This window comes from Colossoma macropomum, unplaced genomic scaffold (genome assembly GCF_904425465.1).
Source record: "Colossoma macropomum unplaced genomic scaffold, Colossoma_macropomum, whole genome shotgun sequence".
In the NCBI taxonomy this organism is placed as follows: Eukaryota; Metazoa; Chordata; class Actinopteri; order Characiformes; family Serrasalmidae; genus Colossoma; species Colossoma macropomum.
In genome coordinates this window covers 9942546-10081519 of record NW_023494794.1, presented here as the reverse complement: position 1 = coordinate 10081519, position 138974 = coordinate 9942546, and the positions used below count along the sequence as shown (strand labels likewise).

The following is a 138974-nucleotide window of genomic DNA, read 5'->3' as shown; positions in this document are numbered from 1 at the left end:
GGGTTTCGTGAAGAACAAACTCTGTAAAATCTGAGCACAACAGAGAGGGTAAGGTTACAAATATCACCAACAGGTAAAAGCTGATACATGTGTGTACGTTTCCTAGACTAAGACATGTTTGAGTTTTTTGTAAGGAACAAATATGTGCAAAGATGCATTAAACAAGTTGCAAGAAGGAAACTACAACCCCATTTCCAAATAAATTTGGGACACTGTACAACATGTAAATAAAAACAAAATGCAATGATGTGCAGATCATTTAAACCCTATAGTTAATTGGAAATGGTACAAAGACAGCATATCAAATGTTGAAACTGAGAAAGTTTATTGTTTTTTGAAAATGATGTGCCTATTTAGAATTTGATGCCAACAACACATTACAAAATAGTTGGGATGGGGGCAACAAAAGGCTGGTAAAGTTGTGTAATGCAAAATATCTGGTGGTTGATTGGCAACAGGTCAGTAACATGACATAGGTATTTAAAAGCATTCCAGACAGTCTGAGTCTTTCAGAAGTAAAGATGAGGAGGGGTTCACCAAATAGTGCAATAATTCAAGAATAACGTTTCTCAGCATAACATAGCAAAGAACTCTAAAACGTATAGAAGAAACTCTACGTAAACAGGATCCAGAAATGCTGCCACCTTCTCTGGGCTTGAGCTCATTTAAAATGGATTGAGCTCAATTTGAAATTCTTTTTGGAAATCATGGACACTGTGTCCTCCAGGCTAAAGACCTCTCAGCTTGTTATCAGTGCACAGTTCAAAAGCCAGAATTCATGATGGTATAGGGGTGCATTGGTGCACATGGCATGAGTGACCTGCACATCTGTGAAGGCACCATTAATGCTGAACGATATATACATGTTTGGCAACATATGCTGCCATCCAGACGACGTCTTTTTCAGGGAAGGCCTTGATTATTTCAGCAAGACAATGTCAAACCCCATTCTGCATGTATTACAACAGCATTGCACTGTCTGTGTGCTAAACTGACCTGCCTGCAGTCCAGACCTGTCACACTGAAAACATTTGGCCCATTATGAAATGAAAAATAGAATATGATATGAAATTCTATATCAAGTAAGAATGAGAAAACATCTCACTTTAAAACCACAGCAGTGTCTCCTCAGTTCCCAAATACCTACAGAGTGTTGTTAAAAGAAGAGGTGATGAAACACAGTGGTAAACATGTCTCTGTCCCAACTTTTTTGGAACGTGTTTTTGCCATCAAATTCAAAATGGGCATATATTTTTCAAAAAAATAAAACAATACAATTTCTCAGTTTCAACATTTGATATGTTGTCTTTGTAGCATTTTCATTGAAAAATATGGTTTACATGATTTGCATTTCATTGCATTCTATTCTTAGTTACATTCTGCACAGCATCCCAACTTTTTTTGGAAATGGGGTTGTATTTCTTCTGCTTCTGAACATTATATTGGTTAAAAAAAAGGCTGGAACAGTTTCTCAAGCCTTTACTGTGTTGAAATAGGTGAGCTATCGCAGGGAGGACCAGGGTTAGGAAACATTTGAAAATGTGCATAATATTTAATTCAACAGAGCAATAAAGTGAGACTGCTGTCTGTGTGCTAAGAGGTGTGTACATGGATATGAAAACAGAAAATTAAATTCAGTTAAACTCTCACCTCCAAATACTACGGATGCAAAGATAAAGCATAGGTAGGCTTTCATTCTTTCTTCACTGTGGAAGCTGGATGTATTTGTGTCAACCTGTTTTGAAACATAAAAACTGTTGTCAGTAAAAAAGGAAAAACAGTATTATAAGTCCCTTCAATCCTGAATTCCGTATTTATGTCCACTGTTTAATCTGATAACTGGTAATCAAGTCAGTTACAGATTATTGCCCACCTTTATTTAGACATGCAGTTAGCATCATGCTAAGCTGTCATAACTTGTCAGCTACACTACCTCATAGCTCTGGTACAAAACAAAGAGAAGCAAACTTCAGACACCAAACATGTCTTGGCTGATCAGTTACATTCCACAAAGCATAATTTTTAAAGAGAAGAAAAACTCTGTTTCTAAGTACCTTAAAGGTTTCATTTATGTCCGTCAGACATTTTGCAGGTACACTCACTTACCGGCTTAGCAGCTTTAGACACACATTTGTACTTCTGTTGATTAAATCTTTTTCTGTTCTTCAGTTTTTATCATTGTCATCATTTATTGTCTTGTTCTTTTTCAGAATTACATTCATTTCAAATACTCAACTGATTCATCTGTTCTTGTCAATGTTTTTTTTTACTATGCTTATTAAATGGTTTGACTATAAGTACAGATACCATTTGAGATGCATTTCAACAGTTCTAACAGTTTAGCTTTAACAATGAAATACGTGGTAATATTCTGGGTAAACATGGAAATATTCTGGGTAATTCGCTGTTTTTAACAAAAACAATAGAATGACACACAAAAACAAGCAATCAAACAGAGGGAAAAAACATGGCCTTACCTTTTGCCACACACAGTTGTTTCTCTCTGTAAATCCTAAATGCTGCAATGCTAACTTGAAATATTGCAATAAACTCAGAGTCTGTTGCCGATCAGTGATGTCAACTTTTGCTCTGGACCATTCCTTTTCAGAAGTTCTATGCTGGAGACGAATGCATTTTTATAGCCCAAACTCCTCCCTTGACAGGAGCAGACTTGCTCACTACAGTAACCACCGCTAAAGGAACCAGGAAATATGTGCACAATGAAGCAGACTGGACTTTATTTATTTGCCCATGTAAAACTTGACACCTTCTCTGGGCTTGAGTTCATTTAAAATGGACTGAGGTGAAGTGAAAGTGTCCTGTGGCTCGACAAATTAACATTTGAAATTCTTTTTGGAAATAATGAACACTGTGTCCTCCGGGCTAAAGACCTCTCAGCTTGTTATCAGTGCACAGTTCAAAAGCCAGTATTCATGATGGTATAGGGGTGCATTAGTGCACATGGCATGGGTGACCTGCACATCTGTGAAGGCACCATTAATGCTGAACGATATATACAATATACATGTTTTGGCAACATCTGCTGCCATCCAGACGACGTCTTTTTCAGGGAAGGTCTTGCTCATTTGAGTAAGACAATGTCAAACCCCATTCTGCATGTATTACAACAGCATTGCACTGTATTAAAAGAGTCCGTGTGCTAAACTGACCTGCCTGCAGTCCAAACCTGTCACTACTGAAAACATTTGGCGCATTATGAAATGAAATGTATGATAAAGGAGATCCTGAACTGTTGAGCAGCTGAAATTCTATATCAAACAAGAACAGGAAAACATTTCACTTTCAAAACTACAGCAGTGTCTCCTCAGTTCCCACAGGTGGTAAAATATTTTTACATTTTAAACATAGTAAATGATTTAGCTCCGCTACTGCTGCTTAATAATGGTTAATCTAGCTACTGTTGTTTTGCAATGTTGCTGTGGCCAAGGACAGAATACGTTTCAGGAAGGTGTCGTGAATGATGTAAGTGAACCTTCCTTAAGTTCCTTAAGCACTTGCGACATTTGCATGTCATGATCATGTGATTAGGCTGCTAAAATAATGAATTGGTGATGAAGTAGCATTAGTTAGGCCTTACTAAATACTGACAGTACACTGGTCATTTTAGCAGCCTTATCACATGATCATGACATGCAAATGTTGCAAGTGCTGGTTAAGGAACTCAAGGTTCACTTACGTCATTCACGACACCTTCCTGAAACCTAATCTGTCCTTGGCCACAGCAACATTACAAAACAACAGTAGCAAGGATACAGTCTCATGGACCTAATTATCCACTGATTTGCCTTTAAACTTTAAACTGTTCTGCTATTAACATGTTTAGGAAGTGTAGATTAACCAGATGAAAACAATGTTATGTATTTAATTAATTGTTAACACATTAACAATTAATTGTTTAAAAGTTTAAACACCCCCAGTCAAATGACATGTTTTGTGGGCACATGTTCTACAGAGAACACACCTAAATATGCCATTTTCTGCAGGCTTTTAGTCTTTTCTGACTTTCAGTGCACAGTTTCTGCTTATTTGTTGAGTTTAGAAAAAAATAAACATAAAATATGAAATGTCGTAGCTTTTGCACAGACCACATTTTATGTTTTTACCACATTTTAAATTCAGCAAATAAACAGTAATTGTGCATTAACACGTGCAAAAGTGTTGTTCTCTGTAGAGGATCTGTTCACTTATTTTCACATAGAAAATGGAATCTGACCAGGGATCAGGCCAAATAAAAGTATATAGGCCAGATGCAATCGAGTTTTATGACATCTTATCTGCACAGGCTGGACAGATCTGCAGATGGTGGCATTTGAGTGTTTTTCTTTTTTTCTTTTTTTGTCAATGTATGACAAAATCTGCTAGAACTGCTGGAAAACGTTGCTGTCCAGCTCTGCCTGACAAGCAAAGAGTGTTGTCTGCATTCTCCCAAACACAGCCTCATCCACAGTTTGCATTGTGGTCTCTTCTCTACACTCTCTTCACTTGTCTACACAAGAGTGCAGTTGCACTATGGTTGTAAGAAAAGGTGAGCCAAAGTTACACGATGTGAGTGCAAGTTTCGATTGTTAAGGCGTGTCCAGAAAACAATAGCATGCAGAAGCATTTAACACACAGAGTATAAATCCATAATAAAGAACCAGAGACACAGGCTTAAACAATTAGATGACAACATAGTCCTTTTAGCATCCCCTCTGTACGTTTATTTTATGATTTGTGCATTAAATGTAAGCATGTGTGATTGTTATTGGCAGCACAAAAAAATCTTGAATAAAATGCAGCTGATATTTATATCATCTTTTTAAGGCACATATGGGTCTTCAGGAAATGGTCATCCATCTCTGCCTCTTTTGAAGTGGTATAAATATGAGGCCAAACACCCTCAGTCATGGGTAACACACAAGTAAAATGAGAGAAATGATTGCTTTGTCTTTGGATTGCCAGGATGTTTGGAACTACAAAAGCCCCATACCATCCCGGATCCACCACCATACTTCACACTGAGGACAGGCGTCTACATTTTCTACACACCCTTGATTTGATCTTTTTCTGCAAATTAATTATGGAGGATTCTGGTAAATTAACTCTCATTTTACTTTATTATTATTATTATTATTATTTTTTTCCCAGGGTCATATTTGTGAAATCAAAGGAACATGAACGTCAATACTACATTATATGACAATGTTTGTTGACTTGATATTAAAATGACCTTAATAAATCCAGTGTAGTAAAACATGAATAAATGAATGAATTAATAAAACAATTACAATTATTTGTAGATGTTGTAGTATTTATTGAAAAATATTAATAAATAAATAATTCATATTCAAGGAGTATACATTGTGTACGTCTTGTCCAAGACTGAAACAACTAATCACTTACTTTGTAAGTCTGTAGCACACTATAATCTGTTATTGATATCTATTCACAATTATAAATGTAATAGAAACAACATTACATTAAACATTTACATGAAAAATAACTTATTTAAAAAAAGGATCCCAAAGAATTAAAAAAAAATTTTTGCACAGACTGACAGGGGCCCTGACATGTGACAAAGACAAAGCAGTGTCCCACTCTAAGTCAAACTTTCCAGGGTTATTACAGATTCAGTACAAATGAAATTAACATCACAGTCTAGCAAGCACTAAAACTTTTACATGCGCCCTAAAACAACAAAACCTATATCCACCCTACACCCAAGCAGAGGCGCAGCTAGGGGCCCATGAAAAGATATCACATTGGGCCCCACCTCCCCTTCAGCACAGGCCACGCCAACCCTGAAAATATAACACTGCTTCATTGGTTGAGCCTTTGGGGATGTGGAGACAGCACCTGTTGGGCAGACGTTCTCTAGATCTTAATTTTTTGTCAAAAACGAAAAAAAGGGAAAAAAAGTAACATTGAAAAAAAACTCTAATATTTGACCATCTTGTTATGTTGCAAGTCAAATTGACTCGTTTTAAAGTTAAAAAATACAAAATATGTTTGACCCAAAACAGAAGAGATGTTTCGTTTGTATTAATCAACATGCCCCCATGATAGAAAATGTAAAAAAGTTGAAAAAGTCTAAATAAGAATAAACAAACAAATATGTTGAATGTCTAGTTTTTGCCAGTGTACAGAAAAAAATGTCTAAAAGATATTTTCTTGAAAAACAAGTGAATTATTATAAGTAAACCATGATCTGTAATGGGTGAAAAACATGATTACACTAAAATTATATGAGCTAAAATAATGTTTATGGAAAACTACTTAACTACTTTTGGTGCTTAAACATGCATCATGTCAATTTGACCAAGGAATTTTATTACTGCTTCTTACAGTTGAGCACAACAGAAGGGTTAACAATTATTTAGGACCCCCGTCAGTCACAGGCCCCTAGAATCATCCTAACTTACCCCCCTCCATACGGCATCCCTGCACCCAAGCTACACTCTTGAACAGAAGGGACTGAGCTGTTCAGGGAATGACCTCTTCTTTATTCCCCTTAACCACAGCTTCCTTCGGTGTCAGTCATCTGGGTTTGTCTTAATATACATTTTGTCTCCTAATGAGAGAGAAAAAAATCAGTACCTGTCTTTGGATCAGCAGCTGTTTAAAATATGCTCACATGTTCATAGTTAGTATGAGGACTTGGTGAATCTTACCTTTTCTGCACTTTACTATGAAGATCCAAATGAAAACATTGCATATAATCGCCAAAGTGACAACAGCAGTCAATTCTATGTAAAAGGTGTTTGCAGCAACTAGTTGTAGGGAGGACACAGACACACACACACACACACACACACACACACACACACACACATGAAAAACACAGATTTTTTCTAGTATTTAATTGTCTGAATGCTTGTAGGAGTTTGCACATCTCTCATCACATATCTCGTAGTAAAACTTTGTGTTGAAGTGGTATGAAGTTTGATTATATGACCAGTTTTAAATTTCAGATTTCAGATTTTAGATTATTTGACAACTAATAGCCAACTTATACTTCCTTACATTACATTTATATACTGTGGTGATCTTACGTACCATAATTAGTCTTGATTTCGCTCGCAGTCAGTATAATTCCCTGGTTCATATGCTGCACCACACAGCTGTACTCGTTCATATTCTGCTCTTCAGGCCCCACATGAAGGAAACTCTTCTTCTGGAAGGTTCCATCGCCATTGGATAAAGTCTCTGTAAGCTCCACATCCTCAAAGAGGTCCTCACCGTTCTTCTGCCAGCTCAGCATCACTGCTTTGGGGTAGAAACCTGTGGCAAAACACACCACTGGAGAGGAGGAGTCCTTCTGTAACAGGTAGACTTCAGGTGTGACTGAAGAAAAAGAAAAAAAAGAGAAAGATGAGCACACAGCCTGAAAAAGCATCACATTCTGAAACTGTTTGTGGTGATTTGTAAAAGCGACACACTGATGTAGTTTGGACATCTCTGGACAAGTCAACAGACAAATCAACAACTGACAACTGACACAAACACAAAAGAGTGGATGGATTACTGTTTTGAAGCGCTTTCAAAGTTAGTGAAATGTAATTATGCTGTTAGACTCTTTTGTGGTTGCTGGACATTTAGAAAAATTTTAGTATTTAGTAAAGCTAAAGTAAAACATAAGTCATCTATTTGCATGTTTTTAATAAAAACGATTAAAATGAATCAGGAAATTGATTTTCTTAAATATTTAAATAATACCAAGTAAACTTTCTATAAATATTTCAACACTTTGAGACAGTTTATAAGAAAAAATCTATAAGATGTTAAGGATTTTTATTGTTATTGTGAAGCTCTTGAAGATGCTTTATAAATGCCCTGTGTTTATTTATGTTACAGAAACTGACAGTTTTACATACAAGAATAATTAGCCTGAGCTCACTGTTGAGTTTTACCTCTTCTCTTTAAAAAAAAGTTGTTATGATTCACAAAATTCTTCAACCGGTCAACACATTCACTGTAGTAATGCCTCTGAAGTGCCATGTGAGTTATGTCACTTTCCCAACGCTGTTTGAAGATAACCGCCTGTGGTGTGGCAGCGATGTACGTCATTGTGTTCAAATCCAGTGAGATGAAATCCTGGCCGTTGTATCCATAGTTATCAAATCCTTCACTGCTCCCATCATCGCTCAGTTCACATCCAAACATCCTCTGAAATGTTGTTATACCTGAGAGAGAGAGAGAGAGAGAGAGAGATGAAAAATATGAGTCGAAGCTTAAGACTGATAAAAGTACAAAGCCCACTCAGCTACAAAGTTTGTTTATTTTTGAATGAGGATTTGGGATTTAAAACCTACCAGAATGGTTAAACTGTTTATTCACAGCATCAAAATCTTTCATAAACTCCTCCTGTGCTTGTTGGTGCCGTGATGTGTGTTCATTCCAGTAATCAGGTGTTTCTTTCACCCACTCTTGTCTGGGGACCACTTTCATAATGTTACTGTCATAGTAATCAATCTCATGTCCATCTACAAACGACAGCGCTGTAAACCAGGGTATGTTTGGCTGTTTCGATGCCGTATAAAGAGTGATGTAAGAATGTGTTTCTGGAAAACAGGCAGTGATCAGTCACACTGTAAGACACTGAATATTATATTCTAGCAGATGAAAACAGTCGTGGCTTTAGTGTATTTACCTCGCCTTATTTATTAAAATAATACTGTATGTTATAATAACAAATATACATCAAGAATAAATATTTAATGATCATTAGAGCAGTAACAATATCATCATATCACTGTATGTAAAACACCACTGAGAAATTTAGATACTTTATTGTTTACTTTACTGGCAGTGTTGTTAGAAATATTCATTTTTTTACGAAGTCATTTCAAATTTTAAAAAAAATGTAGTTTTTAAATCAGAAATGACTTCTTTAAAAAAGTTGGTATTTTGTAAGATATGTTGAAATAGTTGCTGGTAATTGTCTTACCTGCTGCTGTTGTGGCTACAAAGAAGAGGCTTAGGTACAACTCCATAGTCACACGGACTCTACTCCTGAACAGAGACCATGTCTTCATTTGCCAGCCTTTTCTAATAGGCTCCACTACTACAACTGAAATATGTTTACAATAATCTAAGCAAAGCTGGACAAAGTCACCCGTACTTGCTCTCGGAACTACATAACAATGCTGAGTGAACAGGAATAAAGTCCTTAGATGATCAGGTTAGGGTGTGACTCATCTCGCATTTCACAATAGCACACATTAGAGCAGAACACTCTCTGTAAAACACGTTCAGGCTTGACATGGTTCTTAGCTAAAATCAGCAGAATCATACTTCACACACCCTGTCAGATTCACAGCTTGTTGCGTAGCTCTCTGAAGTTGTGTGTTTGTGAATTTCTTATCTGTTTGACCTATATATATATATATAAACAACTGTTACGCCTCCCTTCGGCCCTGTAGCCCCAAAATACGTCCCTTGCCTGTCACCTCCTGAACTCCAACTCCCAGAATCCCTTGGGAGATCACGTGTCACCTTCTTCGCCACCATCAGCCAATCACAGACCTCTTTTCAGATTCACTTCACCTGAATACTAATCTGTTTTATCTGTTTAGAGATTTATGAGTGCATTTACGTGCTCTTAATAATCCAATAACTGCCAAAAAACAGTTTTAGTCAGTAACAGTTTCAGTGTGTTTACATGCATTTGAGTAATCAGACAATGGGAAACTCCGGATCTACATGAGTCAATAATCAGATTTCTGCTTTGCAACCAGCCAATAAACTCACAGAAGAAGACGTGACGTAAACATAATGTAATACTCAAACTTCGTGCTGCGGCTAATCATTGCGCCACTTATCTGAAAATATGAACATACATCATCTAGAAGATGAAGAATATTTAAATCTTTCATTTCATCAAGAATGTATTTGGTTTCAGTGCAGCTTCAAAGTGTTTTGCAGTGTCTCGCGGCAACACTGCTTACTTATTTTCAGTGCCGCCATCTGTTTTTGCACATGCGCAGACTGAGAACACCGAAAGAAATCAGAGTAATGCTAACCGTACACTAGAAGACTTTAAAAAGACTTCGAAAAGTCTGACACCCTCTCACACTTCACAATCACAGACTGTGATTTTGCAAAGACTAGGGATCTTGCAGGGTCACTATTTGCAAGACTGCAACTAGATTTTTGAGATTTTTTCACATCATGCACCTGGTGGAAATTCACCAGCAGATAAATCCTTTCCCTTCTTCACTCTAAGTACAAATGGAAATATGTCTTAGCTTTAAGATCTGGGGCTCAGCTCAGTTCACTGTAGAACTGTATGTTCTGGCAGATCCATCCATCCATCCATCCATCCATCATCTAAACCGCTTATCCTTCTGGGTCGCGGTGGGGTGCTGGAGCCTATCCCAGCTGTCATTGGGCGGAAGGCAGGATACACCCTGGACAGGTCGCCAGTCCATCGCAGGGCAGACAGACAGACATACACATTCACACACTCACTCACACCTAGGGGCAATTCAGCATGTCCAATCAGCCTAACTGCATGTCTTTGGACTGTGGGAGGAAACCGGAGTACCCGGAGGAAACCCACGCAGACACGGGGAGAACAGGCAAACTCCACACAGAAATGACCCTGGTCACCCAGCCGGGAATCGAACCCAGGCCATTCTTGCTGTGAGGCGACAGCACCCACCGTGCCGCCCTTCTGGCAGATCATCACCCAGAATTTTATTAATTAACCTGTAAAATATGCAGTTACTTTTTAATTAACATAAAGATTTACACATCAACACAACATGCAGGGATTCAGCATTGCTCATTGTCTTTGTGAAGCATTGCCACAGCGTTATTCAGCATACCGAGCAGTTTTTTCTTCTGAACGTTGACCTGTTTTGATTTGTGTACTCTGTTATTGGATTTGTCTGCTGTTTTTTGTGTTTACTGGTTCTTTGATTTCCTTTTGTCCCTGACCACTCTTTTGATGCCCCCTTTTGTTGGTGATTGTTTCTGGCTTTGACCTTGGCCTGTTGTTTACTTTCAGTGTGGAAAGCCATTTTGCCTTTAAAGCCTCAAGGCTGGATTTTTCACAGGGAGCATCTGACCAGTTCTGCTGCATTACAACAATAAGAATGTGAAGAAATGCCCAGTGGTGTCCACTGTCACTGTATTGTTTGTGCACTCTGTGTTTGTTCAGAAGTGAGTAGTAATTCACTCATCAATCTCTTGGGAAACTGGGCAAATGTTTTAGATTTAAAAATATGCTATGGATGCTACAGTGTAACGCACAGTTGTTCAGAGGTTACAGGGATATGAAGGACCAACTGGGTGAACCAATTTGCTACAGAGCCACCCTGAGACAGACCAGTGCTACATCTGTATTTAGTTAAAAATATCAAAGACAGAAGCTTATTGTAGGTAAGACCCCCTCAGAACCCCCTGTATCTTGCACCTTGCCTGAGACTCTGATGTAGTCAAATATCAGAAAATGTTAAAAAGTCATTATATTTTTATGGAAGATTGCAGAAAACCATAATTTTGTCATTTAAGTAATATATGCTATGATGAATGGTGCTTAATATGATGAGAAAGATAAACTAAAAAGGTAAGAAGGTCAACATTAAGGGTACTTCCTGCTGGAGTAAATTATATATGCTTATGCTCAAAACAACCCATAGGTGGCAGCATTCTAAAAGAAATCATAGCAAGCTCAAACTTTTTGGAGGGGAGTGACACACTTTACAGGGCCCATATCTTATTTATTTATTTATTTTTATGTATTTATTTATTGAAGTGCACTCATGAAATTTGGGTGCTTTTATGTACCAAAAACTGTTATAATTTTTTTTTCATATGATCATTTTCCAACCACTCTTTATTCCTAGAATTTAACAAGCAGTTTTTTTACTATGCCTTTAAGACTGATATGTAAATGAGCTCTGATCTGACTGGTGGTCCTTTATTGTGCACTTGTTAATGAAACTAATGGTTTAACATGCACACATAAGACACATAACAGCATCTTTCAATATTAGACTTTATGTTTCAGTTTCCATTGATTTTAAGTATTATGGCTCTGATGAAAACATTCCAATGTCTGCCTTGCTGGATATCACAGTTTTAGCACTCAGTATAAATCCAAGAGGAGAGAAAACCAATAAAAATATAGCCCTCTTTTGCTAAGCATTTTTTTTTTCATAGCAGTAGAATGTATTAACATGAAGTATCAAAACGTATTTTCAGCCCACAGGCACTCTGATAATTTCTGAAAAGATATCTGAACAACTAAGTTTACTAGTCTGCAGATGAAAAATAAAAAATAAATAACAATAAAATTATAAAAATAAAATAGTAGAAGTGTAATAGTGTGTGTGTATATACATATATATATATATATATATATATATATATATATATATATACATACATAATATAATATAATATATATATATACTATACATATATATATACATATATATATATATATATATATATATATATATATATATATATGCCTAACATCACAAGGATATCTAATTTCTGATAGTGTGGCACATCTGAGAGGATCTCCTGAAAATGATAGCATATGATGTGTGACTGTCTCATGTAAACACTTTGTAACTGTAATTGAACAAAACACAAATAGCTGCAAATATACAGCAAAATCCAAATTCACTGTTTCAGTGATGTTACCATAACTGACATATTGAAACAAACACCAATACAGCCTACAGCAGTTTAGCTCCGCCCATTCACAATACAGTTAGGAGTTAATTTACATACATCATTTTAAAGGCACAGTAAGTCAAACCCAATCAAAATGTATTTATGTGGTGCTTTTTATAACAGTTGTTGTTACAAAGCAGTTTTACTGAAAATCGAGGTCTGAACCCCAAATGAGAAAGCCAAATACAACAGGTACAAGAAAAGCTCCTTCAGAGTAAGAGGTAGAAACCTTGAGAAGAACCGAGACTCACAAAGGAAGCCCATCCTCCTCCGGTCGACACCAGATAGCAAACAATAACACAATGAGAAGATCATGAATAAAGAATAAAGAATTGACAACTAATATGCAAAAGCGAATAGAGAGAAAAAGAAAATAAACCAGTCTGTCACTGGACAGAAGTTTTTTTATTTTTTTTAAAGGGTTCTATATAGCACCAAAAGGGTTCTTCTTTTGTTACGATGTCAAGCTTGTACCAATTGAAGAACCCTTTTTGGTGCTATATAGAACCCTTTAAAAAAAATGTCTATAGAGAATCATCTACAGCACATTCTCCTTCAATTTGAAGAACGCTTTCACAATGCAAAGAACCCTTTAATCATGCAAAGGGTTCTTTGGGTGTTCACGGTTCTATATAGAACCATTTTCTTTAGTCAAGTCAAATTTATTTGTATAGTGCTTTTTACAACTGATGTTGTCACAAAGCAGCTTCACAGAAATCCATTAAGGACAAAGTTTTAACATGAACTGTAAATCCTCCAGGTGAGCAAGCCAGTGGCGACAGTGGCAAGGAAAAACTCCCTCAGAGCTGAGGAAGAAACCTTGGGAGGAACCAAGGCTCACATGGGGGGACCCATCCTCCTCTGGTCAAACTACGTACAAAATTATTATTCTACTAATATTAATAGTAGTAGTAATAGTAATATTTAGGAGTCCACTTCAGTGTCGGGTGGGCAGCTAGTCCAAGGCAGGTGGCGGAGACTGGGGCGTGGGCAACTGGTCTGAAGCGGGTGGCAGGAGAGCTCTACAGACAATCATCCATCAGTGTCCGGCCGGATAGGTGGGCAGTCGTTTACTCAGAAAAAAGGTAGGGAGATGGAGTTAGTTTAGTTCTGTATGGGTGAATGTATAATAATATGTAGAACATTTCCAGAGTGTGGCTAACGACTCCGGCAGATCTGACTATAACAGCTTAACTAAAAGGAGAGAACCAAAAGGGCACACAGACACGGGAGCACCCTGAGACAATTTGGCATCCCTCCGCTCCACCGTCCACAAACCTGAGTGATCGCGTGTGAGCGGCGGGACAACAGTTTACTATACTATAATATATATACTCAGTTTACTATAATTCCCTGCGTCCATGGACCCCTGGATCTGCTGCCTTTATCTAAGGGGAAACATTAACTACCAAAAGCTAAACTAAACAAGTGAGTTTTCAGCCTAGATTTGAATATTGCGACTGAGTCTGAGTCCCGAACATTTTCTGGAAGATCATTCCAGAGTTTGGGGGCTTTATAAGAAAAGGCTCTTCCCCCAGATGAAACCTCCTGAATTCTGGGAACTATTAAAAAGCCAGCACTCTGTGATCTGAGTAATCGTGGTGGCTCGTAATGGGAAATAAAGTCTTGCAGGTACTCAGGAGCGAGCCCATGTAGGGCTTTATACGTCAATAAAAGAATTTTGTAATCAATACGGAATTTAACAGGCAGCCAATGAAGTGATGATAGAACTGGACTGATATGATCAAATGTTCTAGTTTTCGTGAGAACCCTGGCTGCAGCATTTTGAACTAGTTGAAGTTTACTTAAATTCCTGCTGGTGCATCCTGATAGTAGTGCGTTACAATAGTCTAGCCTTGAAGTAATAAAGGCATGTACTAATGTTTCTGCATCATGCAGCGATGATGCATTTCTTATTCTGGCGAAATTGCGAAGACGTAAAAAAGCTGTCCTAGTGATACTGCCTATGTGTTGATCGAATGATAAATCTGGATCAAGTAAGACACCAAGATTTTTTGCTGCTGAACCAGGTATAACTGGAAAGTCAGCGAGATTTAAAATTAAATCTGATAATTTATTTCTTGCCACTTTTGGACCCAGAAGGAGAACCTCTGTTTTGTTACTGTTTAGAAGGAGGAAGTTACGCAACATCCAACCTTTCACATCTTTTACACAGTCCTCTATTTTCTTTAACCTGTATTTGTCATCAGGTTTGGCTGATATGTACAGTTGCGTATCGTCTGCGTAACAGTGAAAGTTAATGCCATGGTTACTTATAACTGTGCCTAACGGTAACATCCATCCATCCATCCATCATCTAAACCGCTTATCCTTCTGGGTCGCGGTGGGGTGCTGGAGCCTATCCCAGCTGTCACTGGACGGAAGGCAGGATACACCCTGGACAGGTCGCCAGTCCATCACAGGGCAGACAGACAAACATACACATTCACACACTCATTCACACCTAGGGGCAATTTTAGCACATCCAATTGGCCTAACTGCATGTTTTTGGACTGTGGGAGGAAACCGGAGTACCCGGAGGAAACCCACGCAGACACGGGGAGAACAGGCAAACTCCACACAGAAACGACCCTGGTCACCCGGCCGGGAATCGAACCCAGGCCATTCTTGCTGTGAGGCAACAGCGCTACCCACTGCGCCACCGTGCCGCCCCTAACGGTAACATGTATAATGTAAATAATAATGGTCCTAAAATAGAGCCTTGTGGAATTCCAGATCTTACTTGTGAATAATTGGAAGATGAATCATTTACCTTTACGAACTGATAACGTTCCGTTAAGTAAGATTTGAACCACGATAGGGCGGTCCCTGTGATTCCAACCATGTTTTCTAACCTTTCTAGGAGAATATTGTGGTCTATCGTATCGAAAGCTGCGCTGAGGTCAAGTAGCACCAACAGGGATATGTAGCCTTGATCAGAGGCAAGGAGAAGATCATTTGTTATCTTAACTAGAGCCGTCTCAGTGCTGTGATGAGGCCTGAATCCAGATTGGAATTTTTCATATATGTGGTTCTTATGTAGATATGAACTAAGTTGTTGGGCTACAGCTTTTTCTAAGATCTTAGATATAAATGGTAGGCTAGAAATAGGCCTGTAATTAGACGATACACTAGCATCAAGGTTTGGTTTCTTGATCAGAGGTTTAATAACTGCTAGTTTAAAAGGATTGGGTACATGGCCCAGGCTAAGGGACGAGTTTACTATAGTTAAAAGAGGATTAATGATAACTGGTAGCACTTCTTTGAGTAATTTTGAGGGAAATGCATCAAGTGTGCAGGTTGTGCAATTTGCAGAGGAGATAATCTTCTCTAGTTCTGGCTGTGTGAGTGGGTAGAAAGTTTCAAGCCTTTCTTCTGCAACTACGTTATGTTTTATATCAGCCATGTCAGATTACAGCCAAGTTGGATTTAATACTGTGGGTTGAATTTGTTGTCTAATATTTTCGATTTTATTATTAAAAAAGTCCATAAAAATTTCACTGGTGAGAGTCGCCGGGATTTGTGGTTCAATACCTGCCTGATTTTTGTAATTCTGGAAATCACACTAAACAGTCCTCTAGGATTATATTCATTATTCTCGATCAGCGAGGCCAGATACGCTGAGCGAGCTTTAGTGAGAGCATTTCTATACTCTATAAGGCTTTCCTTCCAGGCCAAGTGGAACACTTCCAGCTTGGTTGATCGCCATTTCCGCTCTAGTTTCCGTACTGTTTGTTTTAAGGTACGGGTTTTATCATCGTACCATGGGGCGAGCTTTTTCTGTCTTATCCTTTTGAATTTAAGTGGCGCCACATTTTCTAAAGTAGATCGGAAGGTATTTTCTAAATAGTCGGTTTGTACATCTAGCTCCATTGGGTCTGATGGAGTGGAGACTAGGCTTGTTAGTTCTGGGAGGTTTTCTACGAATTGTAGGGCGGTAAATGGTTTTATTGCGCGCTTTGTAGAATAGCGAGGGGACGTACATGTATTATGGCTAAGACGTAGCTCATAAGAAATTAGGTAATGGTCGGAGATTACTGAGGTTTGCGGTAGGATATTAAGCCTGTCTATGTTAAGTCCGAGTGTCAGAACTAAGTCTAAAGTGTGACTACAGTAGTGTGTAGGCCCTGTTACATTTTGGGTAATACCAACAGAGTCTAGGATTGAAGTAAATGCCTTTTTTAGTGGGTCATCTACCTTCTCAAAATGGATATTAAAATCTCCTACAATCATTACTTTATCATTGCACACAGCTAGGTTTGCAGCAAAATCACTAAATTCTTTTAGAAATTCTGAGTAGGGTCCTGGTGGTCTGTAAATGTTAAATAATGAAAATGTGTTCTTTTTTGTGGTCAAATTTGTAATGTTGATGGAAAGAAGTGAAAGTGTCACATTGTTTCTGTCTGATATCTAGGGTATTCTGGTAGATTACACATAATCCACCTCCTTTGCCTGATAATCTTGGGCTGTGTAAATGATTATAGCCCATAGGGGTGGCTTCATTTAGTGCTGAATATTCATCCTGTCTAACCCATGTTTCGGTGAGATAGAAAACGTCAAATTTATAATCACTTATAATTTCATTTACGATGACTGCTTTTCTAAAGAACCCTTGAAGAGCCATCTTTTTTTTTTTAAGTGTGTAAATTAATTTTGTCAGAGGACTTTAAACAAAGCAGCCCCATGAGATCCTGAGTTCTGCTTCAGTGACTGACTGAATGCTGGCGAAGTTACGGTCCTCCAAGTTTGGGAGTTTAAAAAGTGGAATTGCTTAAACTGTCCCGACCTGGCACGGAGAACTAAACAAAGTGAGTTTGGAGAACCTTTGACCACATTAAATTGAGGTAACTCTAAAGGGCTGTGCAGCTGGTCACCTTACAAAGCTAATCTGACCATTTGTTATTACTGTATTACAGTGTGCTAACTGGCTGCACAGTAACATAAACTGATACAGGCTGAAAGCAGCTGTTCTGTTGTTGTGTGACAGCAGGACCGAAGGCTCTGAAGTTCTGATTACCTCTCAGTGACTAAAACACAAGACACAAGACAGAAAACAAACAAGGAGTAAACATCTGCTTAGTTTATCATTTTTGAAGACACGCTTTTGTTCATGTGTTTTACATTAGAAACACTGTATTCTACACTTGAGTTAAAGATGCTGCAATAATAGCAACATTTCCACTTACTTATCAGTCTGCACTGCTGACAGCTGCATCACTTCTGTGCTGTACTGTATCTACAACCAAAGAAAAGACTCATTAAATATATCATTCCAATGTATTTAGACAGTATTAAATATTTCCCAGAGCAAAAAATGTAAAGTTAGACGCTGCTCTGACACTTTTCACTTCTTATTTTAAATATTTAAAGTTTAGATTTACATAATAAACCCGGAATACTCACGTGACGGTGCGTTATAATCTGCAAAAGGTAGGAACAAAAAGATACTAAGTAATTACTCATGAATTCAGGCAATGAAATTAAATGTAGAACATATTTCACTTGTATTTCGCTGCTGTTGAAACAAAACTTTACAGGAGAAGAAAAATACTCTTAACTTTGAATGGAAGTTGATACAGCTACAATTTTTCAAGTAATTTTGGAGCTTTTCTATTGGTGTATTCACCAAATTTCAGCACATTGTAACGGGCAGTTGGCATCTTCAAATACTGTAAAAACAATACACAAAACAAAAACGGAGATACAAGGTTTTGTTCCAACAGCAGTGATATACACTGATCAGGCATAACATTCTGACCACCTCCTTGTTTCTACACTCATTGTCCTTTTTATCAGCTCCACTTACTATATAGGTGCACTTTGTAGTTCTACAGTTACAGACTGTAGTCCATCTGTTTCTCTGCATACTTTGTTAGCCCCCTTTGACCCTGTTCTTCAGGGGTCAGGACACCCACAGAGCAGGTATTATTTGGGTGGTGGATCATTCTCAGCAGTGTCTGTTGTGCTGGTACGAGTGGATCAGACACAGCAGTGCTGCTGGAGTTTTTAAACACTGTGTCCACTCACTGTCCACTCTATTAGACACTCCTACCTTGTCAGTCCACCTTGTAGATGTAAAGTCAGAGACGATAGCTCATCTGCTGCTGCGCAGTTTGTGTTGGTCATCCTCTAGTCCTTCATCAGTGGTCACAGGACGCTGCCCACAGGACGCTGTTGGCTGGATATTTTTGGTTGGTGGACTATTCTCAGTCCAGCAGTGACACTGAGGTGTTTAAAAACTCCAGCAGCACTGCTGTGTCTGATCCACTCAGACCAGTGCAACACACACTAACACACCACCACCACATCAGTGTTAGTGCAGTGCTGAGAATGATCCACCTCCCAAATAGGACCTGCTCTGTGAGGGTCCATGGGGGTCCTGACCACTGAAGAACAGGGTAAAAGGGGGCTAACAAAGTATGCAGAGAAACAGATGGACTACAGTCTGTAACTGTAGAACTACAAAGTGCTCCTATATAGTAAGTGGAGCTGATAAAATGGACAATGAGCGTAGAAACAAGGAGGTGTTCAGAATGTTATGCCTGATATATGGAGAAAGAGAGACAGAAATAGATCAGAATTAACTGTTTACTCTCACCAGACTGCTGCTGCTGCTGCTTCTTACAATACCAGGAAACGCCAAATGCAATTAAACCAGTGAAAATGCAAAACAGGAACAGCAATCCAAGCCAGATGGAAATCTGTATTGACAAAATGGCAACACCAGTAATCATCAACATTACAGTCCCTGAAGACAAATAAAGAATACAAATATTTACGTAACTTTCATACTATGACAAGAAGTATAAGATCAAATCTATACAAATTGGCATCTGATCTCACACCAAACTGTTTTCTCCTTTTATATTTCTCTAATTCATGATGTGCTGTCAGTGCTCATATTTGAGACATATAAAAAAAAAACTCCCCCCAAATACTTATTGATTGGAAGTGACATCCTACACAAAATATAAAATATGAAATGTGCCATAACTTTTGGACAGGCCACATTTTATAAATTTTTTTCTTCAATATGTTGAACTAAACTGTGGAATAAGTATGTTTACTGTGTTAAAATGTCCAGAAGTGTGTTCACTGTAGAGAATGTGTGTGTGTGTTCACTAATTTTCACTTACAAGACATCATTTAAACAGGGGCGCACAAACTTTTGTATACAACTGTATTTGCATATGTAACGTAAACCCAGTTCATTCTACGCACTGTTCTCAGACTTTAGCTGATCCTTGGTGAAATCTCTGGAGGTGTTTCCCACCACACAGCTGAACGTGTTTAAGTCCAGCTCAGTGATGTTGATGGAAACGTCTCTCAGGTATGTTCCCTCTCCGTCGGGTAAAGCAGCTCCAATTCTGACGTTTTCCTTCATATTTTTTCCATTTTTGCGCCATGAGATCTTCATTGCGCTGGGACAGAAACCAGCGACGTGACAGACCACAGGGGAGAAGGCCGTCCTCTGGAAGAATGAGATGTTTCCTGGAGGAGGAGACACAAGGAGAAACTTCACTGAGCTGTTAAACGACTCTCTAATCTTATTAATGACTACAGTAGCAGTCAAAGTATTGGACCCATCTTAAAGACATCTTGATCTAAAAACTTGTGCTTAAATGTTGAGATTTGTTTCTAAGCCAAACATATCAATGTAATGCTGAAAATATATTTGAAGTGCCCCCCAACAAGTAGCTTTCATATATACATGAGCTGAATGAACAGTACTGACCTCTGCATTGTGCTTTGCATTAACCATGTGTGTATGTGTTTAAATAGCGCTCTCACACAATGTATTAAAAAAAACAAGATGTCAGATCATAACTGCATTTTCACAGAGTATCAATACCTACAGCACTTGCTTTTGTCATGTATAATGTTCATTTGCCAATATTAAAAATTTTAAAAATTCATATATTTTCTAATGCATTTGATAAATACATTTACATACATTTATTTGTGTATGGTACATTTCCACATACATTTTAAAATAAATGTATTTTAAAATAAATTTGGCTAATATGGCAATATATCTAAAAACAGTTTTAGCATTTGGAATGTATTTCAGCATGGACTGCAATGCATTTGAAATTCATTTCAAATATATAAAAACATATATCCATGTACATTTATTCTGACAAAAACTCTTAATGTGAAGGCGGGGCTAGTTCCCCTTTGGGGGGATGTCGGAGCTGGAAGCAAGAGAGTGCAGACATGAGCGAGTGTAGAGTCAGCTGTTAGCCTATCGCCTTGCTTGGCGTACAGCATGGCTGTGGCCGAATACAGCTGTTTAATAAAGCACAACAACTTGTGTATCAGCGTTTCTTCTTTAACAGCAGTAAATGCTACAATGTGTTTGGTATAAGGCCAATATTTCTGATAGCAGTAACTCAATATGGGCTGTGTGGCTTTGATGTTTTTTTTATGTTTTTTGCTAAAATGCAGAAAAGACAGAATAAAATACATACAAAATAAAAAAGAAAGAATCTTTTCACTGGTACTGTGTATCAGAGTGTTGAACCACATGTATGTCTCACTTCTACAGCACCTGTTTGCTCCAGGTTGGTCTTCCTGAACCTCTTCAGCCAGTTCACGCACTCGCGGGTGTGGTAGCTGCTCTGAGACTGAACCAGAGCTCCGTCTCTGTTCCACCTCTCAGCCGTGATGTTCGCCTGTGCTGTGTGAGGGACGTATCTCACCTGGTTCAGATCCAGTGATATGAAATTCTCTCCATCATATCCATATTCGTCAAAGCCTTTAGAGCGACCCGTCACATCGTCCCACTCACAGCCGGACCTCCTCTGAAACGTGTGAACATCTGAGAAACGGAGAAAACGAGAAAGAGATCCATTAGTCTGAACATCCCTCTGGGGAGATAGTCTTCGACTGCTCTTAATTACAGACCATCTGATTCTGTCGTTAAAGGGCTAAAAGATCCAATAATTATTAATATTAAATAATAGCATTTTATTCAGAGACCAACAGTTTTAATTAAATGCCGTTTTACTGACTGTCATTTTTACTGTCATTTTTTTTAAACAGCAGGAAAGTATTAAATATAAAAAAGCTTGAACTTTGAAACAAGAATTCTCAAAATGATAAGCACTGAAACAAGAGTCAATATTAAAGTACATTGTTTATTCTCCTTAACAAAAGCACCTCACAAAACAACGTTAAGTTCTTGTATGACATTTAACCCTCTATTGACAATGTTGCCTCAGGGCAACAAACCCATTTTCCTCACTTTACAATAACATTATACATATTTACACCGATCAGGCATAACATTCTGACCACCTCCTTGTTTCTACACTCATTGTCCATTTTATCAGCTCCACTTACTATATAGGTGCACTTTGTAGTTCTACAGTTACAGACTGTAGTCCATCTGTTTCTCTGCATACTTTGTTAGCCCCCTTTGACCCTGTTCTTCAGTGGTCAGGACCCCCATGGACCCTCACAGAGCAGGTACTGGGTGGTGGATCATTCTCAGCACTGCAGTAACACTGACGTTGTGGTGGTGTGTTAGTGTGTGTTGCGCTGGTCTGAGTGGATCAGACACAGCAGTGCTACTGGAGTTTTAAACACTGTGTCCACTCACTGTCCACTCTATTAGACACTCCTAGCTTGTCAGTCCACCTTGTAGATGTAAAGTCAGAGACGATAGCTCATCTGCTGCTGCACAGTTTGTGCTGGTCATTCTATAGTCCTTCATCAGTGGTCACAGGACGCTGTTGGCTGAATATTTTTGGTTGGTGGACTATTCTCAGTCCAGCAGTGACACTGAGGTGTTTAAAAACTCCAATGGCCAATGAGCGTAGAAACAAGGAGGTGGTCAAAATGTTATGTCTGATTGGTGTATATGTATTTAGGGCATTAACTCTGACTTAGAAAGAATACTGAAGAGATGAAGGAGTCACATCCACAAGCATTACTGGAATGGATTCAACATCTATAACACAATTTTGGATGTAAACTCACAGTAAAAGCTAGCCAGGCTGAAGTGCAGCCTCCACATGGCGGAGTTAGTTTTAATACACTATTAAAACTAAGACCCCCACAGTAAACAAGAACAGAGTCATTAAACACGTACTACAGACTTAATGTAAATGACACATTTGAATATTTTATTGTGCTGATATTTACTGTTATTCTTTCTGGTCAAAAAGAACATTTGTTTGACAAAATGTTTGACACAGTCAACATGTACCATAATTGCTTTGAATTACTTTATTAGTGATGATGCGCTACTTAATTTTGTTTAAAAATTGAAATAATTATTAAGATTTAAGGCCTTCGTCGTGTGTGTCTTTAAAACCCAAACAGGAAAATGACAAACTGACCTTTGACGTGTCCTAAGCTCCTCATTGTAGCGTTTAATTCTTCTCGCAGTCTTAAATATTCTGATAAGTGCGTCTCCTTGTACTTCTCCCAGTGTTGGTCACTCAAAGCTTCCCTTACCCAGGAGTGCATGGCGGTCAGTGTCTTATTCTCGCTGTCATAGCGAGTAATCTGCCGCTCGTTAACAAACGACACGGCCATGAACTCAGGGTGGCACGAGGCTCTCGTCACCGTGTACAAGGTGGTGTGCAAATATTTTGCTGAAAAACAGAATCAAATATTGTTGTTACACTAAAATCTCCATTGGCCTAAATACGACTGTAAATTATGACAAATGAATCCAATCAGAATAATCAGACTTAACCTCCTATAATAATACAAGGTGATTTCAGGTTAATTGAGGCCTCAAGTACAGTGAAAGTTTAGTGACACTGGGCTTTGTTTCATTTGTCAGCTAATGACAGCAAGTGTTGCCACCCCTAGTTTTTTGTAGGACACCTTTAGATCTCATTAGAAAACCATCAAATGCACTTAGAATCAGCCACTGATCACCTGTTAAATCATCGGAATCTTTTACATTGTGATATCAACTCATTAAAAAAGCCAAAACACATTACAAAACCATCAGGAACCAACAGAAACACTTAAGGGTTCTAAGGTTTTTTTCAGCAGGGCTGAACCTTTAAAGGTGGTAGATCTCCAGGACATGGATTAAACACCCCTGATCCAGAGCTTCAGTTTCAAGTTTAGAAAACATCACTACTTTTAACAGCAGAGAGCTGAAGATCATCAGCTTACACCCTTGAATGTGCTGAGGCTGGAAAACTGAAAGCCAAACAGAGCAAAGAACAGCGGCCTGAGGGAGAACGCGCTCCTCAGAGCTTAAATGTCGAGGAGAATCGTGGATATGTGCAGCTCAGAGGCTGATGAAAACCTGATATATACAGATTAAACGCTAAGTAGTAAAGTCTAGCTTAAATGCTGAGAGGAAAATCATGGTTAGCATACTTAGCTTAGCCTACCATCCTTTTTAGCCTAGCCACCATATTGAAATGCTGAGGGGGAAAAAGCTGTAGAGACAAAAGCAGCACATTATCTACTCAAATATAACACAGTAAAGGTAAGATAAAGCACAGTGGAAGAAGTCCAGCAGGCGTCACACGGCTGAAATTTACCCTGAAAATCAATGCACTTTACATTCAGCTGACTTTATACACCACCAACACCCCATCACCCCAACCCCTCCCCCCAACATAACTCCTATAACTGCCCGTCCCAGAACTTCTGCTCAGGTTTTTGATAGTGTAACTGATAAGAGCCCTGTTTATCCATCAGACACACAGATGTAGCTTTGTCTACACACAAACCAGAGCGCACATGTAACGTAAACCCAGTTCATTCTACGCACTGTTCTCAGACTTTAGCTGATCCTTGGTCAAATCTCTGGAGGTGTTTCCCACCACACAGCTGAACGTGTTTAAGTCCAGCTCAGTGATGTTGATGGAAACGTCTCTCAGGTATGTTCCCTCTCCGTCGGGTAAAGCAGCTCCAATTCTGACGTTTTCCTTCATATCTTTTCCATCTTTGCGCCACGAGATCTTCATTGCGCTGGGACAGAAACCAGCGACGTGACAGACCACAGGGGAGAAGGCCGTCCTCTGGAAGAATGAGATGTTTCCTGGAGGAGGAGACACAAGGAGAAACTTCACTGAGCTGTTAAACGACTCTCTAATCTTATTAATGACTACAGTAGCAGTCAAAGTATTGGACCCACGTTAAAGACATCTTGATCTAAAAACTTAAATGTTGAGATTTGTTTCTAAGCCAAACATGTCAAAGTTAATGCTGAAAATATATTTGAAGTGCCCCCCAACAAGTAGCTTTCATATATACATGAGCTGAATGAACAGTACTGACCTCTGCATTGTGCTTTGCATTAACCATGTGTGTATGTGTTTAAATAGCGCTCTCACACAATGTATTAAAAAAAACAAGATGTCAGATCATAACTGCATTTTCACAGAGTATCAATACCTACAGCACTTGCTTTTGTCATGTATAATGTTCATTTGCCAATATTAAAAATTTAAAAAATTCATATATTTTCTAATGCATTTGATAAATACATTTACATACATTTATTTGTGTATGGTACATTTCCACATACATTTTAAAATAAATGTATTTTAAAATAAATTTGGCTAATATGGCAATATATTCTAAAAACATTTTAGCATTTGGAATGTATTTCAGCATGGACTGCAATGCATTTGAAATTCATTTCAAATATATAAAAACATATATCCATGTACATTTATTCTGACAAAAACTCTTAATGTGAAGGCGGGGCTAGTTCCCCTTTGGGGGGATGTCGGAGCTGGAAGCAAGAGAGTGCAGACATGAGCTGAGTGTAGAGTGAGCTGTTAGCCTATAGCCTTGCTTAGTGTACGGCATGGCTGTGGCTGAATACAGCCGCTTAATAAAGCACAACAACTTGTGTATCAGCAGTAAACGCTACAATGTGTTTGGTATAAGGCCAATATTTCTGATAGCATCAACTCAATATGGGTTCTTCTGTGGCTTTGTGGTTTTTTTTTTAATGTTTTTTGCTAAAATGCAGAAAAGACAGAATAAAATACATACAAAATAAAAAAGAAAGAATCTTTTCACTGGTACTGTGTATCAGAGTGTTGAACCACATGTATGTCTCACTTCTACAGCACCTGTTTGCTCCAGGTTGGTCCTCCCGAACCTCTTCAGCCAGTTCACACACTCGCGGGTGTGGTAGCTGCTCTGAGACTGAATCAGAGCTCCGTCTCTGTTCCACCTCTCAGCCGTGATGTTCGCCTGTGCTGTGTGAGGGACGTATCTCATCTGGTTCAGATCCAGTGATATGAAATTCTCTCCATCATATCCATATTCGTCAAAGCCTTTAGAGCGACCCGTCACATCGTCCCACTCACAGCCGGACCTCCTCTGAAACGTGTGAACATCTGAGAAACGGAGAAAACGAGAAAGAGATCCATTTGTCTGAACATCCCTCTGGGGAGATAGTCTTCGACTGCTCTTAATTACAGACCATCTGATTCTGTCGTTAAAGGGCTAAAAGATCCAATAATTATTAATATTAAATAATAGCATTTTATTTAGAGACCAACAGTTTTAATTAAATGCTGTTTTACTGACTGTCATTTTTACTGTCAATTTTTTTAAACAGCAGGAAAGTATTAAATTTGCAGAAATTTGTTTGTTGCCTAGAAGCAACATTGTGCCACAGTGGAATGGATTTAGCCAGTCACAAGCCAGATCTCACCACTTCAGGGAACACAGATCTATTTCATTTCTTCCTATTGTCACACAATGTTGCCTTCAAGGTAACATACTCCAAATCATGTCCAATTTATCAATTTATGCAAGAAAAGTGAATCGAATATATATATATATATATATATATATATATATATATATATATATATATATATATATATAAAATAATACTGAAGAGATTAAGACGTCTCATCTGCCAGCATTACTGGAATGGATTCAACATCTATAACACAATTGTGCATGTAAACTCACAGTAAAAGCTAGCCAGGCTGAAGTGCAGCCTCCACATGGCGGAGTTAGTTTTAATACACTATTACTGACAAAATGTTTGACACAGTCAACATGTACCATAATTGCTTTGAATTACTTTATTAGTGATGATGCGCTACTTAATTTTGTTTAAAAATTGAAATAATTATTAAGATTTAAGGCCTTCGTCGTGTGTGTCTTTAAACCCCAAACAGGAAAATGACAAACTGACCTTTGACGTGTCCTAAGCTCTTCATTGTAGCGTTTAGTTCTTCTCGCAGTCTTGAATATTCTGATAAGTGCGTCTCCTTGTACTTCTCCCAGTGTTGGTCACTCAAAGCTTCCCTTACCCAGGAGTGCATGGCGGTCAGTGTCTTATTCTCGCTGTCATAGCGAGTAATCTGCCGCTCGTTAACAAACGACACGGCCGTGAACTCAGGGTGGCACGAGGCTCTCGTCACCGTGTACAAGGTGGTGTGCAAATATTTTGCTGAAAAACAGAATCAAATATTGTTGTTACACTAAAATCTCCATTGGCCTAAATACGACTGTAAATTATGACAAACGAATTCAGAATCAGAATAATCAGACTTAACCTCCTATAATAATACAAGGTGACTTCAGGTTAATTGAGGCCTCAAGTACAGTGAAAGTTTAGTGACACTGGGCTTTGTTTCATTTGTCAGCTAATGACAGCAAGTGTTGCCACCCCTAGTTTCTTGTAGGACACCTTTAGATCTCATTAGAAAACCATCAAAGGCACTTAGAATCAGTCACTGATCACCTGTTAAATCATCGGAATCTTTTACATTGTGATATCAACTCATTAAAAAAGCCAAAACACATTACAAAACCATCAGGAACCAACAGAAACACTTAAGGGTTCTAAGGTTTTTTTCAGCAGGGCTGAACCTTTAAAGGTGGTAGATCTCCAGGACATGGATTAAACACCCCTGATCCAGAGCTTCAGTTTCAGAAATGTACCCTGAAAATCAGTGCACTTTACATTCAACTGGCTTTATACACCACCAATCCCCCATCAACTGTCCAACTCCTACAACTGTCCATAGCTCTCTTACCTGCTGATGTACAGGCAGTGCAGCAGTACAGTAAGTACAGTGTAATGTAGAGCTCCATTGTTCACCAGTCTGCTGCCAGTTGTTCTCTCTCTTAAGAATAAATCGCTTCACCAGCACTAAAATGAAATTTGATGAGTAATGGAGGAAGTCGCAGGATTTCTTCACTTGCTTTTTTTATGATCACACTCTGCCAGAAAGCCCGCAGGCCACAGGCAGGTCTGACTGGTTTTCAGGACCTGCTTGTACACAGCTGTTGTAGTGAAGCAGCAAAATGGCACTTCTTTAATCTTTTGTGTATCTGGGCAACAAGCAGTTGTTTACTCAGATAGAACACTAATATTACAGAACAACAGACCCAATCACATTTATACAGTGTACAAAGCAGTGGTTCTGTGAATGTCAATGAGTTCATTTAAGAATTTCCAAACCTCCTCATGGCAGCCCACTATTAATCACAGTCATCAGCCAAAACCTGCTACTACATTATGTTAAATCCAGTGAGCTGCTGGTGGAACTTAATAAATCCATGTGATGACTGGAGGTGTCCACGAGAACTCTGGATCCAAACTAAATTGTTAAAATAGATGATTCTTCAAGGATTTTTAGTAAAGAAAATGGTTCCAAGTAGAACCATGAACACTGAAAGAACCATTTGTATGATTCAAGGATTCTTTACATCTTAAAAGCGTTCTTCAAACTGATGCAGAATGTGTTGTGGATGGTTCTATATTGAACCCTTTTGAAAAGGGTTCTACATAGCACCAAAAAGGGTTCTTCTGTTGTAACAAGCTTGACATTGTAACAATATAAGAACTCTTTTAGCACGGTGAATACTCAAAGAGCCCTCTGCATGCTTAAATGGTTCTTTCTTAAGTGGCACAGTGTCAAAGGTAAACGTAAACATACATAAATGACTATGCAGCATGTATAGATGTTTTCTCCTTTGGGGTAAGAGCTTTTCTGGAGGGCTCTGTTAGCCAGGGGGCAGTTTATTTAGCAGTGGCTGGCTGTGACATTACAGCAGTGTGTGGTAATAACAAGTACTGCCCAGCAGAGGGAGCCAAAGAAGGAGGTTGGCAGTGGTGGACTCTGAATTCCATGCTTTGGAAAAAGCTTAAAACACTTTACACACACACTTCACCTCAGTCTGTCTTAAATGAGCTTGGGACCAGAGAAGGAGGAGGTGTTTCTGGATCCTGTTTACATATGGTTTCTTCTTTTCGTGGTACAGTTTGAACTTGCCTTTGTGGATGTAGCGACAAACTGTGTTCACATACAGTGATTTTCATAAGTGTTGCTGAGCTCAAGCTGTGATTCTGTGTCCACTACAGAATCATGTCTGTTTTTAATGCAGTGCTGTCTGAGGGTGAACCCTTCCCCATCTTTACTCCTGAAAGACTCTCCCTCTCAGGGATGCTCTTTTTATACCAATCATGTTATTGACCTGTTGCCAATTAGCCTAATTATTTGTGAGATGTTACACCGGGTGCTCTTTTTGGCACTATGCAATTTTAACAGTCTTTTGTTGCCCCTGTGCCAACTTTTTTGAAATGTGTTACTGGCATCAAATTTAAAATGAGCATATATTTTTCAAAAAACAATAAACTTTCTCAGTTTCAACATTTGATATGTTGTTTTTGTACTATTTTCAATTAAATATAGGGTTTAAATTATCTACACATTATTGCATTCTGTTTTTATTTACATTTTACACAGCATCTGAACTTTTCTGGAAGCAAGGTTGTAGCATTCGGTGTATAAACTATTAAAGCAAATATAAATATTATCCGACTGAAAAAGTTTCTTGTTTCCTTTTTCTCTCAGAAATGGATGCATCATAGCCATCAATCTGCTCTTCTCAGGTATGTAAGTGTGAGTGTTAATGCTTGTTCTGATGTGGTTTAATAGAACACAATCAAAGTGTGTGCCAAGTATTACTAGTAATTACATAAGTTCTGAGTAATGATTGTATTGCAGCACTAAATGCTGCTGTATGTTCCTGGTAGTTTTCTAATACAATACACTCAAAATTGATGGTTCTTCAAGAGTTCTTTAGTAAAGAAAATGGTTCTATATAGAACCATGAACGCTGAAAAAAACCCTTTGTATGATTCAAGAGTTATTCAGATTGATGGAGAATATGCTGTAGGTGATTCTATATAGCACCAAAAGGGTTCTGCTGTAGTTACAATGTCAAGATTTTTAGCTTTTTGTCAAGATTTGACACGTTGTCAACATTATAGCTACATGTTACTTGGAAAGGACTTTCGTTTCTTGGGAACAGGAATGTGGTTTTCCCCTCATTTGTTTTTTGGATGTGAAAACAGGTTGAACTGCATTGAAGTCATGTGAGTGGTGTGGCACAGTGGACACATCACACACAGCCTTCTTTAAAGATGTGGAGTGGAATGTGAGAGAAACTGAAAGTGAGGTGAATTTGAACATCTGAACACAGCGCTCACTGGGACACCGGTCAGACTCTGGTGAAGGTAATGTATTATTAAATCATTAATGATTTAGAGTTGAAATTTAATTTTGTAGCTTGAAGCGTTTTTGTGTCAAAAGCTAAACAAGGTAACTTCTTACAAACCTCAGTCCCAAAAAAGTAAAGACAGTGCATGGAAGGCAAATAAAACGGAAAGTAGTGTTTTGCTTTTGGCCTGTATTTAAACAAAAACAGACAATTAATATTTTACATTTCAACCAGTTATAAAAGAAGCATTCAGGAAAGGGTCACTGTTAAATTTGGAGTGAGCATATCATAGCTGTGCAAAGAAAAACAAGTATCTACAAAATAGTAACTTTACAGGAAAAGGCAAAAACACTCAGTGTAAGTTAATGTAAAGAGGTTTTATTCCAGGTGATTTTAGAGCATTTCTATTGGTCCATGCATCATGAAATTTTCACACCGCTTAAAGGACAGCTGGTGTGTTGAAAAGATGTATAAAAATAAAAATTGACAAAAATGGAGATACATGTTTTTTTTGTGAACAGTGACAACATATTTACCAAAAATAAGTAAATAAATGGTTCTGTTTTGTATTTAATACAGGTGATCTGCTGTTTTCTCATTCACTGCTTTTTTTTATTTTTTTTTATTTTTTATTATGGTGTTTTTAAATACAGTCCTATGCAATCTTTCAGACGGCATCGGGATACAGAAACTCAACCAAACTGACGCACAGACGACCACAGTTAGTGCAGACTGGGAGAGAATGAAAATGAAGTTCTTACTTTTTCTCCTCTGTGCATCTAACGCAGCAGCAGGTAAAGAAAAATAAAATCGATTTAAATGCAGACTTAAGACTGTTGTTGAATTTGACCCCCTTGGTGAACCATAGAATTGAACCAGTGAGTTCAGCCTTGCATCTGGAGAATAGACTTCATTCACAGACAGACAACTAGCTGACCAACTGAACTTTGGGAGGGCTGTGTTCATATAATAATAATAAGAAGAAGAAGAAGAAGAAGAAGAAGAATTTATAGATCACTTTTCTCAAACCCCATGTTGGTTTACAGAGGTTGGGGCGGGGGGGCAGAAAAAAAAAAAACATCAGTGAGAAGAAGAATGAAAGAGCTGAGAAAAGAGGTAAGTTTTAAGCTGAGCTTTAAAGGAGGAGACAGTCACAGAGACATTGCATTAATGTGTTCCATAGTTTGGCCATGACGCTGAAAGATCTGCCCCAACAGTGACCAGTCTAAACTTTGGGACAGATAGACGACCTGTGTCGGAGGGCCTAAGTGTTCAGGCAGGGCAGTAAAGGTGCAGAAGCTCAGCTAAATAGGCTCGGCTACACCATGTGGAGTTTTGTATGTTAACAGCAGTTTAAACTGTATACGAAGCGGGACAGTTAACCATTGTAACTGACACAGAATTGGGGTGATGTGAGCTGATTTTTCAGAGTGAGAGAGGATTCGAACAGCTGGGTTTCGCAAATACTAAAGAGGGCGGATAGTTTTGTATGACATACTAATGAAAAGGGAGATACAGGAGTCTAAGTGGGATGATATGAAAGCATGACCCAGAGATTCAGTGGCTTTCATGGAGGAACACCTAAGTTCTTAAGTACTGTTGAAGATGCAGAGGTGTAAAATCCAGGTCCAGAAAGTAAAAATCCTTCCCAGGATTTTGTTCCAACAGCCTGGCTTCTCTAGTTAGATCAAACCACCAGAAAAGGATTTTTACTTTCTGGACCTGAATTTTACACCTCTGTGAAGATCTTACAGTCGCACCATCCAAGTTAATTGTGCAGTCAGTGGAATTTGCGATCTCAGACTCAGGGCCAAGGAGTAGAATTTCAGCTTTATCAGGGTTTAGTTTTAGAGCGTTACTCTTCATCTACCATCTGAGGTCGGGGTGGCAGGTTAGTGGTGGTGTTGGTGCAGACAAAGAACTGAATATCATCAGCATAACAGTGGGAATAAAGTCCATGACAGCGGATGGTCGGACCGAGGGGTAAATTATAGATAATGAAGAGTAGGGGTCCAAAAAATCCTTCACTATTAATTTAGTAATTTAACGTACTGGAATGTGCCTAAAATGTATAGCTTTAATTTGGTGTCCAGTTATTATATAAAGACCTTTGCACACAATCTTTGTTGTTATGGCAACAACATGGAGCAATAAGCTGTTTCGCTTTCAGTTTGACGACTTGCTCAGCTGAGTTTTCCCACAAACAAGTCTTGTGCCTTTCTGTCATCTGATCTACAGCCTCATTTATAGGAGCACTTTCAGTTTCCAGTCTGTTAATGCCGGTCTTGGAGTAGGAGCTTGTTTCTTGAGCAACAGCCTTTCAGGCCATGGTCCTCAATGGTACCGGAGCTTCTAATAGTCATCACATCAGGTTTTGGAATCTTCCATACTTTTGAAATTTAAGATGAAATGAATCTGTCTGTAATTGACTGTTTTAAAATGACCTCTAATGTGAACAAAGTAGATGCCCTAATTGACTTGCCAAAAGAAATGTATGGTAACATGAACTTAACCTAGACTTATGTGAACCTTTGGCCTCAACTGGACCTCAATGCTTTAGAAATTTAGTGTGCCAAATTTCTTTTTAAAAACCTACTTAAGCAGTTTTCACAACGATTCTGATATTTACCAATGTTTTCTTATTTGGGACTTGTTCTTAGGTAAGAACAGAATCTACACACACCCAAGAGAACAAAGGTTCTGCGGTTTAAGAACACGTCATGAATCTGACATGAACCTTTTCTTAAGAGCTTCTGCAAGAACAAATTGAAGAAGAAACTTAGGAAGATATTGGTGAATGAAGCCCATTAGGTGTAGGGCAACAAGATGAGAATGTAATCTGTGATGGACTGTATTTGCATGGACATTCTTTAACGTGTGATGGGGATGATCTGATTTGTTAGATTCTGGTAAAGTCTTTTTTTAAGCGGTTCAGTGTTTTCTGATGGGTTTATTTTTTTCTCAGAAATCTACCTGTACACCGCCAAGTACACTGCAGTTACAGGAATAGCAGGCCTGCCTAAGTTTACAGCTGTGTCCTTTGTCCACGGAAAGCAGATTGATTATTATGACAGCAAATGCCACACCCTCCTCCCCAGACAGGTGTGGGCGAAGAGTGTATTTGGCGACTCCTACTGGCAGAAAACTGCACAGTTGCGCTTTGCAGAGTCTCTTGAGTTACGAAAGGGGCTCAGCAGTGCGATGGAGAGCTCTGGACATAAAGAAGGTTAGTAGATAAGCACAAGGACTACATTTATACAGTGACATTCATAAGTGACTATTCATATAAACTCTGTGTAGTAAACCAACTGTATAAGAAACACCAGCAATGAGGGGAAAATGAATCAGTGATGTCGAGAACTCTACGCAACACAGATATGACCATGAAATCTTTCTCACCTCAAAGAGGCATGATTTTGCACACTCTTCAAGGGTTCTCCAAGGGTGCTTATTAAAAGCAGTGGTCAGATATAGAATGAAGAGAACTTAAGGAAGCATTTGATTGCTTAAATGGGTTTTCTCCATGATGGAGGCTCTGTTGTATATGGTTCTTTAAGGGAAACCTTTAACAGGTTTATGCTGTAGGTGCTTCTAGTTCTGCTATTGTTATGTTATAGAACAACGTTTTGCTATTATATAAAACACTTTTTGCCAGGATCACAGAATTTGCAAACAGGAGTCAGTGGCAAACAAACAACAAAGAATTACTACATACCACAAACATATACTAAAGCAATAAGCCACTTTTATCACGGGTGAAGGGTGTTCTTAGGCACGACGCAAAGCTTTTACAAAACGGCAGCCAACATAAAATCTGATAAAACCTGAAAAAAGAACTACATTTCTTGATGGAATACTTGTTTATGTTGATTATTATTAATAAATAACAAGTTTTTTCAGAAAATAATTTGTTATTATTAATAATAATCAACCTAAAACAAGTATTCCGCCAAGAAATGTAGTTCCTCGCTGCCAAGCAACCATAGACCATAAGTAGAATGTTCAGTCGCCCATCGCTGTATATTGTGGTCATTTCATGAATTTTTAAAATTGTTGTCGCATTAGAACGAACATACGATAACTTCAAGTTCTATAACTAGACTATTTAACCAGACTTCTCCTCTAGTTTTTCATGGCATTTTGTAAAAAAGAGGCATTATTACAGATTATTATCAGTTGATGAAAAAAATCAAGAACCCTGTTTAACGCAAAAATGCAGCTATTTCCCAGGAAGCAAAATTCATCTGGCTCACTTGTGGGCCACATCCTTGGTTTGTTCTGGCCCAGTATACAGCTGGGTCCTCTGGCCCACACTCTGTAAAGCGAGTAGAACTAAAGGATATGGCCCAAATCCGGTCCCAATCTGGCCCAACTACATTGTTGGTCCACAGTATTCACTCCAGAATTGGCAATATGGTATGAAGCTGTTCAGGATCTGGCCCTGTTCTGGCCTGCATGCCTAACATCTACCCAGTAGTCAACCAACACTCACATGGAAAAGCCAGAATCGGCCCAAAACTGCTATCTGGGTTCTGCCATTAAAACTGCTCATCTCCATTAATAATTTGGATTCTCAGTGCTGTTGCTGATATGTAAAAAAACTGATTTAACAAAGATGAAAATTCACTGATTTTAGTTTTGTCACAAGCTACTTTTTAGAACAAGAAAAATCCAAAGGTCACACATCAGACATGTTCATGTGTGGTTCTAAAGGGGTGCAGCATTTAAAGTAGATTGTTCGTTGTATCTTTCTCTTTCTCTCACTTTCAGGTGTGCACACCTTTCAGAGGATGTACGGCTGCTTGTGGGATGAGGACAATGGTCACTCTGATGGCTTTGACGTGTACGGTTATGATGGAGTGGACTTCCTGTCTCTGGATCTGGAGAGTAGGAGCTTCACAGCTTTGGTTCCTGAGGCCAAATCCATGGCACAGGAATGGAACCAGAACACAACCCAGCTTGAGAACCTTCACCTCTACTACACACATGAGTGTGTAGCCTGGCTGAAGACGTTTTTTGAGAACTCCGGGGAGCATGCATTTTGGAAAATTTCAGCGTACGGTCAACTCCGTGCAATTGGTACAGTATCAGAAAAAAAAAAAATTATAGTATAAAACAAAAGCGATTCACTTGACAGTGACACGAAATGACTTAATTCTCTTGAAATGCAAAATGTAAATAAGTTGGAGCCGCTAAGGTGACAAGTTGATTATTTTTTAAATATGACGCAGCCATGAATTAATACACTGAGTTCACCATGTGGCTGAAGCCACATAGCCAGAAGAAGCTTAACTCATGGCCTCAACATATTAATTTGTGGCCAAGCTTTATTAAACAACAATTAACATGTCACCTTAGGGGCTCGGTGACCAAGACTGAAGAACTGAAGGACTTTTACTTTCTTTCTCTGTCCAGTTCTTCCTATAATAACATTTCACCTGAAGAGGAGCTTCCCTCCAGCGGTGTTGTGTCACGTTACATATCTGTCCTCCAAAACTGTGCAGATGTTCTGGGAGAAAAATGAAAAACATGTTGATGACTACGTGGAGATCGGAGAGACTCTGCCCAGCAGTGACAGATACTTCCAGAAGACCATCTACCTCTTTGCGGGGGCTCAGGAGCTAATGACGAACCAGTACAAATGTGTGCTGAAATACAAGACTTTGACAGGAGAGACCCTCACAACGGTCAGCAAGGAACTGGAACTCCACTACAGTACGAAGTGTGATTTGAAATATTTTGTAGTTTAGGATATGTAAAAAAGTAATACGTAAGCAAAGATGAGTTTGCTACTATGTCAGAAATAGCCTCACTTTACTGTGATGCTAATACTCATAAATATAGAAAATCTGCAGTTCAGGTTTTAGATATGCTGTACGGAAAGTTTGATAGTTACTAAAACACAATAGACGATTTATTAAGCAGCATAATTAGTGAAAGTATAAACAAGCTAGCTAGCATTAATAACATTATTTTTTTCCAACGAAATTTGTCTTATTTGCTCAAATTTGATTCTAAAGAGAGATTGTTTCATGTAAAAGCAGTGTATTGTATTATAGCTATATAAGTGGACATAAGCTTCATCAGAATGTATTATTTCTAATTTATTAACATTATCTTCATTGTGTGAGCGCAGAACCTAAACTGCACTGTTTTCGAAGGGTCAAACTAGGAAAAAGCATTAACGGCATAAAATATTCACTACTAATGAAATATAATGGATGATGAATTAGGGAAACTATAGGTACACTCTTAAAAATGATGGTTAAAGGGTTCTTTCGCAAAAAAGAAAATGGTTCTATATAGAACCATGAACACTCAAGAAACTCAAAGAACCCTTTGCATGACTAAAGACTTCTTTGCATCGTGAAAGAGTTTTTCAAACTGATGGAGAATGTGGTAGATGGTTCTAGATAGAGGCCTTTTGAAAAGGGTTCTAAATAGCACCATGCTTGTTATGATACCATGCTTGTAATAACAGAAGAACCTTGTTTTGGTGCTATATAGAACCCTTTTCTTTACTAAAGAACCCTTGAAGAACCGCCATTTTTAACCCTCTACTGCACGGATTATGACAGCAATTAAAAAGATAAATAAATAAAATATATATTTGATTCACTTTTCATGCATAAATTGGACCTGATTTTTAAATTCATTTTTTTTAAATAATAAGGGATCCTTTTGGTGTATGTTGCCTTGAGGTAACATTGTGCGACAATAGGAAGAAATGATGTACATCCTGAAGTGGTGAGACCTGGCTACTGACTAGCTAAATCCATTCCACGGTCACACAATGTTGCTTATAGGCAACAAACAAATTTCTGCCAATCCTAATAACAAAATAATGATACTGATTGTTTAAAAAGAGATTTATAAGTGTCCATTAAGAGACAGTATGACCACGAACATGCTTTTCTCTTGACTTATTTAAACTGCTCCCTTTATTGTTAACCCTGTCATTGTCGTTATTTATGTATGATGTTATTGTAAAGTAAGGAAAATGGGTTTGTTGCCCTGAGGCAACAGCATGCAATAGAGGGTTAAGTGTGTAGTGGTATGAAATATACATTTTTGTTGTCTTAGAGGAAGAGTAAAAATATGCAAATTATAAACTGGCTGCTACCCTGTGTGTGTGTGTGTGTGTGTGTGTGTCTGTGTGTCAGGAGCCCAGTCTCACTCTCATGCTCGTCATTCTAAATGGGGCTCCAATGATGAAGATGATTACGATGAGGATGATTACGATGAGGAAGACTACGATGATGATGATGATGATGATGATGATGATGAGGAGGAGGATGACTGGCAGCATCAATTCTCTCACAGGTATGCTAGCAGGTTTAAAGTCTGTCAGAGTAGAAGCTGAAGTGAGTCTGTGGTTAAACTCGAGTCTGCACTTCTCCTAACTGTGCTTTGTGTTTTTAATTCAGAAAGAGGTTCTCGTAGTGGACGGAGAGCAGCGTTCCTCATCTCATCTCTGACTGATGGTGAGTTTGGTGATGGTGGCTGATCTTTTAAATCAGAGATAACATTTACATCACAAGCCTTTTAATGGAAAGGAACAGACACTTTGTGAGCTACAGAAGTGCTCCTCCTCCTTTAACTTTATTTATTTCTAGAGCTGGGACCACTATTGATTTATGAATAATTATCTCTAATGGTCGTAGAATGTACCTTTTTTTTTCTATTTGTCTATACGAAAGTCATCATTTTTCTTTTAGCCAGTGATTCCCGTGAGACCTGGGAGAATATCTTGCAGGTGGGAGTGGGAGGGAAACCAGCCCACTGCAGGTGGGAGCGGGCAGAAGCAGACATGAAGAGAAATCCCGCAAATTAATGATTAGCCTAAGTAAAGTAGAACGACCACTAAATGATAACAGTAAAACAATTAAAATTAATGAAGTCGTTCTCGAGCAACCTATCACGTGAACAGCACGCAAATTCTCATAGGCCCGATTCACACACACTGCGTCTGCGTGGTGTGAGCAACCTGGAAAGTCTTGCTTTTTATCTCAGCGCTCATGTTAAGTGGTCAGCACTTTCATACAGGTTGCGCATGCGAAGCGCCAGAGTTTAAAAAATAGACCAGGAGCTGATTTTTTCCAATTTCCATGATGTTTTCATTTACATGAAAATCAAAGAAGATTAAACAGAAAACCATATAAAAACTTAAAAATGTGTTTTTTTTATGTAATGCATGACAAAATACTGGTTAAACATTCCATGCTGCAGACAGATTTCCTGGTTGGTCTAACAGGCTTGAAACTTTTGTCTGATCACAAGTCAGAACGCTGTCCAGGATAATCAGATACACCGCGTACATTTAGAAATTTTATTTTTAATAGCAGAGTGACTGATGTGACCATCTATCCATCTGGAAACAGGAATGTCTACTCTGTGCGTATGAAAGGCCAGTGCGTTCGAGCTGTAATGCTGCCGTGTTGCTCACGCCATGCAGAGACAGCATGTGTGACTCAGGCGGTAGAGAGATGGCAGAGCCTTCAGTCCGACGGCCACAGCTGCCCAGCAAAACACCAAAAATAACCGCTCTGTGGTTTAATTCCTCCTTTGTGTTTAAATGATGAATAAATGCCGTTTGGTGAAGTTACTTCACAGTGAGCCTGATGACCATGAGTGCCATGTTAATCCAGCAAATCATAACGTATTTGTGGATAGACTGTGTGAGATATTGAATGTCAGTTTGCCTTGAGGTGCTGAGTGGGTGGGGGTGGGACAATCGTTTCGGTTGCGGGCGGGGGCGGGAGAAATGATTCCGATTTTCTGCCGGAGTGAGACTGAAAAAACAGTCCCATGCAGACCTCTAATTCAAGGACACAGACACTGAGTAACGGCCCATTCTGCTAAAAATGACCTGCTTCACATCAGAGCTGCTGTCGGAGATATGCTAAAAGTTACTTTAAAATACCTGTTGTTTAATGAAAATACAGATATTTGTTTTTAATTCTGTCTGAATGTATCGAGTTGCTTATGGTCGCATTTCTAGTTATTTCACGCTTCATTTAGTGTAAACGTCCCATTTTCCCGAAAGGACCATGCACACAGTTCATCAAATGAAAGCTGCTTCTGTCTCTGTCCACACTGGACAATGACCACAATGATATGCTAATATGCCTAGTCATTTTTAAAAAATGCATGGATTCTGGTCTTACTGTTGTCTTTACAGTCACATGATCACGGAGGAATTCTTGAACTGTAATGTAAGGCAGGCGGAGATTAAGAATATGAACGATGCGTTTAGCTGCAGCATCAGACACTTTATGAAGGACTGTAAACTGCTGTCTACTTTCTGGATAAGTTTGAAGAATAAAATTAATTTTTTTAATCTTCTTCTTCCTTCCACAGATGAGTGAACGAGGAAAAGGATGGAATTGTGTTTGGGATACCTGTAACATTATGTCTGTACAATCTCAATGTCTGACTTCAGAATAACTTCAGTTTATTTATAAATAACTAAATTTATACATTTTGGTACTGACAGGTCAAAAAGGCCATTGACTGTAAAATTCAAAACCATAATGCTGTGAAGCATTTCGTTTGAAATGAAGGGTATTAATAGGGAGTTTGTCTCACTTTGCATTGTCTCACATTCTTTTCTCTTGCGATACTATTTGCTATATCATTATACTGTGTATGGGTGCAACTCAGTGTCAGTAATGGGTGCAGCTAACTGAATTTAATAATTTAAAGGGCAGTCTGGATACTTTTGGACATTTTGAAATACAACCTAAAAATGTTTATAAATAACTAGTTTTTTGTATCTAAGGTTTTAAAAGTGGACATTGTCTTATTCTGTGTAATATCTTGTCTAATTATGAATGTTTGTGTCTGTTTGTTCATCACCTCATGTTTTATACTGCACTACATACATAACATCAGGCATAACATTCTGACCACCTCCTTGTTTCTACGCTCATTGTCCATTTTATCAGCTCCACTTACTTAATAGGTGCACTTTGTAGTTCTACAGTTACAGACTGTAGTCCATCTGTTTCTCTGTGTACTTTGTTAGCCCCCTTTTACCCTGTTCTTCAGTGGTCAGGACCCCCATGGAACCTCATCGAGCAGGTACTATTTGGGTGGTGGATCATTCTCAGCACTGCAGTAACACCAAACCATTATTAAAATGTATAGTTTTAATAACGAATTTTTGCCCATATCTGATTATCAGTTGGCTCTTAAATGCTGACGTCAAAATGACTAAGCTGAAATGTCACTGTGTTTAAATACAACACTAACAATTTAATATCAACTAGATTCATTTTAATACATTCACAATACAGGACGTTATTTGGAGGATGCATTGTGGTTAGATTTAGAATGGAGAGAACTCTCCATGATGGAGACCCTGTTGTATAAGTCAAAAACATAGTACAAAGAATTGTTCTGCTATTGTTACATCATAGAACCTCCCCCCCCGGATGACAAAGGTTATTACTTCATCCCTCCTAATTACACAAACCAATTTCGGAACTGTGGGGAGATTGGTTTTGGAACATTTATGGAACTTTCTGTGAGGGAGCTTTTACAGGTGGACATCTGGGTTCTATCATCACCACTGTAAACAATTCTGACTAAGTTTCTCCCGAACAGAGCATTTCACACCAAACCACTCTGAGCGACCTTACATCTTAACTATTTAATTATGCAGGAAAAATTGGTGGAATTCTCTGAATTGCAGACAAGTTTTTTCCAAACAGTAATTATGTTTAAAAACTGATTTCAGCACTCAGCAGTGCTGACAATGACCCACCACCCCTATAATACCTGCTCTGTGGGGGTCCTGACCAATGAAAAACAGGGTAACAAAGTATGCAGAGAAACAGATGGACTACAGTCTGTAACTGTAGAACTACAGAGTGAAACTGTTTGGTAAGTGGAGCTGATAAAATCAACAATGTCAAAATCAACAGTGTACAAACAAGGAGGTGATTTTAATGTTATGGCTGATCAGTCTGATCAGTACACATAGTTTGCAGAGATACTTTACAAACACGCCAGGCTAGGGAAAACAAACTTGGACAGCGCTAAACGAAAGAAATAAACAAAGCAGAAGTCTAAGCCTGTTCTACTGTGTGTTCACTACCCACAACCAGCAACACAAAGTACCAATCAGGCTATTCTGGGTGATTTTTAGGAAGCCTATTGTGATCATGCCCAAGTTATTCAAAGGGCTTATAAGACAGTGCTGTCATTTTGCAGGGAAAAAAAAAAAAACACTTGGCTATTCCTCACGCCTCATTTAAGGACAGAAGACTTAATTCATACACAATCATCTCTCACATTCTGGAAATTTGGTAATTGTCAGGTAAATCCTTCCGCATTAAACGTCTGATTTTTATTCCAAATCTTTGTTTTGAGGCATGCATTTTAGAAAAAAAGCAAACAAAAATCAAAAACAGCAAACAAGATACTCTGAAACGCTGGACTGCTCTTTTTGTAGAGTCTCTGTAGTGGAGCAGAGGCAGAGTCAGCTGGAGGGGACAGACTACTTCACTTGGGGGATGCCTCGGCCACGCCATAGTATAGTATAGTATATCCAGATTCAAGGTCCAAAACTAGCTGAGTTTCAATTACCACCGCCCCACCCCCCACCAAAACGGTGATCTGAGCTTCAAAAATACAGTGAACAAAAGTGAAGGAAAGTGACCATCAAAACAGTCAGAGCACGAGTACAATGAGACAATGACCGAAAAACTGAAAGGCTATTCAGACGATGAGAAAGGACCCTGGGGGAAGAAAATAGCTCTCACATTTGTAACGTATAAATTATCCAAAGATATTCAAAAATCTGAACTTTACATTTCATATCATTTATCAAATTCATTTCTAGAGAATTTGAAGTGAGATAAATAAACCTGCCGTTTATAAAACTGATGAAAACTGAATCATTCCTCAGTAGACCCCCAAATCAAATCAAATCAAAGTTTATTTATATGGCACTTTCTACAACAGGTGTTGTCGCAAAGCAGCTTTACAGAAAAATCCGGGTCCGAGCCCCCATGAGCAAGCCAATGGCAACAGTGGCAAGGAAAAACTCCCTAAAAGCATAAGGAAGAAACCTTGAGAGGAACCAAGACTCAGTAGGGGAACCCATCCTCCTCTGGTCGACACCGGATAGCAAACAATAACAGAGCAATATGTACAGAGAATAAGGTTTTAACATTAATTTGAATGTGAAAGAAATATTTTTCTTTCTGCATTTTCAATAATGTAATAATTTTTTACCTACTTTGTTCAAATTAAAAACTAGCCTTGATGTTAACTTTAGTTAAAAAGTGCTTAGTTCATCCTAAATCATGCTGGTAATGAAAATTATGCAGGTAAAGCCTTTAAAAATGATTAATGTTTTTGTTTTCATGTGAAAGTTGTATCAAAATGAGAAATATAGACTATTCTATGTAGTATGAATAAATAAATAAATAAATAAATAAATAAATAAATAAATAAATGAATACATACATAAATCATTTTAAAAAATCAAACGTTGAAGGTGAGTGAAAAACCTAGGGGTTGTAGTGCTTACATATACAAAAAATACATAAGAAAAGAAACACATTAATGTACACCAGTGTTGCACCATTCAGTTTTGTACAGTAATAAGTTATGAAATAAAAGCTATGATATGTACAGTTGTACACGTTCCACATGTGCAATGTGTGAGTCCGAGGTAGATCAATGAGATGCAGGGTACACAGGGGACAGAATACTGATGTGTACATATTCCAGATTATACAAGATTTGAATGGTGGATGTGCAAGATGACTATCTATATGTGTAAGCATAGATAGCTAGACTGAAGTTACAGTAAGAAAGAGTGGGTCTGTTTGAGGTGTGGATACAGTGTAGATTGTCCATGGAGATCTTCATGATGATGATGATGATGATGATGATTCAGAGGGGTAGTGACAGGCCTATAGACCGATACACCAGCACTACTGGCTGTTCAGCAGCCTGATGGCCCAGGGGAAGAAACTGGTTCTGGACTTTATGCTTCTGTAAATGAATAGTTCAATTTTATTTCAATGCTACCTGGACACCGTTCACAAGAATCACCATTCTGTCAAGAAAAGAAACAAAACTAAAGTTCAAGTGTTGCTGCCTGTCTGCTAACCTAATATGCTAGACAGTATCTCTCTACGTGACCTGTACAGGTGCAGATCTCTACTATGCTACCCTAGGAAACGCTGACACACAAACAAGTGGCAAAATCTCAAACTAATCACGAGGAAGGAGCAGAGGGCAGATATCAGTGGCCCTAAAAATCCTGAGCACCGGCAGTAGATGTTGACTGCACCTGGGGAGACGGGAAACAAACCAAATGAAACCCGCCCAATCAAACTGCGCAGCTTGGCTCTTTGAAATCTTGCCACTTGCCAGCAGTTTAAGTATAGGGTGAGCCACTTCTGTTGACTATTGCATTTAATACTTTTTCAGTTACCTCTCATGTACCCTATTAAAAATAATAATAATAATAATGTTCATTACATATATTAGATGCACATACAAAAGATGTCAGTAATTCTCTCAGTGTTTGCATGCACTCGAGTAAATAGATAACAGACACACTCCAACAATCTGATCTCTGCTTTACAGCCCACCTATAAAATCACAGAAGGAGATGTGATGTAAACGTGACAAAACTCAATCATGGCGGCTTTATTTATTTATTTATTTATTTATTTATTTTAAAACAGTCACTTCACTGGAACCACCCTTATTAAAGGTTTTAAAAAAATAGCAAAAAAGCAGCATATTATTATTTTAGTAATGTCTCATTAATTTTGATTATCAATTACATATAGCATCACTTGTAATACATTTTTTGAACTACATTATTTTAGTTTATTCCTTTTGGTTGCATCTTAAATAAATACTAATTGGTTTATCTCTCTAAATTACAGTACATCATGATGTTCGGTGAATGGCATACTAAAAACAGACAAACACTCTGTATTCTACTCTATTCTATTTATGCAGTTTCTTCCACACTCTTTAAATCAAGGACGTAGCCATTGATCACAGACCTACCCAATCAAATGAGGAAACAATGTTTATTACAGCAAATATTTTAAGACATGAATTTTGATTTGTTTTCAGTGAGTGCTGTCACTGTATTTGAGCCAATCAAATTACTACACTCGCTGATAAGCTCTGCCTTATTTCCTCATCCCTCCAATCACTGCACAGCAATCACTGCTATCTGCCACTGCCTCAGGCCTTCAGTTTTTTAATCAGTGCGCCAGTGTTTGAATTTGAAAGATCAAAGGTATTAAAGGTAAGACATGAATGGACCATAAACACTTATATGCCTGTTGTTTTAACATGTTTTTGGCCTCGTTGATCTTGTTCAGGTTTTTAAGTCTGCTGTGTTTCCTCATCTTTGTACGTCTTCTTCTGGGTCTGCCCAATGTGGCAGGAAAATATGGCTGTGCTGAGAGAATACTTCATAGTCTTTGTACCAAAGGGAGCTGCAGTGTTTGGTAAGTAGTAAAAGTAGTATTCTAGCTGACTTCCAGAATATGGTGATAATACTACAAGGGGAGAAAGTGTTGGAATAGGTAGGGTGATGACAGCAGGGGTGTCAGAAATAGGCTACAGCCTGATGACACTGCAGTACTTTACTGCTTCTGGAAGTTGTATCTACCTAACTGGCCTTACCCACTTTTTCACAGAACAATAATTTCACAGATGTTAGCACAACATGTTAATCCAATTGCTAATCAGCAACATTGAACAGGTTGCTGGCACTCTTTTAAAGAGTGTCAGTGAGGAGTGTTGGACGTTATTTGAATGGCTGTATCATTTCCAAACATTTTATTTATCAAATTTCATACGATTTTCAGTGCACCACTAATTAAAATTCGAGCCATTTTTTAGCTACCTTGCAAGTTAGCCAATAAGCAACTAATGCAATTATTATAATTGTTTCATATTTGCAATGCGACTATTTACAAGAACAGCAGCTTCATTCACTGGATGCTGTTTTGTCAAATATTTTGTTTTAGTAAGTTCAGCATTATACCATTCAGTTTCTAATGAAATGAGTCTCATACATCCTTAATAACTGCATGGAGGGCTAGCTTACTGCATAGGTGGCTTTATTAGAACTTCTTCTGCAAAAGTTGCTGCTCATTACACACCACATGGGTGGGTACAATGTTTTGAGTCAGTGCATGATTACTCACTGCTGACCAGGATGCTTCAGCCAAACAATCTTGCTCTTTCTACTGTAATGCCAAACTGGAAAAATTAAATTCAAATAAACATGTTGAAGCAATTTTAAAACTACTATATAAGGCAGTATTAAGCTTGCTCTGAGTAAGGATCGTAAACACTCACAGCTTGGTATTCCCACTTGCACAAATTTCCTTCACCAGCATTCACCAGGACACTGCTTGGATATCCTGCAGGGCAGCAGAACACACACCACTGAAATCAGCAACATCTGAACCTGAGGAAAAAAACAAACAGGCCATCATCCTCATATAATATGTATGAAAAAAAAGGTCAGCAGAGATGAACCTACATCCTCATCCGTGCAATAAAAGGAGAAATGAGAATGTCACAAACACCCTAAACAAAGTCTTAGTTACAGTAAGGTCCTGCTGGTGAGAGCATGCACATCATTATAAAAACAAGTTGACATAGGTTTTCAGGACCAATACAGATAGCGAACAAAAATAAATAACTTAAATAGCTCTTTTTTGTCTCTGTGTGCAAAAAAAACAGCTCAAAAACTTTAAATAAAAAAAAAATACAGATATTATATAAAAACTGTAAATACAAAACAGATATGCAGATACTTGTGAGTAACTGACGGTGTTGAAAGGGCACACATCAGGAGTGGACCATGCCTTTGCCAGCATCTGGGTGCAAAAGAGAAAGCAGAGATACAGACTAAAAATTAGTGTGTATCTCTGCATAGCACTGTAAATTACAGTAAAAATATTACAATATGCAGATCTGCGAGATGCTGTGGTCACTGTTTATCTTAACATCACATTACAGTGATGTTAGTGATGAAATAAAATGGTTATGACTTAAAATAGATTTAAAATTTAAGTCAAGTACTTAAAGGGGTTGTGATATAAACAAAGTCATTCAGAGTGGTTTGGTGTAAAACAGTTTGTTGCAGTAAAACATACAGACTAATTTCTTTACAGTGGTGGAGATAGGAACCACGGGTCAACAACACAAATACAGACTTTTTTCTCTATCCAAAACCACCAGTGAACCTATATGTGTCATTCTGAATTTTAAATATGTAATGTTGTTCATGGTAAAATGGTGAAAAAAGAGGACTATTTGCCTCACAATGCCCTGCATATACCCCTCCACTACAAATGTATTTTAAAAATGTGTTTTAGGCCAAATCCTTAACTTTAAACTTCAGTAAAGAAATGTCTCAGACATCAGGCAGCCGATTTGTAACCATTTCATGTACTAACTTTCTGAACCTCCACTACAGGCACACATGTTCAAGCTCCTAAAGAAGCAGTGTGGCTTCGCGCACCATGTCCACTCCCTTTAACAGTGTAACGGTTATAACAGAAACCTCACTCTCACAAAACAAATGCGATGCATCAGGCAGGGTTCAAGTCACGTTTGTTCGGCTAGAGTGGCCGCTATTATAAGACAGAGTGCACTGTGCTATAGGTCAACTGCGCTCGATGTGATCTTTCCCTTTCCCCTCACGGAAGTAAAGGCAAGCACCACTGTGTCTCTCACAAACACCTGACTGGATTTACTCGACATGTGGGCCACATCTCTACCAATCCAATCCCACTGTGGGCAAGGCACAGCGACAGACCACAGAAGTGTTTACTGGTTGTACCCCATGCACCATCCACATTTCAATTATCGCTCAATGTCAGTTGGGCCAACGATCGGTCGACTCCTAATTAGAAGAGATGATTCTTTCCTTCACTGTCATCTTGCATGAATTAGTCATACCATAGTGTTGATGTCCTCCTCATTTGATTCTTGATGACGCTCTCAGTTCTCCACTGCTGGACCGCACAGCCATACTGGTTCTTCATCCACTTTTCAGGCTTCTCTATCTCTCCTACAGCCACATCCTCAGAATGGACAGGTCTGTTTTTCTGCCCAGTAAAATTAGTACTTGGGGTAGAAACCTGTAGTGAGACACCCTAAAAAGCATAGACTCTTCTGCAAGAGACACACCTTGGGATAAGAGATTAAAGAAAAGAAAATACATGTTAAAAACAAACAAAAAAAAAGGTAAAAAGCATACCAGGAAACCCATGAACCACTGTTATTTCAGAGAATAGTACGGTATCTCTAAACTTCTACATTGAAGATATTTATTTTAAAACTAATTTCTCAGCTGGGTGAACGACGAGGCGTTATGCCTATGTGCTACTGAGACAGCTTACAGCAGCGCAAACACGCATTTAGTCATTAAAAAAATAAAAAGAAACGAACAAAAGAAAATTAATACGTGTTCCAAGGACAACTAAAATCAGGCTGTAAAACGTTTTAATATAAGACAATTTGGAAATCAGGCACATATTAAAAGACAAGAACACCTAACGCAAACAAGTAGAATGCTGCATCTTTTGAAGAGGCGATCTTTGACTGGATTTATTTTATTTTTTTTTGTCACTTTGTGGTATTTTGATGGACATTAAAACATTGTTTCTTTCTTCTTTTTTATTTTTATCAAATAAATATTTACATTCTTTACTACACGCTATTTGCAGGTTTCCTGTGTTTTATTCCCCTTTTATGAAAGCAAAGTGAATGCTCGCGCTTTGCCTCATTTGCGCAGCTTTGCGTGACTAAGGCTGCTCATTCAGATGAGCTTAATGCTAGACTGAGGCGAGTTCACTTCAAATGAAATTCAGTTGTGCTAAATGTGGTTAATAAATTTCACTTTTGTTTCATTGTTTTGCCGCTGTTAATTAGGCGTGACGTAGGCCTGTTTCTTTTTTGGAATGCGAATAACGGCGAACTTTTTTTGCCCCACATGTTGCATGCTATATGCTACCTCGGGAGGAAGAAAGACGCTGGAGGCAGGAGTGACTGTGGCAACAAGCATTTTCTCTTTTATTCGTAAATACACACACAAAGGCTACTTTTTAGCGGCTTCAATAGCAAAAGGGATCCAACAACGTTGTGGCACGAACGTCAAAGCTGTCGAGGCACGAGCCGGCACAGCTCATGAGCTTGTTGCAGCATCAAACCGTCCTGACGTCAAGCCGTCGAGGCACGAGCCGAGGTAACATCGCAGCACGAGCCGTCGCACCGTCGCAGCCGTCACAGTACGAGCCGCCACGCCGTAAATGTACGAGCCGCCGCGGACGAGCCGTCGCGCCACAAGCTTTCACGGTGTCAAGCCGAAGTAACATCACAGCACGAGCCGTCGCACCGACAAGCTGTCGTGGTACGAACCGCCGCGGACGAGCCGTCGCACCCTCAAGCTGTCGTGGTACGAACCTTGGCGCCGTCAAACTGTCGTGGTACGAGCTGTCGTGGCGTCAAGGCGAGGTTACATCGCAGCACGAGCCGTCAAGGCACGAGCCAGGGAGCCATCGAGCCATCGAGGCACGAGCTGAGGAGCCGCCACACCGAGGGCACGTCGCACCACGAGCTGGAACCGTCGTTGCATGAGCCGCGGAGCCGTCGCGCTGCCCCGAGGTGTATTTACAAGGTAGGTGTGTCTATTTTGGTGGCCAGGGAGGAAGTGAGTGAGTGGGTACCTGTTTCTTCCACCATACCAACACGGTTTTACCTTTATCACACGGTGTACTGCCCATCAAACCAGCAAAGACAGTACAAGGACATCCTGTAAGACAGCATAACACGTGCACACACACTTAAAAGATGCACTTTCAAATGCTTGAATGATACAAGGTGAGTTCCCCATGGGGCTCATCTTATGTACAGTGCAAGCAATATTTAATATTCATTACTCAAAATGTGTGGTGTCCTAAAACGCAGAGAAATTGTTTCCTCATGTAGAGATGAAGAAAACGACAGTTACAGTAGAGAGGGAGATTTTCCCTACCCGCTAGTTGCGGGTGATTCCAGTCACTTCATGAACTTAGTTTTGGTTGTGCTGCAAACCAAGTACAGCTTAAAAATCACATGGTATGCCAAGTTGTATGCCAACAAATAGCAATGTTTAATGCACAAATCTTGTAATTTGTTTTACAAGCCAATGCGTGGCCAGAATAAAAGCTAATTTCCTCTAGCTTGGGAATTTGTGAGTGGCAAGCTAGCAATGTTTGATTACAGTTCTAGCTTATACACGAGCATGTGACAGACAACATCCAAGTAACACATTCTTTAATCTATATGCCGATTTACCACGACTCTTCTAAAAAGGACTGAATTTGAAGCCTGGTTCTCACCATTACTGAAGCAGCCTTGTTAGCCTATTAGCTACCTGCCTTGTCTACAGAGAGTGTAAAGTGGTTAAAGAGAGTTTGCAACAGTAACCGATGATGTTCAGCTGGAGCCAACGGCGGTGACCCTGAATAGTGAGATATAGTTAACCCTGTGGTTGCAGGTCTGCTACCGTCAACATTCACTTGTCCTGAAATTTGTAGCTTACAACCACCAACTACAGAGCTACCATCACCTTCAAACAGAAACTCAAACTAATATTTCTCTGTAGAAACCAGCAGGAGTGACTTACCATGCTGGGACATCCACAAAACAGCCAAGATGAATAAGACCAAGATGAATAAGAAACAAGGTATAAGGATGAGAGCTCGGTTGCGCTGTTGAGGTCCTGCAGGTAAGAATTCAAACACACACAAATGTCACATGACATTTTACACACACTCGGAGTTAATCAAAAGTATATTCTGTTCACTAAGTACTGGACAAACAGATAAAAAAAAATATTAAAAAGGAGCTTGTACTCTTTTTTAGGTGATACCAGTCGGTTCATCTGTAACACAAAAATTTTAAAATGTTTAATTACACAAAAAAGGCTAAGGGTAATATTTTGGTGAATACCAGTTAAACTGGTAGGTTTTTGTGACTGGCCTCTGGACCTAGCTAGAGTAATTAGCCCGTTTACAGGTATTATTTGTGTGGTGGATCGTTCTCATACTACAGTGAGGCTGATGTGGTGGTGGTCTGTTGTTGTGTGTTGTGCTGGTACGAGTGGATCAGACACAGCAGTGCTGCTGGAGGTTTTAAACACCTCAGTGTCACTGCTGGACTGAGAATAGTCCACCAACCAAAAATATCAAATATCCAGCCAACAGCGTCCTGTGGGCAGCGTCCTGTGACCACTGATGAAGGACTAGAGGATGTCTCTGTAGATCGTTTCTGACCTTACATCTACAAGGTGGACTGACAAGGTAGGAGTGTCTAATAGAGTGGACAGTGAATGGACACAGTGTTTAAAAACTCCAGCAGCACTGCTGTGTCTGATCCACTTAGACCAGCGCAACACACACTAACACACCGCCACCACCACGTCAGTGTTACTGCAGTGCTGAGAATGATCCACCACCCAAATAATACCTGCTCTGTGAGGGTCCATGGGGGTCCTGACCACTGAAGAACAGGGTAAAAGGGGGCTAACAAAGTATGCAGAGAAACAGATGGACTACAGTCTGTAACTGTAGAACTACAAAGTGCACCTATATAGTAAGTGGAGCTGATAAAATGGACAATGAGTGTAGAAACAAGTGGCTGGTCAGTGTACATGCCCTGAGATTCTTTTTTTCGCTTCCAGATCTGATTGGAGTGCTTTAATATCAGCTTATACCAAAAACTATATGCCATTTGCCAATAAACGTAAGACTGACGTCAGACTAATATTAAAGAAACTATAATGGTCCGTATGAGTTTTAACCTGAAACTTTACTGCACTTGATCACACAGCGGCCTCTCCAGCATTTCACTGTAGCAGCTGTGGGACACCCATAATTTACTGAGGTGAATTCTGACAGAATTTTTCAACTATATTTCAGATAGATACCTGTTTTCCCCTAAAAATATTTCAATATTTTACTTGTCCTATAATCATGCATGTGCACCTGCCATGTAGTATTCAACCATGTTAAACTGTTCTCTCTGATTTCTGTGATTGACAATTTGTTACAAATCCAAATAAGAAGAGTTTACAGTCTTCCAAGACTGTTCAAGATACAATGACAAGTCTGACAGAATTTCTGAGAGACAGTTCTCAGCCTATACGAATCAGCTAGCCTTCTATGTGTGTATTCAGGTTCGTCTGCATGCCTCAGTTACACTGAGTTAAATGTTTCTTCACTTCGGTGTCACTCAGCAGATAAAACTCAACTTTGACAAATTAATTTTGACTGTGCTATTCCTCTCATCACTTTAACATCTTGGTAATTTATCCTATGTGAGTACATAAAAAAAGTGTGGGGGTGGTGGGACTTCTCTGAGCACACAAATGCAGTTTTTATTAGAAATACACTGAAACTATTTAAAAATGAAAAAAAAAATGTGAATAAAAGCAAAGCTTAAAGTTACACTTCAGAAATAATCTCAGTGAAAGTGAAAAACAATTACTAAAACAGTTTACTATACGGTGTTTAGCCTAGATTTTTTTAAAGCATCAACTGATTTAATTAAATTATTTAATGGAAATAAAACATTATATAATGGAATACTGAGCAGTTCAACATCCAAAACACTTTACCAAAACACTTGCAAGCTAAAAGCTACATCAGTATAGCTTACATATTTTAAAAAGACAAGGCATTTTTCATTGATAATACGAAGGGGCCCTGAAATTCAGCTTTACGTGCCTATTTGGAACCTATAAATATTTAATTTTAATAATTTTATAACTCATTTCAACCACTGGGGCGCTGAAGCTGTGTGGAAAATGTTGATAATTTTGTCACAGTCTGGGAAACAGCAGTAGAGACAGTGGGCAATTTACTGTACTGTAGCCTGTTGGATTCTTAATGCTCACAATAGTCCATTATTTTAATAATAACAAGGAATAAAACATCTAACTTACATATTGTTTAATATTATTTAGCAAAAATGTTTACCATGGTTAGTCTCGATGTCCTCAGTTAAATTCTTGATCCTGTCATTATGCTGGACCACACAACTGTACCGGTTCTTGTTCCACTCTTCAGGAGTCACACTGAGGGAAACGTTCTTCTGGAAGGTTCCATCATCATTGGGTAATGTTTCTCCTACAGACACATTCTGAGAGACGTCCTCTCCGTTTCTCTGCAAGGACATGATCACTGCTCTGGGGTAAAACCCAGTAGCAAAGCACACCACTGGAGAGGAAGTCTTCTGCAAGAACAACACCTCAGGAGGAGATACTAGAGAACGAGACACAGGGAGAGAGAGAGAGAGACAGAGAGAGAGACAGACAGAAAGAGAGAGTGTAATCCAGGTGCATGATAGAATGTACAGAAAATCATAATGTACTATACATCTTCCTGCCCAAAACTCTACTGCACTTATATGTTAGCTCGAGTGTGAAGACATGCCTTCCAACTTTCTGTAGCTTCGGTATAACTTTAGAAACATAGTGTTTAACATAAAATGTAATAAACTGTAACTTGAAAATTATGTCAGTAGAGGACTGTAGTACCTGGTCTCTGCAGATGATGCTTTCCATTGTTTCCGATTCTCTTTAACCATTTAACACATTCATCCATGATTCCTTTTCCTCTTTTTTCATGTATGTTCCATCTCCTCACAATAGTCTTGGCAGCTGGCACGTCAGCAACGTATTCGTACTTGTGATCCAGTGATATGAAATTCTCTCCGTCATATCCGTACTCGTCAGACACTTTTCGAGAACCACTTTTATGTAGCCTGCATGACAATCTTCTTTGTAATGTATGCACACCTAAGAAATAAACAAAAAAAGCAGACGTTACCCATGACGCTACATTATATAACATAAAAATATTTATAATATTATTGGCAGACAAAGCAACCTGACATATTTATTACTATTTACACCATACTGAATGATCTTTTTGAAAGCATTATGTATGCCATTGGCTTGACTCATACTTTCAACAATCTCTATACTGTCATCTGGTTTCAGCCTAATATCAAGGGTTATTTTGGACTTTCCAAATGTGTGCAAGTTAAAATGAGGCCAAGCTGTATATTTTGTAAATATTACACATTACACCTATTTTATCATCCTCCACCTGCGTGCATCACATGACTATTTGACCAATCGTGTTCAAGTGATCACACCTGCAGTAAAAAAAAAGTTTGCCTAATTTAATTAGCTCAAGAGTTTTCTTTTCAGTTTTCCAAGTTGTTGGTGATTTAATAAAACTCAGATTTTTCCCAGTTTTTACTTCATTTATATTTTTCCTCTGAATGTAAATTGCAATCCTGTGAATTGAGGTCATTAAAGAGTTCAAATATTCACGCTAATAGCAAGCTAACACTCCTCCTTACTGAAATGCTGCATTAAAGTAAGTCTAATATTAAATGTCAGCACTGTAATTTAATAACATAAGCTACTCAAACTGTACTACTGCCAAAACAACTGAACTACCACACAGGACAAAGCTTTCCGGTTTGTGAAGGATGCCAGTTTTAGCTTGCTTGTAGTAAAATTCTTATTTTGACTCCATGAAGACTCTGTAATCCAGAGGATTGCAGCTCTCTAAGAGGTTATATCTGTGAACAGACACTATACTGACAACACAGACACTAACGTGCCTGACATCGTCTCAGACCGAAAGCAGCCTGCTGTTGAAGACGTGCTCAGTGCTGCAGGAGAGTCATTGGAAAACTTTAATTAGTGTCACTGGCGGAAGATAACTTGCAAGCTATTTCCACTGTCATTTGGAAAACATTATGAATAAATCATAAGTATAAAGTTCAGTCATTTTCTTTTATTTGGCAAATTAAATGAAAATGATTCTAGATAATAAACTGTAGATTATGAATGTCTATTTCTTCGTTTTCAAAAGTACTTGGAATATTGAGTAAAATATCTGAAACACTTTTTGAAGTTGAGTGTATTATACTGTGATCTACATGTTATATGTTATTACTGAAAATAAAATAATAGACTTGACCCCACGCTCCCCATGTGAGAAAGCGTCAGCTGCCACTGGTTTGCACCATCTGTTATGATTCCTGGTTTACACAAAGTTTTAAGCACATTATCTATCCATAAGAAACAGAGAAGCTAAGGCTAATTACAGTTTGGTCTACAACATCTGATATGCAGAAGTTCCTTCACAAAACACCTTACGTGTAATGCTCACCTTTATCCCCTACCAGCCGCTGTGTTTCATTTATTACATGGAGCAGATGCTCAATTTGTGACGAAAGGAAGTGAGTGTAGTTGTTCCAGTATACATCCAGTCCCTTCTTTCACCCAGTTCTGGATGGGGACGAGCGTCTTGTTGTCACTGTTATAGTGAGCAATGTACTCTTCGTCAAAAAACGTTGAAGACATGCCCTCAGGAAGGCTGGAAATTCCCGTTTGTACTGTGAATGTGATGTGAAGAGAGTGGGTTCCTGCAAAACATCAAACAACAATAAATGCCCCACTGTCTCTGACTTACTGATGACATTCAGTTAGTACATTTATCTATTAACTCTTCAAAAGACACTTCAGCTTTAAAACAACTCGGAAGTGTACAGAGTTTCGTTAGGAGCTACAGGGAATTCACATATTGTTTCAATATTTTCTCTCCATGCAAAGATTCATATGATTTCAATGTATGTTTATTTTGTTGCTGTTGGACAAAACTTTATCTACATTCTTATCATTTTTATTTTATTCTAAAGATGCAACAGCTTACTACAAAGCATACAGCTAGTTTAGTCATACATCCCTGTCCTGATCTTACGTTCCTTGATTTTTACAATGTTAATGGATATATATATATATATATATATAAAAAAAAGTCATCAATCAGCAACACTGGGAGGAACAAACCTACGACACAACTGAATTAAATCACACACACACACACACACGCACGCACACACACACACACACACACACACACCATCTAAACTGCTTATCCTTCTGGGTTGAATTAAATCAGTGACGAGTTAAAGTTAACTGTAATGGCTTGCATGATAAAACATGCTGACCTGCTAACTCTACCCGAGGGTGCTTGGAAAGTGAAATCAGGACAGGAACGTGAGATGGGGCTTCACATCAGACTGATAAAGTCAGTGAACATAAGCATGGAAAGCCAGAGGCAGTTCAAATACTCTGTGAGAGATGAGATTCTGAGAGCTGATTTAAAAGTGCAGTCTACCTCACTGCACTGCACTCAGTGTACTTCTGTGGGCCCAGTAAAACGTACTAAAACATTTTTTCATCTTGATAATGACTATTTGACTACTACTTGAAATATTGAGTAAAATATCTCAAACACTATTTGACGCTGAGTGTATTATTCTGTGATCTACATGTTTTAAGTTATTACTGAAAATAAAATAATAGACTTGACCCCATGCTCCGCAGGTGAGAAAGCGTCAGCTGCCACTGGTTTGCACCAGTAATCACTTTACTGTTTTTCACTTTTTTTTTAAATGACTAGTTAACTAGTGAAAACAGTAGTGCAAACCCTAATACACACGTGCACACAGTGCAATGTGTGTGTACTTAAGGGGGATGTTGAATCGCCACTGGCGATTGGCCACGGTGCATGAGGAGAGAAACAAAAGAGGAAAGCTAGCACACAGCACTGTTTGATAAAGTATTTGAAAGTATACTTCACTGTTTGATATACAAACATTCCCTTTTAAGCAGCTTTTTGAACCCATCCAGTGGGTCACCTAAACCCAGACTTCTGAAGCTGGTCATACAATCAAACAGTATATTCTCTATGATGGGCTGCATTGTGGCAAAATCTGCCTCAAAGTTCAGCAGATTTCACTTTTCTGGAAATGACTAGAGCCACTGCTTTGCATGTAACCAGTCAGGCAAGGATGACCTGGTTTTTGCAGATAACATACAACTTTCTCCAAAAGCACGGCCCTTTTTTTTCTTCTTCAAATCCATGACTGTTCTATGTAATGCTGCTTTTATACTGCTGAAAGCGAAAATTTGGAGAGTAGTTGGATGTAGTTTATACGGTTTGAGCAGAAAAGCAAAACTTAATCATATGGAGCTTATAGGTTACTTGTTATGGTCATTATATCAAAAATATGACTGCATAACGGCAGAAGGCGTCTGTGAGCGAGTCCTCAATGAATGGGGGTGAACAGAGCTAAATGGCCAAAAAAAAAACAAAAGTTATAATAGTTTCTAATCACTTGCCCAGTGATTAATTTTAGAAAGTTAGAGGATGTATTTCACTAAAAAAAAAAGTAAAGAAAAGTCACCTGTATGTTTCCTTTTTCTACAGCAGGACACTAGCTTTACTGCTTTACGGCAAACAGAGCAGCTCAATGGCTGTTTGCGCTCATAAACATACGTGAGGCACGGTTTTAAACTTCTATAGACCAGTGTAGTCGTGACGTCATTTTGTAGTCGGCACCATGCTGTTTATGCCCATATTAGGAAGCTTGATTTCTCCACAGTTAGAATGACCCAGAGTTCCTAACATGGGCATAACACGGACTACAGAATGACGCAGGACTACAGTGATCTACAACTGAAGAGCAAAAGCTCTTAAAATATAACAGCAGTGGTAAAATGTTTTATGCTGGTCTGTGTTCAAGAAAAAAAATCTTTTTAAGCATTTATAAACTTTTGTTTAAGTCATTCATTTTAAAGTCGCTCTGCAGCGCCCTCTAGCGTTTGAGAAACCCAGAAGACGTTACAGAGTCATAATCCTCTTCACTACAAATTCTCTGGGCTCACCTCCCTTCACTTGAGCTAATAAAGGAATGGAACAGCACTTAAGATGGTGCCGGGGCTCGTGCTGCTCTTCCCGCCAACTTCTGCTGGTTTTGTGAGATGCATTTTCGTTAAAATGCGAGTACAGACAGCAGAAATGAACATTCATAGCTTTATGAATGTTCATAATCACGAAGAGCTCAGCAATGTCAGACGTGGAGCAACTGATTTCACATCGCTGGTAGTTTACGCCGTCATTAACTACCGCCATTCATTAATAAATAACGTTAATTAAAAACGTCTAATATTAAAGCAAGATGGCAAAGGAGCAGCAAACACGCCCGACTGTCAACGGTCATTTAAACCGTCAAGACGTCGAATGGCTGCCGAAAAGAGCCTTTTTTAAAAGAGACGAAAAGTGCAGAATCTCCCAGCATCGATTAAACGCACTAAAACACGCATTCATTAAGTCAAATGTGTGACATGGTCGAACTTTCCCGGAACGAAGATGGCGCAGCCGCTGTGTGGGGAGAACTTTCCAGAACTTCTGATCAGGTTTTTGATCGTGTAACTGATAAGAGCCCCGTTGTTCCATCAGACACGGATGTGACTCTGTCTCATCTCTGTCCACACATAAACCAGAGCGCATTCCAGGCCTTATGGTTTGTCTTTCTGCCGAGACTTTGGCGAAACCACAAACTGTACGGTGTGAAAATGATATTCCACACTTCAACACTACCGGCTCGTTACAGGTCACAGGTGACTGCAGCGCTGCTGTCATTCATAGGTAAAACAAACATGAATTTACCTGCAGTTACAGTCAATTTGAAGGCGAGGACGAAGAGCGGCAGCAGACCTGTTCCTCTCATGATGATTCCGGCAAGCATATAGCGGAGGTGCTGACTAAACAAATAAAACACTTTGAAGCACTCCGTCTCGGTTTGGTTCAGTCAGGATCAGAAGGACACTAGTGAACAACTTTCTGTCAAAATAAAAGTCCTTTCTAAAAATAATAACAATTAATAATAATAATAATAACAACAACAATAATAATAAATGGGTAAAAAATATTTCTTAACACTGGGTTTTTATTTCGGAGCACATAAGATTGTAACAGCCTTAAAATATGTGAAACATGAATTAATTAAGAACTAAAAAAATAAAAGACACTAAGAGGAAATTGTGCTTGAAATAGTCTTGCTTATGTAGGAAGTTTTGTTCTTGTTTTTCCTTTTTTTTCAATTCAGTTTCATATAAATCTGCTCCAGCTGAGTAGTTTGTTTTCTTTATTTCTGGAATGGAACTAGCAGGGGTGTCTAAATAAAACACATTTTCAGCACTACATAAAAAATGTCATATAGCATAAGACATTGATCAACAGAAGGAATCGGAATGTATCGGATTGCGTGTTATCAGCGTAGCTATGAAATGTATATTATGTTACCTAATGACGTCACCTAGAGGTATAGTAGAGATGACATATACAAAGAGAAAAGCAAAGGCCCTAAATCTGATACCTGTGGGACTCAACAAAAATGTTTAATCTCTTGAACGAATGGTTTCCCAGTGAAACCAAGAATTGCCTATGCATTAAATATGATTTAAATCATTCTAAAACTGTACCTGAGAGACCTTCCCAGTATTCAAGGCAGTGTATTAGAATCTTATGATCAACGGTATCAAAAGCTGGACTAAGATCTAATATAGCCAAAATAAAAGGATATTGTGCATCAGCGCTGAGCCTGAGGTCATTCACAGTGCGAATCAGTGCTGTCTAAGTACTTTGGTTAGAAGGTAAACCTGACTGAAACTTCTCATATAACTTATTTGATATTAGATTATTATTTAAGTGTTTGAAATTAATGTTTTTCCAAGACTTCACTTCAAAAGAAAGCTTAGAAATTGATCTAACATTATTTAGTGTGGAAGGATTCATGCACTCTTCACCAGGGCAGTTTTAAAAGCATCTGGAAAACACCTGCTCTAGTTATATTGCCACATTCTGAAAAAAGGTGGTTCTTCATAGGTTCTTTAGCAAAGACAATGGTTCTATATAGAACCATTAACACTCAAAAAAACATTTGCATGCTTATATGATTCTTTGCATGGTGAAATTGTTCTTCAGATTGATAGAGAATGTGTTGTAAGTTGTTCTTTATATTTAAAAATGGTTCTATATAGCACCAAAAGGGTTCTACAACAATAGAAGAACCATTTTTAGTGCTATATAGAACCATTTTCGAAAAAGTTTTATATCATGTGTGGTTCTAAAGCAGTGGGCGGAGTGGCAAGCACCTTTCCCCGAAATCTAAATGGCCACCCAAGGTGCTATTGATTACCCTGCATTGTTTACTGACCATTTGTCTATTTTGCAATGCTTGGTTTGTGTTTCTTGTTCTTGTAGATTTTCTTTCAGCTTCTTTTGTGATTCTAATAAAACTTAAACCATAAACCTCCAACATCCAAATGTAACAGTGCTCAAGGCAGTGTTAATATAAAAATTATATATGGTATGATTAAAAAATTATATATGAATTATATATGATACACAACAAAAGAACAAAGTTTTTTTTTTTTTATGGAACTAAGTCCATAATTTATTTAAATTTAATTTCTAAGAAAGCCTCATGCCATACATTAGATATATATAAAAATCCAGTGATTAACATGCAAATACAACAATAAGGCCATCTACATAAAACACTGAACAGAAAACAACAGGACAAAATCAAATGAGCATGTCATGTTTAATATCAATAAAAAAGGTTGAACAAAACATCACCATGGGTCAACCCACGAGCAGAGGGTCACACCATAAACCATAATATATACAAAGTGTTTGCAAAATTGACAAAATGATCAAAAGTTAAAAACATTGCTTGAAAAGTTGATTACAATCTTAAATTGATTTAAAACATGATAGTGTGTTTAAAATAGTGGTCTTAACCGATGTTATTCTCAACAGAACAATATGTTGAGCAGACGTCTATTATAACAGCCAGTGATTTCAATCACAGTTCATTTGCAGAAAGTTTTCAATTTAGAAAAGAAAGAAATAGACCCATCCAGCTTAGAAGATTCTTAAAGTGCTGAGGAACGGACTCCACAATCTTCTCTAATTCAACCTGTTAAAAAAAAAAATGTGATGCTGCAAAAAATGTCAATAAAAACAGAATTCAGTGATGTGCAAATCATTTAAACCCTATATTTAATTGAAATTAGTACAAAGACAACATATCAGAAGTCGAAACTGAGAAATTTGATTGTTTTTTGAAAAATATATGCCCATTCTGAATTTGATGACAGCAAAAAAATTTGGGACAAGGGCAACAAAAGACTGGCAAAGTTGTATAGTGCTCAAAAAAGACCTGTTGGAACATTTCATAACTAATTAGGTTACTTTGCAACAGGTCAGTAACATGATTACGTATAAAAGGAGCATCACAGAGAGGCTGAGTCTTTCAGAAGTAAAGGCAGTGAGGGGTTACCCTGTGTGAAAGACTGTGTGGGCAAATAGTAAAGCATGGGGATCATCATCTGCAGTACATAATATCATTAAAAGATTCAGAGGACTCAAAGAAATTTCTTTAGGCAAGGGACAAGGCCAAAAAACAATATTGGCTTCAGGCCCTCAGACAGCACTGCATTAAAAACAGACACGATTCTGTAGTGGAAATCACTGCATGGGCTTAGCAAGACTTCCAAAAACCATTGTCTGTAACCACAGTTCATCACTGCATCCACAAATGCAAGTTAAAACTATACCATGCAAACAAGAAACCAGATATAAACAGGATCCAGAAACACCGCCGCCTTCTCTGGGCCCAAGCTCATTTAAGATGGACTGCGGCAGAAATGGAAAAGTGTCTTGTGGTCTGACTCAAAATATAAAATTCTTTTTGGAAATCATTGACACCACATTCTCCAGGTTAAAGAGGAGAGAGACCATCTGGCTTGTTATCAGCACACAGTTCAAAAGCCAGAATAGTGCACATGGGCATGGGTGACTTATACATTCTGCATGTATTACAAAAGCATGGCTCTGTAGTAAAAGAGTCTGGGTGCTAAACCGACCTGCCTGCAGTCCAGACCTGTCACTCACTGATAACATTTGGTGTATTATGACATGAAAAATATGACAAAGGAGAGCCTGAACTGTTGAGCAGCTGAAATCCTATATTAAGCAAGAATGGGAAGGAAAACATTTCACTTTGAAAATTACAGCAAATGGCCTCCTCAGCTAGCAAACGCTTAGAGTGTTGTTAAATGAAGAGGTGATGCAACACAGTGGTAAACATGCCCCAGTCCCAATTTTTTTTAAATGTGTTGCTGACATTAAATTCAAAATAAACCTATATTTTTCAAAAACAAATACATTTCTCAGTTTCAGCATTTGATATGTTGTCTTTGTACTATTTTCAAATAAATATAGGGCTTAAATGATCTGCACATCATTGCATTTTGTTTTTATTTACATTTTGCGCAACTTTTTTGGAAACGGTGCTGAACACACCATGCATGTTTGTGTCATTTGGCTACACTGTAAAAAATAAGCAGGTCAACTTAAAAATGTAACTATATGCACAGAAGTCTGAGTTCTCTCAACTTAGTTCAGTCAATTATTCTCCAAACTTTTCAGTGCTGCAGCTCTCTTAGGTAAACGGTACATGACTAGTTCTAATTACAGTGTACAAACTAGCTGCAAAATAACATAAAAACATAAAGGACAAGACAGAAGGCAAACAGTGAGTAAACATTGACTTAGGTTATGATTTCTGAAGTCATGCTTGTGTCCATGTGTTTATACAAGAAACATTGTACTCTGTACTTGAAGGAAAGACGCTGCAAAAATAACATTTCCACTTACTCTTCAGTCCACTTTGCTGACGGCTGCATCATTACTGTACTGTTCTGCACCTATAACCAAAGAAGTGACTCACTAAAGTTCACATTTAAATGTATGTAGACCTTTTTATTTATTTACTAGAGCAAAGAAATATCAATTTATACGTCACCTTGACACTAGTACTACTTTTTAAAATACTTTAAGTTTAGATTTACATAATAAACCCAAAATACTCACATGGTTGTGCATCAGAGTCTGCAAAAGAAACAAATAGATCTTGAGCCATTATGTATTAATAATTGCAGCTATATAGAATCATATACAATGGAACCAGAAAGTATTTGGACACCTTAACTATTGTGAACAACTTGTGAAGTTTCTTTAGAACAGACGATTTCACACATTACGCAAACACACACGCACACACACACACACACACACACACACAACATATAAAATACTATATATATATATATATCAGGCATAACATTGTGACCACCTCCTTGTTTTTATGCTCATTGTCCATTTTATCAGCTCCACTTACTAAGCAGGTACTATTTGGGTGGTGGATCATTCTCAGCATTGCAGTAACACTGACGTGGTGGTGGTGTGTTAGTGTGTGTTGTGCTGGTCTGAGTGGATCAGACACAGCAGTGCTGCTGGAGTTTTTAAACACTGTGTCCACTCACTGTCCACTTTATTAGACACTCCTACCTTGTCAGTCCACCTTGTCGATGTAAAGTCAGAGACGATAGCTCATCTGCTGCTGCACAGTTTGTGTTGGTCATCCTCTAGTCCTTCATCAGTGGTCACAGGACGCTGCCCACAGGACGCTGTTGGCTGGATATTTTTGGTTGGTGGACTATTCTCAGTCCAGCAGTGACACTGAGGTGTTTAAAAACTCCAGCAGCACTGCTGTGTCTGATCCACTCAGACCAGCGCAACACATACTAACACACCACCACCACATCAGCATCACTGCAGTGCTGAGAATGATCCACCACCTAAATAGTACCTGCTCTGTGAGGGTCCATGAGGGTCCTGACCACTGAAGAACAGGGTAAAAGGGGGCTAACAAAGTATCAGAGAAACAGATGGACTACAGTCTGTAACTGTAGAACTACAAAGTGCTCCTATATAGTAAGTGGAGCTGATAAAATGGACAATGAGTGTAGAAACAAGGAGGTGGTCATAATGTTATGCCTGATCAGCGTATATGTGAACGTTTAAACATCTCCAGTGTTGCTGCATGTTTTCTTGATTTTCTAAAAATAAAACCTGAAATAAATCAAACCTAAAAATTACGCCATAAGTTTTACACAGGCCACATTTTATGTTTCGTTTTTCTCCATTTATCATTCTTCATTTTTAAACAGTTAATGTGCATTAAAATGTACAAATTTATACTTAGAAAATCAAGAAAAAACAGCAGGAGTGCTCAAACTTATATGATATATATATGAGCAGGAGATATATATCAGGTCAGCATGGACTGTTTACTCTTACCAGACTGCTTCTTTTTACAATACCAGGCAACGGCAACTAAAACTAAAATGACACCAATGGATATAACAAGAACAGCAATCCAGCCCAGATGGAAATCTGTATTGACAAAATGGGAAAACCAAGAATCATCAACATTACAGTTGCTTAAGATAAATGTACATTATGTTCTATAATAATGATGACTATAAGACAAAATGTGTATATATATATATATATATATATATATATATATATAATATATATATATATATATATATTGGCCTCTGATTTCAACAACACTCTTAAAAAAGCTGGTTCTTCAAGGGTTTTTCAGTAAAGAAAATGGTTTTATATAGAACCATAAACACTCAAAGAACTCTTTGCGTTGCGTAAGTGTTCTTCAGATTGATGGGGAATGTGCTGTAGATGGTTCTATATAGAATCTTTCTGAAAAGGTTCTATATGGTACCAAAAATGGTTCTGCTATTGTTGCATTACAAGCTTAACATTGTCAGAATAGCAAATAAACAGAAATCGTGCATTAAAATGTGCAGAAGTGTGTTCTCTGTAGAGGATGTGTTCACTGGTTTTCACTAAGAAGATCGACAAAACTTTTGCGTACATCTGTATTTTTAGGTATATACAGTATATGCTTATGTAATTCAGTGTAAGCTGATTGCACGCACTGTTCTCAGACTTTAGCTGATCCTTGGTCAAATCTCTGAAGGTGTTTCCCACCACACAGCTGAACGTGTTTAAGTCCAGCTCAGTGATGTTGATGGAAACGTCTCTCAGGTATGTTCCCTCTCCGTCGGGTAAAGCAGCTCCAATTCTGACGTTTTCCTTCATATCTTTTCCATCTTTGCGCCACGAGATCTTCATTGCGCTGGGACAGAAACCAGCGACGTGGCAGACCACAGGGGAGAAGGCCGTCCTCTGGAAGAATGAGATGCTTCCTGGGGGAAACCCAAGGAGGAACTTCTTCAAAAAATTGGAACCACTTTATAACCTTCTTTATAATCTTGAAGACATCATGATCTAAAGGCTGACGTTTAAATAATTGAAATTTGTGAATAAAAATGAGATGAAGTACAATTATTATATCATTCTAATTATCAGGTGTTAAAGGTTCATTAGTGCAATGTCTGTACTTGTTAATCAAGAGTGCATATATGGGTTGTGCAACATGCAATACATGGGGGTGCCAGACAAAGGTAGACGCCAAGCTACAGCTTCAAAGAGAAAAAGGTGTGGAGGGATTTTTTTGTATTTTGTTTGTTTTATGTATTTATATTTGTTATGATTGGATGAATGGAAAGTATTTTATATCTTTCTGTTTTAGTAATAGGTAGGGGCTGCATAGGAGTGCCAGGTCTACATAATAAGTGACATAAGCAGCTGTTTATGGCCCTGCAGTCACAAGGTGGCCCCCAACAACTTCTGGGTTATTACTGTACCATTTTGATATATGCACACATATACGCTCACGAGAGGGGAAATAAGCAACTGCTTAATCATATCTCGAAAAATCATCACATTTGGAGCCAAAAAACAGAGAAGAAAATGAGATAAGTAGAAAAAGTTTAAAGATGAAGGTATATTTTATTTTCTTGTAGTCATAATGTTATGCCATTTGTTTTGGACTGTAGTTAGATACACAGGCTGTGATTAATCCAGGTTTAGATACTCAGGCTGTGATTAATCTGGGTTTAGTCATGCAGGCTGTGAATAGTTCAGGTTTAATCATTCAGGCTGTGATTAATCCATGCTTAGATACTCAGACTGTGATTAGTCCAGGTTTAGATACTCTGATTGTGATTGATCCAAGTTTAGATACTCAAGCTGTGATTAATCCATGCTTAGACTATGATTGAGCCTGGTTTAGATACTCAGGTTGTGATTAATCCAGGTTTAAATAATCAGATTGTGATTAAAATCCAGGTTTATATATTCAGGCTGTGATTAATCCAGGTTTAGATACTCAGGCTGTGGTTAGTCCGGGTTTAGATACTCTGATTGTGATTGATCCAAGTTTAGATACTCAGGCTGTGATTAATCCAGGTTTAGATACCCAGGCTGTGATTAATCCAGGTTTAGATACCCAGGCTGTGATTAATCCAGGTTTAGATACCCAGGCTGTGATTAATCCAGATGTATTTACTCAGGCTGTGATTAATCCAGGTGTATTTACGCAGGCTGTGATTAATCCTGGTTTAGATACTCAGGCTAGGATTAATCCTGGTTTAGGTATTAATCCCCATGTGTGTGCGCATAAAAGCGGGACATTTCTGACCAACAGCCTAGGAGGAGTCATGAAAGATGGAAATCTTCAGTAAAACTGTGTGGACCAGGGCTACTACATCACAAAAATCAACGTCAGATGTAGGATGTAGGTCGAGGTTATTGCGTTTGAGCCAATCAGGTGTGCTGTTGGTCGGAGGAGTTTAAATATATTTGGTATATTTTTAAAGCAGTAACTCCATATGTGCTGTCCCATTGCTTTGATGAATTTAATATTATTCTAAAATGTGAAAAAATATATATGTTAACAGGTATTACATATCAGAGTGTTGAACCACATGTATGTCTCACTTCTACAGCACCTGTTTGCTCCAGGTTGGTCCTCCCGAACCTCTTCAGCCAGTTCACACACTCGCGGGTGTGGTAGCTGCTCTGAGACTGAATCAGAGCTCCGTCTCTGTTCCACCTCTCAGCCGTGATGTTCGCCTGTGCTGTGTGAGGGACGTATCTCATCTGGTTCAGATCCAGTGATATGAAATTCTCTCCATCATATCCATATTCGTCAAAGCCTTTAGAGCGACCCGTCACATCGTCCCACTCACAGCCGGACCTCCTCTGAAACGTGTGAACATCTGAGAAACAGAAAAAGAGAAGAGTCTTCAGCTGGTTTTAACTGGAGCCTGGCCAATACTGGACAGTGGAGACCCAGGACTAGTACAGCCTTTACTTTGGGGCATAGATGTCAAAACTCAGGCAAAGCAAGAGGAAAACTTACCTCAGTGATAATGGTAACTTCGTTTTTTTGGGATTTTTTTCCAGTATCCTCCCAGATTTTGTCATGTCTAATTCCACCCACTAGTTAGGACTTCCCCAATCACACGAAACCACCAGTGGTAGGAGGGTGAAGGCTAACTTAAGCTTCCTCCGAGTCATGAAAAGTCAGCCACTGCAACCATCACTAATTTAACGTCATTGCACTTGGAGGACAGCGCTAATTGCCAGTTCTGTTACGTGAGCTCTGGCTACCATCGCACTGTGTGATGGGGGAAGAGGGAGGGCCATCCTACCCACCCAGCAAAGCCAAATGTGCTCTCTTGGACTCCTGGCTATGGATGGCTGTTGCATCACCAGGAATTGAATTCTCAATCTCCTGATGATGGGGCCAACGCTTAGACGGTTGCGCCTTGAGCCCCATAATGGTAACTTCACCCAGCTTCCCTACAGGATTCTGGTAGTTTGTTGGTGTTATTATTATTTCAAAACAATATCTTGTTTTCTCAGAATAATGACTCTGTCGAAAGAATCAAACACTTTAATAAAGTTTTTTAATAATTTGTTCTTCTGGCCATTTCTTTGACCTAATAAGTCAAACTTATTTCACTTATGTCAACTTAATTACTCACAATTTGAACCAAAATCAGAGAATGATAAAATATCTTTTTGCGTCCCAAACTGCACACTTCCACACTTTACATACTGCACTAATGAATGCACTTCTAATGGTGGTGCATTATTTCTTACATACTGTTTAGTGCTGTAGCATTCAGTCCGGTAGAAGTTCAGTCCGGTTCAGTTCAGCAGCACCAGAAACTCTGCCGCCTTCTCTGGGCCCGAGCTCATTTAAAATGGACTGAGGTGAAGTGGAAAAATGTCCTGTGGTCTGATGAATAAACATTTTGGATTCTGTTTGGAAATCATGGACACTGTGTCCTTTGGGCTAAAGACCACTCAGCTTGTTATCAGTGTACAGTTCAAAAGCCAGTATTCATGATGGTATATGGGTGCATTAGTGCACATGGCATGGGTGACCTGCACATCTGTGAAGGCACCATTAATGCTGAATGATATATACATGTTTTGGCAACACATGCTGCCATCCAGATGGCATCTTTTTCAGGGAAGGCCTTAATTATTTTAGCAAGACAACGTAAAACCACATTCTGCATGTCTTACAACAGCATTGCTCCATATTAAAAGAGTTTGGGTGCTAAACTGGCCTGTCTACAGTCCAGACCTGTCACTCATTGAAAACATATGGCGCATTATGAAATGAAAAATACAAAAAAGGAGAACCTGAACTATTGAGCTGCTGAAATCCAGTGTTAAGCAAAAATGGAAAACACTTCATTTTCAAAACTACAGCAGTGTCTCTTCAGTTCCCAAACGCTTACAGAGTGTTGTTAAAAGAAGAGGAGATGAAACACAGTAGTAAACAGGCCCCCCTCCCAACTTTTTTGAAATTAGTTGTTGGCATCAAATTCAAAATGAACATACATTTTTCAAAAAACAGTAAAATTTCTCAGTATCAACATTTGATTTGTTTTCTTTGTACTATTTTCAAAATGATTAAAATGATTTGCATATCATTGCATTTTGTTTTTATTTACATTTTGCACAGCATCCCAACTTTTTTGGAAATAGGGTTGTATATAAACATATATCTGTAAACTGACAAGGAACTAGCCTAACAAAGCATGTCTTGGAATCTCCCTAAATGTACTTTCTACAGTTACTCTGACGAGGAAGTCACACTGGCAAGCATTAGTGGAATGGGTTCAAAACGCATTACACAAGTGAGGACGGAAATTACTCAGAGTGAGAGGTAGCCAGGCTAGAGTACAGCCTCCATACATGAAGGGGGGGGGGTTTGGTAAACAACAAGAGCAGAGACTTAAAATTAGCGAGAATATTGTCATATTTATTTGTTTGTTATTATATTTTTTCAATTGTATGTAGTTTAGTTGTGGTTGAAAGGTTACAGATATAACTATATATACATGATCTGAATGAACAGTACTGACTTCTGCATTGTACTTTGCATTAACCATGTATGTATGTGTTTAAATAGCACTCACAAAATGTATTTCAAATAAACAAGATATGAAATCATAACTGCATTTTCACAGTACATCAATACACTTGCTGTTATTATGTTAAAGGTTCATTTGTTAAAACGTAAATTTAAGATGCTGGAAAACAAATTCATTTCAGAAGGGATCCAAACAGTAAAGTGCGTTAGACAGGATTTTGGCTGTTTTCATCCATTTTCAAATGTATTTCATAAACACATTTACATACATTTATTTTTGTACAGTACATTTCTATGTGTAATATGCCCCCATACATTTTAAAGTGAATATATTTGTAAATAAATTTGGTTAATACGGCAATATATTCTAAAAACATTTTGGTGTTTTGGATGTATTTCAGGATGGACTGCAATGTGTTTAAAATGTATTTCAAATGTATAAAAATACATGTCCATATATATATGTTTTCCATATGGGAGCCTTTTGTCCCCATTTTTGAACGTTACTGTGCCTGGATCTGCTTTTGCTTTTCCGTGCTTGTGTGTTGTCCCCCACCTGTTATATGGACAAAGAGTATTGGACTGTGCCTAATAAAACCACTTTGCATTTGCAACCTGCTTCAGCTCCTATGTTACTGTCATCAAAATGTACCACAAATGTAGTGTAAATAAAACAATTATATATTTTATTGTGCTGATATTTCGCTGTTATTTGTGTACAAATTAATTTGCCAGTCTCATTTCACTAATCAGATTTATTTTAATGCACATGTGCCAGGCTCCAATCCTCGCGGGCCAAAACACTGCAGAGTTCAGCACATAGCCTCATTAAACTCACCTGATTTAGCTCATCAGCTAATTAGCAAGGCCTTCATGAACTGAATTCAGAGCGGTAGACGAGGGTAAACGCTGATCTCCACCACACTCCCCAGTTTGACTTGCCTGTTTTAATGCATGTCATTTAATGTATTACCTTTGGAAAGCTGGTCCATGTAACATGTAACATAATTGTATTGAATGAACTGTCTTTGCAACATTTTGTGACTTAAGCTACTGAAGTGAGATCTTTACAGTTCTAAAACTGAACTATTTAGGATTTAAGGTCTTGGTCATAAATGTGCCTCCTGATAACACTTTGTTTAAGAAACATTCTAAATAACAACATGCCAGCATCTAAATCACCAGAGCTACTTTTTAGGCCTTAAAATGTTCACTTTATCACATTTTGTAATTTTATATTATTTCTTGTTTGCAGCTTATTTCAACAAATTGAGAAATTCTGTCAAAATTGTGGATTGTAAAATCTGAACCTTTACCACATTTGTGTTTAGAAGTGGACACATTTTATTATAATTTGAATGTGATGAAGTTAATGTTGTTTGCTGTGTCTTATAGAGAGAAAAAACTCATTGTTGTGCACATTTCTCTGCACATTGAAGTGCACTAAAATATACAGAGGTGTTCAATGTAGGGAACTTATTTTCACTTAGAGAATCAACAAATACCTATAGTTTGACCAGGGAGCACTCAAACCTTCTAAGATTTAAGGTTAATATCTGTGCTGAAATGAATCTGAAGCAAACACAGCTGAATAGAACTGAATGGTAAGATGTCAGACTGACTCACCTTTGACGTGTCCTAAGCTCCTCATTGTAGCGTTTAATTCTTCTCGCAGTCTTAAATATTCTGATAAGTGCGTCTCCTTGTACTTCTCCCAGTGTTGGTCACTCAAAGCTTCCCTTACCCAGGAGTGCATGGCGGTCAGTGTCTTATTCTCGCTGTCATAGCGAGTAATCTGCCGCTCGTTAACAAACGACACAGCCGTGAACTCAGGGTGGCACGAGGCTCTCGTCACCGTGTACAAGGTGGTGTGCAAATGTTTTGCTGGAAAACATTAAATCAAATAAGAAAAGCATGGAATTAAACACAGTTCATGAGTTATACTGGCTATAAAGACAAAAATACAGGCCTCTATAATTTTAAGGAGGCCAAAATCTCCATCAGTCTAATGACTGCAAATTACAACACATGAATAAATACAATCAAAATAAACAGGTTCAACCTCTTGTAATGACATTAAGTTAGTTCAGGTAAAGTGAGACAACAAGCTTAGAGGCATTGGGCTTTGTTGCATTTGTAAGCTAATGACAAATAAGTCACTTTCTTTTTCATTGCATGGTCTGGCTCGACTCGACTCAGCTAGATTCAACTCGACTTGATTTTGGTTCCAGCTACTTCGTGTTCCACTGCAGATATAGTGCTCTCTCTCAATTTAGCTGGTTGCAGCAATGCCAGGGGAAACTGCCGTGACAGGAAGGAGACAAATCTTGCTCAGAAGAGGCTGATGGCAGCAAGACAGAAGACTGCTGACAAAAAAGGAGAGTTTGGGAAAAACTACACCAGAGTTCAGACGACGAGACAATTCTGGTTCCTCAAAAACGGCGACCCGAGCATATATGTTAAATGATTCTCTCCGACAAATCAGTAGTCTGTAGTGTTTTTATGTCACCTTTTTGGCACAGCTTGCTTGGAACCTCGACAGAGATGGTACCAAAAAAGTACCAGGTACCAATTTTTGCCTGATGGAAAACCAAAAAAGGTGAGAGTCGAGTCGAGCCAGTGCTATGCAGTGGAAAGGCGCCTTAATGTTACCTTGATGTTGTATTGTTCAAAATTTCATATCACTTGAGCTACTTAAAAGTTTTATAATGCTAAATTAAGGCTCTAATGTAACTTTAAGGAGATGTTTTGTGCAAAACTCCATTTTTCTTTCCGGTTCGCATGGACATTGCCAGTGGCGAACCGTGACTATCAGAGTTGGGCCTTCAATTTAGACCACAAATGTCAAAACTTAGTCAAAACATGAGGAAAAACCCAACTCAATGTGAATTTGTTAGCACTAGGCTAACGATGATTGAACTCTTTTTGATGATGCAGAATTTAGCTTCTTATTAGAATTTTCACATTCAGGCCTGATTCACACATACTGTGTCTACGTGATGTGAGCGATGCGGAAAGTCTTGTTTTTCATTTCGGCGCCCATGTTAACTGGTTAGCACTGGTGTGCGAAGCGGCAAAGTATCCCAGATGCCGCACTTAAGTGTCACAGTGTTTAAAGAATAGAGCGGGCGCTGATTTTTTTCAGCAAATTACACTAAAATAAGCCATGAAAATCAGTGAAAATTAACTGTATACAAATTTAAAAAAACTATATTCAATTGAAAATAGTACACAGTAAGACAACATATCAAACGTTGAAACTGAGAAATTTTACTGTTTTTGAATCAAATCAAATCACGTTTATTGTCACATCACATTTACACAGGTGCAAGGTAAGTGAAAATCTTAGAGCCCCCTTGTAGAATTTAAATTATATATATATATATATATATGAAGAAAAAAGATATATGTATACATAATATACACTAGTATTGCACTATTTCCAGTGTACAGTTGTACAGTAATAAGTTATGAAATAAAACTACGAAATATACTGTTGTACACCTTCTGTATGTGCAGTTTGTCTGAGGTAGATAAATGAATGAGATGCAGGTACACAGGGGATAGAATATTGATATAGAAATCTTCCAGATTATACAATATATGGATAGAAGATGTACAACATGTCAATCTATATGTGCAGGTATAGATTTGCTAGATTGATGTTACAGAGAGTGCTAGATGGACCATTTTGAATTTGATGGCAGCAATGTGTTCCAAAAAAGTTGGGACGGGGGCAAAAGCTGGTAAAGTTGTGTGATGTAAAAAAAATGCCTGGTGGTTATTTGGCAACAGGTCTGTAATATGATGTATAAAAAGAGCATTCCAGAGAGGCGGAGTCTTTCAGAAGTAAAGATGAGGAGTTCACCACTCTGTGAAAGACTGTGCAGGCAAATGATGCAGTAACTCAAGAATAATGTTTCTCAGCATAAAATAGCAAAGAACTTTTGCTTTTCATCATCTACAGTACATAACATCATTAAAGGATTCAGAGAATCTGGAGAAATCTCTGTATGTAAGGGACAAGGCCAAAAACCAGCATTTGCTAGCTATGATCTTTGGGCCCTCAGGTGGCACTGCATTAGAAACTGATAAGATTCTGTAGTGGAAATCGTTGTATGGGCTCAGAAACACTTCTGAAAACCACTGTCTGTGAAAACAGTTCATCGCTGCATCCAAAAACGCAAGATAAAACTATAAAATGCAAAGAACAAACTGTATATAGAACAGAATTCAGAACGAATGGCCAACTGTGTTTGCACACAGAGGAATTAGACCTCCACACTTGCCCAGAGTGGTGGGCAGCCCCATCCACGGCACTGGGGGAACAGTTGGGGGTTACAAAGGCACAACAGTCATGTACTGTCATGTCAGGGGATCAAACCAGCAACCTTCCAGTCTGGCTGGTTCCCTAACCTCCAGCCCAGGACTGCCTATAAACAGGATCCAGAAATGCTGCCAACTTCTCGTGTGTTGTTTCAAAATGGGCATATAATTTTCAAAAAACAATAAAATTTCTCAGTTTCAACATTTGATATGTTGCCTTGTAGTATTTTCCTTTAAAAATATGGTTTACATTTCATTGCATTCATAATGACACTCAAATTAGTTTCTTCCAGACCACAGATCTCCAGGCTGTTTTCTCTTCTAACTCTCTGAATTAACCTTGCTAATTTGCTAGTGAGTTGAATCTGGTGTGTTTTATGAGGTAGACCACTGTGGCCTGCCTGGAGTCTGACACGTGTGACTTAAATACATGCTCCAGAGTGTCATTATGAAGCGTTACATCACTTCTAACAACTAAAGCACATAATCCTCCCAACATAACTCCTATAACTGTTCATAGCTCTCTTACACCCAACATAACTCCTATAACTGTCCATAGCTCTCTTACCCCCCAACATAACTCCTATAACTGTCCATAGCTCTCTTACACCCAACATAACTCCTATAACTGTTCATAGCTCTCTTACACCCAACATAACTCCTATAACTGTCCATAGCTCTCTTACCCCCCAACATAACTCCTATAACTGTTCATAGCTCTCTTACACCCAACATAACTCCTATAACTGTCCATAGCTCTCTTACCTGCTGATGTACAGGCAGCGCAGCAGTACAGTAAGTACAGAGTAATGTGGAGCTCCATTGTACACCAGTCCGGTCGCTCTCTCTCTCTTAAAAATGCATTGTTTCAGCAGCAGGAAGGGACGTTTATTACTCAATGGAAGTGTTGTGAAAGAGTGAAGGAGCCCAGGATTGTTCCACTTCCCTTTTGATTTCTTTTTTTTTTTAGATTATCACTCTCTGCCAGAAAGCCTGGGGCCACTGACAGGCCTGGCTCGTTAGCTTTACCTGCCCTTGCAGGTGCCTGAGCCTCTCCTTAATCTTCTGATCAAATACAGAACAGTACTGTGCAAATGTTTTAGGCACCTGTGATTTTTATTATTATTATTATTATTATTATTATTATTTAAAAGGCTATTTATCACTGTAAGCTGTTATTTAATTCAGAAAAACACTTACATTCCAAAACAATGTAGTTGAGCAAGGAATCAAAACACTGTGCTGGACACCAGCCCTCAGTGACCCAATCTGGGCTGCTGTCCAGGTTTCAGTGCTCGTACAGTGCCACAGGCAAAAAGACTATACAGTGTGTATAGTTGTGGAACCTCTGTGGAAAAGAGGTTCTGTGGAGGACTCTGTTAGGCAGGGGGCAGCTTACTCAGCCATGGCAGGCTGTGACATTGCAAAGGTTGCTTGGCAATGCCCAGTATTGGCCAGCAGAGGGAGCCAAAGGGGGGGAGGATGGAGAGTTGTGGAATCTGTTCCAACATTATTCGGTGGCGTTGGATTAATAAATAAGATCTTAATTTGTTGATGTGTTCAATGAGACTGATAATTAACATTGTACCATTTTTTATTTACACATCTCAAAGTGTTTTACACAAGAAGGCTAGCACTGGAATGACAAAACATCTCAAATGAAATAAAATTTAAATAAAAGCATATAAACCACTTATCCTTCTGAGTCGCTGGAGCCTATCCCAGCTGTCATTGGGCGGAAGGCAGGATACACCCTGGACAGGTCGCCAGTCCATCGCAGGGCAGACAGACAGACAGACATACCCATCCACACAAACACACCTAGGTTCAATTTAGCAAGTCCGATTGGTCTGACTGCATGTCTTTGGACTGTGGGAGGAAACCCACGCAGAGACAGGGAGACATGCAAATTCCACACAGAAATGACCCTGGTCGCCCGGCCGGGAATCAAACCCAGGCCATTCTTGCTGTGAGGTGACAGCACTACCCACTGCGCCACCGTGCCACCCATTGTTGATATAAACAAACAAACAAATCAATTCTGCCTCACACATACGACAGGATCAGTTTCTTATAAATCTATAGTGAAAGTGGTCTCATGAAATATCCCCTTAGGAACTGTGAATGATTCCAGATGGTCGCTGTGAGGTTTTTGAAGCGAAGTGTTTACCTGCAAAACTCTTCTGATGGTCCTTAGCATTTGACCCAGTCAAAACAACAGACTGTTGCAGTCAAAACTGAACTTGTTTTGCCCTCTGTGGTCTCTTTTAACACGAACGTCTAGCAAATGTGATGTTGAATTAACTAAATGGCTGAGATGTGAAATTGCTCACACTGTGAGATGTGCTTGATCTGTAGACTTTTGGACTACTTCAACAGCTACATTGGTCCAGTCTGCCTTGGTCCACCACTGCACAAGTTGTAAGGATATATTTTAAAGGGAATCTGTTTAGCTGGTTGCACTGCTTTCTCTATAGACTTCACATTATAATTCACATTTTAATTTCTAAAGAGTTAAACCAATCACTGCTTGGTCTTACATTCACAGTACATGGGTTCAGGATGGTTTTAGGAGCTCACTACTGAAATCCCAGTTGTATGGTTACCATCCACAGGGTTAACACAACTAGCTGTGCATGTTTTTTTACAAGCATTCAGCATCTGCTAGCCAGTCGAATCATCATCTAAATAGCCATTAGCTGCTGAAGATGCTTCAGGACTTGGAAGGATCTTCGTTCTCTCAGCAGGAAGGACATTGGAGGCTCTGTGGTGGTTGAACTGGTTTATAGGGCTGGTACCTGATCAGGGCAGATCTGACGACAGTGTCTGACCAGACAGGATGGGCACAGTCATTCAGCTCGGCAAAGAAACACCTGATCTGGTTCTTCTAGGCCTCTGATTTCTCCCTCTGTTCACCCTAAATGTTCATTAGATAAACGGATTCCAGGGGTATGCTGTCTCCATTCGCTCATCAGCTGAGCCACTTATCCTCCTGGGTCATGGGGGGTTCTGAAGCCCATCCCAATGCTCACACCCTGGACAGGTTGCCAGTCCATCACAGGGCGGACACACAGACATACACATTCACCTATACTCTTAAAAAGATGATGCTTCAAGGGTCCCTTAGTAAAGAAAGTGGTTCTATATAGAACAAAGAAGACTCAGAGAACTCTTTGCCTGATAAAAGGGTTCTTTGCATTATGAAAGGGTTCTTCAGATTGATTGAAAATGTGCATGAATGTGCTATAGGGTTCTATATAGTACTCAAAAGGGTTCTTCTATTGTTACAAGCTTGACACTGTAACAGTAGAAGAACCCTTTGCATGCTATATAGAACCATTTTCAAAAAGGTTGTATATAGAACCAGAAAAGTTTGTATATAGAATATTCATTATTCTGAAAAACCCTGTTGTGATGCAAAGAACCCTTTAATCATGCAGAGGGTTCTTTGAGTGTTCATGGTTCTAAATCTAACCACTTTCTTTATTAAAGAACCGTCGAAAAAACATCTTTTTTTAAGTGTGTAGGTGCTATTTAGTATCTCCAACTGGTCTGACTGTATGGCTTTGAATATGTGTCCTAAAAAATATCAAAATGTATATCTCTATTAAACCTTTTTCAGCCAGAGTGCAACAGGCTGCTCCTCAACATGTCCACATTTTGTTTCATTTAGAAAAAACATTGGTTATAACAACAACAACAACAACAACAACAACAATAATAATAATAATAATAATAATAATAATAATAATAACAATAATAATAATAATAATAATAATGCTGAATGTTGGCCCATTGGCAGTGGTGGACAGTAATGAAGTAAATGTAATTCATTACTGTACTTTGATACTGAAGTATTTCCATTTTGGGTAACTTTTTACTTTCACCTTCACTACATTTCAAAGTCAAATATCGTACTTTTTGCTCCACTACATTATGTGAAATCGGTTGTTCCTTTTGGTTTATGTGTGTAGAAAAATGTAACATGTCAAAACAAAAGAAGTGCAAAGCAAGAACACCCATCAGGGCACAGTGCACTTTGTTTTGAGCTTGTTTTGACCTGTTGGTCATACCGACCCAATGCAATCATACAGTTCAACATCAGTGCAGCAGCGTAACATTTTGGGAGAGTCTATTCAACATAAATGATGGAACTAATCTAACTTTGTGTAAATAGACCACAATATAGAAATATGTACACATATGCAGTTGTGACTGTCTTTTTTCTGACTTTAAACAAACACTATTTCAATTTATAGTAAATTTGTTTTTGCTAGTTTATATTTATGAACAGAGACCTAAAGATGCAATATAGTAAAACTCATTTGTGAATGTGTTTATAGCAAGTTTTTATTAAGCTTAAACTTGTAACTAAGTTGCAAATAAATCTTAAACTGAAACTTTTCAGAGCTACTCGGTTCTACCTAATGGAAACTGTTTGCCTTCAGTGTTTTGTGCTTATGATCATTTTAATAGACATCTTCGTCAGACTCATTAATCACATTCTATTAAAATATTGGTGTTACAAGAGTGACACCAGAATATTTTCAACCAAAATGAGTTAATGAAGCAAGAGTCTTGTTACAAAAATTAGAAATTAGAACCATAATTAATCTTTCAGTACTTTTATTTCAATACTTAAGTACATTTAATGGCAAATACTTTTGTACTTTTACTCAAGTGGAGTTCTAAAGGGAGGAACTTCTAGTCAGTTTCTAAAGTAATGATAATATTCACACAAATACCACAAATCATGAAAAATATCACACTTAAATGAAAGTTTTTGGCTGGTATGATTAAATTGTGTGCTGATTAATTGTCTGCTCTCATATTATATAGCAAAGTAACCTTTGAGAAATCTTCCTGTATTAATGAATAGAGCTTTTATCTGTCTGTATGTGATGATGCAAAGCATTTGCATCCTATTTCTATGATGTTTCAGAGCAGAGATGGGGAGGAGAGGAAAGAGACATAAAAAGAGGAGAGTGACATCCAGTAACTCACACAAGTTCAGAGAAAGAAGAACGAAGAACTACGGCCACATTTCTGTCTGGATTACAAACAGACATATCTTTCACAGAATTACATTATATAATGATAATTGATGTGTAATAACAGTTGATACAGCATATCGATGTGTTTTGTTACCTTTTCTCTCTCTGAAATGGACTGGATGACCATCTGTCTGCTCTCCTCAGGTATTTTATATATAATAATTTACAACTGAGTGATTCTTGATTAATTATGCTTTTACTGCTGTGATGTAATAGAACGGTTCCAGTGTCAGAGGGTTCTGCTGTGGTGTAATAGAACAGTTCCAGTGTAAGAGGGTTCTGCTGTGGTGTAACAGTAGAAGAGGGTTCTGCTGTGGTGTAATAGAACAGCTCTAGTGTAAGAGGGTTCTGCTGTGGTGTAATAGAACAGTTTTAGTGTAAGAGGGTTCTGCTGTGGTGTTACAGTAGAAGAGGGTTCTGCTGTGGTGTAATAGAACAGTTCCAGTGTAAGACGGTTCTGCTGTGGTGTAACAGTAGAAGAGGGTTCTGCTGTGGTGTAACAGTAGAAGAGGGTTCTGCTGTGGTGTAGGAACAGTTCCAGTGTAAGAGGGTTCTGCTGTGATGTAACAGTAGAAGAGGGTTCTGCTGTGGTGTAATAGAACAGTTCCAGTGTAAGAGGTTCTGCTGTGATGTAATAGAACAGTTCCAGTGTAAGAGGTTCTGCTGTGGTGTAATAGAACAGTTCCAGTGTAAGAGGGTTCTGCTGTGTTGTAACAGAACAGTTCCAATGTAAGACGGTTCTGTTGTGGTGTAACAGTAGAAGAAGAGGGTTCTGCTGTGGTGTAATAGAACAGTTCCATGCTAAGAGGGTTCTGCTGTGGTGTAATAGAACAGTTCCAGTGTAAGAGGATTCTGCTGTGGTGTAATAGAACCGTTCCAGTGTAAGACGGTTCTGCTGTGTTGTAATAGAACAGCTCCCAGTGTAAGAGGGTTCTGTGTGTATTGAGGGTTCTGTGTGTGTTGAGGGTTCTGTGTTGTTCTTCACAGCTCTCTGCCGTCTGTCTGCTTGTGCTCCTCATCACTATCACTTCATTAATGAAATGAAGAGCTGGACCGAAGCTCAGTGTTACTGCAGAGAGACGTACACTGACCTGGCTACTGTCCACAGCATGGACGAGATGAAGGAGCTGAATGAGACCTTAAAGAATTCCTCCTTTCCTCGACCTTCTGTTTGGATTGGACTGCAGAGAGGGGTCACTAAGAAGTGGATGTGGTCACGGGCCGACACAGAGTTTTATAAACAGGGAGAGACGGAGTTTAGAAAGTGGCTCAGTGGACGACCCGGTGATTCTTCATCTACTGATCTGGACTGTGCTGCACGGTACAGTAGTGACGGCCTTTGGCGTGATGAGAACTGTAATCAGTCACACAGCTTTGTTTGTTATGATGGTAGGAATTTATTCGTAATGTTTAAATATCATACAGACTTATTTCAGTTTTTAAAGGTTTGTGATAGTTACAGTTACTGTTCACTCATATAAAGTATGAATTCTGAAATGTGTAAATCTGTTATTAATGTGTTTCAGGAGTTACAGACTCTTACCACAACTCTCAGGCTATAAAGAAGAGCTGGCATGAAGCTCAGAGGTTCTGCAGAGAACAATACACAGACCTGATCAGTGTGAGGAACGACAGTGAGAACAGTGAGATTACAGGTTTCACTACCTGGGTCGGTCTGTTCAGAGACTCGTGGACGTGGTTCAGATACTGGACATCAGACCAATCTGACAATCTTAATGGACATGAGGGCTGTGCAGCTGTTTGGACGATTGGAGCAGATTTTGGTCAGTGGGAGGATCTGGACTGTGATGAACAGATGGCATTTGTGTGCAGAGAGAGTGAGTTTCTTTTGTTTTTATTTTTATTAGAAATCTCCTAGCAGCTTTCTGGACACAGTCCTAGATTAGACTGTGTCATTATTGACGATTCTTTACTGAAAATCTTGTTTAGTGCAAATACTAGTCCTAAAATCTAAACAAGCTCTAACCATTATTTTACATTCTAAGAGAGACGTTCACCAGCGGAGAAACAATGTTCTCCTGAATATCACTTTTCCATCAGCGTAAATCTGAATACTCATAGAAGTAATTTGAGCTCAAATTAATGTTTATTTTCTTTTTATTTTGGCAGCGTACTACGATTTTACTCCATCTCTGCAGTTTCCCACGACCTCACCCACTTTACTCAAAGAAAACCAAACACAGAGTGCACCTCCCACCACAGTTACTGAGACACTGCCCATGGCCAGTGAGAACTTTCTCTAATAGCAGTGGTCAGCAACCCAAAGAAGAAACCATAGGAACCTTTTTTCTTTTCAATATTAAACTTTTTGTTGACATAACATTGATCTAATGTGTATTTATGTTTTTAAAGCAGTTCAAATTGTAGAAGATCAAAGCTTATGTAGGCTAATCTACAGCACAAACAAGAACAAACATGTATTTGTTGTTAAGCCCAGGCTTATATACTAACTAGAACAAGTCACATGATAAAGGAAACAGGTGAGGAAAATCAGTAGTCAGGTGAGGCAGATCTCTGATGTCATCATCATGTGTTCTCCCAGAGGGTTCTGGGAATTGGAGTCCACCAGAGAGTCAGGGCTGGAGTGATGCATGACATTTATATTCTTGCTCAGCTGTATGAATGACATAAAACATGATAAACATATGAATTACTTTTCCTTCATATACACACTGCTGAGATCAGAGCTTTAAAGGAGTTGTTTGTTGTAAAATCATATTCACATTATTTTCCACTTATCCCAAATGCAGCCAAGACATTTTTGAATGTTGGTCTTTAGTTCAGAACAGGATCTATGAGGCTAACGTTGCTAAAAAACAATGAAAGTCAATAGTCACCCAAACTGTTTCTGTAAATACATGCCTGAGACTTCTCTCAACCCATCCATACTGGATTGAGCTGTTAATTCAGGTTGTGCCAAAAGGCTGAATTAAAGTGCAGTATGACTCACTATGAACTATACAATGAAAAACTACTCTGCATCGCTAAAAGAAGATGCAGCTATTCAGCATAACTGAAATCACTTTTTTATTCTGCAATACATCTCAGCACCTGTCCTTTGGACAGCCACCTCACTTTATTGTCTATAAGATAGTCAGAAGAAGTACAGCTGATATCATCAAGTGGTTCCGTTTTGTTGGCATTCTTTCATTTATAATTTAGTTTGTTGTATCAGATATTAGCTGGGGTTGAGGTTAGAGTTAACCAGACCAGTTAACCCCTTAAGATTCCAGGCTGATTACATGCTAAGGCTTATAATTCAGTAACTACAAGGACTTCAGTGCAAACTGGTTCAGCTATTCTTAGGTAATAGAAGTGTGTAATGAAACTTTGGGCCTGCTAATGGCCCCTGGCCATTTTAGGGTGTTTAGACCCAGTCTAGTGCCAGTGTATTACGGAAAATGAGAGTGGCCCAGACCAGATCTGATCTACTATTTGCCAGACCAGACACCAGACACCTTTTAAACCTTTTGAAGTCACTGAGCTCTTCAGTATGACCCATTCTAATGACAGCATTTGTCTATGGAGATTGCATGGCTTTATGCTTGATTTTATTAGCACTGGATTTGGCTAAAATAGCCATATACCATAAAAAATGTCCACATACTTGTGGCCATGTAACGTATAGCAGCCCTTTATATGGTTATATTCTAATCATGCTCATTATCATGTTAGTTAACTATTGATGAGCCCAGATCATTTAATCAGCCCATTAGTGTGAATCTGTTATGATCTGAATCTGAATCATATGATCTGATTCACTGATTAAGTCCAATCCTAGAATGAACTGGCTTATAATTGACATGAACTATTTGTTCTTTAGTTTCCCGCCAAACAAGTATTTGAGACGGAGAAACTCTTCTATAAAGACAAATACAATCCTCCCTATGAAATGGGACCCTCAAATAAAAAGAGCATTACTTCATTAACAGCTACTAGCGCTGCTCTGTAGGCGACCCTGCCAGTCTGCAGTGACAGCAGAGGAGGGTAAAGTTCAGCTCCTCACTGCTGAGCTTTAGTTACATTTAGGGAACCATATGCCTTCAAAGGGGGGGCAATTATTTATTATTGCTCATGCCTAATACTTCAGTGATATGAAACTGAAGTCAGATATTCACCAGATTCTTGTTCAAATTTTCCCATTCCACCTTAAATGCTAATGTAACTGCTGCACCATTTAAGGTGGAACGGGAAATTTAGCTAGCTAGCTACTGAGAGATCAGCATAGTATTGGTGATTTTTATGCTTGTTATGAAGTAAAGGACCATAATACACTGAAACAACATTGAACTAGATAATATGATGATCATCGTAATTCTTAACAAAGAAAATTCTCACATTTGTGGGTTTCTTTGGTCTCTTGCACAGCCATCTTGCCGTTTTTTCTTTTTTTTTTTCATTACGTTTGGAGTGTGCCTCTGAAAAACCTATGTTTGGACAGTCATGTAGCCCTAACACTTCACCCTACCCCTCTATCTAAACAAGAATCGGGACACCCTACCCCTAGGTGTGAACGCACAAGACAGAGGAGTAAGGGATAAGTGGTAGGGCGAGAGGTGAAATGGAATTGGGCCCAATAGGCAGCAGGTGTCATAAAGGCCCATGCTGGCCAGTTTTGTTGTCATCAGTGCTGTTACTAGGGTGTAGTTCAGTCATGTACATTGTTGTCATATACATTGTCTAAACATCATCTCATTCTACTGTAGTTCCAGCATTCTTCATCAGTGTGTCCTTTACTGTCCACAGATTATCTGTTCCTGATCAGAGAGAATCTGACATGGAGAGAAGCTCTGAGATACTGCAGAGAGAACTATGTGGATCTGGTCTCAGTGCACTCTGAGAAGATCCAGCACTGGGTGATGAAAGTGGTTGGAAATGCCTCCACTCGCCACGCATGGCTGGGACTGCGTCACACCTGCGCTCAGGGGTTCTGGTACTGGGTGAGTGGAATGTCCATCTGCTATGATAACTGGGCTCCAGGTAACGGGACAGGAGTGGAAGACTGCAGTGTTGTAGAGAGAACCGGGGCGGTGCAGACCGGAGGAAATCAGCAGTGGGTCAGTCTGCCAGAGACTCAGAGACTCAACTTCATCTGCAGCAACTATGAAGGTTAGAGAGGGTGTGAAGGCACTGTGTGGCGGCTGGTGGGGACGTTGTGTAGCCTCTTTCGGACACTTTGTTAATCCTACTGGACTAATCTATTCTGAGAATTTCACATTTGAATTTATACGACATCTTCCTTAGTACGACATGCAGGTCAGTTTTCACAAGAAGCACTACAGACAGTGCTTTGATTCATTGCAATTTTCTTCTATTTTCTGTTATATTTCATATGTTTCACTTCATTCGTAGATGTAGTTTGTACAGTGCTCCACTGTAAATGAGATCTTGGTCTCACTCAGAACCATCAGAACATGCCATCTGATCTACTATTTGTCAGTTTAACTGTGACACATTTTCTTTAACTGGTTTATTATTTGGTTTTAAATGACTTAAATTTTACATAATTTCTCACATGCACTGTTCTGTTTTCTTATATGTGTGAATTTTTGCTGAGTAATTCTGAATCATTTCTGTTGGTCTGTTAATCAAGACATTTTGACACTATGCAGAGGATAACTCAGTTATTAATAAAAAGTGTCAAATTGTGTGTATTGAATGTTTTTTCTATGCACTGCTTTTATTTTGATTAAAGCGTTCCATTTTGTTGTCTCTATTAACTGCATAATTAAACATTAACAATACATGCATAACTACTGGTAACTATATAACTACTGGTGAGGTTTTGACTGTTACATATGGATAACAGCACTACAGCGTATGTAATTTGCATATAATTGTTGCTACATGTGTGTATAAATTGCAGTACTGTAATCTGTAACAGTGAATGCATCAAAAGTAGATATATACTTGTTGCAAGTATTGTTAATGTGTAACTACACAGTTATTACATACTTAATATAAATTTGGATGGATTAAATGTACCAATAATCTGATCCTCATTTTTTTGTATCCATTCATTTTACTTCAAAAAACCAATGTGATATAGATTTGAATTTGTTATCTTTCAAAAATTAAAAGATAAAATATTAAGGAAATTCAGAATTTTAGGGGCTTAAAGTGAAATGTGTCTAGGTGGTGTACCTGTTCTTAAACAAGTGTCACTAAATGCCAAAAAAAAAAATAAATAAACTTGATAAGTGTAATTGTATTTTTAACATTCTTTAAAAATATAATAAAAATAGTAGTGATTTTATTCAACGCATCATTACTAGCCGTTTATTTATCATGTAGCAAGAAAACTATGTGAAGACCCTCGTGGTTGTGTCAAGTTCTAGTTGTATGACCTTCAGAAAAATTTGAATGTTATAAATAATTATATTTGTAAAAAACAATTTATTTTGCTGAAAAATGTTGTCAGATGCTACAATAGTGTATTATAGGACATTTATATGACATATATGGCTGCGTTCCCTGGACCAGAGAAACCTGACCCCGGGGCCTGCAAAATGCAAGAAACCACCATTACACCCAAAACCCACCTATGAACCCATAGCTGGGGTTTGGGAGAGATCAGACTTGAAATTGTTTGATTAATTGATGTTAATTTTAACATTGAATAAAACAAAAAGAACAAAATAGAATTATATACTGATGGTGTGATTGTGTGATTATGGGGGAATCATGTGGCATGGCTCTTTATTTTACCGTTTTTAAGAAGGCACCTCCTCCTCCTAGACGCCTGCTGTGCTTTCTTCTGGTACAGATGAGACCACTAATCACCTGATGGGCTGAATCAGGTGTGTGTATTAGAGCCAGTGTGTGGAAGTCTGCAGTGTTTTGGCCTGTGAGGACTGGATCCTGACACTTTACTCTGCTTTACTCTGTGTTCCCAACCAGCCGTTGACACATGACCTCAGCATATTGCCCATTTAGCGTAACTCACTGGTTTGAACAGTAGGGGTCACTATTACTCAAAACACTGACAGACACAAGATTCTAATTGCTAAATATGATGACAATATGACTGCACAACAACACCTATCATGACACACAAACTGTTTCTCTGGAAAGGCACTTCATAACATTAGGAAAGCAATACAATTTGCAGTGACAGCTACAGTGGACACGCACAGTGAATATTCATTGTTTGTGTAGTAGCTAAACATCAACTACAGGTAGTACAGATGGTACAGAGCAAAAGCTATAGTAAACAAAGGGCAGCAACCTAAGAATACATATTTGGATGGTTTTTGAGAAACAACAATCCTCCTGAACCCTTCCAGGTTGACCATTTTGGATTTTTCATTTTTGTCCATCATACATACAAACATCATCTAAACCACTTATCCTTCTGGGTCGTGGTTTTTGTCCATCAGTGTGGCTTTAAGGAAGCCCTGCTGAAAAATAGCACAGACCATTTTTACTTCAAAGAACAGAAATATAATTGAGAAAAAACAATGATCTCTTCTGTGAAGGTCACCTTTTACATCTCTGAATTGAATATATTCAATGCATTCCATGGTGCTCGGCTGGTGCTGGTTTAGCTGGTCAGCCATCATGGTCATACTGGTTGACCAGCATACCAGCAACATATACTGTATACATATACTGTATTTTCTAGCAGTACAGGGTTTAAACTTTAAAGAGCAACTTTAAAGAGCACTGATTTTTCAACCTTTCTGCACAAATAAATCATTAAGATGGAAAAAGAGCCATTCAGAGTGGTTTGGTGTGAAATGCTGTGTTTTAGAGAAACAGAGTCAGAATTGGTTTTAGTGGTGGTGATAGGAACCAGACGTCTGAAGTGTTTAACGCCTCTAAAAGCTCCTTCACAGAAAGTTAGTGAATAAAATGACAACAAATACATTCCACGATGTCTGAGACTTTGGTGGTCTTTGAGAAGGTCTTGGCCTAAACTATTTTTTTTTTGTTGTTGTTGTTGTTTTTTGCTGTTTTGTTTGTTCGTCATTGGGATTGGAATGGGACTCTACCCCCCACCCCCCCCTTTAAATGTCCCCTCACGTGCTCTGGAGACTAGCTGGAGCAGAAAGTTCCAGAAAATAGTCTGTATACTTTGCGTAGACAAAAATGTAAGTGGATATAAAAGCTCCTGATGAAGGTACACTAAATATGAGGATGGTTGGAACAAAACATATCAGAAATATAGTGATTTGCCTTTTTTGATGGAGCTGGTTTGGAGGAAGTGAGATGCGGGACATGCTGGTTGTTTTTCCTGTTTTTCTGAAAGTTTCTCTACAGTCAGTGTACAGAGGTTTAGGCAAGGAGTGGGCAGTGCCAACCTAGCATGAAGTATGCTCATCCTTCAAGCCACCCCAATTATGGAAAATGAAACAGTCAACCATCATCAGTCCCTAATTATTATATGCAGTGTCATCAGACTCTCATAACTGATTGGTACCCTGAAGGCATCATCAATAAAGCATGAATTACGCTTTATGGTGAAAATCTGCCTTCAGGGTACCAATCAGTTACGAGAGTCTGATGACACTGCATATAATAATTAGCATATCTAGCTGTGAAAGGCTAATTTGTTGAGCAAACAGAGGAGTGAATGTGCTCTGGGTCCTTCAGCAGTGCTGCTCTGTGAGCTACACTATGAAGTCTTTAATGTAAAATGAGTTAACCATCAAAATTAGTCAGCTAACTAATCACTCTTTACAGTTAATGTTATATGTTCAGTTATATGTTCATGTATCATAGGTTACCTTATACAGAGCCTGTCTAGCTTTCAAATCTTTACACTCATGTATAACTAGTATAATGGCTAATGGGGTCCCATGTCGGCTGGCCACCCCAGCATTAGCTGGCTGCTCACTGACTCACCATAGGGGCGCTGATGCGTTCCTCTACTGGAAATGCTCTTTTCCAGTTTGGTGATGGGGTGTTACACACATTAACTGAGATCCTACACATCTTTTTTTGTCTTTGTTTTTTAAAAAATGAGTAACAGTTCACTCTTTCAACCAAACTCTAGAGGAATTCAACAAGGTGTCAGATTTACAAATATGCTACAGCACATTGTTCAGAGGTATCCTGGTCATAGTTACAGTAGCTAGGCTATGAATGACCAACTGGGTGAAGTTGGTTGAGAGTATCAAAGACAGAAGCTCACCATTTCATGGTGAAGCTGGCCAAACTGAGACAGAGCATCTATTTTTTTCCTAACAGACAACATAACATCATAATAAGTTGATTTTCAGGACCCCAAGAATGTTTATGTCTGAATGACTGAATTATATACAGATTTGGCTTCTTTTATTTTGGCAGCATTAATTGGCAAGTTGCCAGTAGTGTGTAGCGCGCAGCAGTTTTGCTTAGCGGCTGTCATTGTTTCATGTGCTGGTTCTACCTGTGATCTCATCGACTCCCCACTGTAACTGTCAGAGGAGTTTAAGCTACAGGTTATTTAGAAAGGACTTTCATTTCTTGGAAACTAGACGGCTAACAGGAACATGGTTTTCCCCTCATTTGTTTCTTGGATGTGGAAACAGGCTGAACTGCACTGAAGTCATGTGAGTGGTGTGGCACAGTGGATACATCACACTGTCACACACTGCAGTGAATCTGAAAGAAACTGAAAGTAGCAGTGATGAGCTGGGCAGTGTGTGGGCAGACGCTGGGAAGAGTATCTGTATCGAGTCTTCAGTGTGAGTATGATTAAACATTACTGCTGTCGAGCGTAGATGTCAATTTATAGCTTAAAGAGTTTAAGAACTAAAAGCTCTGTACTGAAACAAGGTCACTTCTTAGAACTTCATCAGTTTTGATGGACGGATGAATTGTACTGTTCTGTGTTTCTGTTTGCAGGAATTGGTAATAAAAAGCTAAACTAACCCACAGATCATCAGAACTGGTTCAGGCTAGGAAGAATCAAGATGAAGCTGTTTCTCCTCCTCCTCTGTGCATCTCATACAGCAGCAGGTAAATAGAAACTTTCAGTATAACTACTGAGGCCACTTTTAATTGTAAAGTTAACTTGGCTGTGTAAAAGATGCTATAAAGACTCAACTTATTATCACTATTACTAATTTGGGTCATTTGATGTACTGAATCGTATTCGTTATGGAGTTTTACTTTGGTGTCCAATTATTATCCTATTATATAATGATAGTCTGTGTTATAAGTGCAAAACCCAGTTTCACTTTCGGTTTGACGTGTTTCTCAACAAACCTTCACCTGGGGTTTCCCACAAATCAGTATTGTGGCCTTCGGTCACCTGATCAGCTCATGTTCTCCAGGTACACCTGTATCATTTCAATGATTACCTCGATATTTTATCTTGTAAGCAATATTTTAGATGTGATTCACACATGTGTTCTATACTGCAGTTTGGTTTTGTCCTCAGAGGCTGTCTGGCTATTCTTGGAAATGAAAAAGTGAATGAGCACTGGAATTCAGCTCTAAACTATCGGATGAGGTTCCTAAATGGTTCTTGGCTTTAATATATGGTTCTAGAAAAAATATCTTGGTCACACTTTTTAAAGAGCCCCCATAGGATATCTCAAATTGTCAAAACTGATTATTATTTACAGTGTTAGTCTTAGTCTTAAATTTAGGTTTAGTTTCAGATTCAACTGTTCAATTTTTGTTGAATGCTAGTTAAGGACAAAGAGAGCATCTACAGTGTCTATTCAGAGGTGTAAAATTCAGGTCCAGAAAGTAAAAATCCTTCCCAGGATTTTGTTCCAATGGCCTGGCTTCTCTAGTTAGATCAAACCACCAGCAGAGCTGTCCAGGCAGTTGGAACAAAATCCTGGGAGGGGTTTTTACTTTCTGGACTTGAATTTTACACCTCTGTCTATGGTGCATCTAAATAAAGTACTGAAACCTTTATTTGATATTTCTATTGGGTGAAGGTCCTTTAAACCCAGGTTTATTATATACTAAGGCTCATTGTTCAGTAGCTACAGGGACTTCAGTGCAAACTGGTTGAGCTACTTTTAGGGTATAAAAGTGTGCAATAAAACTTTGGGGTGACTTTCAAGAAAGTTTGTCACACTCATTTCCATAAAACGGTCTTTTAAAGAATCACCCATTAAAAGATTCTTTAAGGAACCAAAACTGGTTCTTCTATCACATTGCTCTAAAGAACCCCTTTCGCTATGTGTATTTATAGAATGTGTAGAAGGGACTTTATTTTCACTACAGGGAACACAAAAACATTTAAACACTCTTTTATAGAGCAATTTGTAATAAGCAATTACAGCTCAGTTTAGGCCAAAGTACTTTTTGTTTTGATGCCTATTGGTCAGCTTAAAAGTAAATTTTGTCACATAGTTTTAGAATTCTGATTTCTTAGCAGTGCAACATACAGACAGGTGACAAAAACATCCCTTAGCAAGGTGTTGGGCCACAGCTATAATACCCATTGGCAAAGATTCTACAAGTTTCTGGAACTGTACTGGAGGGATGGAACAGCGTTCTTCACAAAAATATTTCCAAAGTTGGTGTTGATGATGGTGGTGGAAAGTGCATCAGTCCAAAATCTTTCTGTCTAACTGGGTTTACATCTGACTGCAGAGGCCACAGCATGTGATTTACATCATTTTCATAATCTTCAGACCATTTACTGACCCCTTGAGCTCTGTGGATGGGGGCAGTGTAATCTGGGGAAGAGACCCCTCCTGTCAGGATGGAGATGTTTTATCACAGAATAGAGGTGAACAGTCAGAATGACTTTGATCACCTCTATTCTGACTTTGGTTTGCAGTGGCCTCTAAGCCTTGCTAGTAAAATTCCTCCCAAGGAAGAGCCATCAGACCCCCTCACTGTAGGGGTCAAGCGTTCAGGTCTGGTGTTCGTTGCACATGCACTCTCCCACTTGTGGAGAACATGGTGAAGGATGGCTCATCTGACTGTATCCCTCTTTTCCACATCTCTATAGACAAGTGCTGATCATTTTACACCACTGACCTCTCCGGAGGTCATTCAACTTTGTAATGAGCGGTTTATTTCTTTCTCGTAGAACTGAATGCAGATGTTGTTTGATTTTTTCAGAAATCTACTTGTACACCACCAAGTTCACTGCAGTTACAGGAATAGCAGGCCTGCCTAAGTTTACAGCTGTGTCCTTCCTTCACGGAAAGCAGATTGATTATTACGACAGCAAATGCCACACCCTCCTCCCTAGACAGCTGTGGGCGAAGAGGGTCTTTGGCGACTCCCTACTGGCAGAAAACCACACGGCTGCGCTTTTCAGAATCTCTTCAGTTACAAAGTGGGCTCACCAGTGCGATGGAGAGCTCTGGGCATGAAGAAGGTTAGTAGATAAGCTAACAAATTTTATGACTTTTATGACTTCTTAAACATTTTCCCCTACCATTCCATGCCTCCATCGTTGGTGGTTAGATTGGTTCTAACCAAAACAAAAATAAACAAAAGTATTGGGACATCTATACATTACACCTACAGGAGATGTTTATGACACCCCATTCTAAATCCACAGGCATTTATATGGAGTTGGTCCCTCTTTGCGGCTATAACAGCTTCCACTCTTCTGGGAAGCTTTCTACAAGATTTTGGTGTGTCTGTGGGAATTTTTGCCCATTCATCCAGAAGAGCATTTGTGAGGTCAGCCAGTATTGGATGATATATGATGTCTCATAATCTCTGTTCTAGTTCATCCCAAAGGTGTTTAATGGGCTGAGGTCAGGACTTTGTGAGGGCCAGTCAAGTTCCTCCACACCAGATTCACCCAGCCCTGCCTTTATGGACCTTGCTTTGTGCACTGCGGCTCAGTCATGCTGGAACTGAAAAGGTTCTTCCTCAAACTGTTCCCACAAAGTTGGAAGCATAACTAAAGGACTAAGGGGTTTAGGCCACAATGCGGTCAGGCAGGTAATGTCCTCCTGGTATTCGCCAAATGCAATCTCGTCCATCAGACTGACAGATAGACAAGTATCGTCACTCCACAGAATATGTTCCAGAGTCCAGTGGCGGCGCTTTACTCCACTCCATCCAACTCTTGGCATTGTTCTTGGTGATGTAAGGTTTGCATGCAGCTGCTCGGCCATGGAAACCAGTGCCACGAAGCTCACGGTGCTCAGTTTTTGTGCTGATGTTGATGCCAGAGGAGGTTTGAACTCTGCAGTTATTGATCAGCAGAGCGTTGGTGACTTTTATGCTCTATGCTCCTCAGCACTCAGAGAACCGCTCTGTAATTTACATGGTCTGACACTTAATGGCTGAGTTGCTGTGATTCCTAAATGCTTCCAGTAGAGGTCTGTGTGGGACTGTTTTTTCAGTCCCTCTTCCTCCCGCTCCCGTGAGATTTCATCCCGCTCCTGCTCGCAACCGAAATGATTTGTTACACTCCCGCCCGCGCACATCCAATATCTGACACAGTCTAATCACAAATACATCATTCTCTGCTGAAATAACATGGCACTCATGGTCATCAGGCCCACTGTGAAGTAACTTCACCAAATGGCATTTATTCACCATTTAAACACAAAGCAGGGATTAAACCACAGAGCGGTTATTTTTGGTGTTTTGCTGGGCAGCTGTGGCCGTCGGACTGAAGGTTCTGTCTAATGCCTGATTCACACATGCTGCCTCTGCGTGGCAAGAGTGATACAGCAGCGTGAGCACTACAGCTGGAACATGCTGGCCTTTCATACATGCAGCGTTTGTGCTGCGGAGCGGAGCAGCGAGAAAGTTACACACATCAACCGGGAAATCTGTCTGCAGCACAGAAAGTTAACCTAGTTTTTATATGGTCTTTTTTTAATTTTCATTGATTTTCATTTGTATTTGCTCTGTCGCTTTGCACTCGCAGCCTGTTTGAAAGGGCTGGATACTTAATATAGGCATCGAAATGAAAAGCAAGACTTTCCATGTCATTCTACTTTATTTAGGCTATTCATCAACTTGTGGGATTTCTCTTCATGCACTGTAGAAAGTAGCTCATCGGATGTACCTAAAAACTTTACTTCATGTGGTAACAAGCAATTGAACTAGTTTTATTCAACTTAAAAACTACATTGGTTGAAATAATTGTTAATTCAATGTGTTTATTTAGGTTGAATAAAACTAGTTAAGTTATTTGTTACAACATGAAGTAATTTTTTTAGGCAGATCTGACGAGCCACCTTTCACAGTGTGCCTGCCCCCCACTCCCGCCTGCAGTGGTCTGATTTCCCGCCCACTCCTGCAAGCAACACTGAAAATTAGTCCTGTGCTGCAAGATATTGTGGCTGGTCCTGCAGGAATCTGCAGTAGGGCAGACCTCTAGCTTCCACTTTTCAATAATACCACTCACAGCTGATCGTGGAAAATCTTAAGAGTTGTGTCCCAATACTTTTGTCCATATAGTGTAGCTAATTGCACATATTAGCCATACTGTATTAACGCTGCTACATGCATTCAATAAAAGTTTTTCTTTAACCTTTAAATGACTATAATCTTGTTACATTAATTTACAGTAAAAGTTAGGAATGTTTTAAGCATTGGTCATCTCTCTTGCTTTGTCTGACCCCCAACCCCACCCCCTTCCTCTCTCAGGTGTGCACACCTTTCAGAGGATGTACGGCTGTTTGTGGGATGAGGACTCTGGTCACTCTGACGGCTTTGACGTGTACGGTTATGATGGGGTGGACTTCATGACTCTGGATCTGGAGAGCAGGCAATTCATTGCCTTGGTTCCTGAGGCCAAATTCATGGCACAGGAGTGGAACAGGAACACAACCCAGCTCGAGACCCTTCTCCTCTACTACACACATGAGTGTGTAGCCTGGCTGAAGACGTTTTTTGTTAAGAACCATAAGTAACATGAATACTGGAGATATGCAAATCAGTATTATGAATTTCATGCAGTCGGTACAGTATCAGCGGAGACATAGTCACGTTTATTCTGAGACAAAGGAAGTGAATGCACCTACACACACTTTGATATGATGTTTTCTTTCTTCCTCTCTGTCCAGTCATACCTACAATAACACAACGCTTGAAGCTGGGTTTGCTCTCAGTGGTGGTGTGTCGCGTTACAGACCTGTCCTCCAAAACTGTGCGGATGTGCTGGCAGAAAAATGAAGAAGATGTTGAGGACTATGTGGAGATCGGAGAGACTCTGCCCAATGGAGACGGAACCTTCCAGAAGACCATCTACCTTGCTGTGAGGCTGGAGGAGCTGATAAAGAACAAGTACAGATGTGCTGTGGAATTCAGGACGCTGACAGGAAAAACGCTCCTGACAGTGTCACAGGACACCACGTTCAAAATGAACTACGGTACAAATCATGACTTCAAATACTTAGAAGGCCAGAATATGTTATGAAGGAAAGGACAAGACAATGCTTAGATATATATAAGATAGATAGATATACACTGATCAGGGATAACATTATGACCACCTCCTTGTTTCTACACTCATTGTCCATTTTAGCAGCTCCACTTACTATATAGGTGCACTTTGTACTTCTACAGTTACAGACTGTAGTCCATCTGTTTCTCTGCATACTTTGTGAGCCCCCTTTTACCCTGTTCTTCAGTGGTCAGGACCCCCAGGACCCTCACAGAGCAGGTACTGTTCGGGTGGTGGATCATTCTCAGCACTGCAGTAACACTGACGTGGTGGTGGTGTGTTAGTGTGTGTTGTGCTGGTACGAGTGGATCAGACACAGCAGTGCTGCTGGAGTTTTTAAACACAGTGTCCACTCACTGTCCACTCTATTAGACACTCCTACCTTGTCAGTCCACCTTGTAGGTGTAAAGTCAGAGACGATAGCTCATCTGCTGCTGCACAGTTTGTGTTGGTCATCCTCTAGTCCTTCATCAGTGGTCACAGGATGCTGCCCACAGGACACTGTTGGCTGGATATTTTTGGTTGGTGGACTATTCTCAGTCCAGCAGTGACACTGAGGTGTTTAAAAACTCCAGCAGCACTGCTGTGTCTGATCCACTCAGACCAGCGCAACACACACTAACACACCACCACCACATCAGTGTTAGTGCAGTGCTGAGAATGATCCACCACCCAAATAGTACCTGCTCTGTGAGGGTCCATGGAGGTCCTGACCACTGAAGAACAGGGCAAAAGGGGGCTAACAAAGTATCAGAGAAACAGATGGACTACAGTCTGTAACTGTAGAACTATAAAGTGCACCTATATATTAAGTGGAGCTGATAAAATGGACAATGAGCGTAGAAACAAGGAGGTGGTCATAATGTTATGCCTGATTGGTGTATATTAGCACAGACAAATACAATTGACTGAAATAGCGTAACTTTGCCGTAGACTTCAGAACAAATGTTAGAAATCCACTTACATGTTCAGGTTATTCATTAAAATATCAGGCTTTTTACATACTAAGGCATATTACTCAGCAACTACAGGGACTTAAGTGCTGCTTAAGGGGTTAAAAAAAATCAATGTTATGAAATATAAACAAAGGAAGATGTATTTAGGTTGGAAAACCTATCTGGTTAAGACAACAAAGAACTGTATTGAGACTTTTTAGCAACTGTTAAAATTAGACACTCAATCTGTTACATTAAACCCCACCTACATTTTTCGACTGAATTGTCCATAAAGGGCTGGTGCTGGAAACAGTTTAGGTTTCCATTTGTAGCTGAGATGTGTAGCATAATTGTTTAAACATATTTTTAATCTTACTCAAATAATTAAACAAATTATTTAGCAAAAACTAAACTGCAGTTTGCCTCGCTTTCCTCTGAACTAGCTGTAAAATATAATGGGTGATGTTTTAGGGAAACTATAAGTAGTCATATGAAATATCATGCAGTGTATGTTTTGTTTTCTTGTTTGTTTGTTTTTTTTTTATCTTGTTTCTGGCTTAGAGGAAGAGTGAAAATTTGATGTGACTGTAATCCTGTGTGTGTGTGTGTGTGTGTGTGTGTGTGTATGTGTGTGTGTGTGTGTGTGTGTGTGTATGCCAGGAACCCAGTCTCACTCTCATGCTCGTCATTCTAAATGGGGCTCCTATAATGAGGATAATTATGACAAGTACGACAACGATGAAGCCTACGTTGATGAAGACTATGATGATGAAGCCTACGATGATGAAGACTACGACGATGAAGCCTACATTGATGAAGACGACGATGATGAAGCCTACGTTGATGAAGACTATGATGAGGATGACTGGCAGCATCCATTCTTTCAGAGGTCTGCTACTATTTCAAACTGTCACGCAATCTAAAATTACCTTGGGCCCCCTAGCCAGGTGGGCTTCTTAAAGGTGGTCCTTTACGCAGGGAAAAAAGTGCGCCATATTTTTTTAAGCGTGAACTTTATCTACATAAAGTTTTTCATGCAACATTTTACCTAATCTTGTACACTGACAAAAAATAGTATAAATGAACAGCGTTTGATAAATAATTCGTGTTCAATTAAGTCAAGAAAACTTTAGCGGAATTTTATGGGACTCTTATTGTGATAGCAGTAATATTTCTGCTAAACAAAAGTGAATGAAATGTAAATTAGTGCAGTCAAATCTGCATTGTTACTGAATTAGTTGGATAATTCTATTTGTTTCTTATTTCTGATGTGCTGAATGTACTGCTGCGTCCTGAATGAATCCACAATGATAATAATCGGTCTAAATTTGAATATTAGCTAAGCTAGTTAGAGCTAAATTACATGCTGCGCTAGATTTTCATTTAAATGGTGTAAATGATGTAAAACTTTTAGCAAAGTTTAGTCTGTGGTAAATGTATATGCCTTCATATGCCTTCATGTATATGCTTTGTGTTTTTAACCAGAAGGAGTTTCTGATGATGGTGAGCAGCGATCCTCATCTCGTCTCTGATTGATGGTGAGTTGTCAGTGTTTATGTGTGTTTAACTGATGCAGATTTCATCCAGACATCACAGATCTTTTAAACGACTGTGGATGACAGATATTATTGACATTCCCAGCATTATTACTCTATTCAGATTTATTAACTTTAACTTTTGTTATAGCTAGAGCTGGAACTACTTATCAATTTACCGCTAATTTTTGAAAATGGCCATGAAATTCATGAGTAGAATCGTTTTTTTCTTTCCATTTTGCTCTGCGCTCTGATCCATAGATCAAAATTTCAATCCTGGTTTAACTTCATTTACATGAACAGCAGTGCCATGTAAGTCACGCATTCTGATGCACTGCAACAAAGAGAAAACAATATTTTTCATTCTCAATGTTAGCTTAATGTTTAGTTTTTTTAGACTGAGTCGATTTTTATTTAAAAAGCAGATGCGATTTTTCTCGTCCTGAAAGAAGAAGATGAAGAGACAGAGGAAGTTGATTCATTGAGTAGTAACGGCAATTAAGTCTTAATTTTTTAGCCAGTGTGACGCTGGATAGCGGCCCATTCTGCTAAAAAATGTTCAGCACAGTTAAAACTCACAGTTAAAACTCTACAGAGCAGCGCAGAGTCGGAGTTGGAGTTTGTGGCTTCTCAGCTCTGAGCATGAACAGCTTGAATGTCCATAAGCTGTAATGTAAAGGCAGCATTAGTGTTAAAGTAGTTTTGCTGTTTTTTTTTTTTCTTTTTTTAAGCTCAGACTCAGTGAGAAAACGTCTATGTGTCGTGCAAATAGAAACATGCTTTGACGTGAAGTAGTTAACTGTTAAGAACCTTACTGACTCAGTGGTGGTGATAGGAACCAGGGGTCGCCATGACTACAACACAAATATAGCCATTTAATTTACTATCAAAAACCACCACTGAACCTACACCTGCCGTCTGAGATTTAATGCTAATGATGGCAAAATAGTCATAAGTCTAAAAAAATACGTTTTCTTTTGGGGACTATATTGTCTCACAACGTCCTGCATGTATCCCTCCACCAGGAATGGATTTTAAAATGATTGTTTTAGGCAAAAACATTTCACACTATCATAAATCACTGTCTCACATTGACATCAGGCAGCGTAATCATAACCATTTCATGGACTTTAGAGGCATCAAACTTCTCAGATGTCTGGTGGAAATGGGACCCGTCACAGATGTGATTAGTACTGCTGTGGTTTTAAATAAAGAAAATGTTGATATTTATCACTAATTATGTCCTGACGTATTGAAATTTCAAAATTGCTTATTTCCTAACACCTGAGAGAACCACAATCACGGTCTATCAAATTAAAGCTGCTGCTGTCTCTGTCCACACTGGACGATGACCACAATGATATGATAATCTGCATAATGATGTTAAAAAAGCACAAATTCTCATCTCACTGCTTTCATTACAGTCACATGATCACAAACATCACCTAAACCCTGTAATGTGATGCGGCCAGATGCCCAGCATATGAACAATACACAGCTGCACCATCAAAAACTTTTTATAAAGGACTAAACTGCTGTCTACTTTCTGTTCACGCTTAAGGAATAAAATGAATTTTCTTCTTCTTCCACAGATGAGTGAATGAGGAAAAGGATGAAAACTGTCTGTATATGACATCATGTCAGTCTCTCAGGGGTGAAGCTGTTCTCTAACTATGAAAAATGCTTTTCTCAATATTTCAGAATAACTTCTGAACCTTAATGCTGTGAATTTTCTTCTGATATACCAACGTAATGAAATCTCACATGTGCAATGTGTCCAAAAGTTTGTAGACACCAGCGTTTCTTCTGAAATGAAAGGTATTAATAGGGACTTTGTTCCACTTTGCTGCAGTAACAGCCTCTATTTTTCTGGGAAGACTTTGCACTAGATGTTGGAACGTTGCTGTGAGGATTTGATTGAGCGTTAGTGAGGTCACGTACTGATGTTGGATGATCAGTTCTGGATCTCCGACTCATCCCAAAGGTATTGGATGGAGCTCCGTCACTCCAGAAAACACAGTTCCACTGTGGCACAGTGGGGCTTTATACCCCAGCCTAGATGTGAGGCTCATGTGCAGCTGCTCCAGAGCTTCCCAGTGCGTTTCTATGGAGATTATATAAACTGTGTGTGGGTGCAATTCAGTGACAGTGATGTTTGCAGCTTAAAGTAACTGAATTCAATAATTAAAAGGGCTGTCTGGAATTTTTGGACATATTGTGTAACTAATAAATGAAGTACAACTTAAAACTGTTTATACATAATTAGTTTTTATCTCTAAAATTGTTTTTTAAAGTAAACACTGTCTTATTCTGTGTAATATATTGTCTAATTAAAAAAGGTTGTGTCATTGTTTATTCAGTGTCATCACTTGTTTTATATTGCACTACATATAAAGTGTTTATAAAATTTAAATCCAAGATTACACATGAACTTCAGTTTAGGCAGCTGTGGAGCAAAACTGATCCTATATCAACACTACTACTCTTACACATACTTGGTTTGTGTCTAGATGTTCCATGTCTCAATTTGACCCCCATTGCAACCCAATGAAATTATGTTTTAGACAGTTTTTAGATGTATTTTTATTTTGGAATATGTACAAACAAAAAAACAGCTCGTGTTCATCTTACAAAAGGCATTAGTTACAGTAACTAGTATATAAAATTTATTCCACATCGACTCACCCAAGACCTGACAGTTCATTTACATTAAAACGTTCAAACAAAACCTTCTACTCAATTAATAAAATGAATAAAATCTAAAATAGTGTTCCTAAAACCAAACTATTACTAAAATGAAAAAGTTCTAGGAATGAATTTTGCCCACATCTGATTATCAGTTTCCTCTTAAATGCTGAGTTTGACTCACAAACTGAAAATTAACTGTGTTTAAATACAACAATAAGAATTTCACTTTAAAATGAACTGGATTCATTTGAATACATTCACACTACAGGCTGATTTTTGGTTAACTTTTCATATCATGACATAAAATCTTTCATCTCGGTGCCATTTTTATTTAGCTTTTTCAACCTAAAGTGTTTGAACACAATATAAGAAACAGTAAAACAGTCAATAGAAAAACACAAATTAACCTTTATAAACAAAATTAGCCATTTTTATAGGATGTTTCTTGATGAGGCGGTCAGTAAGTATCCTAACTTACTGGCCACTCAAATGATTTTGCTGGACCACATGGAATTTAAAAATTAAAATTTTAAGTATCTTTACTGATGTTTCCACAATGGAACTTTCCTACTGTAGCTAGAATTAATGTACTCGATATTTAAGAGGCAATTTAAAACCTGATATGGGCAAACTTTCATTAAACAAACCTCTTTGTGGCAAAGTTTTGGAACAAAAACAGAAAATCATAAAAACATAACATCAAACTAAAAGGCTGAAAATCAGTGTTTACCCAGTTCTTGTCTATTAGGAAATAGCTTTAAAATAGTGACAGAAACACCTGTTTACACTGAATATATCAACGCTGTCAGACCAAAATCTGCATTTCCAAAAAAGCAAAGTTGCAGGAGAAGAAAAACATTCTTAACATATCAATACAAATTAAAGCTGCACAATATAAGATTTTTCAGTTAAAACTGATAGAAGTCACATTACTGAGTCAGGAGAAAAGTCACCCTGTAATAATCATTTAATAGTAAGATGTGTCGAGTCGAGAGTTTTTCACACCACGTCGTACACCTTTACATGTTAACATCACATGCACAGACTTAAAAAGAAGGTCTGGCTTGATGTTTAGTTCCCAAATCCAAAATCAACATTGTACTGATGAAGAAATGATGACAACAGTAGATAATTCACTCACATCCTCAGATGACACGTCTTTCACCAAGTTTAGACTGAGTTCTTTTTAAATTCTCTTTCAATCATCAGATTCATCCACTCGGGGAAGGGGGCCGAAGCACAACTCATGTTATAAAATGTTCTACCGCATGTTGCAATTACACATTTCCACCAGAGAGGTCTCCAAATCCCCAAAACTTACATGGCTTTAATTTAATGACATTTCATTCCAAGTAAATTAGGATCATTTCTATTGATTCACCATGAAATTTTCACAAAATTTAAACTGTAGTTTCAAATTTAAAAATGAAAAACGTGTAAGGCTTTTTTCCCAACAGCTACATTAGGTTTAAAATGCAAATAAAAATCGACTTTCCCCACTCTACGCTCATATTGAGATGTTAAATTTTCCTTTACTAAAGCTGTTCTTAGAGCTCCAATGAGCACAAATCAGAAAACAGTATTAAAATGGGTAAAACACTTTGTCTGCAGTGTGAATACCATAAGAAAATGACTCTCAGTTGAAAACTACAGAACCTGGAAAAAAGTTTGGGATCAGGGATCAATCTCTTCAGTCTTCACCCATCACAATATGAAATTCCCATTTTAAAATCCTATGAAACAACACAAAGATGCTACAGTTTAAATTTACTCATTATTTTTTTTTTTATATGCACCAAAAAAAACAAACACAAACCTTAATATCTGCTGCAGATGAAGTTGAGAGTCTGATTCTCCGGCAGACTGACCCACTTCTGCTCTCCTCCAGTCTGCACTGCTCCGGTTCTCTCTCCAGTGCTGCAGTCTTCGACGCCTGTCCCGTTACCAAGAGCCCAGTTATCATAGCAGGTGAATGTTCCACTCACCCAGAACCACAGATCTAGAGCACGGGTGTGACGCAGACCCAGCCATACGTGACTAGTGGAGGCGTTTTTGGCCACCTCCACCACCGACCTCTGGATCTCCTCAGAGTGCACCGAGACCAGATCCATGTTGTTCTCTCTGCAGTGTTTCAGAGCTTCACTCCACGTCAGATTCTCTCGGACCAGAACCAGATCACCTGGAGACGTAAAGCAGACAAGTCAACTACGATGTTTGGAGAGGCTTTCAGCACATCCAGACTTTGCTTTTTATTAGTCTGCTGTTGTGGCATGCGCCCGTCCCCTGGGCCCCGATGATGGCTGCGAGAGCTGGAAGGAAGGAGCCCAGACTACAGAACCTGTAAAGAACCCTACATCATTTTTAAGAGTATGAAAAAGTTGGCTTAATAAATATTCTTCCCCCACTTGATTGGATAGTGAGGTGTATTTAGAAGAGTGGTTTTATAGAAAAAGGCAAAAACACTCTTAATGTTTAGTATAAGTTGATATTGTAGTGTCTGAATTTCTATGTATGTTTTTGCAGGTTTGGAATGTTTAAGTTATGGGGGCTCCTTGTCCAAAGGCCCCCATAGGGAGTGGGCCTCTCTAAATTCCAAACAGAGGAGATCCTTTTAATAAGGACCATATGTTCTGTCTGCATATATAAGCCGTTGGCTATAGTGGTCTGGTGGGGACACTTCAGAATTGGCACAGATCCCCTCTCAAGTACTTTATAGTGCCTGATATGATACTGTTTTACTTTGTAATAAACATCTTATACAAGGAAGATGGTATCAGCGGAATCTCCTTCATCATCTTCACATCATCGCTATTTAATAAACAACAATAGGCTTGTTATCAATCTGTTTAGAGAGAATAAATAAATCTAACTAAAAAATGATGATCAAAAAGGCCAATCAGGGGTCTCTGGGCTTCAGTCCAGGTACACCTGTACATTAAATCGCCCCTGTCTGCCACAATAACAAGCAGAAAGACAAGGATTTAACATTGTTTGTCCACTTGCACTGTGACCACAAAAATAGAGCCTCATGTCTCCTACAATGTTGTTTATAGCCCATCCTAAATTTGGCCATTTCAACATTATTGAAAGATGGTTAACAGACAAATTCAACATGAAAAGTTGCGTTTAATCCAGACAAACATGAATGAAAGCTGGTGGTTCCAATAAAGAGGCATATAATGTTCTCACCTACTAACATATTTGAACACTACTTGCTTCACTTAATCATGTAGATGTTGTAGCACATTTGGCTAGAACTATTTTTTACATTGAAAATCTCTTTATTATGAAGCCATTATGAACCATAGAAATGAGAAGTATAAGAAACTCACTCTCTCTGCACACAAATGCCATCTGCTCATCACAGTCCAGATCCTCCCACTGACCGAAATCTGCTCCAATCGTCCGAACAGCCGCACAGCCCTCACTTCCATTAAGATTGTCAGGTTGGTCTGATGTCCAGTGTCTGAATGAAGAGTTGCTCTGATCTGACCACGTCCACGAGTCTCTGAACAGACCGATCCAGGTATGGAAACTTGCGGAAACATTACTGTTCTCACTGTCGTTCCTCACACTGGCCAGGTCTGTGTACCTCTCTCTGCAGAACCTCTGAGCTTCACGCCAGCTTGTCTTATTTTCTTTAAAGATCTGGTAAGAGTCTGTAACTCCTGAACAACATTAATAACAGATTTACACATTTCAGAATTCATACTTTATATGAGTGAACAGTAACTGTAACTATCACAAACCTTTAAAAACTGAAATAAGTCTGTATGATATTTAAACATTACGAATAAATTCCTACCATCATAACAAACAAAGCTGTGTGACTGATTACAGTTCTCATCACGCCAAAGGCCGTCACTACTGTACCGTGCAGCACAGTCCAGATCAGTAGTTGAATCACTGGGTTCTCCTGTCTCCCACTTTCTAAACTCCGTCTCTCCCTGTTTATAAAACTCTGTGTCGGCCAGTGACCACATCCACTTCTTAGTGACCCCTCTCTGCAGTCCAATCCAAACAGAAGGTCGAGGAAAGGAGGAATTCGTTAAGGTCTCATTCAGCTCCTTCATCTCGTCCATGCTGTGGACAGTAGCCAGGTCAGTGTACGTCTCTCTGCAGTAGCGCTGAGCTTCGGTCCAGCTCTTCATTTTATTAATAAGGTGAAAGTGATGAGGAGCACAAGCAGACAGACGACAGAGAGCTGTGAAGAACAACACAGAACCCTCAACACACACAGAACCCTCAACACTCACAGAACCCTCTTACACTGGAACTGTTCTATTACACCACAGCAGAACCATCTTACACTGGAACTGTTCTATTACACCACAGCAGAACCCTCTTACACTGGAATTGTTCTATTACAGCACTACAGAACCCTCTTACACTGGAACTGTTCTATTACACCACAGCAGAACCCTCTTACACTGGAATTGTTCTATTACAGCACAGCAGAACCCTCTTACACTGGAACTGTTCTATTACACTACAGCAGACCCGTCTTACACTGGAACTGTTCTATTACAGCACTGCAGAACCCTCTTACACTGGAACTGTTCAATTACACCACAGCAGAACCCTCTTACACTGGAGCTGTTCTATTACACCACAGCAGAACCCTCTTACACTGGAGCTGTTCTATTACACCACAGCAGAACCCTCTTACACTGGAACTGTTCTATTACACCACTGCAGAGCCCTCTTACACTTGTGTAAACACTGTTTTATATAAAATACCTGAGAAGATCAGATTGATGGTTGTGATTCGGTTCATTTCTGAGGGAAAAAAGAAAAAAAAACTCTCAGTGAGTTAAAATATAACATTTTTGACATCAAACTACAAAATTACTGAAAAGTTCCGTCGTGTAATAGAGAGTTCCGGTGACGCATCAATGGCAGCACACTCATCTTTCAGCTCCGCCGACAACTGTGGTTTTTACTACTTTAGGAAAACTTTCCCGTAGATTTCAGGAAGCAGCAATACGACAACTTTGTGCAAATCATCACGTAAACTAGAGACTGAACAAAGCGGACTGAACTCTCTTATTTCTGCGGCCGTTACGGATGTGTTGACCAACATGTTGACACCGCAACTAGAGCAGTTGAAATTGGAGATTAAAGAAGCAACGGCCAGTCTTCAGTATGTCCATGACGAACTGAAAAGTCAGAGCAAATCGATCAGCCAACTACAGTCCCGGGTTGATAACATCCAGCAAGCAGCTCGCGCAGGCCGTGACAATGTCCAAGAACAGGCACGAGAGGTTAAAACACTACAGGCCACACTAATAGATATGGAAGACAGATGCCGCAGAAACAATGTGAGATTGGTGGGCTTACCTGAGTCAGTAGAAGGTACTGATGCCATATCCTTTCTTCAGAAACACTTGCCGAAATGGATTCCTACTTTGGCAGGACGCGAGATCCCAATCGAGAGAGCTGATCGTACAAGAGAGGCTAACAACAGCTCCAAACCAAGAACTCTGATTTTTCGCCTGCTTAACTATACAGACAAATAAGCAACACTGAATGGGGCCAGGAAGGCAGATCCTACTTTTGACCGACACAGTCACTGTTATTCTCGGATTATAGCAGGGAAACAGTGGCTAGCAGGAAGGAGATGTCACTGTTCAGGTGACGTTTGGACGCAACGGGTCTACAACTCCAGTCATTCCTGCTGGAGTGACCTATCGTGGCAAGCAGATACAACTTGGCACGCTAAGAGAGGCAGAGGATTTTCTTCAGTCGGTGACGACTCTGGGCAAGATAGGTGGAGCTGTTGCAATGATGCCAGACGCCATAATGCTGATGGACATCAGCAGACCGCCAAGCGAGGCTCAACCAGGGTCAGTCTCCCAACCATTATCTGCGGCTTCTGCACCCGAGTCCAACCTTACTACCTCGGAGGGTTCACGCTGACACTTCCTCTCATAATGGGCTGCTGCAATGACTGGTTGGTGAGTTCGACCTATTTAGTGATCCGACCTGACTCGGGTTTCTGCTGCCATGATTTCATGACCCATCTAAATGTCACGTATAAAAATGGCTAATATCAGTATTATCAGCTGGAATCTTCGAGGCTTAAACAATACTATAGAACAAACAAGATGGAATTTCTACGACACAAATGTGTATCTATAGCTTTAGTTCAGGAGTCCCACCTTAGATTAGAAGATGTACCTTGTTTCCAGAATAAGTATTTTAAAGTAGTGGGTTATTCGTGTGTCTCATCCGAAGGTGAAGGTGTTTTTATTGTGCAAGATTGGAAGTTATCGCTTCAAACTGACACTTTAGGAGGAGACGATCAAGGCCGTTTTACATGCGTGGTGGTTAGAATTCATCATATATAAATCATATTTGTCTCAATATACGCAACTAATGAGTTTGATCAAGAGTTTTTCCTAACAATTTGGAATATTCTGTTGGGCTTTCCAAATCACCACATATTTTTAGGAGGTGATATGAACACAGTTATTTCCCCAACAATGGATCGATCATCAGGAGCGGATATTCACCCACAATACTCTTAATAATTTTACGTCTGATCTAAGTTTGATAGATTTCTGGCACTTTTGTAATCCTGATCTTAGGAAGCATTTCCTCTACTCCCCATGACGTAAATCCTATTCAAAGATCCAGAACAGTCTTTCAGGCTCTGACATGCTTCCTATCCTTATATCGGATCATTCTCCCCTTTGGTGTAAGTACACTTCATTCCCAGGTAGACCACATGCCCTAAGATGGAGATTCAGTGATAATCTTTTGTCTGACCCTGTTTTTGTAGAACAACTCAAGTTTGGCTTACGAGACTTTTTACATTGTAACAAAGCGACCTGTGATAATCCCCAAATATTATGGGAGGCTACTAAACGCTTTGTAAGGGGTAACCGCACTGCCTTTTCGTCCATGTTGAGTTCTATTAGGAATAAACGTTTTGTAGAAATAGAAAACAACATTCAAGCTTTAGAAGCGGAGCAACAATACAATCCATCAGAGGGTAATCTAAACAGACTTATTACAGAATTCCCTCTTAATGGCTAAAGCTCTATTTTCTATTCACCACACTAGACCAAAATATTATTATCAGGGGGAAAGAATGAGCAAATTATTAGCAATCTAAGGCAACAATCAGTTCAGTGAGGGCAGAGCAGGGTACTGTAACAACTAATCCAAAAATCTTTTGAAACTTTTTTTGAAGAATTATACAAATCTGACTTGCTTTTGGATCAGGAGAGATAGTTCATTTCTTTCTTCATTAGATTTACCTGTATTGTCTGAACAAGAAAGAGATACACTGGACCAACCTTTTGACCTGCACTTAAGTCCTTACAGAGGGGTAAGACCCCAGGGTTAGATGGTATTCCTCCCGAACGATATCTAAGTGTATAGGAGGAGGTGGGGCCTTTGATACAAAACTCTTGTCTATGCAACAGAAAATGGATCTTTTCATCTTGACCAGAACACATCATTGATATCGCTGCTTTTAAAAAAAGGGAAAGATCCACTAGAATGCAGTAGCTATAGGACCATCTCGCTGATTTGCAGCAACATAAAATTATATGCAAAGGCTTTAACCGTACGCATGGAATCTGTAATGGATAAAATAATGAATTATGATCAGACTGGGTTTATGAGGGGGATCTGCATCCGATAATATACTAAGACTTCTGCATATTTCAGAAGCTGCTGACTCTCCGCCATACTCCTGTGTGGTTTTTCATTAGATGCTCGTCAAGCTTTTGATAGAGTCGAATGGGACTACTTATGGTTGGTTCTGGACAGGTGTGGTTCATTTCTATGATGAAAGTTTTGCATAATTCTCCTGTGGCATTTGTCCTAACAAAACAAGGGTGCCCTCTCTCACCTGCTCTCTTCCCAGTTAGTCTAGAGCCCCTTGTCCAGGCCATTAGACGAAGCACTTATACTGTACATCATATTTCCTTATTTGCACATGACATACTCCTATATTTGTCCACTATAGACTTCTATTAATCATCTTTTACGGTTGTTTGACGTATTCAAATCACTCTCAGGGTGAGATTAACGGGTCTAAATCAAATCTCATGCTATTAAATAACATGGCCAAGTCATTATATAGGAATTAAAATCTATCAAACATCATCAATGATAATAAAAAAAAATAATACCCTAATGAATAAGATCCGGGTTGACTTAGATCGATGGAGCTCACTGAAGGCTTGACTTGCAGGAGGAATTTGTGCTGTAAAAATGAATAACCTTCCCCAAATAAATTTTCTTTTTTTTTATGCTTCCTCTTTCTCTTCCCCCTAAATTTACTGATGAAGTGAACACCTTGATATCTAAATTCATATGGGATGGGAAGCTGGCCAGAATAAGGCAGGTTATTTTACAACGATAGAAGGAAGTAGGCGGTCTTTCTTTGCCAAATCTAAATTTCTATTATTTGTCCTTTCAGCTAAGGGCTGTGGCGACTCATTAAGGAGGCCTTGGTCAAACCTCATAGGCTACAAGACTTGCCTTACACTGGTATTGGACAAAAGAAAAAAAATGGGAATATTATTACAACCACATTAAAAGCCTGAAGGAAGGCTGAAAAATTATGGAAGTGTCCTGTAAGTTCAACTCCCTCACACCACTGTGGCATAATTTAATGTTTTTATCTGGTGGACAGCCTTTTGTGTATCCCGCTTGGAGGAATAAGGGTATTTTTACCTTGGGTAATTTGTTCAACAATTCTGGTTTACGTCCAAAGAAAAAATTTCTCCAGCACCTCTTACTTTCTGTGTCTTAGGGTTAGATCCGCCATGAAGGTGTATGGAGTACCCTGAGACAGTTCTGTTTCCTCACATCCGATGTCTGAATGGTTTAACTGTCGGGTTTCTAAACAGAGATTAGTGTCACATATCTACAACTCTATATTAGATAAACCTTATTCTACTTTAGAAATAACATTTAAATGGGAATGGGAGCTGAACCAGCTTGGATTCCATCCCATGTGGAGCCAGATATGGTCTAACCTGATTGCTACCTCGAAGAATTAATTAATTCATTTTAAATGTATACACAGGGCCTACTCCACACCGTACTTAGGACATAAAATGGGCAGGGTTCCCACACCTTATTGTACTGTTCGCAACGCTGATTATGTCGGCACTTTCCTGCATATATTTTGGGACTAGCAAATTCTGGGACTATGTACTGTCAATGTTGTCTGATATGCTTGAAATTCCTATTAACAAAAATCCATGTCTCTGTTTATTAAATGATGAGAGTCGCTTCACCTTCACATTAACTCAGAAATGATTCATCTTTGCTGGTCTAACCGCTGCTAAAAAGACTATTATACATAACTGGTTTGATCCAAATATGCGACTGTCACAACAATGGTTATCATTCTGCTATGATACTGTCTCCCTTGAGCTGACTACTGCAATAATAAACAAAGCTAAACCAGCTACAATACTGTATATAATTAAATCAGCTCTTAAAGATTTAGTACTACCCCATTAGATGAAGGCCTGCAAAACTCACCCCAGACTCGTTCTCTTATCTGGTGTGACAGTGTTTTTATATGTACATGTATTGACTGTGATCTTGACTGTTTCATGTTGGTTTACACTGAACAGGAATGTAAACTATTATCTTTTGAAAGCTAATAAAAAGTTGATCACAAAAAAAAAAACATATATAGAACAATCCTTTATCTTTGCTTCTGAAATCCATGTTAAATTTTATCTTACTGGTGTTGTTGTTGCTCTGGGTTTTCATTCTTTGTCTCCTGTATCTCTTCTTTCCCTGAACTTGTGTGAGTTCTCTCTTTCCTCTCTTCCTCCTCCTCCCGTTTCTGATCAATGATAGTGTAGAAAGCAGATGCAAACGCTTTGCATCATCGCATGCAGAGTCAAAGGCTCTATTCATGGATGAAGTTCCCCTGAACAGAGTTGTTTATGTCCCATTACCTGTTTAACAGCAATAAACTGACTGATGTTGTTGTTTATTTCTGTAAAAAGTGAAGTGATCTGTATTTTAACATACAATACAATATTTAAAATTAGCTTTAAAATGATCATAAAAGGCATCAAATGTCTGTATCCACCTTTAATGAGGTGGTTTTGGGCTGTCTCACCTCACTGACACTGAATTCCTTTATGATATATATTCATTAAAATCTTCCAATATCACTATAATTATGTCATTTGGCACAGTTTAAATTTAATGGTAAAAAATACTTTCTTTATTAATTTATTTAACAAAAAAAGTCATTTTAACTTGGGTCCCACATTTTTTGTTGTGCACTCAAACCTGTTATGCTTAATAAAAAATGAAATATTTCATTTATTGAGATATATATACAGGAATTTGTATCGTGTTCTTGTTTTTTTATTTTTATACATATTTTTTCAATTTATGTAAACTATATGGAAATTACTAGTTAGCGTGCAACATATGCACCCTGTCAAGCTGACCACTCCTAAATGCTGGCTTACTTTAGGCTAAATTCACAACTCTGTTACCTATTTTTTAACCTTTAACTTCAATTTTTTATATGAAAAAACAGCTGAAATAAAGATTTTAATGAAAACATTTTGATTAAAAACATTTTAAAGAATCTTCAAATACAGCTGAGAAATGTAGCCTACACTCTGACACCCACACACTTAAAAAAGACGGTTCTTCAAGGGTTCCTTGTTAAAAGAAATGGGTCTATATAGAACCATGAACACTCAAAGAACCTTTACAGTTCTTTGCATCATGAAAGGGTCCTTCAGACTGATGGAGAATGTGCTGTAGATGGTTCTACATACAACCTTTTTCTGGTTCTGTATAGCACCAAAAAGAGTTCAACATTGTACAATAAAAGAACCCTTTTTGGTGCTATGTAGAATCCTTTTCAAAATGTTCTGTATAGAACCATCTACAGCACATCCTCTATCAATCTGAAGAACCATTTCATGATGCAAAAAAAACTTTAATCATGCAAAGCGTTCCTTGTTCATGGTTTTATATAGATCTATTTCCTTTACTAAAGAACCCTTAAAGAACCATCAGACCTCAATAAAGTTCAAGAAAAATGCGGACAGAGGAAAAGAATGACCACCGCTGATTTACAAAGGCCAGTAAATGTACACTGAACTGTTTCTTCAGTTGTTTATGGACTGTTCTACTGAATAAGTGCAAACTGTAGTCCCAGAGTTAAAAAACTCTTTAAACAACAATTGGGATAGTTATAAGGTGTAACGTGACCCAGTCAGACGCTCGCAGTAAAAACTATAGATGAGGCTTTAATTGAAAGGGATTGACATTGTAGTTGTAGAACAGGCGTGGGTCGAATCCAAAACAGCAAAAAGGCAAAAGAATGTAAACATAACCAGAAGGGCAAAGACAAAAAGGCAACGACAAGAAATCCAGAAAAAGAGTCGAATACACGTAAATGGAAACCGATAACACACAGGAAACGCTCAGTCCTACAAGAGTAACAATACCTTGCAACTGCACTAACGGGTTAGTATTCAGGAGAACTGGAGCAATGATTGGTTGAAGAAGGAGGTTCAGTCACATGATCTCCCACAAGGTTATGGGAAATGGAGTCCCTGTACGAGTACAGGCCGGAAAGATGCCGGAATTCTTCTAATAAGGCTAGAATATGTAATGGCTAAATTCAATGTTTTCAATGAAAGAGACACAATTTAAAAACAAATTTCAAAAATTTACCGTTCAAATTCCGAGGAAGCATCCAAGTGCAGGTTTGTACATCCTTGCTCGGTCTGTACATTGTTTGCAACAGTGAGCATAAATAGGAAAACAGAAAAAAAACAGAGGACTGCAGCAAAAACAGTCTCAACAGACTGAACAGCAGTGTTTCAGTAAAGCTTGTGAAATGACTGAAATGAGCGCCTTGTGTAACAGATGCAGCTCCACAGTGACCTCTGGAGGCGAATCTTCAGCCTACTCAGAGCTCAGCTTTGAGTGATTCAGAACAAACTGTGTGGAAAACAGTATCAAACACACCTGTTTAGAACTATTTATATAAAAGGGTAAATGAGAAATCAGCTTAACTGATAGGATTACAGTGCTTTACTACAGCTCTGCTTGGAGCTCTGCTGAGCACAAAGTTGAACAAAATCGAACAACAAAATCAAACAATGTCACTATAATAAGATTTTATTATTGTACTTTTAAACAGTAAAAGGAGTTGGAAATTAAAGACAAACATACGACCACCTGACTCAGAACAAGACAAATTACAGTAATAAATGAGCTGTGGTTATACTAAACATGAGATTTTGGGGAAAATGGCTTTTTTTTGCCACTTTTTCTTGTTTTTATCCATCAAAAAACAGAAATAAATATTAGTTTGATAAGCAATGGCACAAAGTGTGAGATATATGCTGTTTAGAAAATTATATACATATATATATAAAATGACTGAAAAATCTGAATATATGGAATGAAACTCTGATAAATATCCCCTCATACATACATACATCATCTAAACATCATCCTTCTGGGTCGCGGTGGGGTGCTGGAGCCTATCCCAGCTGTCATTGGGCAGAAGGCAGGATACACCCTGGACAAGATAACTAAGATAAGATAATTCATTCAAGATGCTAATGAGCTTTTGCCCACATTTATAGGTAACAGTCTTTCATACAGTGTCAGAAAACACAATCAAGCCTATTAGAGTTCAGGTAGAGTATAAGGTTCTATTATGTGTTAGCTACATTAGCATTAGCCGTTTCAGTAAATAATACAGAAACAAACATCATTCATCGAGTGTGTCTCATCCATTCATCCAGCGTGTCTCGGCCTTTTGACTACACTTAGAGTAAAAGAAAACAAAAGTGTGCGCTGACTTTTCAGAGAACCTCAACCATCTTCAGTGAGCAAAGATCTGGACCAACTCTTCAGTCTTCAGTCTTCATCCATCAAAATATGAACTTCTCATTTTAAAACCCTGCAAAACAGGAAAACAGTGCCGTTCAGCTGCACGTATACACACACATGCATACCCACAGAACACAGACACAAACCTCTATTTCTGCTGCAGATGAAGTTGAGAGTCTGATTCTCCGGCAGACTGACCCACTTCTGCTCTCCTCCAGTCTGCACTGCTCCGGTTCTCTCTACAGTGCTGCAGTCTTCCACTCCTGTCCCGTTACCTGGAGCCCAGTTATCATAGCAGGTGAATGTTCCACTCACCCAGAACCACAGATCTAGAGCGCTGGTGTGACGCAGACCCAGCCATACGTGACTAGTGGAGGCGTTTTTGGCCACCTCCACCACCGACCTCTGGATCTCCTCAGAGTGCACCGAGACCAGATCCATGTTCTTCTCTCTGCAGTGTTTCAGAGCTTCACTCCAGGTCAGATTCACTCTGATCAGAACCAGATCACCTGGAGACAATACAGAACACACTGAGGTTCCCCTAATAACCAGACTCAGGCCAGTGTTTTCGTCACAGACTGTGAAATTAAAAGGTTAGCAAAGGACGCAGTTCTGAAGAGTGAAAGGGTGTGAGGGGTGCTCAGAAGAGCTTTTAGGTCTACTGTCCACACTGACCTGCTTCCTGTGTACACCTACCAGTAAACTGTATCCACAGTGAACACAGCCAAGCACTAGAATCATCTTGTAAACACTGTGGATGAAATTCCACTTAAGGATTGTTAGGCTGGCCTTCCAATAGGCTACAACTGGGGCTTTGGCACTGAAACAAAAGCCAACGCATGTGTCTCTGGTGGGCTGTTAAAGAGCTTCCATCATGTCTTCATCAATTTAATGTTGATTTTGCATTTGGGACCTAAACATCGAGCTGGACCTTCTTTTTGAGTCTGCATTTGTGACGCTAATACATAAAAACGTACAATATAGTGTGAAAAACTCCCGACCTGACGCCTTTAACTTTTAACGGATTATTTCAGGCCTTACAGGGCGACTCACAGCAGCGAACACACAGCATATTTAGCATGTTTCCCCTACAGTGTGAGCACCCATGTTGAAGCATATCAGACTGAGTTTTTTCATACAGTGTGAGATTATAAATCACAGGTTTTGGCCGTACACAATGTTTTGGGTTAGCTATGTTAGCGCAGGAATGTTCTATTTCTATAGGTTTCCTGCTCCACATTGTGCTACGATTTTCTAAATATCAGATTTTAGTATATTGGGCCACAATAGATTAAATGATAAAATGGTTAAAAGATAAAACTTACCAGGAGGTCCAGTTGTCGTAACATGTTTTATGCTTGTCAATTCAGAAGGAAACACTGTAGCGTTCACTGAAAGCCACTGTTCACTAGTTGAAGTACCTGAGTTCATAAATATAACACTCATCAATTATTTGGATGTGAAATTTGCATATCGTTTTGAAAGAAATTGCATTATGGGAAGCTGACCACAGACCGAACTGTCCAGATGAATTGTGTTTTGGCCATAAACAATGGTTATTCAAACGCACAGTGTGAGTTTTCCCAAACAATGAGATTTCTAAGATTGTACAGTGTATGTCTGGCGTTATGTTAGCTATGTTAGCACAGGGATGCTCTATTGCTATAAGTGTCCGACTACATCACAGTACAGTTCTCTCAATAGCAGGTTTTACTTCATGGAGCTATAAGAGGTGAAATGATAAAATAGTCAAATAATAAAATAGTGAAAAGATAAAACCTACCAGGGGGTCCAGGAGGCGTTTGTGTGACACGTGTTGTGCTCATCGGTCCAGCAGGAAACACTGTAGTGCTCACTGGAAGCTGTGGTTTACCAGGTGACGTTGCTGAGGCAATAAAATATGATACTCATATCAATAATTAGGACATTAAAGTTGGTGCTGCCTTCAAGTTGTAGCTCTGGACAACACACTATATATAACAACAAAATCTCATCTCTCTGTCAGACAGAAGCTCACACTGCTTAACCTTGCATAACAACATGCAAAGTCTGTGTTAAGTTGTGCCTCACTTTAGGTTGTTCCCCACGCTCCCCTACCCCTGGGGGTCATGTACTGCATTAGAATTACATGGGCTTTTTTTGCTAATGTGGCTTTAAGTTAAGTTATCCTTATTAATCCCACAACAGGGGAAATTCACCTCTGCATTTAACTCATCTGTGCAGGGAAACACCCAAACACACACTAGTGAATGCACACACACACACAAGGGGGCAGTGATCACACTTGCCGGAGCGGTGGGCAGCCCTATCCAAAGCACAGTGCCTTGCTCAAGGGCACTTCAGTCACATACTGTCAGCTCAGGGGATCCAACCGGAGACCTTCCGTTAACAAAACTGGTTCCCTAACCTCCAGCCCACGACTGCCCCACGATTTAAGACTGATATATGTAACTGAGCTCTGTTTTGATTGGCTGAAACACTCCTAATATCTTCAGCGTGAATCATAGGCGCTAAGCTGCTGTAGGCTCAATGGGTATATATATTAAATGTGTTGAATTTTAAAAAAACACGCTCAGCTTCATTTACAGATGTGGACTGTATGGACCGGAGAATGAATGGTACATTATTTATTTATTTATGAACTGTGAGGCATCCTGCATTGTCTTGTTGGAATATCTGTCACTGTGGTTTCCCTCTTTTACATGAACAAACAGAAAAACTCATCAAACAGTTGCTAAACATCAGTGTGTGACATACGTGCCTGTGAGCAGTTCTTTATGACTGTCAGTGTATTTGTACAAAATGTCAGTGCGTTTCCAGCCTCATCTGATCACGTAAAGTTTATAGAAGAATAAACTATAAGATATGAAACGTGATCAAAACTAAAACAGTATTTTTTTACATAAAGAGTTGTTTATGTAAAAAACTCATTAGTGTTTAAAAACTTTCTAAGTGATCCATTACAGAAATGAAAAAACGGAAAGAAACTCACCACCACTGCACACAAATGGAATCTGTTTCCCACAGTCCAGATTTTCCCACTGACCGAAATCTGTTTTATGTGTCTGAACAGCTGCACAGTTCTTACGTCTATTACGATTGTCAGGTTGACCTGATGTCCAGTATCTGAATGAAGAGTTGCTCTGATCTGACCACGTTCCACGAGTCTCTAAACAGACCGATCCAGGTATCGCCATCTGCAGAAACTTTACTGTCCTCACTCTCGTTCCTCACACTGGCCAGGTCTGTGTATCGTTCCCTGCAGAACCTCTGAGCTTCACGCCAGCTCTTCTTTATGCCATGAGAGTTGTGGTAAGAGTCTGTAACTCCTGAAACAGATTAATAACAGATTTACACATTTCAGAATTCATACTTTATATGAGTGAACAGTAACTGTAACTATCACAAACTTTTAAATACTGAAGTAATACTGTATGGTATTTTAATATTATAAATACATTCATACCATCATAACAAACAAATTTATTTTTCTGATCACATTTCTCATCATGCCAAACTTTATTACTGTGTTTTACAGCACAGTCCAGAGTACTAGTTGAATCACTGGGTTCTCCTGTCTCCCACTGTCTAAACTCCGTCTCTCCCTGTTTATAAAACTTTGTGTCGGCCAGTGACCACATCCACTTCTTAGTGACCCCTCTCTGCAGTCCGATCCAAACAGAAGGTCCAGAAATGGAGGAATTCTTTAAGGTCTCATTCAGCTCCTTCATCTCGTCCATGCTGTGGACAGTAGCCAGGTCAGTGTACGTCTCTCTGCAGTAACGCTGAGCTTCGGTCCAGTTCTTCATTTTATTAATGAAGTGATAGTGATGAGGAGCACAAGCAGACAGACGACAGAGAGCTGTGAAGAACAACACAGAACCCTGAACACACACAGAACCCTCAACACTCACAGAACCCTCTTACACTGGAACTGTTCTATTACACCACAGCAAAGCCCTCTTACCCTGGAACTGTTCTATTACACCACAGCAGAACCCTCTTACACTGGAACGGTTCTACTATACCACAGCAGAACCCTCTTACACTGGAACTGTTCTACTATACCACAGCAGAACCCTCTTACACTGGAACTGTTCTACTATACCACAGCAGAACCCTCTGTTGTATTGCACCATCTTACATTGGAACTGTTCTGTCTCAGCAGAACCATTTTGCACTAGAGCTGTTCTATTATACCATGGTAGAACCTTCACTCACTCATGTAAACACTGTTGTATATAAAGTACCTGAGAAGAGCAGACTGATGATTGTTATTCTGTCCATTTCTGTAAAAAAAGGAAACAAATTGTTTCAGTTGGTTTATTTTTGTAAATTTCACATCATTTCACAAGTTTACTGCTGATGTTCTTTCAGGTACTGACTGTAAACATTAGCACTAAGTATTAGATTTAGTGCAGCATTAATAAAAAACTTCATCATTCTTTAAAAAATGTTTCTGTGCCTCAAAAGAAATCCAGGTAAAATTCCTCCTACCGGTGATGTTGTTTCGTTCTTCTTCCTGTGTGTCTCTCTTTCTTCCTCTGAACTGGTGTGAATTTCAGGATCTCACTTTCTCTCTTTATCCAGCGAGAGGATGCAAATACACTGATCATGAAGAGACACACAGGCTCTATTCATTAATGCAGGTTGGGTTACCAAGCTGTAGCTTTGATACATAAGAAAAGTGCTGATCATTTAAAATATTTTATTCAGATCAGACTGTTTATTCACATTATATTGCCGCAGTCATTTCTGGGTAGACAGTGTTTTGGGTGGTTATAGTGGTTCATGACCTGTGCTGTTCTGTTTGTGAAGCCAGTGTAGAGAGAGAACTAGTTATGGAAATTCTTCCTGCTAGTCATCCTGCTGCCACTGCCAGGTGAGTCCAGGCTAGTGGACCAGTGGTGAGCTGAGAGGAAAAGATTGGGGGTCAGTGTCTGTGCTCTACTCTCTGAAAAAAGAAGGTTCTTCAAGGGTTCCTTAGTAAAGAAAATGGTTCTAAATGGAACCAGAAAATGGAAGCATTAAGACTTAAAGAACACCTTACATGACTAAAGGGGTTTTGTATCATCTTCAGATTGATGAAAAATGCTATAGATGATTCTATATAGAACCTTTTTGAAAAGAGTTCCACATAGCACCAAAGGGTTCTTCTATTGTAACAAACCTGACAGCGTAACAGGAGAAGAACCCTTTTTGTCCATCGCTTTTTGGCACGCCTGGTATGGTACAGAACACGGTAAAAAAACAGTGTAAAAAAAAATGGTAAAAAGGTTGGGCAGCAGAAGTGCCAGACAAATCCCAGCAGTCATTGGGTGGAAGGCAGGATACACCCTGGACAGGTCATCAGTTCATCACAGGGCAGACACACAGACATGTCCTAGGATTTCAGTCATGTGATTTTTCTGCTGTGTCCTATATTTGGGACCGAATTTCTGGCTTCTCTTTGGAAGAGAAAAGAACGTTTCCTTGACAAAGTCAATAAAACAGGCTGCGATCCTTATACAGTTTCCCCTGAACTCCTGGTCCCACTTAAACTTTCAGAAAAGCTACCAAATTTGTGTTTTCCTGACATAAAGTTACATATTTATCTCATACTCAGCCCCTCTCCCTATTCTGGAGAGTCTCTCAAAGCATTTAAAAGCACAGAAGCCCACCGGCTCTTCACGTCAGGGTGGGTAAAGGATCCCATGGTGTTGCATAAAGAAAAACTGTGATCATAGGAGGAACGACATCAGCTAATTAACACAGATGTGAACAATGATAGCCTTTAGATCACTTTAGCTAATGCTAACAGCCGAGAGATAAACAGTCGTCCCCCTAACGGAGCTGCAGACAGCCGGTATAACTTTACTCTCTGTTTCTGGAAATTTAAACGAGGTTTGAATGGAGAAACATGAACGTTAAATATCAGACTGAATGTCGAGGGTCGGAAAACAACGTCGTGTCTTGACAGACGTGATTGTGTAAGTTTGCTAGTGCAGTTAGTTCAGAGTTCAGCTCCAGTCCTGAAACCCCTGCACTGCATAACTGTGGTTTCCCTGGTTAAAATACCTGATATTATTAGCTAATTAATCCCTTCTTGAGCTGAATGAGGGGTGAACAGCAGAGAGAAACACTGAATTAAAGGTCTGTGTGTCTCTCGTCATTCTCAGCTTCTGTCGTGTCTTGCAGGTGAATCATTCACAAAGAGAATAGTTGAATAGTGTGTGCATGTGTGAATAGTGTGTGTATGTGTGAATAGTGTGTGTATGTGTGAATAGTGTGTGTATGTGTGTGGTTTATCTACTGTTGTTCTGTCGTCCACTGAAGATCCCACAGACATCACTGTTCGCATCTGCACCCACAGCAGCACATATCACGGTCAGTATGAAAAGCAGCTCATGTGAGTGGTGAGCGCAGCACATACAGTACTTAGCACAACAGTGTGAAGCAGTTTAACACTGTTCCAATAACTTATATGTCTTTATTTCTATCTATATTTGAATGCCATTGTTAATATGGGAGTATATATATTTAATCATATATACATTCATACAATCATACATCTGTTCAATACATTGTCAATCACACCATGAAGACAACATACCACCCCCCACCCCCGTTTATTGAGCAGTGACCAGTGATTCATTCAACAGATTCCTGCATAGCCGTTCCGATTAAAACACAAGGGCATTATAAAGTAATAGAGGGAGACCATTGTGATGAATAACATTTGATGTAAAACTACCTGGAAACATCATGGAGAAGTACCAGGCTACACCTCTAAACCCATTTATAGCACATTTATTGATAGGATACAGCTTACATGTATATAAGTTTATGTTATGCCCTATGTAATAAAGGTATTATGTGCTATTTCATCAAGGCCCTTGCTGTTACCCATCCCTGTACTATCCTGGAAAATGAAAACATCAGAATATGTTTTGGCGTCTGAGTTTTGTCTGTCTAGTCAGTGTCTGTCAGCGCTACAAGGTCAGACACTAGTTGGACCAGAAGTTCCAGAGAACTGTCACCACAATTTGCATTTACAGAAACAAATATTAAATTTCAGTAATGATGGTGTTGAAACACAATGGAGACTAATGTGTTTGTCTACTGATGATTCACATTCCCTTTTTCCTGGAACAGCTTTGGAGGAAGTGAGACGTTGGGGTAGATGTTGGGAGCATATTGGACTGATAAGGTTTTTAAGCAAAAAAAACCTTTCTTTCACACATGAGTTTCTCGATGACGGGACTTGTAAAGTCCTTCTGAAGTCTGAGTGGTTCCTGATTTTATGTCATGAGTCAGTTTTCTTGAGATTCCATTAATAGTGAGCATTTTGGTGAGTGTTAAATAAACTGTCAGCCAGACCTGGTTTAATGGGGGGGAGGCATGTAAAAAAAAGCCTTAATCTGCCCTGAAAAGACATCAAGACCCCGAAGCAGAAATGTGAGACAATTAATGTTAAATATTTTACAGTATTTTAACTACAAGACTGTTGTGTAAGTTTTGGGGATTTGGAGACCTCTCTGGTGGAAAAGTGCAATTGCATGCGAAGTGGGGAAGAACACCAGACTACTACAGTACTACAGACTAATCCTATGGACTCTGACTCCCACAATCCAACTGGAGATCATGTGATTCCATCCACCAACCACAATTTGCTTCAGAGATCAGCCTGGCCTGAATATTAATTAATCCTACCTGTTGTTCATTCCTCAGACTCCTATAGGCTGTTTGCTCACACCACTCTTTGTGAAGCATTGCCACTGTTTACAGAGTGGACCAAGCCTTTTTCCTGTCCTTCCTCATTGTGAACCCTGACCCTTCTGTTTGTGTTTTTGACTACATTTGTGCCTGTGCCCTATTTGGATTTGGTTGCTGTGTTCTTTGCCCTTCACTGTGTTTTTACCTTCACCATTCTCTGGATGTCCCTTATGGTTTGTTATCGCTTTTCTCTGGCTTTGACCTCAGCGTGTTTTCTGATTATGATTTTAGATCAGACTTTTTCCAGTAAAGCCTCATATACTTTTATCCGCGAGCGTCTGACTCTGTGCAGCATTATATTTTGAGACATAGGTTGTGGTTCAGACCCCTCCCCCCAGTGGATGAATCTGATGACTGCGAGCGCATTGAGAACTCACTCAAAACGTGGTGGAGATTCTGAGGATATTTATGAATTATGCAATGTTATCATCAAATCTACATCACTATAATGATGATTTTGCATTGGTACCTAAACATTAAGCCAGAACTTCTTTTTGAGGCTGTGTGCGACATTAATATGTAAAGATGTGGTCTGAAAAACTTCTGACTCACCATCTCTGACTTTTACATGATTATTTCAGGCTTTACAGATTCGCAGTAGTGCAGGCTTCCTACGTTTTCAATTGTACTCACTTAGTAATGCCAATTCTTTAAAAAAGACAGGCATTTGACGCCACCTGCAATTTCAAAGTAGTTCATTCTAAGCCCTGCTTAATTTTTTCAGACGTTTTTCTTCTAGTTGTTTTCCGATCACTGCTTAGCAACCACCTCAGTCACTTCTCCGTTCTTCAGAAGAGTTTCCGTGGATATATTTCAAATCTGAGGCTCCAGAAACGTTCAAAATGTGCCTGAGAGACCCTTGAAAGTCAGACCTGTCAGACTTGAGCCTTCTTCTCATTTGAAAAGCCAAACACAATTTCACTTGTGTTAAAGTTCTTTATGTCATCCTTGGTTAACTAAAACACGTGAAACGGTTCATTGTAGAGAAACTTACAGACTCAGATCTCTTTACAGTGGTGGTGATAGGAACCAGGTATCACCATGACTACAACACAGATATAGCCACTTTATTTACTCTCCAAAACCACCAGTGAACCTACACGTGTCTTCTGAGTTCATATATATGTAATGCTGATGATTGTGAAGGAGTCATAGATCTGAAAAAATACATTTTCTTTGGTGACTGTTTTGCCTCACCAGGCCCTGCATGTTTCTCTCCACCATGAATGGATTTTAAAAAATGAATTTTAGGCCAAAACCTTCTCAACACTACACTCTTAAAAATGGTTCTTCAAGGGTTCTGTAGTAAAGAAAATGGTTCTATATAGAACCATGAACACTCAATGAACCCCTTGATTAAAGAGTTCTTTGCATCATGAAATGTTCTTCAGATTGATGGAGAATGGGTTGTAGATGGATCTACACAGAACCTTTTGCAAAATGGTTCTATATAGCACCCAAAAGGGCTGTTCTATTGTTTTGATGTCAAGCTTGTAACAATTTTTAATTGATCTGAAGAACACATTTATGGTGCAAAGAATCATTTAATCATGCAAAGGGTTCTTTGAGTGTTCATGGTTCTATTTGGAACCATTTTCTTTAACCCTTGAAGAACTATTGTGTATCAAAAAAAACAACGTCTCATATGATAACTTTGTGAGGGAGATTTTAGAGGTGGGCGTCTGGTTCCTGTCACCACCACTGTGAACAATTCTGACTTATAAGTTTCTCTAGAACTGAGCATTTCAATCAAGCTGCATCTGAATAACTGAATTATCCAGGACGTTTTAAGAAATCAGTGAAATTCCTCTTTAATCCCTGAGCAGTGCTACACCCCACATTGTGTTTAGGTTCAGTGTAGTATAATAATGGTTATTATGTTGATTTAAACAAAGAATCCATGGGAAATGGATGAATCTCCTGTTAGTTCATGACCTACTAACCAATGTGTTGATTGGAGACACAAAGCCACTTGTTTTGTACTGTAAAGACTGTGGAGTTTGTGTGTCCTTTTATTAGGCCTCCCCATAATGATATCACATAAAGACACTTAACCAGCCAGAAAACCTTGAAAAGCAACACAAGATCTTACTTTTCAATCTTATTTAGATGAATAGGCTAATTACACACACACACACACACACACACACACACACACACATGCCACTGGAGCGGGTGTGCATGGTGGCCAATAAGGTGTGGAGTGCTGGGAGACTTTCTGAAACACTGAACCAGCTGAACCCGTTCAATCACTTCAGAAAACAGGTCACTCTTTCAAACCGTCTGAAACACAACACACTGGTGACACCTGCTGGTCAAACACATGTAAGCCAAACAGAAAACATCTAAACAAATTGAACCCGATGATTTGGAGTGTATGTATTTTAAGTTAAGTGCAATTTGCAATAAACCAACCTGAACGTGTCCAGAATTGCTGCTGTTCAGAATGACTGTTTTATTACTAGAAAACATTGTATTGTGTTTGATCCCTAGAGAGGAAACCAAAAACAGCTGTACCGAGCGTTACGTTCAGCATCCAACCACCTGATGGATTTGACTTTTCTAAGACTCAGGATTGGGACAAATGGATTCGTGTGGGTCAGTCTGAGTGACTCTGAACTGACATGAATCTGCACAAACGTTCTGAGGAAAACCAGGTTAATACGTTCATTTACTGCATGAGTGATGAGGCTGATGATGTTTCATCGTGGCTTTGACCCCAAATTCAACACTGGAAGAATGAAACACTATGACTCCTTACCTTAGCTGAACGTTGAAGTTTTGGAGCTTTAAATAAGGAGCTAATTTGTAATAGACTTGGGCCCAATCCCATTTCACCCCTCGCCCCTACCACTTAGCCCTTAGCCCTCTGTTTTGGCCGTTCACGTCTAGGGGTAGGGTGTCCCAATTCTTGTTGAGATGGAGGGGTAGGGCGAAGTGTTGGGGCTACATGAACCTCCAAACAGAGGTTTTTCAGACTCCAAACAGAGAGTTATGAGAGAAAAAAAAAACGGCAAGATGGCCGCGTGGCGACCAAAGAAATCCACGAACGTGAGAATTTTCTCCATTAAAAAATTACGATAATCAATGTATTATTTTAGTTTAATGTCATTTCAATGTATTATGGTCCTTTTTATTCATAACAAGCATAAAAATCGCTAATAGTATGCTAATGTCTCATCAGCATCTCTGTGGACATCCCCTTGAGTGCTGATGTCCAAGAAAGATCTGATGTCTGATTATTCCTCATAGGAAGGGAGGGTGCAATGTAATACCAGACATGCTGTCCAGTATTCCATCCAAACCAGCAGAAGGAGTCATAGCCACCTATTAAGCGAAAGTCTCGCCAATGCTCAGGTAGAAGACTCCACCTTGAACTCCATGAGGAGAGACCCCATACGCTTTTTAATAAAGCATGGAATTTTATTTCGATCTATTCCAAACAAAAAACAAGGGCAGACCTGCAGTTGTTGGTTTCAACAGCACAACAAAAGGCATGCCCCTGACAGTCCTCGAGGTGGGCATCTCAGAAGAATAAAAACCCAGATGTGACTCTTGGGCAGGGTGTATTGGCCAACAATCAGGAAAGATGTAGGGACCTATGGCAAGGAGTGCAAACCTGCCAGAAGTACAAGCCCCTGAATATCATAGCTGTCTGGTTGAATGCAGTCAACACTTGGGGTTGAGTCGGGGTATACATACCCTGATTCGACCCCAGAGTCAGGGTCCCTATATGTCCTTTGAAAAAGATATTAGCAAAATGAACTGTTGGTTATGGTTGAGTACTGCAGCAAGTGGGTGGAACTGTTTCTAGTAAGGATGGCCACAAAAAAACAGAAATCATTGTCAAAGACGTATTCACTCATCAAGGCACTCCAGAAAACTGTCTGATCACGGTCCACAGTTCACCTCACACCTGCTGCACTCAGTCTGTCATCAGGGGGATGTGGTGCAAAAACTAACCACAGCATACCATCCCCAGATCAACCCTAAAAAACACGACAGCATCCGTCGTGCAAAGGCAAACACCAGTCATGGGATCAGTGGTTACCTGAATTTCACCTTGCACTGGTGTCGCATCTGGAAAAATAGCTCTGGGAAGGAAGCTGAAAAAAATGAAGCTGAAAAATGAAGGTGCTGCGCAGGTACATTTTTCATTCATTAAGGTACAAACAATGTAAGTGAACTCTCAGAGGTACTACAGTGGTTTTAAAGTCCAACTGTGTGCCAAAATAGTTTTTTTCCCAGTGGAAAAGTACATATTTATAGCTCATAACCTAATGTTTTAAAAAGGAACAGTAAAATAAAATCATTTCACTGGATTATGGTTCAGTTATGTTCCCTGACTAAAGGTACTGAGATGGACCCTTAAGGGTTCCACCCCAGTGGCAGTGACAGTTTAGTATCTTTTTTCTTTAAGAGTGTAAAAGTTTCTGATTATGACATTTATGAGCTGATACAGTGACCGAAATAGCTAATCCGGCAGGACCAGGTAAAAAAGAGTCCAGTTCAAGCTGACCAAGAACTATAATGTTTGGACGACTCCAGCATGTTTCCACAGTGGGGACAAAGTGTGAGTGAGGTCCTATTCATTGTCTCAGGCCGATGCAGGCTTTGCTGCCAAAGTGGCAGAAAGATGGAAAAGTCCTGCTCAGACAGGATTGTAAGCACAATCACCTCATAAAAGCAGCCCTTCAAGGTTTTTTGAGGCTAAAAACAATAGAGCTAATATGCTTTATTATCTGTCTGTATGTTTTGCTTGTGAATAGAGGTTGGGATGAAGGTCAATACACTCTGCAGCTTGTGCCATATGTTGGTGGATATGTTCTTCACTGGTTGCTCTACACTGTTGTGTACATTATTGTGAAGTTCTTTTTTGTGTCGTTCCCAAAACCTCCCAAATTCTGAGCTTATCCATAGCTTGGTAGGTGCAGGTATGCCCTTGCTATACATTTTAATGATGTTACAGTGGAAGTTAATGTATAGTTTGGCTGCATTACATCAGTTTACTGCCAGTGCCAGGTTTGACCTGCCCAAAAGGACTGACTGACAGATGGAATGTTGCGAAAATTAGTCAGCTTGAAAATGTAACCTTTATTTACTTTTTTATTTTATTGTGATTTCATCTTCAGATTTTTCAAAATGTCATTTTTAACATCATATCTGTTGCTACATTTAACACTTTTATGAAAGCACTTTCAGGACTGTGGTGAAGTCGGAAGCCTGAGCGAAATTTGTCAAGATAACCAATGGAGTTCAAAAAATTGCTGAATTAATAAAGAAAAAACTTCCTCTATTTAGAACCATGAACATTCCAAGAACACTTCGCATGATTAAAGAGTTCTTTGCATCATGAAATGGTTCTTCAGACTGATGCAAAATGGGCTGTAGATGGTTCTATATAGAACCTTACTGAAAAGGGTTCTATACAGCACTAAAATTGGTTATTCTATTGTAACAAGCCTGGCATCACATGCTCTATGCTATTTACTAAGAGAGTCACTGTAAACTTGCAATAAGACAAAATGTTTGGAAATGTCTGTTACCATATTGATTTATTGTTTATGTATTAATGCCTGTCATTACAAGCTGCAAATGTCCATCTTTAATCTAGAATGGCCGAAAAAGATTTATATGCAAGCCGTTAGCTTAGCGCTAACATAGTACTAGAAACCCAGTGGGGCGCATTTAGAAATTGACATTATTGTATCGTAGACACAGAGTTTTGATATTTATGGAACGCTCAGTTTAACAGTCACGGTTCACCATTTACTTTTTTGGACACGCTTCAGCGAAGTCAAACTGAAGTACGCGCAAGCTGCACCCAGTATAAAATGCCAAAAACATACAAACTGAAAGTGCTAAGTCTCTTGTCCAGACATTCAAGATGTAAGAATCAAATATATCATATAAATGAATAATATAAAAGGAACATGGAGCAGATTTTCTCTGTGAACAAAAGGTGAAAGGAGGGAGAAATAGAAAACTCGGAACGGAGTGGGAGCACACTATAGCGTGATTACAGTATAGTTTGAGCAGTATAGTTTGCTGGCACTCACATACTCTTGTTGGGTTAGTCTTATCAAGAAAGTACTGATACATATTATTTCTAATAGGCAGAAAGTGAGAAAACATGGACAAGTTGCAGGAGGAACAGCCAGTTGTTCTTAATTGCTTTTCTACACGCAGACCAAAGTAGAAGATGCTAATTCTGTACTGTAATCTACATTTTAGATGTAGTTTAATACACATTTTATGACACCATGAAGGATGCATTATCTCCAAAGCATGGGTGATACCCTCACCTAATTCCAGCATTCCTATTAAAAAGAAACCTTTAATATAATGGAATGCTGTAGGGAAAACATTGGGAGAAATCTGGAGTTGAAAAAAGGGGCATGCAAGGCCTGAATACTGCACTGCATCAGCCAGTGTCTATAGTTGATGTGATAGCAGCTCCAAGCTGAGAGACTGGTGATTCTTACAGTATCAGCTGACTGCTACTTACACCATGGTCAGCAGACATGAAAGGTCAGAAGGAGAGCGTCTTTTTCATTCAGTGCCATTTGTTTGGTTCAGTTTGCTTCATCCTAACGGGAGTTACAGCAGAATATTCAGGGCCTCTTTCGAGTGAATCTTCCTGTATTATTTTTAGTTTTAATGTATCGCCTACAGAGCAGCGCTAGTAGCTGTTAATGTAGTGATGCTCTTTTTTATTTGAGGGTCCCATTTTGTAGGGCAAGATTTTAACCACTACCCCTTGTAACTCAGTTCCAAGGGGTTAGAGTGACACTCGAAAACAAGGGGTAGGGGTAAAAAGAAGAAACGGGATTGGGCCTTGCTCTGAACTCTGAATCCAAGGTCCAGCAGTGAAATCCCAGGCAAAGTATAGCAGTTAAAGCACACTATATAATAAGCGCCCAAATATATTTCCATTTATTTCTTGTAAAATCTGTGATTTTGGAGCATTTCTTTTGGTCCATTCATCATGAACACAAAGCAAATGGGCAGCTGGTGTGTTCAAATGATGGAAAAAATACAAATCGATGAAAATTGAGATACATTTTTTTCTTTGGACAGTGATGATATGTTCATGACCCAACATTGTTTCCAATCATGGTCCTGGCGTACCCTCTGCCCTCTGCCCTGCACAATTTTGTGTTTCTGCTCTAAAACACCCACTTCAGCCAGAGAGAGCTTGCTAATTAAATGCTTAATCAGATCAGGTGTGTTGGGAGCAGAGTAAACACTGATATGTGCAGGGTAGGGGGTCCTCCTGGACCAGGGTCAGGAACCACTGCTGTAAAATGATGGCATTAAGAGTGTTTTTGTCTCTGTGGTTTCGTCTCCATAGTTACATGTCTGTCAGCGCTGCACAGTGAAATGCTGGCTAGAGCGGTCAGTTCTAGAGAACAGTCAGCAGAACATACTTTGCACAACATACTTTTCATTAAAAAAAATCCTGATGAAGATACACAGTGGAGAATACAGTGTGGTTTCGCATGTCGCCGACTGAACCCTTCAGTAAGTCTTTCCATCTCAAAAGATTTAATACACACTGTAAGCAATTATAAACCCAGCAAACCCTAATTGAATAAATAATGGTAACTCCAGCAAACAAATCTGTCTAGCCACAGCTTCCAGGTTGTAACTCTATAGTCTAGTCGGGCGTAGCCAGCCTACAAGAAGGAGTGAGAGGCCTTTTTTTAATGAGCATGGTCAGTCTTTAACCTGATGTTACTATTACAACCTTAACCACAGCAATTAGAGGGGCTAGCTTTTCTTCCTGTAGTCGTACTTTCAATATAATGAAGTTACTTCAGTATAGTGCTTTTTACACTCAGGCTGTTTTACTATAGATCTTAAAATAAGAGCAAATATACACCAGACAGCCACTTCATTAAGTCCACTTCCTTGTTTCTACACTCATTGTCCATTTTATCAGCTCCACTTACTATATAGGTGCACTTTGTAGTTCTACAGTTACAGACTGTAGTCCATCTGTTTCTCTGCATACTTTGTTAGCGCCCTTTTGCCCTGTTCTTCAGTGGTCAGGACCCCCAGGACCCTCACAGAGCAGGTACTATTTGGGTGGTGGGTCATTCTCAGCACTGCAGTAAAACTTACGTGGTGGTGGTGTGTTAGTGTGTGTTGCGCTGGTCTAAGTGGATCAGACACAGCAGTGCTGCTGTAGTTTTTAAACACCTCAGTGTCACTGCTGGACTGAGAACCAAAAATATCCAGCTGGCAATGTCCTTTGACCACTGATGAAGGACTAGACTACATAAACTGTGCAGCAGCAGATGAGGCCCCTCTTGCTTTGTTCATTTTCAAAGAGCCTGTTCATTTTTAAAGTGCAGTCATTTGGCAGCATCATACCAGCAGACACCATCAACAGTGAAGTGACCCAAAGTAAGTGCAATTAAAATAATATGTGCATTAGATAAAACAATGAGCACAATGACCTTACATGAATGAATTAAGTAATGGATAATTTAATGTAAATAACAAAAATTTTTTTAACATTTGTAAAAAATGGGCTCAAAAAGTGATTCCTCACTCCAGCACATCACATTTTGTTTGAGAACAGAGGTAGGTTTTATAGCTTTACCACTGCATTTGACTCCTAACAAGGCCCCTGCAAGACCCAGCCTTAACTTGGTTTAAGGTCTGATGTACTTAAAGGGGGACTTAACTGGTTTTAAGCATTAAAGTAAAAAAAAAAACAAGAATATCTGCATTCTCAAAAAGCACATTTGAGAATGCAGATATGCATTCTCCAGGGTCTAGTGCACCAATCTGGACCACTCTTGCTTTGTTCATTTTCTGAGACTGACTATTTGTATATAGAATTACCAGTGGTCACCAACAGTGGAACAACCCAAATTAAGGACAAGCGAATGAATGTGCATCAAATTACGGGAAGAAAACACCACTATGACTACACTATGACAAACTAAAACATTTTAGACTTTCTCCATTGACTTGAAATGAATTAAACAGTAATGAAAGAATAACAAAATGAAAAAAGATGAAAAACTCCTGCATAGCTAGGGCACTGTTTCTATGAGTACTGAGGTTGGTTTTATGAGTGGTAGTCTGTGGGACAAGACAGATCTTCCAACATGAACACATAGCTGGAGACAACTTGAGCTGAATGTGGGTGGGATTATATAATGGGCCAGTTTTTCAACTGTTTAAAGGCATCAATGCTGAGTGGAAAAATACTGACTTCTTTCTGTAAGAGGCTGTCTGCAAGTTTACAGACAAAACGTCAACATTTAAAGAAATCAAAGTGAAAAGCATCCCATATTAACTTACTGTATCTATGTGTTTATTTCTTAGTAATTTACTGACTTACAATCCGTTGTTAAATAGACTTTTATTTTATTTCTCTTGTACTTTAATTTATGTCTAGATGACTAACACAATGAACAACGTGCAAACGAGCCAAGACATTTCTTTTCTCCTGAGGTAGTCTTTGACTATTTGAGGTAGTGTCTTAAACTGAGGTACTGAGGTTTATATGAGGTTTGGAATAGTTTTTGTGCATCAAACGCACCCCTCAGAAAACTAAAGTGAAAAGTTTTCCTGAAACATTTATTCTGAAAACCAAATGCTTGCTAGCAAATTTAGGGGCAGGTTTTGGAGGGACAACCAGTGGCCGTGGTCTCATTTGCGGTAGCATTCGCAACAATCCAGCGCTAATTTTTTTTTAAAGGTTGTCTCCAGATTTGCATTCTCTGGGGATTGTTTGGCCCATTAGACTATTTCACAGAACCAGAGTTTGACTCAATGCAATGCACAAGTATACCCATCACACAGTGCAAGGACTGTAACTACAGTAGTTACAGTAGTGCAGTAGTGAAGGTATCTAAAAGAGCTAATACTTTACTTCTACAAAAAAGCTCTGACAAATAGCAGCAAACAGTAATGGCATCAGTCAATACTAACAAACTGAAGCATTATCTTAAAATACATTATCATGAAAATAAACACAGTCCTTCTGCCTCTCCACAGACTTCCAGTTCCACTCATCTTCAGGGCCACAGAACATTGTAAACAGGCCAAAGATTTGTTCAAGTTTAAGAGCTGGAGATCCTGTCCATGCATGCTGAGCTGTCCTGTGTTATCCAAAGGTACTAGATACTGTGTAACAGAACAGATGCCCATGCAGGCTGGAAACACATCTGCCATAGCAGTTTTTTTATCTGCTTCTCCTGTTGTTAAACAAAAAAAAATAAATAAAAAAAAAACTGTGGCTGGTGTGTAAGATGGCTGTCCCATCTCATCCTCTGTGGAGTCTCATCAAAAAAGGTAAAAGAAGTAAAACAAGTAAAAAGATGATGGTGCTGATGATGGCCGCCACATGTGTTCTGTGTTTTAGGTCTGCAAACAAATCAAGTATAAATCTAATCAATACCACTGAACAAAGCAACATTCACAACTCAGTCTGAAAGAGTCAACTCAGCATCATAAGTCATACAGTCTACACTGTTAGAAATAGATACAATCTTTACAATAAAGATCTTTCCATAACCTAATATTTTAAAACAGAACAGTAAAATAAAAAGCCTGGAGACGAGACGGGGTGTGCGGAGTCAGTACTTAGGTAATATAATTTCAGTGGATAATGGTACAATTATGTTCCCTGACTACCGAGATGTACCCTTGAGGAGAAGACCCCAATGACAAGAGGGTCACTGCCCCAGTGATTCATACCTTTATTTCTGAGAGTGTATATATAAGCTACAATTCATGTACTGTATATATATAATGGCAATAACTGATAGCTTTACATGCTTTGGATACTTGTTGGTATTTCTGATGAAGTATCCTGAAAAACTAAAATTATTATATTTAATAAAAAAAACAATTTAAATTATGTTCATTACAGTGGTTTAAAATATATCTTTCACTTTTAGTAAAGTACATAGAACCATGAACACTCAAAGAACCTTTGCATGGTTAAAGGGTTCTTTGCATCATGAAAGGTTCTTCCGATTGATGGAAAATGTGCAATGAATGTGCTATGCATGGTTATAGAACCTCTCTATAGAACCTTTTTGAGAAGTGTTCTATATAGCACCCAAAAGAGTTCTTCTGTTGTTAGAAGCTTGACATCGTAACAACAGAAGCACCCTTTTGGGCGCTATTTAGAACCGATCTCAAAAAAGGTTCTATATAGAATCATCTACAGCACATTCTCCATCAATCCGAAGAATCTTTCAGGATGCAAGGAACACTTTAACCATGCAATGGGTTCTTTGAGTGTTCATGGTTCTATATGCTTTACTGAAGAACCCTTGAAGAACCTTATTTCTTAAGAATGTAGTTCAAATGACTATTTTATTGTGTCATAACACCTGTAATAATCAAACAATCTTACTATGCTTAATTTCATCCTCAGTTACGTTTTTGATGATCATCTTCTTCCAGTTCTCTTGCTGGACCACACAGCGGTACTGGTTCTCCTTCCACTCTTCAGTCTCCACTTTGAGGGAAATCCTCTTCTGGAAGGTTCCATCACCATTGGGTAAAGTCTCTCCTTCATCCACGTCTTCATGAAGGTCCTGTCCATTTTTTCGCCAGATCATGGTCACTGCACTGGAGTTGAACCCTGTAGCAAGACACACCACCGGAGAGGAGGAGTTCTTCTGCAACAGATAGACGTCAGGAAAAACTGCGAAGGAAGAAACAGAAGAGGAGAAAACACAGCATCGATGAGTAACGTGGAACAGCATTAGATACAGGCAGTTAACACAGAAATATGAAGTTCAAGATGATTTTTCTCAATGGTAGAGATATTATCGCTAATAGGAATTAACTAATGAACTAGATGAATAGGAACGAAAGATGTGTGAGTTGCACAGGAGCAAAAAAGACATAATTGATGGAAACAAATCTATCCTGAAACAACACTCTCTCTCTCCCAGTGTATGATGGGATGTTATTAAGCCAGTTATAATTGCCCCGGGCAGTCCAGATGCCTTTCCTACAGCTCTGCTGTTAGCTAGCATCCCAACAACAAGTAACATCGTGCAGGCTAGTGAGCCGTCCATCCGGAGCAGAAAGAAATGTACTAAAAGTGCATCAAGCGTTAAGACTGCTACAGCTAAATTTGGCACATGCTTGGATATAAAGTGGTTTTAGGTGGATCTAAAACATGGTCATCTCCTTGCTCGCTTACAAGAGCTGACCAGAAGTTGTTTTCCATTTTTAAGCCAAGGAGGTTAAAAAGACACAGTTTCTCTGGCACTACTCAACACTGAAACTCTAAAACTGTCTCAGCAACCTGCTCCGGGTTGCCAGATTGAGCAGGAATCCTAGCATCAGCATTTTACGTTACTTGCTATACCAATAATTGTTTATCAGTGATGTTTTTCCATTATGTTGCAGTGTGTGAAGTTAAATAAATAAATAAATAAAAATAACAATAATAATACAGATAAGATTTTTTTCCGTTTAGTCATTAAAGTGACACACATAGCTTATAGAACATTTTAGATAATATCCAATGGAATATTTGTGAACTACTTTAACCTTTAGGCTTGAAAAGTTTAACCTATAGGCTTTTTTGCAATTCAGTAGTACTTCATCTTAATTAAATAACACTAAACAGAGCTTCTTTATGTGCTTAAAATATTGGTCAATATATTGTTTACACTTAGCTAATAAACTCCACAACCACTGCATCGGAAACATTTTCTCGTCCTGCACGTTGTTAGACCCTATGAGGACTCCAAGTACTGGAGAAGTCATGTGCATGTCGTTTTGAGAGAAAGAGATACCTTGACACATATGATGCTGCAATACAGTATCAATAAATAGGGGACATGATACTTAAAAGCAAAGACAAAAACCCTGCATTAAAAAAAAATAATAAATAAATAAATAATACCCTTTTTAAAACTCTAAAAACCTTTACAGTAAAGCAGTGGTGCAAAGTATCTGAGAATGTTTTAAACTACAAGCAGCTTTTGGAGGATCCATAATTTACTACACAGTTTTTAGCAACATTACCTTCAACCACATTACATTTAGAATAAAAATGTTACTTCAGTACTTTTTGTAATATAAAAAGAGAAAGAACATATCACTTGATGGAATATTATGCATGTGAGCACAATGCAACATACACTACTGTTTAATAGCTTGTCTAGTAGCTTTTCCTTTAAATAAATGTAGCAAAAACTGTATACCCATCATGCTTGAAGAGGTAAACTAAATAACTTGTTTACTTTCACTTCTAAGGAATTCATTTAACATTAACAACCTAGATAAAGTCCTATATCTTCATTTTTCTAGAACTTCCATGATCTTCTACGAAGTCTATAGTTTTTCATCTCAAGTGAAGGCTTCCATACTTTTACCACCGCTGCATACAGACAGAATCATTTCACTCTAAAATAATCTTAGAGTACCTGCAGTCGTCAGATAGGGGGCAGCTCTCTTCAGATAAACAGGAAATTCTTTGGTGAAGTAGTGCTTTACTTGATCAATCCGATCTCTCTGTTTGTTCCAGATGTCTGTGATGTGGGCTGCATCTGGCGTGTGAGGGACGTATCTCATCTGCTTTACTTCCAGTGATATAAAGTCCTCTCCGTTATATCCATACTTCTCGTATCCTTCACAAACACCCTTCTGATCATCGTAAATACAGTGAGATATCCACTGAAACGTCTGCACATCTGGAAGAAAAAAAAAAACCATTACATTATTTCAGACTCTTTTTTCAGCCAAATGCTACATTCTTGATTGTTAGGGGAAAAGCTGTTAACCCTCTATTGCATGAACTATTACTTAAACATGATAAAATGTTTTAATGTGTTTGTTATTTAAAATTGCTTAAATAATAGAAATATTTTTTTTTAAAAAGTGGGGTATTTGGGAATGTGCAATCATACCATAGCACCATAAAATCTAAAAAAAGCACCATAAAATCTAATTTTTCTCTAAAAACATTATTTTTATTGAAAAACAAGACCAAACAAATCCAACTTATACTTAGTAAAAACCTACAACTAATATTCATAAATATTGCAAACTAATACATTTTCAATTGGTATTTGTAATATATGGTAATAACAACATAATACTAAAAATTCCTGGTCATGTGATGTCAAATTATTTATCCTTTCAAAGTAAAAGACCCTTTTTCCACAATTAAATAGGAGAACACTTATTTTAGCTGATTGCCATTTAGTAAAATTGAGATAAAGTAACCGTGCAATAGAGGGTTAACACAGTCACCCAATTTGCTATAAAACTGAAGGAGAGGATGTGGCTCTACATACTTTATGCTAAACAAGTATTTGTTTATAATGATCATGAAAACTTACTGTTAGCTTTCGCTACATAGTCCAAAACAGGGCTAATCGCATTTCTATTATAAGGCACTGATGTTGGCCTAGAAGACCTGGCTTGCAATCAAAGTTCCAACTCATCGCAAAGGGATGTCAGGGTGTTCCTCTGGAGCCTATTTCCAGTTCTCCATTAGAGCACAGTAGACTGAGACAGATCTAGCAGGCTAAGAAGACTACATGGCTCTGTGCTTAATATACACCTGTTAGCAATGGCTGTGGCTAAAACACCTGAATAATTAGGAGGTGTGTGCACATGCTTTTGGCCATACAGTGTATCACAGGCTACTTGACAACTAATGGCACCTCCTTTTAAAAACCGAGACCTCTAAGACCTCCCCTTGACTGTGACTGGTCCTGATCACTGTGCAGTTTGTTCTGAGCCGAACTCCTAATGCTACAAGTCCTAAACCCTAAGATTTTAAGTCGCTTGTTGATCATGAGGATCTGTTGACACTATTCGCAGACACCTACATCCACTTATGCAGTGCTGTAAGTTTGCTTTTGAGTTCAATATAAAATCCTGTTAAATTCACGAAATATCACCATCATGCATCTCCATTATGAGTATCTCAGCATATTCAACAGGTTGATTTTATGTTGGCTTGTCATATTCAGAATTCAACTGCTGTGTGTGGCCATATGTATGTATATATCAAGCAGAACTTGAAATATTTGTCCAAATTATGTGGCACATGAGTTTTAGGGGTGGGCTGCCCAGCCAATTTAGAGAAAACTCTTTCAGCTTTATGAACAGCACACATTTTGCATGGCATAGTGCAGTAAGCACTGAGTTTTTAATCTGCCCCATAGTTTTAGGCTGTGCTTCTCAGAAGCTCTGGTCTGCAATCTTAGAACTGACAAGAATTCTGAATTGGCAACAAAATCTATTAGAATGCCTGAATAGGCTAGATTCAAGACACACTCACCTTCCTTTTTTCCAACATACACTGCAAATTCACTGAAGTCTTCTCTCCGTCTGTTACATGCTGATGTGCACAAGTCTTCATAATACTTCCAAGATTCATTCATGGCTGTTTTCACCCATCCACAGGAGCTAGTGAGTGTCTTGCTACGACTGTCATAGCGAGTAATCTGCACATCATCAATGTATGTTACAGCCATACGGTCAGGAATGGTCACTAATCCAGTTGTATACGTGAACATGGCATGATGAAAATGGATTACTGTAAAACATCAAAACAAGCCAGTTATTATGTTTATAAGAAAACAAGTAGCTTGATATCATACAATATATATGGTAATGAAACAGCTGAGCACTTACATGATTCCTCAATAAATACCAAACGTCACAGTTTGGCCTGACAATTTATCGGTGTTCTGTATGCCTTGCTGAGTAATGGAATACATAAATCTAACATTATTCTTGTTCATTTTGCCTATGAAAGCAGCCAACATTGGCTTTCTACATTTAAAAGGTCTATGCATTACTACATCATTACTGTAACTGAAGATTTTAAGAGTGTTCAGGAGAGTATAAATAGTAGGGGAATATATGACACATATTACAATACAATAACATAATATTTAACACGTAACATAATGGAAAACGGGACAAAATGAAAAACTTTCAATTTTTCCAAAGTGAAACTGTATTTAAAGGTTACCTGGTTTATTACACCATTATTTTGATCTTCAGTGAATTATGGCCACACTACTAATTCGGCCAGTATTTTTCAGCAGTTCTCCTCAGTAAGCTACGTTATATGAAGCAGGCGATGATGTGCTGAGGTAACTATCAAACGTTAGTGACTAACATTCACTATGAAATAGTAACCTTTAGCACTTATCATATCAGCTAAGTATGTTTTACAGCTCAGTACATGCGCCTGTTTAATGATGCAGGGTAGATTCCATTAGAGGCGAATCCAGTGCCAGGAAGTTCCTGCTAATGCTACAGTATTAAGTTATTACCCAGCCATATATTATTCTCTCATAACCCCTAAATATTGCTGGGTCTAACATAGCCACTCCAGTGAAGATATGAGGCTGTGTGTAGTCTTATGCAAAAGTTTGGGCACTGTACTATGCACTAACTTGGACAATATCCCTCCTCTGGGGGAACTCAACTTGGGGCCAATCCCATTTCGTATTTGTACAACTTCAACTTGTTTTCGAGTGTAATCATGCCCCTTGGAACTAAAAAAGAGCATTGCTTCATTAAGAGGCTACTAGCCCTGCTCTGTAGGCGACCCCTGTCTGTCTTATGGACAATGAGTACTGGAATGCCCTTAATAAAGTCACATCGCACTTGCAATCTGCCTTATTTATATACTAACATTACAGACCCATCTGATGTTCAGAAAGTGCTTCAATAGAGGTAAAAATATTTGAGATTTCCTCCAATGCAGAGATTCCCTGCTAGAAAGAGTAATATTTAAAGAGGTTCTTAGAAGAATGTGAAATGAGACCTGTGGAAGAGATGGATTTTATCACTATGTTTGTGTGTCTCTTTCTTTCTCCCTGTCTCTCCCTTCACAGGTGTACCTGCTTAGCCAGCATCAATCATGTGTGAACAGCTGACAAACTAGAGTCCTTGCTGGAGAATGGAATAAAGGAAAACAGAACAGAGGTGACGAGGATAGACTAGAGGAAAGGAGAATAAAACTGAGGACTGTTGAACACAGGGGAGAAGAACAGAACAGAGGAGAATAGATGTGTAGAGAACAGAACAGAGGAGAACAGATGAGATGAGAACAGAACAGAGGAGAACAGATGAGATGAGAACAGAACAGAGGAGAAGAGAGTAGAATAGATTAGTGGAGAACAGAGGAGAGGAGAATTTCTAATGTTTGAATATGAAGTTTTTCACACTTTGTTCTTCATTGTTTAATTGTCTATGACGAACATGTTTCTCTCTTATTTGTTCTTGTTGTTGTGTTTCTGTTTACAGTATAGGCCAATCAGCAATGCTGAACCGCTGCACGTTTTGTTGATGTGTAGATCCTCACATTAAATAAAACAGTTAAAACTGCACATTTTGTAGGCTAATTAAAAACATCTGGGACAAACAAAATCCTACAAGCGGGAACTTTACATGCCCAGTCAAGCCCCTCACCGCCCCGCCCCCTCAGCCCTCACTTTAAGTGCCATTTTAAGCAATATACAAACGCGATTTCATTCAAGTCCTTTGATATATGTACAGTTTGGATATATGTACAGTTGGAATAGAATTCCAGAATTCCATGCTTTTCCAGGTTCCACAGGTGGGAGCGGCCCCTTTGATGCATTTTTCTTTGTTTTATTTTCCAACATGGCCAACGCCTAATAATGCAACGTTAAATGCTCCGTATGCTGATGTTACGGACTTGACATTTCCCTGCACTGCTGTGAAATTAATTTTTAAGGACTTAAGCAAAGTTCAGAGATACATAACTCACTCGTAGCAGAGCCGAAGTCTTCGATACTACTGCGCGGACAGTTATCTGCGTCGATAATATCTGGCCGTTTTAATGAGAATATGCAGTTCTGCACTCATTCGTTAAGTTTAAACGGGTTAAAATACATCATGCTTTTGCTGAGGTGGGGTTCGTTTCAAGTGCGTCATAACCTACTATCTCACCTGACGAGGCAGAGGAAAAAACACAGGAAACATGGAGCCAAAAAAGCGCCGTCTTTCCTCCCCTTTCCATCTTCTCTCGCTCTCTCTTTTAAGATGCGTTGGAATAAAAATGTGCATCTTCGTCAAAGACCCTCATGGTCAGCTCTGCAGAAAATACAAACCGAAATGACTAAGTTTCTACCTATGGGCGGTGCACACGGCTGGAGAAGGGTCCAGCCGTAGATACACGTGCCTAGATGCCGCGTTGGGTCCTGCCAGAGCCGCTTCCTATTCCCCCCATTATGTCAAAAACAGGACTGCTAAACAGCAGAGGGCGCCCGCGAGGGAGTCCTCAATGAATGGGAGTGAATGGAGCTCAACGGCTAAAAGTGAAAAGTTAAAAGGGTTTCTAATCACTCGCCCAGGAGGTTTCTTTAATTTTAGACAGTAGAAGGATGTATTTCACTAAAAAAACAAAGAAATCTCACCTGTATGTTTCCTTTTTTCTACAACAAACGGGTTTTGGGCAGCAGGAGGCGGGCATTAGTGCTAGAGCGTGATGATTGGTTGGCGAGCGGAGCAGCTCATTGGCTGTTCGCGCTCACTGACGTCATGAACGTACATGAGGCGCCGTTTTAAACTCCTATAACTGGAGTTTAAAAGCTCTTAAAAGTATAACAGCAGTGTTAAAATGTTTTAAGCTGTTCAGTGCTCAGGAAATGAATGTATTCTATTATTTTTCCGAGTGAGTCCAAATGAATGAGTTTATATGGAGCGTTTGAGCAAAATCATAGTTTATAAATGCTTAAACATTTTTAATATAAAAGAATACAATCATTTCCTGAACACAGAGCAGCATAAAACATTTTAACACCGCTGTTATATTTTTAAGAGCTTTTAAACTCGAATTATAGGAGTTTAAAAGGCGCCTCATGTATGTTCATGACGTCAGTGAGCGCGAACAGCCAATGAGCTGCTCCGCTCGCCAATCAATCATCACGCTCTAGCACTAATGCCCGCCTTCTGCTGCCCCAAACCCGTTTTCTGTAGAGTAAAGGAAACATACAGGTGAGTTTCCTTTGCATTTGATATAATGGTGGGGAATAGGAAGTGGCCAGGCTCCTCATAAACCGGCTCCGGCTTGTGGGACACCGTGTAGGTGGCAGAGAGTTGCAGAAATCTTAAAGGGCCCGTGTCCTACATCTTCCTTGTATTAAATTGTTTTCCCACTGAGGTCCATGTATAACGATTGTGTGGGTTTTCATATCAAAAACAGTCATAATTCATTTTTACATGACCATTTCCAACCTCTCTTCATCCCTTAAAACTAAACAAGCTGTTTTTGTTATGGTGCCTTTAAGACTGGTATATGTAAATGAGCTCTGTTCTGACTGGCTCAGAAGTTTTTCAGCTTCCATATAAGGAATGTAAGGCCTGGGAAGTGAACAGTACATTCTGAAACTTTAACAGTGTGAAACTCTTTTATACAGTATTCGTGGCTCTGTAAGAATGTAGCATTCATGGTATTTTCTCAGCCAACGGTTAAACGGCTCTAGTTGTGTTTGTAGGTTTACAAATAATTGTTTACAAATAAAAATACAGATAATTACCTAAACATGTCACATAAAGCCATATTCGTCATTAAACATTCACATTTAAAACACATTCGCCATCAGTCACAAGAACCATTTCACCATGAAAAGAACCATTTAGGCATGAAAAGGTTCTATATAGAGCTCATGGTTCTAAATAGAACTATTCCCTTTACTAACGAACCCTTGAAGAACCATCTTTTTAAAGAGTGTATGTTTTATTACAGAAATGCTTCAGAAATACAGTTAAAAAAAATTAAGAATGTAATAACTGCTTTTTAAGCAGTAGGAGGTTTTGTTTTGAGAAAGTTTTGTTCAAAGTAACACAAAATCTGCTGTCCATAATTGAACAGAACAGTAACTAGAATCAAATGTGGTGAGGTCAGTTTATCAGAGTGACCTATATCACATGGTGAATAAACTAACTGTTGAACATGTGTATTATACCAATTTTCATTGGTTACTTGATATGTTTTTATTTCATTTTTTACCAAATCACTGCTCCTTTTTTACTCACTCACAATTATGTACCTTTTCATTCTTCCATAAACAGCTATTACTGTTGATTTGACTGATTCGACTCCTGTTACCCTTTTTAAATTCAGGCTATTTAACTA

At 38.9% G+C, this 138974-nt stretch overlaps 9 protein-coding genes and 1 long non-coding RNA gene across 13 annotated transcripts in view; 3 read left to right on the top strand and 7 right to left on the bottom strand.

Annotated features, from left to right (window-relative positions):
• Positions 1–2697, bottom strand: part of LOC118814508 — a 4736-nt gene extending 2039 nt beyond the window's left edge. Inside the window, exons 1-3 of the long non-coding RNA XR_005007726.1 lie at positions 2478–2697; positions 1651–1735; positions 1–30 (exon numbers count right to left, since the gene is read on the bottom strand). The exon at positions 1–30 is cut by the window's left edge and continues 238 nt beyond it. This is a non-coding gene — a long non-coding RNA (uncharacterized LOC118814508). The remainder of the gene's footprint in view (positions 31–1650; positions 1736–2477) is intronic.
• A 2602-nt stretch (positions 2698–5299) lies between these two features.
• Positions 5300–9212, bottom strand: LOC118814507 (major histocompatibility complex class I-related gene protein-like). Its single transcript, XM_036580141.1, has 6 exons — positions 8948–9212; positions 8313–8561; positions 7911–8183; positions 7057–7344; positions 6672–6770; positions 5300–6571 (listed from the first exon to the last, which is right to left on the bottom strand). The coding sequence occupies exons 1-6, from the start codon at positions 9033–9035 to the stop codon at positions 6534–6536; spliced, it is 1035 nt and encodes a 344-aa protein (XP_036436034.1). The 5' UTR covers positions 9036–9212; the 3' UTR covers positions 5300–6533.
• Positions 9213–17318: 8106 nt separating this feature from the next.
• LOC118814502 lies at positions 17319–73574 on the bottom strand. Of its 3 annotated transcripts, XR_005007725.1 has the most exons (14): positions 73426–73574; positions 69961–70218; positions 65888–66157; positions 63971–64240; positions 26846–27103; positions 25761–26030; positions 24446–24715; positions 23040–23297; positions 21245–21514; positions 19915–20184; positions 19292–19394; positions 18097–18114; positions 17880–17929; positions 17319–17720 (listed from the first exon to the last, which is right to left on the bottom strand). XR_005007725.1 is itself a non-coding variant. In XM_036580135.1 (13 exons), the coding sequence occupies exons 1-11, from the start codon at positions 73481–73483 to the stop codon at positions 19315–19317; spliced, it is 2532 nt and encodes an 843-aa protein (XP_036436028.1). In that variant the 5' UTR covers positions 73484–73574; the 3' UTR covers positions 17319–17929; positions 18097–18114; positions 19292–19314. The 3 variants fall into 3 exon arrangements, 2 of the variants coding, with proteins under 2 accessions (XP_036436028.1, XP_036436029.1); XM_036580135.1 differs by having other exon boundaries at positions 17319–17929; XM_036580136.1 differs by lacking the exons at positions 17319–17720; positions 17880–17929; positions 18097–18114; positions 19292–19394 and having other exon boundaries at positions 20026–20184; positions 21396–21514.
• Positions 35221–40111, top strand: LOC118814504 (late secretory pathway protein AVL9-like). Its single transcript, XM_036580138.1, has 4 exons — positions 35221–35880; positions 37329–37488; positions 37593–37649; positions 39526–40111. Exons 1-3 carry the CDS (start codon positions 35670–35672, stop codon positions 37606–37608), a joined length of 387 nt encoding a protein of 128 aa, XP_036436031.1. The 5' UTR covers positions 35221–35669; the 3' UTR covers positions 37609–37649; positions 39526–40111.
• On the bottom strand, positions 47796–57943 carry LOC118814503 (BOLA class I histocompatibility antigen, alpha chain BL3-7-like). The gene is made up of 6 exons (XM_036580137.1): positions 57762–57943; positions 54414–54669; positions 52760–53020; positions 52200–52484; positions 49847–49942; positions 47796–48991 (listed from the first exon to the last, which is right to left on the bottom strand). Exons 3-6 carry the CDS (start codon positions 52824–52826, stop codon positions 48867–48869), a joined length of 573 nt encoding a protein of 190 aa, XP_036436030.1. The 5' UTR covers positions 52827–53020; positions 54414–54669; positions 57762–57943; the 3' UTR covers positions 47796–48866.
• Positions 73575–77833: 4259 nt separating the features above from the next.
• Positions 77834–82849, top strand: LOC118815061 (macrophage mannose receptor 1-like). The gene is made up of 4 exons (XM_036580994.1): positions 77834–77858; positions 78702–79103; positions 79241–79552; positions 82482–82849. The coding sequence occupies exons 1-4, from the start codon at positions 77834–77836 to the stop codon at positions 82847–82849; spliced, it is 1107 nt and encodes a 368-aa protein (XP_036436887.1).
• A 4474-nt stretch (positions 82850–87323) lies between these two features.
• LOC118815060 (major histocompatibility complex class I-related gene protein-like) lies at positions 87324–97883 on the top strand. Its single transcript, XM_036580993.1, has 8 exons — positions 87324–87406; positions 87567–87680; positions 89757–90018; positions 92262–92523; positions 92649–92986; positions 94656–94884; positions 95481–95533; positions 97123–97883. The coding sequence occupies exons 3-7, from the start codon at positions 89994–89996 to the stop codon at positions 95491–95493; spliced, it is 867 nt and encodes a 288-aa protein (XP_036436886.1). The 5' UTR covers positions 87324–87406; positions 87567–87680; positions 89757–89993; the 3' UTR covers positions 95494–95533; positions 97123–97883.
• A 1713-nt stretch (positions 97884–99596) lies between these two features.
• On the bottom strand, positions 99597–108034 carry LOC118815023 (C-type mannose receptor 2-like). Its single transcript, XM_036580954.1, has 6 exons — positions 107941–108034; positions 102959–102997; positions 102024–102422; positions 101551–101886; positions 100035–100397; positions 99597–99951 (listed from the first exon to the last, which is right to left on the bottom strand). Exons 1-5 carry the CDS (start codon positions 107966–107968, stop codon positions 100036–100038), a joined length of 1164 nt encoding a protein of 387 aa, XP_036436847.1. The 5' UTR covers positions 107969–108034; the 3' UTR covers positions 99597–99951; position 100035.
• A 2525-nt stretch (positions 108035–110559) lies between these two features.
• LOC118815022 (C-type mannose receptor 2-like) lies at positions 110560–114329 on the bottom strand. Its single transcript, XM_036580953.1, has 5 exons — positions 114078–114329; positions 112869–112970; positions 112411–112506; positions 111232–111594; positions 110560–111155 (listed from the first exon to the last, which is right to left on the bottom strand). The coding sequence occupies exons 1-5, from the start codon at positions 114280–114282 to the stop codon at positions 111148–111150; spliced, it is 774 nt and encodes a 257-aa protein (XP_036436846.1). The 5' UTR covers positions 114283–114329; the 3' UTR covers positions 110560–111147.
• A 13669-nt stretch (positions 114330–127998) lies between these two features.
• On the bottom strand, positions 127999–137018 carry LOC118815020 (putative HLA class I histocompatibility antigen, alpha chain H). 2 transcript variants are annotated; one of them, XM_036580951.1, is made up of 5 exons: positions 136787–137018; positions 134133–134390; positions 132265–132531; positions 130230–130523; positions 127999–129229 (listed from the first exon to the last, which is right to left on the bottom strand). In XM_036580951.1, the coding sequence occupies exons 1-5, from the start codon at positions 136854–136856 to the stop codon at positions 129129–129131; spliced, it is 990 nt and encodes a 329-aa protein (XP_036436844.1). In that variant the 5' UTR covers positions 136857–137018; the 3' UTR covers positions 127999–129128. The 2 variants fall into 2 exon arrangements, with proteins under 2 accessions (XP_036436844.1, XP_036436845.1); XM_036580952.1 differs by lacking the exon at positions 136787–137018 and adding an exon at positions 136605–136750.
• Between the last annotated feature and the right edge of the window lie 1956 nt (positions 137019–138974).

Excerpts from the sequence above, each read along its gene's own strand:
- LOC118815060 (XM_036580993.1), top strand. The coding sequence starts at position 89,994 with ATGGAGAGCTCTGGGCATGAAGAAG. Across the intron at positions 92,524-92,648 it reads TTTTTTGTTAAGAACCATAA|ATATGATGTTTTCTTTCTTC; the intron begins GTAACATGAATA and ends ACACACACTTTG. Across the intron at positions 92,987-94,655 it reads CACGTTCAAAATGAACTACG|GAACCCAGTCTCACTCTCAT; the intron begins GTACAAATCATG and ends TGTGTATGCCAG.
- LOC118815061 (XM_036580994.1), top strand. The coding sequence starts at position 77,834 with ATGACCATCTGTCTGCTCTCCTCAG. Across the intron at positions 77,859-78,701 it reads CATCTGTCTGCTCTCCTCAG|CTCTCTGCCGTCTGTCTGCT; the intron begins GTATTTTATATA and ends TGTTCTTCACAG. Across the intron at positions 79,553-82,481 it reads GGCATTTGTGTGCAGAGAGA|ATTATCTGTTCCTGATCAGA; the intron begins GTGAGTTTCTTT and ends TACTGTCCACAG.
- LOC118815023 (XM_036580954.1), bottom strand. The coding sequence starts at position 107,968 with ATGAAAACCCAGAGCAACAACAACACCA. Across the intron at positions 102,998-107,940 it reads CCAGAGCAACAACAACACCA|AAATGAACCGAATCACAACC; the intron begins GTAAGATAAAAT and ends TTTTTCCCTCAG. Across the intron at positions 102,423-102,958 it reads CATCAATCTGATCTTCTCAG|CTCTCTGTCGTCTGTCTGCT; the intron begins GTATTTTATATA and ends TGTTCTTCACAG.
- LOC118814507 (XM_036580141.1), bottom strand. The coding sequence starts at position 9,035 with ATGAAGACATGGTCTCTGTTCAGGAGTAGAGTCCGTGTGACTATGGAG. Across the intron at positions 8,184-8,312 it reads TAAACAGTTTAACCATTCTG|GTATAACAACATTTCAGAGG; the intron begins GTAGGTTTTAAA and ends TCTCTCTCTCAG. Across the intron at positions 6,572-6,671 it reads CATAGTAAAGTGCAGAAAAG|GAGACAAAATGTATATTAAG; the intron begins GTAAGATTCACC and ends CTCTCTCATTAG.
- LOC118815020 (XM_036580951.1), bottom strand. The coding sequence starts at position 136,856 with ATGGAAAGGGGAGGAAAGACGGCGCTTTTTTGGCTCCATGTTTCCTGT. Across the intron at positions 130,524-132,264 it reads CCCCTATCTGACGACTGCAG|TTTTTCCTGACGTCTATCTG; the intron begins GTACTCTAAGAT and ends CTTCCTTCGCAG. Across the intron at positions 129,230-130,229 it reads TGAGGATGAAATTAAGCATA|ACCTAAAACACAGAACACAT; the intron begins GTAAGATTGTTT and ends ATTTGTTTGCAG.
- LOC118815022 (XM_036580953.1), bottom strand. The coding sequence starts at position 114,282 with ATGGCGATACCTGGATCGGTCTGTTTAGAGACTCGTGGAACGTGGTCA. Across the intron at positions 112,971-114,077 it reads TCCATTTGTGTGCAGTGGTG|CAACGTCACCTGGTAAACCA; the intron begins GTGAGTTTCTTT and ends TTATTGCCTCAG. Across the intron at positions 111,595-112,410 it reads TACGACAACTGGACCTCCTG|GTGATCTGGTTCTGATCAGA; the intron begins GTAAGTTTTATC and ends TATTGTCTCCAG.
- LOC118814502 (XM_036580135.1), bottom strand. The coding sequence starts at position 73,483 with ATGGAGCTCCACATTACTCTGTACTTACTGTACTGCTGCGCTGCCTGT. Across the intron at positions 70,219-73,425 it reads CGCTGCCTGTACATCAGCAG|CAAAACATTTGCACACCACC; the intron begins GTAAGAGAGCTA and ends AATGTTTTCCAG. Across the intron at positions 27,104-63,970 it reads TCAGCTAAAGTCTGAGAACA|CAAAATATTTGCACACCACC; the intron begins GTGCGTGCAATC and ends TCTGTTTTTCAG.
- LOC118814503 (XM_036580137.1), bottom strand. The coding sequence starts at position 52,826 with ATGGATGAATGTGTTAAATGGTTAAAGAGAATCGGAAACAATGGAAAG. Across the intron at positions 49,943-52,199 it reads GGACATCGAGACTAACCATG|GACCTCAACAGCGCAACCGA; the intron begins GTAAACATTTTT and ends TCTTACCTGCAG. Across the intron at positions 48,992-49,846 it reads TTTGTGGATGTCCCAGCATG|GATGTCCTTGTACTGTCTTT; the intron begins GTAAGTCACTCC and ends GCTGTCTTACAG.
- LOC118814504 (XM_036580138.1), top strand. The coding sequence starts at position 35,670 with ATGTTCTGGGAGAAAAATGAAAAACATGTTGATGACTACGTGGAGATC. Across the intron at positions 35,881-37,328 it reads GGAACTGGAACTCCACTACA|GAGCCCAGTCTCACTCTCAT; the intron begins GTACGAAGTGTG and ends TCTGTGTGTCAG.